At 38.9% G+C, this 144,179-nt stretch overlaps 1 protein-coding gene across 3 annotated transcripts; it reads right to left on the reverse strand.

Annotated features, from left to right (window-relative positions):
- Positions 1-3,118: 3,118 nt before the first annotated feature.
- Positions 3,119-102,313, reverse strand: FBXW7 (F-box and WD repeat domain containing 7). 3 transcript variants are annotated; one of them, XM_074147104.1, is made up of 11 exons: positions 101,828-102,313; positions 34,340-34,422; positions 31,183-31,324; positions 23,716-23,850; positions 19,157-19,280; positions 17,147-17,283; positions 15,324-15,437; positions 12,059-12,240; positions 10,760-10,985; positions 6,267-6,477; positions 3,119-5,263 (listed from the first exon to the last, which is right to left on the reverse strand). In XM_074147104.1, the coding sequence occupies exons 1-11, from the start codon at positions 102,311-102,313 to the stop codon at positions 4,995-4,997; spliced, it is 2,109 nt and encodes a 702-aa protein (XP_074003205.1). In that variant the 3' UTR covers positions 3,119-4,994. The 3 variants fall into 3 exon arrangements, with proteins under 3 accessions (XP_074003205.1, XP_074003208.1, XP_074003206.1); XM_074147107.1 differs by lacking the exon at positions 101,828-102,313 and adding an exon at positions 84,339-84,699; XM_074147105.1 differs by lacking the exon at positions 101,828-102,313 and adding an exon at positions 36,837-37,070.
- Between the last annotated feature and the right edge of the window lie 41,866 nt (positions 102,314-144,179).

A 144,179-nucleotide genomic window follows, 5' to 3' on the forward strand; every position in this document is an offset into this window, starting at 1 on the left:
CTTTTATTAAAGATTCACTGGTCAGTATGTTTGGATATTATCCTTTAACTAATTAACAGTTGTTTGGTCAGAGTGACTCAAGTAATTACGGGCAGGTTTTTTCTTTTTTATTGTTATAATCTGATTCTTTCGCCTATCTAATTATGGAATTTCATTATTTTTTTTTCTGAATGATTTAGGTGTTGACTTGCTGGTAGAAAATTTTGGCCAGACTGATAGTGAGAGATTTATATTTCTTTGAAACTGGATTCCATAAGCCGATCAGAAAAACCTCCCCATAAGCATGCTGAAAGAGTGTTGAAGGCATCTGAACCTTTTTCTCTGGCAAAAACTCTGTAGTGGTATCAGGTGGAATTCTGTGTTTCTGCTGGATGGGAGCTGGTTGCTGATCACAAATCAGGAGAGGGTTTGTTGAAGGTTATGCCCACACTAGCAATTAATGCAGTTTAGTCCTGCAATCCGTGCAGCAGGAGCAGAGCTGTAGTGCCAATCTGCTGGTCCTGAGGACCTCATGGCCACATGAATGTATTTTCGAGGTGTTGGGACTAGCTCTGGTTTGGTCCCACGTGCTCCACTAGTGGCTGGAGTGCCTGGGCTGTGCTCCTGGAGAGCTGCTCTGCTCCAGATGTAGTTACACCCCGAAGGAATCCTGAGCGTGGGCTTCCAGGCAGCACCGTGCTCTGCTGGGAGAGCTGCTGAGCTGAACTGCAAATTGGTGTAGACGCAGCTGTTAAACGTCTGGTCTTCTCTCTTGAGTAAGTAAATTGAGACCGTAGGAACAGGCCCTTGGAGGAAGTGGCAAACACTACTTTGACTTACTGTTGGCTAAAATCAAGGTCCACTACGAATAATACCTTTAAAAATAAAAAATCTTGTAATGTTGTTGACTTGGCAAAAATGACAAAATGAGGAAGCTCTTTCTGGAGCCAAAACAAAAAAAAAAAAAAGGGGGGGGAATCAGCATTAAAACAAGAGGGTAATATGCCAGAAACACTGCTGCGATTCTCTCTCTGGGATAGCTGCAGATATTTTGACATAGCCTATGATGAGTAAGCCACTACGTTCAAGAAGTGCCTGAGTGTTGAGAGCATAAAGCAGTTATAGTCTTATACTAGTATTCTTAAATGTTTTTATTTAAAAAAAAAAAACCCACCACTCCACCCACCCTAAAATCAAAATGTAATTACATGAAATGAAGACGTTTCCTCAATGGTCTTAATTGGTGCGAGTGCTGCCAAACTGAAGACTCTGTACCAAGTGAACTGTGTTACGGTGAGTGTGTCAACATAAAGGGGGTAATAAGGAAACTGTGAAGAAAAAGTGCTTCAACAGTTTCTTACAAGTGATGTGTTTACTATGGGCCCATTTTAAATGCTGTCACCTTAATAAATTAACAAATTTCTGTTTATTGGGCTGTGTTGTTCAGGTGTCTCATAAGCACCATCAACTCCTACAAACCTACAGACTTTTCAAGAAATAGAAGTCTTTAGAGCGCTAACACAATTAACTCTGTGACAGTCTAGCATATCTTGTCTTTGCAGCCAGTACAATTTTTTTAAATACCCTAAATCTGGGTTGAAGGCAGCTATAAATGTGGTTCGCTTAACAGGTTCAAGTTATTCTGCATTAATTTGAACATAAGATAGTGTCGGAACTACACTATCAACCGGAAAACTGAATTCTGGTTAAGCACATTTTGCTTCTGGTCATATTGGCTGCTTAGAGTGTACTTAAACACAGCTTGAACTGATTTGGATTTGTTAGTCTTCCTCTTCTGTCATTTCACTCTGCCGCCCCGGTTTGTATTCCTGCCCTTCGGCGCAGTGTTACACAGACATCTCTCATTCTCCTGCACCGTCAGGCAAGCGCCATTGCTCTTTGAAAACATGTTGTTGCAAATTCTACAAATCATGGGAAAAAAAAATGACATAATCTTAAAAGCTATTCCTCTGTTCCTTGCATTAAGTATTCATATTTCTACCCTTCCCTTTCCATCCGCTCTCACAAGTAGTTCAGCCCTGACTGACGTACCTTCTGTCATCGGGGGGCTGAGCGTCCTGGCCTGTGCTCTCCACAGAACAACGTGAAGTCCTGGCAATCCTGCACTGTCGTTTTAGGAGAGGATTAGCTCTTTAATTATTTTACATAAATACCGAGCTGATCATAGCTTTTATATGTCAGTGCTTGCTGCAATTTTTTTTCCCCTTAAACACCAACTCAATGAACAGATTTTCACAATTTGTAGCTGCTCAGTCATTTTGTATGGCTTTTTAATCTCTAGAGGCCAGATGGAAGCACGATCCTTCAGCATTGCTTGTTTTGCGTAATGTAGGGATTGGAGCTGCATTTGAATAGCACGCAGTCAGAGATGGATAAGTATGTAAATATTTTTCTTTCCCATTCCTGCATTTTCTCTTCTAATGTTTTGGTTTGGTTTTCTTTAATGACCAGTTTCTACAGGGAAAACTGTCACCAACAAGTATGCCCTGACAGAAGCCTTACACAGAAGAAAACAATGATTTTTGGTCAAGGAGATTTAAGAGAGAAACTGACACTCAAGGGGTAAGTTTCTGAGACAGCTGATGACTTACCTTGGTTTCAGGGCACCGATAAAACTGCTGTTGGACTGATGTGGACTGATGTGGGTTTTTTTTCTTCTTTGTTAGAGGCTTTATTTCGAGTTCTATGATCCTAACTTTGATTTTAGTTGTATTTATGGATTTATGCTCTGCTGTCAGGCTGCAATCAATTGATTGAAATCCATAAACAATAAACATCAGATGCGGTAACAAGATGCCGTTGGAAGAAGTTTTACGTACTTGAGCAGCTTTTTATAGCTAACTCCCTCCAGAGTCAAATCCTGACACGTTCTTAGCAATGGGAAGCTAATGGCTTTCCTGCATGTTTGTCGAGGCCCGTGTGACAAATCCTGTACGGCAACTGCAGGAGAGGACGCTCGCCACCTGTTTGGGGATGCCTTACATAAAAAGTCCTGCGACATATTTCAGCATCTACCAGTAAGCTGAGCAACTTGACCTGCTTTACCCTTCGTAGGGTATGTGATAGTAAATTAACAACAAGAAATAGAAGGGAAAAAAAAAAAAGACATGCTAACATGAAAAAACACATTTTATTGCACTTAAGTTATAAGAAAATAAAATTTCTAAGTGAATCAAACCATAGACACAATCCCTTTAACGGTTGTTTTCCTCCATCATGTCAGGTTGTTACATAACTAAAATTAACCAACTGGAATCTGATTGTTTTAAATCAGACTATAAATAAAACAAAACAAAAAAAAACCAAAAAAAAAGGAGGAAAAAAGATCGCCTAGGATACAGTGTTAAACCACTTTCACAGTTCAGCTTGAGTTGTGGCTCTTGGAGAATCATAGGATGGTTTAAGTTGGAAGGGACCTTAGAGATCCTCTAGTTCCAACCTCCCCACCAGGGGCAGGGACACCTCCCGCTAGACCAGGTTACTCAGATGAATGAGGCAAACCATTTGACTCTTTCAATTCTCACTTCGTTTGCATGTGACATCTTTACAAAAACGTAAGTTTTTGCTCTGTCAGTTCCTCCCAGCAATAACTGTAACAGTTGTTTTTTTTCTCAAATACTGTAAAACACTAAGACTGACCAGCAACTTTATTTTCATTTTTGTATTTTATAATATTTTTTAAAAATTTTGTCAGTTTTTAATGTATGTTCATTCCATTCACCACAGCCCTCACAAAGAAAAATTTCCCCACAGAACAGGCTGCAATAGCTTTGTTCTAAGGAATGTGTTTTAATTTTTGCCCAGAAAAAAGAAAATAAGCTTTGCACACACACTCAATTCTTTATTTGCAGGCAAACTTCACTCTTAATTGTCTGAAACTCTTCCACTCTCAGCCTCTTAGAGGCACAGTTGGCTCAAGTTTCAGTGGCAAAAAGTCTTTTTCTGTAACCAAACTAGAGCAAATTTGGAATTCAGTCTGGGACTAAAACGTCACAGCAGAAAAAAAAAATAAAAAAAAATAATTTGCTTTTCTTTCTTTCATTTAGCAGCATAAATAAGTTTGGCCACTGGGAATACAGTACAGGGGTGGGACAACAATCCCGTAATTGAAGACCTACTTCTAGCACCAGCATTGCGAATTAAATCCATCAGAGGACTCTCAAAACCCAGGACAACTTGCCACCTCAGAGCAACTTATGCGTTGAAGAGTGTAGATGGAAGCAACAGTAAATAGATTAAACAGAGGCTAATACTGTGATTGACATTGGCAATGGTTGGCAAAAAAAAGAGAGGAATAAAAGAAAAAAAAAGAAAAAGCTCTGATAAAACTGTACAAAACAATTCACAGTAATATTTTAGCTTTTCCACACCAGGAATGGACTCTTTGTTTTTGTTTGCTTTTTTTCATTGCAGATGCTCTCTAGTTTTTGAAAGTCAACCAGTGACTGCTCGGAGAGGTTGGAAGGGACTGCTGGAGGTTGTCCGGTCCAACCCCCTGCTCAGAGCAGGGCTAAGGGAGAGCGCGTTGCTCGGAGGGGCTGCCGGGACCCGGGGTGGCCCAGGGGTGCACGAGCAGACTCGCCTGTGCAGCTTCTTTCAAGATCTTTGTGGTAAAATAACCTGTTAACAAGAACTGTAACAATATTTTTTTTTTTTTCACCTCCAAATTGCTCAGGGAGCAGTTGGAGGAAAGTAAAGAAATAATTGCACCTGGTTTCATTTCAAAAGTCGCATTTTTGCAAAGCTGCCCCGGTCAAAAGTGTAGCCTTTTTATGTGACGAGACAGCAAATGCCTCTCTTGTCAGTTATAGTTTGTCATCTTTGTCTTCTCCTTCGTAGTCTGTAGGTCTTTAGGATCTGTTGCCCCAAGCCAACATCCTGCACCACCAAGGACAAGGGATTTTTTTCCTTTTTCTTTTTTTTTCTTTTTTTTTTCAGGGGGAGGGAAAGGAGAACATCGTCTACGCGTTTGGACAAATTCATCTTTCTGCCCGTCACTTCATATCCACGTCAAAGTCCAACACCAGCAGCTTTGTTTCCTCAGTCCCGTTGCGGCTCCCAACCGCACACACCAGCTTTGTGTTAGAAGCTCTGATCCGCCACACGACGCCTCCGCTTCCCCCGCTCTCCAATGTGACTAGATTTCGGATAAATTCACCCGTTTTCAAGTCCCAAAGTTTTACAGTCCCATCATCTGAGCTGGTAATTACAAAGTTCTTGTTGAACTGTAAACAGGTCACAGCACTCTGATGCTTGTTGGGACCTGTAACAGTAAACCAAAACGTTTTTATTTGTAATTAGAAAGCAACGTCAGACAGCACTGCATTTAAAATAAACAGCTAGCTATTGCTATTTGCATACAGCTTTTTCTACCTAGAAGCATTAACTCGGTTTCTGTGCATTAAAAGGTACAGAAGCCTTGCTGTGCTTTCAAAAAGTGAATGCAGGTATAGAAAAATCCTCAAATATTTCCTTCTTTGTTAGAGCGATCTCGTTGTGTTGTATGCAAACAGTAGGGCAAGCGCACACTTTGGACGTTCGTGAAAACGAACTTAACCATCCAGAATGAGGTGACCGCGGTGAGCGTTTGTCTCCAAGTCCCTTTGAAGTGTTGTTATGAGTTTACTCTATCAGTAAATATTGACAGCTATATATTGACATATAAACATATACTGTTAAAACATCAGAGTCTGCTTTACAGGGGAATTTAATTTTCTGCTCCAGCCAGCAATGCTGCATATTTTATATGGGAATGACATTTATTGTGGGGGGGAACAAAACAGTGTGTCCGTGTGCACGATGTCCGAGCGGCAACTGTCAGAACGGAAACGGAAATCTTGCTCTTACTGAAATGAAGAAAATATCTTCCACTCATTTCTCTTGATTTATTGCAACAGACAGTGTACTTTGCCTCCCGATCCAATTAATCAGTAGGCTTTGAAACATCCAAGTGACCCCTAAATAAATACATTGACTGACTGTTTTGAGATGTCATTTCCTACATATTTCTGTGGCTTATTAGGCTAATATACCCATAGCAAATTGCTATCAGCCCAGACCATCTGCCTTTCATAATAGGCAAGTGATTTGAATAGATTAGATTAAATACATTTTGTTCTTCTAATTCAGAGAAAGATCATGCAGCTGTCATCAGAAAAATATTTAAGTTGTAACTGGTCCGTGCATTTCTTTGTGTAGTTTTTTTATATAGAATCTGCAGCACAGATTACTGCAGGCAGTTTGATTTACATGTAGTTTAAGCTCACCTTGCAATGTCTGTAAACATTGTCCTGTTTTAATGTCCCAGATTTTGACTGTAGAATCGGCATTCCCAGACACGAGTATATTGTCCTTGAGTTCCATTCCACTTGTGAGAGACTGGTGGCCTGTGAGCGTGTGAATGCAGTTGCCTGTCTCCACATCCCAAACTCGGATGGAAGTGTCAAGAGATCCACTCACCACATGGATACCATCAAACTACAAGAAAGGTAAATCTATTATAAACACTTATATTAGGATCTTGCGATGCTCTGTATGAAGAAGGCTATTAAGCATTTAATTCACTAAGTGCAACATTACATACTGTATCTATGCAGAAGCTGCATTACAAAGAACTCAGTCTAAGCAGAGGTGCCATGTCTGATACCAGAGCAGGTGATTCATGGTCAGTGTCATTTCCTGTTGTAGACATGGTCTACGAGGTGTGTGGTTCGAGGAGAAAGGCTCTGAACCAGTGGTCTTTTAAATGTTAATACAACGCTTTTAAACACAACAGAATCCTGACTATATTGCAGTGTGGAATAGTAAGAGAATGTAGTTTTCCTTATAAAGACATTAACAAGCCAAACCTGCTTTTCACAAGTCTTGATGGGACTTGAAGCTGGAGAAGGGTAACAACATTAATCCAGAATCATCTACACAGAAGCCAAAACATAGGAAAATGGAAGGGATGTAATTGAAAAATACTGGGTTTAGCCATTTTATAATCTTAGTTGTGTTCAGTAGGAACTTTAACTTTAGTTATTGTTGGAAAAGGTATACGGTCTAACAAGGATATCCAAATTCTTGGATTTGCTAGGCATATATATAAAAATATGCAGAATGTGATCATGGAGAGAAATCAGCTGAGATGAGACTTTTGACCAAGAGGACTGAACATGTAGAGAATATAAGGGTGGAAAGTAACTTGAGTGATGGTGACAATGACATAAGAGTCCAGAATTCTCAAAAAAGGAAGGAAAAAGAGCAGTAGAACAAAACCAGTGGGCTTCAAGGAGAAATACTTCAATAAATTGAGACTTCCTTCCCATGAGGTTTTTATGTATCTATTCTTGGAGGAGAAGAAGAGTTCAGGAGAGTTGGCACTTTCCTAAAGACACAAACTATCCTTGTGTGAAGGAAAGATAGGAAGTGTAGTAAATTACCAAGACCCACTTGGCTAAAGCACAAGGAATTGTACAAAAAGTAGAAACTAGATCAATAGATGGGTTTAACAGAGCACACTGGGACAAAATCAGAAAGGCAGGGCACAAAACAAGATAAAACTAGCAAGAGCCGTTAAGGATGATAAACCCCTATTCTTTTTTAAAAAAAAAAAAAAAGGAGGAAGGCCAAAATAAAAAAGCTCATTTATGCTCAGTGGGAAGGAAACACCAAAAGTGAGGCCAGCTATTTAACTTTTTTTTTGCTTCAGTCCTCTGCCATCTGAGTGTAGGCTCACAGCACTAACACCACTGACAACTGAGTACAAGCTTTTGCTAGAATGGGAAAAAAACCCACATAAGGCAAGTTGTTTTAAGACAATCTCAAAGACATCTGCTGCGATCTTTGAGAACTCATGGAAGGCAGACAAGACTTCAGACGGTAAATACAATTCCTTTCTTTATTGAAGGAGATGATGATGGGAGATGGGGAATTACGATCGGTCAGCCTAACTTCAATTTCCAGAAGGAACTAACAAATAATCAATCTGGTTGTAAGCTCGTAGCAATGCGGTAAGTAGCAGCAAACGGATTTGTGGGAAAATGATCTTAACCAATATGGTATTTTTTTTTTCTGTGACAGAGTAAAAAGCCACGTAAACCAGCAGATCTCTCGGTTGTATTTTCTCATAAGGAGGGAGGGAAATTCGATTCAGGGATACTATCCCGTTCAAAACTTTGGTCACAGCATTATTAGAGATATCATAAAGAGTTGGGGGGGGGGAGGAGATGTCTAGCATTTAGTATTTTCATTAGGATTTGAGTCACATTTGAAATGGTAGACCTGACCCAAAGCACAGAGTGTAAAAGTCAAGAGAAAATTGTGAAGATCTGAGCTTGGCAGGGAATGAATGAGGGTACAGCTGCAGCCTGGGAGAGCGATGGCTGGGCAGGAGTCTTTGTTACAGCAAGGGCGATCCGACACTACTTGTCCGTGTGGACTGACTGGTATCTAATAATGGGGAAGAAAGAACCCAATTAAGGGAACTCAGCTATCTGAGACTGCTTCTTTTTATAAAACCTGCAGAAAACAAACTTCTTAGATCTCTACAATCAAACATGGTTGAGCACGGCACCTAGGTTCAAAAAAAACGTACAGAGCGACTGGCACATACAGACTGCTTTCCTGCTGTATACGTTGCATTTCTGGTGAAAATATACTAAAAAAAGAAAGACACTCTGGTATCTGAAATAGGGGTATGCTGTATAAAGCATGTAAAATAACTTTTCACTGCTAGTAAGCAATGATAAGACTTTGACTGGCATTTTGCATCCCGTTTTGGACACCCTGCTTTCAAAAGAGGATGTGAACAATTTTGATTTCAGATAAAAGGACAAGGAGTGCTCAGTAGCCCAAAAGATTTGTTGCATGGAAACACTACAGACCATTTTTCTTCCCTGAACAGACCTAAACCAGATTGATGTAACAAATTTTGAATTCTTTCCCCCCTTCCCGCAAATTAATTCTCTTCCATGTACATAAGGTATTCAGAAAGAGAGCTTTAAGGCTGGGCATCAAGAAAAAACTTTACTCCGATACTGCTATAGTCAGACAGACCACGGTTTGGATCAGTGGTCGAGCTGTTACCCATGAACCCTGAGAAGCTGTGGATTATTTCAAAGGCAGCTACGAAAGAGTAAGAAAACACAACATGGTCAAGCAGCCTTCAACGGCCACGTAAGGATCTCTGGAAAATGTTAGGGGGCCTACAAATGGGGAAATACTGAGGGAATAACAGAACGTGCCACGGAGAGGGACAGGGAGGACAGGCTGGTTATTCAGCCAGTTTATTCTGTTTATGGGAGTTCTGCTGTTTGGGCTGTTTCAGGCCAAAGAGCAGGAGCTTACCATGCAATCTTAAAGACTCTTTCTGTCCTAAAACTGTAAGCACCGGTAGCCTCCTGCACCCCAGAAATTTGTTTCAGAATTCCAAATTCCATTTACAGGGTGTAAATAGCATCGGAGTGTGTAACGTAACCCAATTATTTGAGCCATTATTACTACAGTATCAGAGCAAGACATGAACATTCACAGGCCAAACCGAGAGCCACTGGTGAAAATAAGGCAGAGTAACGTATAATGTTCCCAAACTGCTCTAGGTGAAATACAACCTTCAGAATATTTTTAAGAGATGGGTAGGTATTACAGCATTTTTGACTTGCTGCTTGTCTAGAGAATACTCCTCAGCATATGAATATAAAAGAAGGGCTGCACATTTTTGATAAATTTTATGACATATTTTGGGAAAGGAAACCAATTAGGTATTTTGTTCATATTTCATTTATTGTGGTGAGATACACCTTATGAAAGATACACTTTATGAAAAATTTCTCTAGCACTGAGCTTCACTTTCTGAGCCACAACCCAGAGCAGTTCCATGCCGAATGCAATTTCCCGATTTTGAACTGTCTTTGTTAATTTCTTTTTCAAGTCCTGCCAGATTGTGGTGAGAACAGGCACAAGCATGAAATTAATTTCTTTTGCCTTTCAACGCCTGGAAGTGATGCTTTGACTCTGTGAATGAACAAGATGATCTTTTGGGTTGGTAAAGGTAAGAAGAGCCTACATGAAGTCTATGCGTATCTTTGCCAGCATAGTTCTGATGAGCAGTGGGGTGACTGGTAGGCAATAGAGCCATGTCACAGAGCGGTACCATAAAGACCTGCATCTACAATAACACGTCTCTGTTGACAAAGCCTCACAGTTGCAGATCTGGCCTCTGCTCAGAGAGGAGGAAGTAGAAGGCAGGAGATTTACATTGGAACATTAAAATGTTTGGTTCAGCCTTACTGTGAATTACAGTTTGAAACTGGAAGATGAAACTACAGAATAAGGATAGACAGATCTGCGTAATTCAGAACATTAATCCAATGGGGTTTTTTGGTGCACTTTCAATTACCATATCATCTGATTTATTTAAAATAATAACACTAGAATTTCTTTGGGGAAATCAAAACCATAGCTCCAAGATACATGCAAGATTTTAAAAAAACAACCCAAAGAACCACACAACGCAACAGCCCAAAAAACTACTTAACTTGCTGGTGTTGGCATTTGTTTATTGTACTGAGTGCTTTTAAAAAAATAGCACCTCTAAAAAAATCTCAGTCTCTAAATTAGGACAACATGTAACTAGTGTAACAAAATGAAAGACGGGACTACGACAGATGCTTCTATATTTTTGTGGCCTGCATAACACAATTTATTAAATAAGGTGAAATAAACTGACTTTAAATGTTACTTAAGGAAACTAAAGCAGCAGATGAAAATCACATACCTGTAATGAGTAGACTCTGTTAGTATGCCCTTGTAGCGTGTGCAGACAGGTCTCTGTCTCTGGATCCCACACTTTGACCATAAAATCATATGCACCACTTACAACCCTTCTGCCGTCATATTGAACGCACCGAACTGCAGCTACGTGGCCCATTAGAACGTGTAAACACTGGCCCGTCTCTATGTCCCAAACTCTCAGCGTAGCATCTCGAGAGCCACTGACCACTCTGGAGGAACAAGAAAACCCTTCCTTACTTAGCATTGGACATAGAAGCATTAAAACAATTAGACTCGGGTATAAATCTATTATGAGTTTTAATTTGGGACGGTAGATAGCATTACTCCACTAGCCACCAAAGATCTGGTTTAGCATGACATTTTATTAGGGTTGCAAATGACTGGAGGTGGTTATTTTCCTTGCTCTACTCACCTCCTCAGGATCTACTTGATATAATTGGCAATCAGTATTTAAAAAGGTAATTAATTCCTGAACAGCAAAACGATGCTGTGAGAAATTCTGTGGACTGTTGTATCTATCTACGAAAGCTTATGATCATGCTGAGCTCAAGCCAGTGCTATAAGCAGTCTGTTTTAATGACTGAGTTAACTATTTATATATATATATAACAATTAAACAAAGAAGATCTTTAGAAGTTTTACTTTTAGTAAAGTAACAGTTATTCTGATGGATTTTTTTAAATTTATACTTTTAAAGGCTTCTTTATGCAAGAACAGAAATAGAAAGAATTAACATTAATGGAATTGATAAAGAAAAACCTCATCATTCTTCAAAAAAGAAATGCAACCAACAGGCACTCCTGTCCATACACAACCGACTAAAAGAGCTTTGACAATTTTTGTTGGTTGAATCAAGACATGGTTTACTACTATAGAAATTATGATATAATCAGTTAAAATTTTAATCAAATACTGCAGTGACAATACTTAAAAAGTCATTCTGTAAAATGAGTAAAGTTTGTAGCACTGACAAAAAGGAGAAATTACTCAGAGCGTGGGAGACCAGATCACAGCGTAACAAAGAATGTTTTGAAATAACATAGAATGTGACTTTATAAAGTACATGACTCAATTTTCCATTCTTTAATTAGTACTCTTATGCTTTTGCTTCTATTAATCATCTCCTCCTTTTTGTTGATTTACGTAGCTTAGTGTGAATGCTTTGCCTGGTTTGTACTTCACTCCATGTTGGGTGAGGAACCCCAATTTAACAGGCATTTTCTGTGAACACAAGTGTGAATTACAAGCCAAAGTGCGGCCGTAGCTTTGGACAAAGCCTTACCTTTTCTCGTGGAGATGCATGCAACGCACGGTGGAGGTGTGTCCGTACAAGGTGTGTATGCATTCTCCAGTCTCGGCGTTCCACACTTTCAACGTCCGGTCTGTAGATCCACTGATGATGATATTGTCCCTCATCTGTGATGACCAGACGCCGCCTGTGTGCCCAACCAGTGTTCGCAGACACTGAAAAGAAATATTTTGCTCAGTTACCCTTTTGACATAGCTGAATGGAAACTTAAGAAGAAGTAATCTAGAAGGTAACAGTAGTCTCTCATAGCAAGAGCTAGAAGATCCCTGGAGACTGCTTTATGATTGAACTAAACAATCCCACCTTTCGACGCTAAGGAATTCTCCCTATAGGCTTCCCCTACATAAACTAAACTGCCTTTCCAAATTTCTCAATTCAGGGCATGTTTTGCAGCCTTGAGTCATTTTCCTGGCATTTTTCTGAGTCATGGCAAGTTTTCCAATAGCTTTTTGAAGCACAAGTGTTAGAACTGGAGAGAGCATTCGCTTAGTAGTTTTATCACCAATCTATAAACCATATATTCTTATCTTATTTTTGTTTGTTTATCCAAGAAACATCACATTCCGTAAGCTGTCGCTACAGCACCAATACTGCAAAATCACCTTTCAAACCTTTTTCAGACTTTACTGTTGCCCAGGAGAGAATCCCACACTACATAAGCACAACCCACCTTCTTTGATCCCAAATGCACGACATGATTTCTCACCATGTAGAGACAGCGTTTGCTCACACCTACTCCTATAAAACCTCCATCGCTCTGGAACAATGACTTACCGCTGTCTCTCAGCCTCTATTCCTTACAAGTAACGACTATATATGCTTTCTCACCAGACAGCAGTGAGTGCTAATTAGCACAGACAAGAAGAGATCCTTGCAAGACCCCTCTAGAAGGATACTCCACGAAGATTCTGCATTTACATTAACAACATGATCTCTATAATTACCCACTTTCTAACCCATTTAAATATGTGCCATGTTGATTTTTGCATTGCTTTTTTCTTCAAGCGTGTCGTGGGGATACAGTCTTGCAGTGCACAGAGCCATCTATTTCTGCACTATTATTTTTATGAGTCAAACCTGTAACTGCACAAGAAAAGAGGTCAAGACAGTTTGATGATCTCTTTTTCTGTAATCTAATGCGAAGTGGCATTAGGTTCCATGGCCTTCCTTGAACTGTTAGTTGACTCCTCTTGACGTAGTCCAATATTTTTATCCATAGGATAATGTATCCTAAATACCCAGTCTTTCAGTTTACTCCATTTAAATATTAACACATTTTAGCTTTCTGGCCATCCTTTCCATCTTCTTCATACCTTTTGAAAAAACACCAGTTTTACCCCACAGGTTACTTTAGGAAAAAAAATCATCAGGTACAGATTATCTGGATCAACTGTAATACGAAAAACCGTAACTTTGGTCGCTGTTGTTTAACATACTTGTGGGTTTCTGAACAGAACACTTGTGAACTGAAGTGTTCTATTATCACTGCATGCTGCATTTCCATCACATGAATTTTCTCCCAAAATAAATATTTCTTCTGCATCAGTGATAGTATACTAATTTCTGTTATTAATATCCTGTTCTTTCTAACATCCTTGAAAATGTCTTGCTTTTCTGATGCACATAGATTTCCTGTTCTTTAACACTTTTTACCAGTCTTCTGCGATTCCTGGCTCCTAGCTTAATTCACTGCTATCAAATCCATCTTTTTCAGTTCATAGCTGTTATTCACTTTTACGGTTCCCATTTTTTTAAAATTTCAACTGATTTGCTCATATTTTAAGAAATCATCCTTCTAAAGCAGTAAGAACACAGAATCCTTATTTTGGGCTTTACATCTGTCAAGGGGATTATTTAGTCATGTTCATTTGCACAAACCAACCTTTAGGGTTTTTTCATTTTATTAATTCTTCAGCACCAGTAAGCATGAGGGCTGATACAGCACTCTTCCATCTTTCATATACAATTTTTGGCTCTCTTTAAAGGTTTGGGGTAAATAGTCACACCAGGATCTGTAATTACTTTCAAAAAATTACTCAACACGGATTGTTAAGTCAAGTCATGCTACTATGATCACTTTTATATATTTAAAGGAACATTTGGCTTTTGAGAAGGTGGTATGTACAAAGGAAGTATTTTTCATTTGAGTTTAGGCTGCCCTTTTCAATTAAAAAAAAAATGTAAATTTCAATATGGGTTTGTTAATTAGACAGTTTGTTGTTAGGGAAGCCAAAAGAGGCAGGGTGAGGCTGCCTATGGCTTTTACTTTTATCCTTCCCCACAGTAGTATTTACAATCCCATCAAGGATCTTCTGGGCGTGCAAAGACAAATGCTTAATACATTCAGCTTCAACAATATGAAGTGGCTACCTTTTACATCTTAAGCACGCTATCCTCAATAGCTGTCCTGTTGTTCACACAACTATATCATTAAAACAACTAAGTACACACAATACTAGTCTAGAAGGAAAAAGTGCTGTTTCCTTGAGGCCTTCTCTGTATCCTTGGAGCGTGGTCAGTCAATCACCTTAAAACAAAAAATCTGTGTGCTGAGTAGCTGTGATGTTCTAATGTGAGTGAAACGTTCAGTACTGTCTTTTTGATTGCACATATTGTTTTGCTTCTCTAAGCCAAAATTAAATTATTGAAGCTTATTAAATTCCTGCCTGAGCTGGATCTAATTTAATAGGAAATATTTAAACCTAAAGCAAGTTACTTTTTTTTTTTTTTTTTGGTGGCTCAGCAATATAGTAGCTTAGAAAGAAAAACAGATTCTGTATTTGAAATCAGAGCCAGTAAAACGAACACCCCATTTCAATAACTTGAAAACAAGAGAAAGAATGCTAGGAGACAAGTGAGAAAGGGAGATCCAGAGGGGTAAAAGCAGGCTAGATTAAGCTTTAAGGAAGATAAAGTAATGTATCTGTCCAAATTCCTTTGAATCCATGTCACAAACGACTCCACAAGAATAGCAGAATTGCCAAGAGAACAAGGATATATGCCAATGGTAACATGAGCAGCATCGCAATTTCACATCAAGGTGACTTTTTGGAACCAGATTAGTTTCTGTCTGGGAAAAGACGACCCAAACGTTTACTGGTCCTTTTTCTGATTCTTGCACCAGCCGGCACTAACGACCCCTCTGCAGCACGGTCTGATGGGGCAGCAGCACTTCTGACATACCAGTGCTCTACCTGTAGCTCATTTCCTAAGGAATTCAGCAAAACATCCGACCTACCTTGCCTGTAACCGCTGACCACACTTTCAGGGTGTTGTCGTCAGAGCCGCTCACTATCCGGTTCCCGCAGAACTGAAGGCATGTGATCACGTGGTCATCGTGGCCTTTGAGCACCTGGCGGTAAAGGACGTAAAAATGAACGGTCACAATTTAACACAGGATATTAGAGAGAAGCAGGAGAAACAAAGTGCTCTTCTGATTCATAAATTATAAAATGCTAGAGTTGCTTCAGTAATAAGGCAGCCCCTTAATCCCGTGTGTCAAGTCTAATTTACCACCAGCTGGGACCAAAGAAGGTATTTTCCTTCTTCCATGGAGTGACAGCGCGTTGCCTCGCAAGCTCACTGCAGTTATCGGAAGCCTCCGAAAAGCAGCAGGAAAAATCAAGAGTACCAGTAAGAAGTAAGCTAAATTAGTAAATGGACACTGCTCAATTCCTCTACAGTTACTCCATCTCTTTATTTTTCATTTGAGTTTTTTTTTTCCCTCAGACTTTTACCTTTTAAGAGTTGTTTCAATCTTAAATGAGAAGGATGGGGTTGTATTATTTGCCGCACATTTGTATTTTGGTGGTCAAGACTGACTATATCTTTTTTTTTTCCTTGCCAGCCAAGCACTGTAATCTATTAAATGCCAGGCAGCACCAAAGTCAAAAACTGGAAAACCGTTAACTCAATTAAATACAAACAAAAGAGGTAATTTAATGTGCTGGAAACGTGGATTGGAATGTTGCTTTATAGAAGTGGGATTTTCAATGCTTAATTTGGGATAAACTGCAATTCAGTATATATTGCTGCAATACAGCAACAAAATCCTCATCAGTATACATAGGATGAGGAAATTTTTATTTAAGATAGCTGAACACTTTTCAAGATGTTCATCGAAATGAAATGGGCATTTGGATAATGCCTGAGGCTGTAATTTTAATAATAATTCCAAGATAACTTGATGTGGCGTTATCAAGGCAAGAAACACGGAGCCGTTGCCAGAGATGTAAATAATTCACGGCCAAAGAAACAGCAGGATATAGCCATAGGTTTTCCACGGGCATTTTTTTTGTTCTTCTTCTTTATTATTATTATTTTGTTGTGCAGTAATCAAGAAAATGGACAAATTGCCTTAAAACCTTGAAAGGCTATGGTTTTTCTTCATGTTTCTGACTGCTTGTTCAATACCAGGTTTGATTAGCCAGTTGCTATTTTATTTTACAAAAGGTTAAGTATTGCTTCGTGTCTTCATATTGGAAAAGATGTAACAATAATGTATCAATGTCATTAAAGAATGTTAACATTTTAAAAAACAAAACAAAACCCTTATCACGGAATGAAGTTATTGTCTTGTGCTGCTCAGTTTAGAAGAATATGTACAAAAATAAAGCATAATATGATCACAGAATAGTTGTGGAGTATTTTTACGTTGTGACATAGCCCAGCTCAACAAATACTTGCATATATATATGTGTATGTATTTTTATATATATTGTATATGGGTGTGCATGTTTAATTTTAAATGTCAAGTTTCTGAGATGTTCTGTTTCAAAGAGATGGGTGTATTTATAGGCATTCACAAAACTGTCCAGAAATTTTTACAACAGCAGTGAAAGTATTCTGCTGTATGAAGAATCACGTTTAGATTTCCTAATATGGTGATCGGAAATTAATTTAAACCCAGGGTAAGCTAAAATAGAAATTATTTTTTTCTGTAACAATACATTGCTTTTTGTGCATGAATAGTCTGGCTTGGCCAAAGGAAAAGAAAACAAACCAAAGCTGTGCGTGGATCCTGCTTTGTTCATGGCAGCAGGCACACAGCTCACAACTCACCTTAGGCGATTTCAGTTCTCCTCGCCGCCAGTTGGTATCAATCCTGTGTTGTCTAATGTAGGCGCTTTTCCACGGACTGTGTATAAAGCCTGGTTTTATTACTTTCCTCCTCTTGATATGTAATGGTTCATCAATCCCTAAAATGAATTTTAAAGAAAGGGGGGAGGGGAAGAGATGAGGCCACCCCAAATAAAACACCTTCTCTCCTTCCCAAACCTTTACAGTGACCTCTGACATTAAATACTGCTTCGGCATAACAACCTCCCGCAGGCCAATATTTGCACTGTGTGTGACACAGCCCCGCTCCTCAGCTCCTAATACTACTTTCCTTCTCATTTAAGCATAATCATTACCATAATCACGGCCGAAAACACTCTAGTTCATCATTCTTTGCTGGCAACCTACTGGCTTGTTCTGAATCCCCCTTTCTGAGCCAACGTAGCAGAATATTACCTTTTTCAAATGGGTATCATCCCACAAACTCCATAACCACTCAGACGCTCATTTTGGAACCCTTCAAAAAGTAAACTTTTCTGTCTGCGGTCCTCCTCTCCTGTCACCCGTGCTCACTACCTTTAAGTTCACTACGACTCTTGATACTAGTGAGCTCTTAATTCTTTTCTTGATGTGAAAGGCTGCGTGCTTTTGGCATTGTCCTCTCCTGGCTGGAATTTAAGTATAGCTATGCCCTTTCTGAACTGACACTTAAGCAGCAGTGCTTTGTTTTAGCCTTGCTACTACAGATAGATTCTTTTTTTTTCTTTTTACAGTTCTCTCACCCATCTCTCTCTCCTCTCTCCACCGCATCTCATGACTAGCAAGAGTCCTGTCTCTTGCCACTATGTGGATTTCACTCCTTTTAGACCCTTCTCTGGTGTCTCGATCTGCAAAAGTCTTGAGTTAACTGCTCCTTCGTATTGCTGAGCACCTTGCTAAGTCTAAGCAGGCTACGATACTGTTTTGTTTGTCTGTGCTCTCGTGCCTGGCCATATTTATTTTTACTTCTAAACTCACAAATGTAGGCACGTTCCCCTCCCGACCTTCTCCTTCTTTCTCATTCTGTTCTCTCAATGCATTTTCACTGAAATTTGTAAGCGGAGAATCTTCGAGAAGATTTAAGAGGTTAGACACCTAGTTTCCATTGCAAAAGAAAATAATTAATTTAGGTGCCTTTACAAATAGCCACCTACACTCACATTGCCACGTTTTCTAAAGCCTTTGCATTGACCTCCCACAAGCTCCTGTCTCCATACTCCAAGGCTGCCTGGACGGGCCCCTGTGTTTGCCCGTGTCCAAGATGGATACTGCTCTGAGATCACATGCGTGAGCTCTGCCCCCCAGAATACACTCCTTGTTCATATAATTCTCCTTAAAAATAAAAGCTTACATTCTTCATGTGCTCAAATATGTGGCTGCTTTCCTGGGAGCCTTATTTTGCCCATTTGTATTACTGCTGAACCAACATGTCTTCTTGATTTGACACGAGCAGGTGATATCCATGTGGCTTATGGACTCTGTGTCCCTCTCTTAAGCACCTTCTACCCCTACCACGTACCATTTCTCTGTTCATTTTTCTAGAAATGATGTGAAATTACAGCATCCCTTCTACCCAGCCACTGAAACAGTTTTTCCTCCATGTTTTTTACAAACTGCAAGACTATATACTCCTATCATTTTTATTTCTCAGCAATTATTTGCTTTGGTTAAATTTTGAATAAAAATAATACTTGAAAAGCAAAAATAATTGTATTTTAAAAACATACACTTAGTGTACTACATAAATAGGATGTTCAAACTAAATTCTAGCTTCATGTCTAGTACTCCGTGGATTATTTGTGCTTCCTACTGTCAACAGAGATACATACCACGTAGCTCAAAGCATCACTAGCAGCAAATTTAAAGTCACACGAATCACCTTCGTAAAACTTTAAGCTTGTTATGTAAAAAGTGCCGTTCATTTACAACAGCAAGACTTTGACCATTACATCCATCTTTTTTCCTCAGCCTTACCCTCCTCTTTGCATTTCTCTCTCCAGAGAAGATTATCTTCAGCCAAAATCCTCCAGTAACGACATGTCTGGGCTGCCTGCAGAAGGTCCCTGGGTTCCAGGAATGACAGCACATACAGTGCCAGCTGCAAGAAAGAAAAGGAAAATGTATTTTCTGCGTTGCTTTTGAAAGGAAAAGTGAAGTAACTCCAAGTATTATCACACATCAGGGGCTGAAATACAGAAAATTGAAGCAATAAATTATTAAACAATCTCAGACTTAACAGAGCTACAGTTTATTCCAGCGGGCACATGAAAGTATAACAATCATCTTAAGTAACTAAATCCATACAGATCACATAAGAAAAGATTCTTGTATTTGCAAGAGAGTAGATGTCAGCTGAATTCACTATTATTTTCTTTAAAATGTAATCCACGTTACTTTGAACCATTAATAGAATTTTTACTAAAATAATTATGTCTATGTTATTTTAGCTAACAAGTCTACCAAAAGTTATTTTGAGAGTTTAACTAGAAAACACACCTCGCTAACACACCTAACTAACTCACCAGGTGAGCAAATAGGACAGTATGCTGTGATCGGTAACACCTGAATCCAGAGAAAGGAAACGCTACGTGCACTTGAGTGGAAAAGGACCCTGCAGCTGTAGGAAGCGCAGTGTACGTAGCACTCATTTTCCGATTTGAATGCAAACACACTCCGACGTGGTGTTACAGGGAGCTTTATGGACTGGGATGCAGGACTGAAATACGTAACTTGGATACTGTACTATGCTACCAGAAACATATGAGAAATCCCAGTGAGCACCAGAAGATGAACTTTTCCATGTGACAAAATTATTGGGAGAATTCAGACCTCAGTTGACTGAGCTGAGCCATATAATGACCGCGTAAACCTCCCAAATCTCTACAAATATTTTCAAATGTATTGAAGTCTTAAGCAGGGATAGAGGCATCTAATAATATACAACACAAAATACAGGGACGGCTATCCTTAAGGGTGTGAGGATCAAATACAGTTTTTCTACTTGACAGCAATAATGCATCTCCCCAGTCATGGAAAATATAAGAAGCAGAAAAGTCCCTTCCGTGGCTAAAAACTCTGCAGAAAGAACAATATTGATAAAAAGTGATGCAGAGCACTACTTACATGCTGAAACAGCGGGGTCTTTGTCAGTAACTAATAAGATGCGAAAGTTGTCAGGGAAATCAGATCATCCACTTTTACTTCTGCTTGACGTATCTTTTTGTGTTTAGGATTTTTTTATTTAATTTTTAGCTGGAATTATGATGTATATAAATAGAATCTGCCTTTCAAAGCAGCGCAGACTGAAATTCAGTAAGGAACTCATAACCACAGGCTCTTGACCTCAGCAGATTTTTGACCTTATTATGTGAGAAACGTTTACTTTCAGTAATCTACACCAGCCAGTGACTGAGCAGGAAATAAAAATGCAGTACGCCAGAACTGCTTGCATTTGGACTGCACACATACCTTGTTTGCAAGTCATCACCTGCAGCTCACGTTGAGCACGTAGGACTCCACGTTTGAGGGACCTGCGTCTTACATTATGCATTAGATCCCGGATGCACCCCAGGCCATAAAGCTGAGGAATCTTCCTTCTGTCCCTAACTCAGGCAGTCAGCATTTAGGATCTGGTGTTTAAGGCTTTCTACTGCAAGAGCAACAACTGTACCCGACCTTCCAGACTTTCTGTCTTAATTCCTGGCATGTAAAATTATTTAATGTGTACTAACACACATTATTTAAGAAGTTTCCTAACACACATCAGATCCTCCTGCACTCAGCAAGACTCAAACATGAAAGAGATCCTTTCCATTTTTGCTGGATGTTCCTTAACTGAGAGCAGAGTTTGTTTAAATACCACTTGTCCTATTGTACAGATACGGACGCTTGCTAAGATGGTGTTAATTAAAACCTGCGAGCCAACTGATTCTAAAACAGGTTACATATGGGTGACATTTATTTTAGACTATATTTATCTAAATAGTCATCAAGGGTCAACACAGCCCACAGTTGACTTTAAGATTAGCAGTGCATAAAGGATGACGTCCCTTTGTCTCAGCTCACGGATCTAGTTATAAGAAAACTTCAAGGAGCAAAGACCTGACCTTTGACTCAACTGTGACTACTCTCCGCTGTAGTGTTAATAATACCCAATAAAAAGCAGTCTCGCGCCTTTTTCTTCACTCAGATGGCACCAACAAAATTTCTTTGCCTGCTTTCAGCAAAACTCCTGGTCTCTTGGTTTCTAGACCTGGTTTTCACAAACAAGCAATTTCAATAATTATTTCTAAAGTCTCAGCAAGAAATCAGGAGTATTCATTTCAGATTAATTGTTTGACTGCATGTTTCCTCAGGAGGAAAGCAAACATTTTCTTGGTTATTCAGCTATTAAGTTACTGTCTTTGCAATGCTGAAAACGTTCTTGAAGGAAAGCCCTCCTGTCCAAATCATCTCCAAATCATCTTCTTGCTCTGGCTAGGTAATAAAATCCCTGCACTGCATCCAACAGCGCTGGAGATAACTACAGATGTTAATGCGGAGCAACAAGTCGGGAGAGCGTGTGTTCACAGGATGCTGCCTTTGATAGGGAAGCCTGTTTACAGAATTACTGACCCTAAAAACTTACTCTTGCCCCCACAGCTCAGTTCCTCACCCCAAACTGCAGCCAGCGTATGTAGCTGGAGGCAGCATCACTTAGGAGATCTGGGCAAAGAATGATCTTCAAAAAGGAGAGGAGACGGTGGAGTTAGCTCAATGGGTTGGTTTGTTTAACTCGGTTAATTTTGGTGCCAGTGACAGGGAGTTAAGAAGCCAAAATTATTTAAGCCAGCTTCACTGGTGAAGTCAGCCTTTCATGAAGCTAAGTGCTTGACAATGTTCTTGTTTCAAGAGGCAAGAACAAACACTAAAAAGAAACTAAACAAATTAAACGTAAGTAGCTTACAATGGAGTCAAGATACATAAATACGAAAGACATTTTTACAGCTAAATAGCAGATCTTTTTTTGTGAGGGAACCGCTAGAACTGAAATAATCACATGATCATGAGTTACAGCGTGACTACATCACTGGTTATACCTGAATTAGTTTTGCCACTAAATCACGCAATGATTACATGTGTTACTGTTATCAATTCTGTATTAAATGACCAGATTTAACAGATGCAGAAGTGGCCAAGTATCTTCTGTCTTCTCCACACATAAAGTCTTGCTCTGCCTCTGAACTAAGGCTGCTTCGGGCACCTTCTCTAGAAACATGGCAACCATGTGAGGGTCTCGCTAAACTCTCCTCTTCCCCCAGGGTCCTTTCCCCTGATGAAGGCGGCTGCCACAGGAAGTGCTTCTGTAAACACTAATCTCATGTGACACCTACTAAGTTAATATTCGTTGCACAAATTGATTCCAACCCTTACAAATGCTAACCAGCAAGGGAAGGCCAGGGTATTTCCTCACTTGTGAAGATATCACAGTCTATAAAAGAAAAGAAGGGATGTATAAAAGTACATCTAAGTATTCAAAAATATGATATACATCGGAAAAAACGTCAAGAAACAGACATACAGAAGAGTCAGGTACTAAGACCATGTTAAACACAGCAACCAAATACTAGCTCTAGAATATCTTCTAAGACTTGTTTTGTAATGTGTTAGTAACTGAAGACTTCAGCCCTCATGAAAATTTTCATATGGAAAACCCAACGTGTGGTCGATCTTGCAAAAGAAAATAGACTTCCTCCTCACTCACTCCAAGTAACAAAACAATTTACAATTCCCTAAAATCAACCAAGGTCAGAAATACCACTTCTAAATGAACTAAAAAACCACTCATTTAATAATTGTAGCACACTGGGTTCATAACCTTTCATATCCACCCTCATGTTCTAGTTGTGAGGACATCAAGAGTTACTCTTCTCTGGGCAGCACTTAAAAGCACACACGCTGAAATCTAAATCTTAGTTTCTCTTTAACCTGATACGACATGATCTGATTTGCAGTACAGGACTTACTGTAAGATATCTGCTTGATGAGGGTTTGGCTTAATCCTTAGTGAGAAGTGCTTTTCTGGTTTGGGGGGGTTTGGTAAAGATTTTAGGGCTCGGTTTGTTTAAAATAAATTCAAATACAATATTCGCAAATTCCCACCCCTTAAAGCATTACACAATAATGCTTATACTTACAGAATAATGTGCAGAAAGGTCTTGCATTCAGAAAAAACTTTTATGTGTGCGTGCCCTGACAGAATTAGTTCTCAAAAAATCAGCCCAATTAAGACTCAGAGATATTTTTAAAGCTACTGGGATTTCGTTTAAAGGAGTCATCCATATTTCCAGGTATCTAAATGCCTATCAAGAGATAGGGGTATGTTAATCCGAAATTACAGTTGCCATGTTATGGCAGCGTACGGAGTTGTGGAGCACTTTAACACCATTTTACATCACTAGGTGGGCAAAACTGAATGCCATAATTAGCATGGAAGTTTTTAAAAGGTGGCAGCTGATGCACTGCATAGTCCAGTATTAACCTATATTTCTCACCTCTTTTGGGAGCAAGGAAATGAAGTCTCGTTGAAACTGGGGCTCTATCACTTGCATCATGTGTTTTACTTGTGTTGGTTCACAACTATCAATCAGTTCATCTAAAGCAAGTAATTTCTCTGGTCCACTCCAGCTCTGCAAGAAAAAAATAATAAATAAAAAATCAGTAAGTTTAGCTTAATATACTAGTTTGGTTTATGTCTATAAGCACCATTGCCTTGCCAAAAAGGCAAGTTAAGTTGCCTTGTCGACCTATATACAAGCATATAAATAGCATATAAAAAGCCAACAAGATAAACGCTCATGTTAATTACACAAAAACGAGAAGTTAATCAACACAAAATATTGAAAATTGCTACATTGATTCATAAGAAAGGATTTGTTATACACACACATACAGATTAGCAATTAAATAGATAATAATATTTAATAATAATAATTAAATTAATTAAGCTTCTTTTGAAGTTGATGAAATCTACACACATATTACTGACAACGAAGGGGTTGCAACAGAATGTGCTCCCTCTCCATCTTTCTCCATTGTGCATTCAAGTGAGAAGATAACTTTTAACCTTTCCGTTTCAGCCGGTAGACCAAAAACTTTAAATGAGAGGAAAGGAAAGGAACTTTCCCTAAAAGTACGTTAGCTCACTGCCTGCTTATTACTACAGTATGTCCCTAAGTGACAATGCTGTAATTGCAGAATCCTGGCTATAAACCAACATGTATTTTGTAAGTATCAATTTGCACTTGAATAAACAGGGAATTTTGACTGGTAATTTTCTTACCTCATATTTTTACTAACAGGCACCAGAAAATTTGAAGATTTTAATAAGGCGCTCATCTGAGAGCATAGCAGATTAGCAGCATCATTTGTAGAGAAAAAATAATAACTGAATGTATTCCACATCTGAAAAACATGTCTTAAACTCATCTGTGCTCATCAAAGAGTTTTCATTTGTTACGTGAAAACAATTTAAAGAAAAAAATAATTTCTACAGGAAAAAACAATAGCCACTGCTAACTGATTTAGCAACAGAATTAGAGCATGAATAAAGCCTTAGAGAGGAGAGAAAATGAGACATCACCGTTTTTAAGAGCAGATTCACATTCACATTCTTGAATGTGTTCTGGAGTGACATTTACAAATAAATTAGCACGTACAAATGATAGCACAGTTATGGTAAGAGGCTAACTGAAATTAAAAAAAAGGCAAGATACCTTACAATTAAGATTTCTGTATTAATCTGCCATGTAACTCAGGACTTTTATTACTCATGCTCTAAATTTCTGTTCTCTGGTTTTGATTCTGACAATTAACTGGTCTCTGCAATACTACGACACTTGTATGTTGTGACGTTTCTGCAGGACAATGAGGCAAGTGAAGGAGAAGGTGGAATTTTTGAAAGTGAACGCAAAGCAGATAAATACCCTGCTGTACTCCATGTAGAAAGATCATCACATTGCACCATTTCTCCTTAATTAAAATGTCAAACAATTTAGAATGTCAAGAAAAGTATCGTTTACCCACATGATGACCCACCTGACTTTCAGGTGACCCCATTCCATCAGTGCAGGGAAAGCAGCTTCAAGCTGCCTTGATTATGGCGTGAGCTGGGACAGCTGTGGGAAAGCAGCAGTGTCCAGCACCTCCTTCACCCTGGTTACAAGCTCTGGCTCTACAGCAAACGCCTGGCAGATACTGGACAGCCAGCCCTGACAGAGAACGGGAAGGGGAAGGAAGTTCCTATGGCCTGAGCCTTTCCACACGCTGTTGGCAACTGGGAAAATGGTCTAAACCGGCAAGAAAATATTCCCCATCCATGTGTGTGTATGTAGATTGTCACCACATGAGATAAGGGTTTCCGTCTCTCATACCCAATACCTCAGAACGTTGAAAAAAACCAAGAATGTCTCATCATAAATTGCAGCAGTGCTGTTATAAACAGCTCTTATTCTAAATTTCTTCTTCAATAGAAACATTTGCATCACAGAGCAGTTCTCCATAAATCATGTACTGAAGAACTGTTTATCTCACCAACTTTCCAACTGCCGTTTGTTTCATTAAGCCAGAGCTTAGCTGATGTTCGGTACAAACGCTTGCAATCTTTAATCTCATCTGTCAGTCATGACTGAATTTAGGAGAATTAAAAGAAGGGAATACCTGTGCTACTTCCTTATAATATAGATTTCCAAGGTCAGTCTACCCTTAAATTATAAGCAGCTACATTTATTAGAGTAACTCAACCTGAAGAGCGCTGCTTTTTGCCATGGCTAATATTGCTAACAGTTATGGACATCTTATGGATTAATAATTTCACTGTACACTACCTTAATCTGTAACTTTCTTACACTTAGACATTTCCTGGTTTTAAAATATAACACAGATCTGGACAGAAAAGGGAAAAGTTTCAAGAATGGGAAAGAGATGCTAACGAATAAAAGCAGTACCCTCTTTCATCTGTCCATTCATCGTTAGAGGATGGCTACGGGCAGCTTCCTCAGGCTCTTTTTAAGCAATCAGCTGCTACAAAATGTTTTCTCCAGGACATTGTCCCCTTATTCTTTCACTTAAGCAAACAAACCTCTAGCTAGAGTCGGTAAGGGGTCTCTGAGGGAAATGTCTGGCATGGAAAATTGGGATGAAGCCTTGCCAGATGAACACAACTGTTTGCGTTAACGAAGGCAAGACTAGTAAATTACTGTTTCTGGGCCCCATAGCTTGATCTGTTTGCAAAAAACCTGCATGTAACACACTGAGTAGAGAGGGGATGAAATAAGTTTGTGGCTTTGATGAAAAACAACAGTGAACAAATGTCACAGAAGAGAAAAAAAAAAAGAAGGAAATGTGTGCCAAACAGTTTGCAAAGTTTCAAACATTGTAGATGACAGAGACTTCTGAGACACGTCGTGTAGTGTCCAGACACCTTGGATTTCTACCAGGTGATTCCATTTCAAATTAAAGATCCTGGTGAAGAATGAACTTTATCTTTAAAATGCATTTCGTTAATTGGTTTTCCTAGTCTTCAAAATTTAAGTTAAATTTTAATGTAAAATCAAAATAAACCTTTTATTGTAGATAGGGGTTCCCCTAGGAAAGGTAACTCCAGGATCCATTCAAATACCCCTTGGAAAGCCAGCAGAGACTGCTGATACCGCTGTTTGAATGATTTGAGATTCCTAAACAAACATCCCCTCCTCTTCCCTCCCATTTCCCCAGGGAGGTGGGGATTTGTCAGCCAAGGCCTTTTGGCTGGTTCATACCATTCCCTCATTCAGTAATGCAGCTGCTACGACCATGGCACTACCTACCTGAAAACTATCCCTTCCTTTTCCCCTTTGCTATTATGTTTAAATGTCTTTATATTCTTTCTCAGGCATGCAAAAAAGCTTTATAATTAATATATAATTATTAATATGATATATATAATATCTAACATATTAATATAAGCTTTATAATTAATATAAACAACAGCTCTGCTGCTTCTACAATGTCTACCTTATCCCTCCTGTCTGATCTGCCACCTGTCTTTTTGCCATTTTCTGTTTCTGGACCCTCTGCTTTTCCACGATCTGGGCTTTTCCATCACACAACTCTCATCTGGTAGCTCCAATTTGTACAGTTACAGTTTCTAACAATTAGATCCCTTTTCTATTATATGTATATTTAGGACACCTCTTTTAAAGGGTTTAATGTCAGGGTGCTGTGCTCTGTTACTGAGTTCTGTTAATGGGGGTCTGTCATTACAGAGACCCGCAGAAAGGGCTCTTCTGGATCCTGCTACTGCCTGACTCTTGGACGAGCTACCGAGATCCCTACCATCCTCCACCCCAAAGGTATCTTGGTTGGGATAAAAACAGCACATAAGCAAAATCCACCGAAAGAAACGCCGTTGACATCAGCAAGTAGTTTGTCACAATGGGAGGGGTTTGGGAGCAGCTGGTGCTGAAGCCCCCACATTAAACCGTCTCTGAGACCTAGTCTGGTCCCTTGGGTTGAACATCTGCACCACACATGATGTGAACACGTCTAGAGGAGCAGCGACTGATTCAGATCCTTCCGTCCACACTGTGGGCTGGACAACGGCTTCATGTAGAGTTTCTTTGAAAAAAGTCTGGTTTGTACGTATCAAAAACTGCCCTGAGACCCAAAGCAATGGGAAATAAGCAGGGATGGTCAGGAGATCTGCTTTAAGCCTGCACAATTCCTCTGAAACCAATCGATAATGGTGATAGAGCCAAGGAGGGTATGGAGTTGTAGTGCGGATCTTCCCCATTCTGTGCACAGGGGTCGTACAGAAACACCAACCCCCTGAGACACAGAGCAGAAATGCTGCAGTGCTGGTTATGATACCATCTCTACCGCCTGCTTCACTCCATGGAAGAGGTGGTCTACTCGGGTGCACATCTATGCATTCATGAGTGTCTTTGGGAGAGTAAGAAACAGAGAATGGTAAGTAACTTGAATTAAAGTGGCTCAGCCAACTATTGATGTAAAAGCGAGGATCAGTACTCTTGCCAGCCAGAAATGGCAAAAGCATTTTGAACATTATCTAAACTGCTGAGGAAAAAAACGCTTCAATTTTAGGTAAAATAATAGCGTTCACTGGTTACTCAAAGTGATTGCCTATACGGTGTATAGAACAACTTTTCAACATCAATATTCCAAGAAAATGCAAATTTGTTATCACATGACTTAAATAAAACCCAACATAAGTATGTGAATTAGGAAGAACAGAGAGAGAGACAACTTAGTACTTTTTCAAGCAGTACCGTCTCTGACTGAACTTAGCACATAGCCGATCTTTTTTTCCCCCGTGGCAAGCAATTTGGTGACTTAAAAAATATATCCTGGTTCAAATAAAATAAAGTTTCTTGTAAAAGAAAAAAATCTTATGAAGATACACTTAGGCACTGAGTTTTAGAAATCTTATAGTGGATATCAAAAAGACCTGAAGCCAAGAACCACTGCAAAACAAAAAAAAATAAACAGGCCTTTACAAAATTAAATGGTTTGAACCTATCAAAATGCTCTTCTATTTTTCTTTCCAGGCAAACATTTCATTGAAATCAATATACATCTTCATTTTTAAAGGGAAAGTACAACTACCCTTCCAACTGTTTCTCCTTTCTGCATTAGTTTTTTGTCACTTTCAAAATGAAAGGGTTAGATCAACTATAAAACATAACAGCAGGAGTAACATATACAAAATAAATGAAAAAACCACCAAAACTTAAATCTTAATTTTTTGTAATTTTTGAAGAGTGGTCTTGCTTTTTAATTTGAAAAGATAACATAGGAAAATGACTGAAGGCCAATGGACAGGTGAGAGACCTCAAAATAACTGAGCATCACTTGTTCCTGCCAGCTTCTATGCCAAAGGACAGTGCTACCTAGAAACAGTACATGTGTCCAGCTCATGTGCCCCTGGAAATTTAGCTTTAAAATTAATTGGAAATATATTTTCATATAAATTAAGATAGTGCTACTAAGCAGGCTTAGCAAGTGTTCTGTACATAAAGGCCTCCCCTTTCTGTTTCTGTACAGGAAAAACTTTGTATTGCAAGAATGATGCTACATGTGCCATTTAATTTGGGCAGAGCCAGCTCCCCTCACTTTAAGAAATCTAACACTGAGATGCAGCTACGTGACTTTGAAAGCTCTTGCTTCTAAAATAGGGGACTCCCTTTTGTGAAAACAATAAAACCTACCAGTGACAGAAGTGATCAATAAGTGCTACTCGATGATCTCCAGTTACGAGAGAGGCCTCTCTCCCTCAAGAGTACACATCAGCATTTAGGAATTTAGTAGTGCAACTAAGTATTATGAAAAGTTGAAAGTATCTAATTATATATTTTTTTAAAAGCATGGTTTCTACATTACTAACCCCAAATTTGGGACCCTAAAATAAAAACAACCTCACTACAGGCAACATTTCCATGGGCTCACAGACTTCTTTTCCTTATCCCGACCAAACAGCCGATAGCATTGCTGTTACTGTCAAGCATGTTTGCACCACTCTCTCAAACATTTCAGCCTTTCATCATTTTTTTAAAAAAAATATGCAAGTATTGATAACTAGCAATCTTATGTGAGAAAATACACGTCGTGCATTGTAGATAACAAAACAGCTTTTGTCAGTAAAAAGGCTTTAACGTTACAAAATGTTAAAATACAATGTAGCATTACATTATCATATATACAAAGTACCATTTAAATACAATTCTTAGGAGCTAAAAAGACTAAATTCTATGAACAGTCTCAAAGAAGATACACCATAATAATTAAATGTGAATATTTTTAAGAAACTGAATGATGTGTACAGGAATATCTTAATTCCAAACTTCCACTGTTTTAAGCAGATTATAAATGTGTAAAAATAAAGAGGAAGGGAGTTCTACATTATTATTTTAATGCTCAGAACTGACAGTGATTGAGATCAATGGTATTATGTGGCAGCATGAATCAAGCCAAAAGCACGCTTCTGCCTGCAAAATTGTATGCTCTCTACTGTATCTACAATAGTGCTCTTCTGTCTTTGCCTGTTACAGTAATTGAAACAATGCCTGTATTAGTTAGTTACTCCTTTTGAAAATGGTTTTAGAAGTAACAGTTTATTAATCAAGACATAAAGACATAATATTTCCATTTTTCATATAAATGACTAGGACTCATCCCCGCTTCTTAAAAATACAGAGCACAACTGTACAGCAAAGAGATCCGCGTGGTGCAGGGCACGGAAGAGAAGCCGAGGCCTGCCCCAAACTCTCTTTGTACTAACCTACACAAAATCCACTTAGGTGCTACTGGATCGGTGCAGATTTCAGTTCTGGCCTGTGCATACCACGGTCCTTCACACCTTTTCCTTTGACAGACTAAGTTTTAGGCATTGCTGAAGGCTGTTGGGAAGATACAGAAAACCTCTTTCCCCCCTCCGTTCAATTGCGTACGCAGGCACTGGCTGACATTGTGTTTGGTATACAAAGATCAGTAAAAATACACATTCAGTTTCCTTTTCATCTGTTTTTGCTAAACTTTTCTTTCTATTCTTAGACGACACCAGACTTAGGACAAATGTAGTGCTCTACCTGCACTGAAGCAAACCATGCGTTAAGGCTTCCTAGTTTCCCAGTGAAAATGTCCCAAGTGCGCTGGAGGCCATGGAGGCAGCCGCTACCCGCTGGGCAGACTTTGCAGGAAGTGTGAACGCATCGAACAGGAAGGGTTATTTTATTAAGAAACAAGAGAAAGCAGTTATTTTTTGTCAAATTCTCTACAGTAACTAGCTGAAACAGGGAACAACAATTCCTTAAAGTTGATGCCCATTTCTTATTGCAGCAGCACACAAAATCAATGACAGAGACGCTCTGGGATGTGTGAGGAGGACTGCCTTTACTGAAGCAGCCTTTTACTTAAATCCTGGGGGTAAGCTGCTTCAGATGCTTGTTTCTCTAAGCACTGCTTACCTGAAACATTTTCAGCCATTCCTGAAGGCCCGTTGGTGGCTGCACAGATGTAATGCGGCGACGCTGCTGTCCCTGGCCATTGGCTGCCCTCAGGTCCCCAAAAGTAGTAGGTGTGGCAGAGCATGGCACCAGCCCCGTAGTGCTAGGATACAAATAAAAAGTGATAGTCACGTGTAAAACATGAAGGAAAATTTAGAAGTCTTTCGCAGAAGAAGAAATCTAGTACAGAAGTTGCAACTATTACTGAAACTCTTTAACTTTATGCAAAAACACTAACGTGAGAAGTGGTTCTGCTGGTCACTCAAGAGGTCAGTTCACTTTCATAAATCTGCCGGTTCCCACCACTGCAGTACTGAGTCTCCAGCTAGGGGGAAAACGGGGATTGCCCTTCAAGGCTGAAAAATTACCACTGTTAATTGGCCAGCAGGCTGTCTATAAAGATGCAGGCTTACATTCCTTTCCTTGCCAGAGCATTTCCTTTCCTTCTGGGCTGCATTTGTGCCTTCTGACTGGTGATGTAGGAAGCCAGAGCTCAGAGTCTCACCTGGATGTGAAATGTGCTAGTGCTGCTTCATCGCCAAACAGAAATAAAACATACCTATTTTTAGCTCTTAATATATTTTGTTGACAAAGAGCTAGTAATACCAAGCACTTCTAGTGGCTTAGTGGTTTGCAACTGCGCTTTGAAATACTCTATACAGTATTTTAAAGTTTGCGTGTTGATGGAGTGACACAGGAATTAAAAGGGGGGGGTGAAGAGGGAAAAGGAGCCAAAGGTGCTCCCTGGATTACAGTTTGATTTTTTCACTCTGACATGTTAAAAACCAGCTCATTCATATGGGATGGAGCTTTTAAAAAAGCTGGGATTAAGCTGCTATTGTAGGAGTCTAAAGAAATACAGCTGACTGGGTTTTCTTTTCCTTTTTTTTTTTTTTTTTTTTCCCCCCATAATGTAAAGTACTTCGTTCACAGAATATCAAAGTTGTATTCCCTAGCAGGAAATCTGGAACTCCAGTAGTGTTTGCACAAGCATGAAAATTTTAAATACAGTGTGGGACTCCAATAACCGCTTTGCTTTTGTGGATGATAAATCCAGCTTTTTAGTAATGAGCTTCGGGGTTTTACTGGCTTTTCAATGGCTACAGGAATAACTTCAAACGATGCAAGGCAAGTTCCTTTTCATATCTATCCCATCAAAATCTACAAATATTTCACTCAGCTCTTCCTTGTTCTGAAGGACAATCATAGCATGTCCTGACATTTACCCAAAGTGGTAAAGAAAAGTAAAGACTGGTGTGAAGAGGCTTATTTTTAACTACTAATTTTACTGAGTAGTAACATAAACAGAAGCTGATATAAAAAACCTGTTTCACAGATGTAGGCTCCTCTTAATGACATCTGTTTACTGGTTTTACCTGTTATATGCAAAGAAAGTTCATCAGGCCTGTCAATTTTAAAAAGTGTTTGATCCTAGAGAAAATGGAAACAAGAAGGCACAAGAACTGCATCATTTGCCTAAATATTATTAAATAAAATATAATCAAACAGTTTAAAAGAAAAAGGACTGGAGGTTATTTAAGGATTCTTTTACACCAATAATGACTCAAAATCCAAGCAACGTCAATTGAAAGTATTTTTACAATAAAATCTGGTTTTACAGCTTACTCATTCTCATAACCTGTACAGAGATCCAGCAGAAGGCCTGCCATTTAAGGTCCAAAATAAGGCTCGTAAAATTGGCTTATATTGGATCTGAGCAACATGTAGCCTTGAGCTTGCCCCAGTAGAACAGTTATACTTTAATTTCTTCTGCTGTAAACTGGTTCTCAGTCAAAAACAGTTATTCAAAGCAGGATCTAAAAGCCTCTTTCCTTTGACCTGAGATTAAACCACAAGATTTTTGTTCGTGCTTTATTTTTTCTGTATGTTTTCATTCCCCTGAAACAGCCAGTCAGGTTTCTGTGGAAGCCGGACAAGTCCAGCAGTTCCTCTGAATCTGACAGATACACTTGACAAGAGTGTACTTTCTTTGTTGCTGAACTGTTTACTCCTACGGGAGCGTGGAGGACAGCGTGTCACATGGAGAACTGGTGGCCCACAAGTGCTCTTCCAGTAGACCGATTTAGAAACCTGGAGAAGCTACCAACTTGAGAGGGGTGTGGAGGCTGCAACACGGGCTTCTCAGCAAAAAGATTTATCACCTGTTTTTCTCTGCTGCAGAGTTTACACATCTGAAAAGCAACCCTGGAGCCTGTTTTCCCACACTATCCCAACTTTTCACTCCTCACCTGATAAACCTCTTAAAGGAAGAGAAATGAAATATAAATCACTTTTGAAAGATCCACCAGTGACTGAATGCTACTATAGTGCGTTCAAAAGAAATAATGTCCCCAGACAGTTTTGGGAGGCAAGCGCAATGCTTGTGGGAGGGCCGTTGCTCATTACAGGGAAAAAACGTAAAATAGTATAAATTCAAACAGGGTGGGGGGGAAGCAGCATGACATCCAGGCACAATTGTTATGGCAACTATACAGTAAGAATTGCCATTGTAAGGCGTGCGTCCAGGGCCCTACTCTACTGCTGCCTCTCACGTTTAGGAGAGCTTTACCCCACAAAGCATCTGACAGGAACAGCAGCAGTTATTTGTGCGGTCTGGTACCATTTAGGAGTAGTACGGAAGCAGACTAGAGTCCGTAATAATTTCATATTGTGGATAACAAGTACGCGTGTGTTCCTGTTAAGATCAGATGGTCTGCTCTGCCTACAGAAATTTCCATTCCTGTTACCATAGCAAAGTGATACATTTGATCACAGTTTGTAATAGTCTTAGGGTTTATCATTATGTCCCTTTTTAAAAACCTGATTGATTTTATTCCCAGGAATGCTTCAGCCCTCAAAAAGTCTCTAAGTAAATGGGCTATATTTAGAATGAAACACAAACCTCAACTGAGGAACTGCAAGTCTGGCTACTTCATTAAAACTCATTTTCAGTTCACGTAATTTAAATTAACTAAACAATATACAAATACTGATACCACCCCTTCTTTGCTTTACAGTGCTTTAACATTAAGAGGAGCCATGAATCAGGCTTAGCAATCAGAAAGATGGGATATACGTAAGAATCAGGATCCAGTGATCTGTTACTGCGTTTAATTACCTTGTGTATTCTGAGACTTTGCAGGGTTTCTTTCCCAGAGAGAAAGAACGGACCTCGGAGCCATGGTCCAACTTTCTCTTCATCTGCAAGGTGAGGGAAAAGAGTAACAACACGGATTTAGTTATATGACCAGCCTTACTTGTGCATAATTCTGTAAAATTAATCCATTTTTACCTTTTACTTTAATATTGAATTTCAACAAAGTTGACATGAGAAGATTTAAAGCAACGTTTTAGTTTCTAGTTTCAACAATATTTGATACATGTTTTATATGGTGCATGTATATATTATCACTGTTCTTGGGTCCAAAACCTATTGGAATTACATTAAGTTCCAAATTTCAAATGTTAAAAAGCGTGCAGAACTCATGTGTTGGTTTATTTACTAAACTGCTCTCTCTCTATTCTCCTGGGAGGGGAGGAAAAGAACTAAATCAAACCCCTTCATTCTTTGTGTTCAGGTTCATTGCTAAGAGTCTCATGGAAATGGTTAAATTTTAGGTCGCCTGTCTGCCTTATAAACCAAATATTCATTTTAGGGCCTAAAGAAAAATAAAATTCAAATATATTTTTTCTTTTGTTTACCATTTTAAAGTTGTACATTGAAAACATTTCTAAAACAGCAGTGAAACTGACTGACAGAATAACCATCATTTCTACAAGAAGGGTAAGGATGAGAAACACTAAACCTCGGTCTTGAATGTCACCCGCAATTAGACATGATCAAAACCAAATAATGAGCAGGGCAGCTGCTAAAAAGGGAAGCTAGTCTGCAAAAATCACCAAAGAGATGGAAACCAGTGAAAGCCATATTTATCCAGTCAGATAAATAAAGATTACTTTCTGCATATTTGGGTAATCTTTAACCACAGGCTTTTGGACTCAGTGAGACATATGTATGCCAAATGCAATTTCTGAGTTTTTGGTTGGTTTTCTTTTTTTTAAGATGCGATACCACCAAAACACTTTAGCCAGCAGAAGGATACTTACGGCTGTTTACAACTGAGCTGCAAAATGCATTAACTACCTGTGTAACAATTCAGACTTGAGTTTGACCATTTGTTCCCCTTCTTCAAAATTTCATATTTAAGATACAGTTTGAAAGTTGGCATCTTTCTTACACCACCAATTTGATCTTTTTTAATGTTGCCTTATAACATAGTTATTTAACCATTTACTGTATCAGTTTACCTGCCTAAAAATGAAACACCAAAAAACCCAGGATTCTCTAAAGCTTACAGTCCGTATACTTTCCTTGGTTTTATTCTTTAAAACAGTCACTGAAGATCTTGTGTTTTGCTTCATCAGTGATTACAAAGGAAAGCTCACTGAGGTTAACTAGTCTTGTTTTTACAGTAAGAGCTACAAAGCAACCAGAAGAGCTTGCCTTGTAGCCGTGTCTTCTTGCTGGTGCCTCACATGGGACACTCCACAGCATTTCGCCAGACAAGCATTCAGCCACAACCGCCCCGAGCGCTGCCGAACCACCACCCTCACCCTCACCGCTTCCCCACGCCCCAGGAAGAGCAGCCCTCCACGCTCCCCCCAAGAAAGGCAGTTGTAAGCATCACTGGGAAATAATGGATACCATCTTTTATCGCTGCGCTAGACGAGCGAACCATTAAAATTACTGGAAGCGTAAGATGTTCGAGCGCGACTTTCAGTATTTGATGATAGACTTTTCAGAAAGGATTCTTCCTGTTCAAGGAAAATTTTTATTTCCAGCTTGCCTTTCTGAGAGGTTATCATGATCATATTCCTCTTCTGCTTCTCAGAAGAGGGAGATGCAGTTTTCTAAAAGCACACCTTAAAAATAACAAGTGTGAAGCCTGCAGTAGAACAGGCAGCTACAGTGATTTAGTGATTTACTCTTTTGCGTTAGCAAAGAAAACAACATGCAGTTCTCTATACCGTTGCCTAAGGATGATTTTGGCCATTTCTTTCGGTAGGTGTTCTTTTTCAGGTATTTTAGGGAACTTTCTCATGGGGGCCACCACACAGACGGACTTTCAGCATCTCAGAAGGTGCCAAGTAAATACACCGTCAAAAATGTCGTTTACCATACGAAGAAGATAAAACTTTCTCTATGGCAGAGAGGTCTAGTGACACGATTTAGACATCACTAAGGTATCTGTGTTACCGAAAAACAGCAACCGCCGAGCAAACATCCCCGTAAATATTTAATCTGTCGCTAAGAAAACACAACTCCTGCAGACAACGTTTATTTACCCTAATAACTGAGATTGCGGTATATTACAAAAAAGGAAAGGAAAGGGCAGCACACTGTTCCGCATCCCCCCCCGCCGCCGAGCGCTGGCAGCTCTCCCCGGCAGCAGACTGCAGCTACAGCCGCCCGGCAGCCCCGCCGCCGCCGCCACCTTCCCGCCCGCGGACCGGCGGCGCGGAGCGGCAGGGCGGAAGATGCGCGCCCCCTCCCCCCTTCCCCCGCCCTCCCTCCCCTTCCGCGGGCGCGCAGCCGGGGTGGGGTGGCCACTCACTTTGTAGAAGATCATCTTGAGGGTGCCGTAGAAGCCCATGGTGTCGGCGCGCTTCCCCTTGCGCGGCTGCGGCGCCCCGCGGGCCCGTCGGCCGGGCAGGCGCTGGCAGTACAGCCCCTTCTCCGGCAGGTAGGTCACCGCCTCCCGCGCCGACATGCTCGGGCACGGCGGGCGGCGGCGGAGCGGCGCGGAGCGGCTCGGCTCGGCCCGGCTCGGCCCTGCCCTGCCTTGCCCTGCCCTGCCTGCCGCCGAGCCCGGCTCCCCCCCCTGCCCGCCCGCTCCCGCCCCCCGCGCCCGCCCCGTCCCTCCCTCCCCGCCCGCCTCCGCAGCGGCGGCGCGGCACTGCGGGCTGCGCGGCCGGGAGGGAGCCCGCCGGCGGGAAACCACCCCGCCCCGGGAAAAGGATGGGTGGGAGGAAAGACCCCCCAAACCCACGCAGCGCTGGGTTATCCCTCCCCCACCCCTTTCTCCCCCCCTCTTCCCCCAAACCGGCTGGGAGGGCCGGGGGCCTGCCCCCCCCCAGCCCTCGCTCCGTTCCCCCAGCGCCACCGGCTTCACGGTTTTCCAAGCGGGAGCAAAACAAGCTCATTTCCACTAATTATAATTACACCGTTCGCCCTCGGCCAGCCTGGCTGGACTCGTACATGATTGCATTCCCTGGACGGGCGCAAATTAGTCTTTCAAAAGTGCAGTTAATTTTAGAATAATTTGAAATACACAGGGAAAAAAAAAAAAGATGCTGAAATACCCTCTTATTGGCTAAACAATAGAACAAACGGGGTTTGAGGATTTAAGGAGTTGAAAGACCCGAATCCAGCAATTATGTAATAGACGTTAAAATATTAATTCCCAGCACGGCGGCGGCAGAGCCGGGAAGCGCAGGAGCAGGTCCCGGGTTTCCCCGGACGGCGGGCTGCCTTCCCCGCGCACCGGGAGCAGCCGGCGCACACACGACACGCTCCCCGCGCCGGCAACAGACAGCCCTCAGGCGACACCAAGCCATCTTAGCTTGGTCTTCAAACACAAAATCCTACGGAGGATTCTCACCTACGCTTCAGTGAAAGCGTAAGGAAAGCCCTAGGTAATGACTTGTGAGGGAACACTCCTTTTTTGGTCATTTCCTACTCTGGGCACATCAACAAATCTGTGCAATTCACCCTTACAGTTTGATTCAAGGGCACTGAAGTTCCTGACATATGGTTGGGCTCTCAGACAGATACCTGCAACCAGCACAGCACACAGCAGCTAGGCAGCTTTTTTTTTTTTTTTTTTTTTTTTTTACTTTCTATATAGACAGCTCAGAGACACCAGCTTCTGCAATTTTTCCTCTTTTTTTTTTTTTAATTTAATTTTTCCCCTCCCAGAAAGTTTTCTGCCCAAGCGCAGAACAGAGCATAGCCAGAACATGATCTGAAGCTGCAATGTTCCCCTATAATTTTCCCCAGGTGCAGTGGGAAGTGGGAACTGGAGACTCTCAGCAGCCCTCCAGACCGATGCACTCACACAGAAGCAAATATGTAGCCAGCTCCTATTGACCTGAGGGGAAACCACCTTTTTTTTTTTTTATCACCCAAACCAGTACCAAAAAAAAAAAAAAAGAAAAGAAAAGAAAGCAGAAAAAAGAACACACATCTAAAGGAGTGGGATTACTTTCTGTAAAACCCATCAGCTTCCTCATTAGTACTTCAAAAAACCCTCATATGTATTATTTCTTTAAAATACCTAAGTGTGCCACGTGTCAGCACACTCAGATAAGGCAAAATCACTGCCCCCATAGCACACAAAAACCGTATAGAAGCAGGATCTATCTCCTATCCAACACTGACTCCTCACAGTCTTTTTCGTCTCCCGGTGAAAATGGTTCTGCCCATCAAATCTTGGCATTTATGCCATTATCCATTAAACTGCAGTGCTGTATATTTTATGAGAACAAAATGGTCTTGAGTTGACTTCATACCTCAGATATGAACAGAGCTGTACATATCCCGAGAGACTATTACTGTCTTCCTTTGCTAGCACATCACATGCAAAGGGGAAGGAAAAAAAAAACACACAGACTGCATATACACATTAAATAATCACAGGAAGCAAATTAACACCCAAATCATCAGAGTAAGAAGGAATTTGAACATTATTGCTGTGGGGATTTAGAAGTACTTTATATACATGCATGCATAATGCCCTGTAATGTTCACAGCTCCCTCTGCCCCTACTCCAGTCAGTGAGCGCACTCAATGCAGCGGGGGGACGATGGCTACTCTTCCTCCACCCTCCCAGCGGGCACTGGCAGGAAATCCTCAGGGATCAGCCTCTCCCCCAGCCCAAAGGCAAGTGTAACCTCACAGCATAACTAGATCTATCTTTTGAACAAAATGTGCCTTGGAGTAAGCAGTCAAGGAGTTGAATAATAATTAGAAATTACTATTTTCCTCTCTTTTGGAATACTACTGTTGCTGATTCCTTCTCTTTTGATAGAGATTGGCAGATATTCTCTCATGGTAAAAACCCACCAGCTTACCTGCTGATCTCTTTGCCTCAGTCAGGACCCATGTAGTAACCCCAACCACCATTTGGTAGTGGTAGAAAACTTAGGTATTTATTCTGCACAAAAGGTTTGGGGTTTTTTCCTAATTTTAGATATAGATACAGACAGATTTTGTCATCTCAACGGTGACCATCTTTCCTCTAGCAATCTCCCTTTCTCAGAGCAAGAGACAAACATTTCATGTGGATATGGCTCTGGCTCTCACTTAGTATTTTTCTCTACAGTGGTACCACTTTCGATTCTCTATAAATTAAGAATCACCCTCTCTACCTCAAATTAAGTTTTATAGTCTCTGGGTAGTTGAAAGACTACTCTAGTTGGGTGTCTGCTCTTCCCCAAAACGCCTAACCACAGCCTGGGCTCTCTGTAGCCAACGGAGAGGAACATGTTCCACTAGAGGCTAAGGGCACCTACTGTTAGGCTCCCACTCCAAATTACTGCCTAGAAAGGGCTTTCTCTCTCTCCCTTGACTTTAAGAACTCCCCTGTCCTCAGAAAAGTTTAGTGTCATGAACACATCACACTCTCAATTGTAAGAAATTACTTAAGGCTTTGCAAAAGTAGCAAGGAACTGCCCGGCCCGGGAAGACAGAACAGCACTGCAGGTCACACAGCTTCATCCTGCACCATCCTGGAAAACACACCAGTGGAAGAATAAGACCCTAAACCCCTCAGATGCTTTTGAGAGCTCACCAGCAAGTAGCAGATATGATGCATTCGTTTCCTTCTCTACTGGCATTTGTGATAGTATTTACCGCAGTAACTTAATATGCTCTAAGAATACTTAATGGTACAAAGTAAATGCTCATCACAAATTAAGGCACATTGATGAAGGCTATAGTTTATAAAGCAACGTTAAGAAAAAGATCAAAAGTTGCCATGTTTCTTTCCCTATTTGATATATATTCACCTTCAAAGGTTGGTTTTATTTTCTCTAAGCTGAAGATAATTTTTCAAGTTTTTAAAACCACAAACAGCACACAATTCATGACATTTAGAAAAATGTCTACACCAAAATTACATAGTTTCCAGTGGACACAAGTCCAATCTTATTTCCCGACAGTACTGCCAGCTCTTAATTAATAAAAATTCACACCATCCAATTCTTTTCCTGTTGGCAACATTTCTAGCACCTTTACCAGTTTGTCATGTGGCATGCTGTAATTAAGACCGTCTATTACTTCTAATGAAAGACTCGAATGAATTACAGAAATCACCCGCAGAGCTATATAATCCCCAGAAGAACGGAGATTACAGTGCAACAGACCAAAGAAACAACATTTTTGATTTTTTGGTTGGAGAAACATTTTTGAGTGGAGAGACCACAGGATGGTCTGGCCGTGGTAACAGCCAGTCAGCATTTTAGAAGTACACTGGTGCTTAAACCATGGAATCCAAAACCCGTAATTGGCATTTCACATACATATATGAGCACTAGGAGCATAATGCGTGCAGGAGGAACTCTGGAGCAATATGGTTTGGTATCTCCATTAATATTGGTAAATGCATCATTCAAGACGGTGCCAGAAGGGATTCTGTGTACTCTGCACATTTAGCAGACATTTAGCAGACTGACTCCTTTAGAAACATTTCAGGGGGATTTTTGTGTGTTGTCTAATAGGATTGCGTTTTTTTCCACCCAGGAAACCAAACACCCTAATCAAATGGGGCCGGTTCCTTAGCTGCACAAGATTTACCCTGGAGACAGTGAAGACAACCCAGGAAGGAGAGTCACACTTAGTTATTTTTCCCTTTCTCAAATTTGGACCCGCTTAGGTTTTAAACACTTCCCTTTTGCTTGGTAATCTAGTTAGAGCAGCTGCAGCAGCCAGCGCTTTGTCTTCTATATTCGACCTCTTCATCCAACCACATACTTCATTTAATTTGCCAAATGCTCCCATTCAGGCAAGAATCTGGCCCCACAGAGAGGTACTTCTGCCATCTGCTTTAGACGTTTAACTACAGCCTAGTTTAGCACACCTACATTTAAAAGCCTGGGTTCCCCATTCAGTCAATGAGAAAGGCAGATGCAAGAGTCCAACTTGGACTTAGAAGAGGAGAAAAAAAATCCCCTACGATAGCAAGTGCTAAGCGTGTTCCAAACTAATCCAGGGCAGGCCTTTCCTTTACAAAAGGGCACCACAATTATTGTCAGATCTTCTCTTTTTGAACATACTATGAAATGAAACAAATGATTCACTGGGATCTTGGAAATCCCATGTTCTCATGGTTTCTTCTGGTTCAGCTTGGGCTAGGCAATGACCTTAACACTGTTGCTAATTTGAGATTTGTTAGCATGCATCCTAGGTGCTCAGCTGGAGTGATTTTATAGGTAAATGCCATACCTGTGGGTAGGGCAAGACAAAGTTTTAGGACACTGACCAATTAAGGAAAAGTAGTATTTGGATAACAGGCAAAGTTCAAGGGCACAGTGTAGGATGCCCCTTATCACACAGGTCTAACTATGCGTTTGTGTAGAATATATAATTAGTATTGATGCAACAGAACGGACTTGAAGAAATGAATGTACGTACACCAGGTTGTGACCAACAGCTGCTATGCTCCAAGTATGAAGGAAGAACAAGTGCACCTTGGCTCCCTGAAAGCAGTTCAGATGGAGGAATTTCTGCTCAATTTACTTATAACTGTTCTGGGAGGAAGGACACCCAGAGGCACTACAGTAAATTGCACAAAGTCTTCTAAAGCTTACTTAAAACGGAGCAGCGAATGCATATGACAAAGTATGATAGGTACCTACTGAATTGCTTTACTAATTGTATAATGTTTCTTGGCAAGGTATTTTGAAGACTACTTTCAAACTGAAATTTCCCACATATTATTATTCTTTATTTCTGTGCAAAGTACTGTAGTTAAACAAAATTGTAAATAGCCTTCAAGTTTTGTTTTTGCAGGGAAAGAAAGTGGCATAGGTAATAACTAAAAATCATATTAATATTTATTAATAAATCCTGATTATATCAGAATAGTATGAACTTTGATTATAAATACTGTTTTTAAAGGTATTTATCTGTAGCAGATTTCCCATAAACCACTTCCTTTTAACATTTCCCTTTTAGAAAAAATAATTAAGTTTTAAATATACTGTGATAGGATTCAAAAGGCGTGCCAGTTAATGGCCACAAAAATAGCTTTGAAAAGGATTTATACAGAAAGTGTATGTAACAGACTTCAGCGTTCAATATTTAGAATAAACTTCAAATTATGTTTTAAGAGCAGGGAGATTGCAAAGACAAGCTTAATGTAATATGGCATCTCTGCGTCTCCAGCAGAGCAGAACTCCCCAGTGAAGGTCATACTTCCTTGTCCTCTTTGTTGGTTGCCTGTAGTTGGGCACAGAACTTGCAACATATGCTTCGATGTTTAGTTATTTTAAAGGACTTCAGCCAAAGCTGTCATATACCCATGCGCTCTTTCTTGGTGGCAACACCAGCTTAAAGATGTCCCAGTCTCACCTGCTCATTCCCATCCCCGCATGGCTTTCGCCCTTCTTTCTGCAGGCAACCATCTGTAGAAATGCTCTGCGAGTGAACCAGTTTCACTAACTGATGCGGGGTGAGGGGAAATAATTTTAGGCTTTTTCCTTTGGGGTTTTTTCTTAGAACCAGTTACTGCTTTAATTTTCCACCATGCCTTCACAAACAACTGAGCCAGCAGAAGCAAATGAGCAATTCACAGGCAGGGCACAAACTTCTTGAGCCAGCTATACCACTGAGAAAACGGTATGAGGAACTGTGACCCGAGTGTCCCATGCAGAGAGCATAAGCCTATTATTTACACCTAGAGGCATCGCTCTCTCGCCTATAGTTTGATGTGCATTTAAGCCAGCACAGCCACTGAAAAGTAAGCTGTCCCTGCACCGGCGGCTGCCCTTGGCCATTCATTTCCACACTTGTGACACCTCAGGTATGCCACCACTGCCTTCGTTGTATGGCTGCGTGGTCAACTGGGGTGGCAACTGACCTAGGGCCTTTTTTTTTGCTGGGCTACTTTTCAGCCAGGTCAGATTCCCCACCTCTCTTACTGCATGGGAGGTGTCTGTGCCAGCAAAAAGCAGATCAGGCTGTACCTCATAACTTCCCCAAGCCCCCAGAAGAGCTACCTTAAACACTTGCCAAACTACAGGCTTAGGTGAATTGTCAAGGAACTGGGGTTTAGGCTTTGTCCTCCCAGCCTGGGGGCTGAATTATTACCACAGAGTGACTTATTTGTGTTGAAAAACATCCTTAAGTCTCTGTCAAATAGAAATGGACACTTAAATATTAGAGTTTTACCATAAAACAAGCACAACAAGGTGAGACACAGGCAGGGGGTATAATGTCAACCTTCCTTAAACATGTCATGTTAAAACTCCAGGGAGCTTGTCTCATTAGAACTGTATATTATTTCACTGGGAAAAAAAAACAACCAAAACATTTTCTTCCCAAAGCATTTTCTTCTTGTTAAAGAAAAAGATATATGAAAACAAAAAATATCTGTGGAACTAGGCTTCACATTGCTTTTAATTCCCTGTGACAGTAACCACATGCAAGTTTCCTACAGAGAAATCTGGTATGGTTTGTTTTAAAACTAGCAATATTATCATATAATAAACATTTTTCATAATGCATATTCATAAGGAGCAGAGTTAAGGTTGCTAATGCAACCTGCACTTTCACGTACTCGACTGCTTTCCGTGTAACAGGAACATTAGGAGTTGCTTTTTTGTGTTTTGCTTCTACACAGTATTGTTACATTATTCATTTTTCAAATGAAGAAGAAGATATTACATATAATGCGTCTTGCAAAACATTCACTAATGGCAGCAGATCTTCATAAGAACTACATCTCCATTCATTGTGCTCCTATTAAAGTTAACTGTAATCTGTTTATTATATCATTAAACTTAATATATTGTAAGATGAATTCTATTTATAGATGCAGTAATAGCTGTGCTAATCACTCAAGTTCACATTGAACAGGGCTGTGTTTCTGCCTGAGACACAGCAGCAGCCGCTTTGGAGACCAAAGTCCAGTCCTAAATTTCCCGAAGAGATGACCTTGCGCGCTGCATCCTGTGCAAGCCCCAGTGCCACCGTGCAGGTGGCTGCGGCCAGCCAGCCTGCTGTCACCCTGCCCCGCTGAACAGCCCCTGCAACCCCCTGGCACCCGCGCTTGCTCTGCGGAGGAAGCTGGCACCGCACACCCCACTCGGGTTCCTCCCTTGGCCCGCTCTTCTCCTTACACACCGCTGAAGCCAAGGGCAGCGGCTGCCATGCCAGCAGCCACTCGGGCATGGGGTACTCACTTTGGGGCAAAAGAGACATAGCTTTTTGGGTGCTTATACAGTAATTTTCTAAAACACCACCCCCAGGCTCCATTTTTAGTTAATTTATTTTATATTCCTATTGTAGTCATTTCACAGATTCTACCTGTGACATAGTCCATAAAGTTAGAAAACCACACACTTGAGGCTGTTCTTAAATCTTACCATAGGCACACAAAGTGCAAGCCCTTCTTGCTGATCAACAGATGACGACCACAATACCAAAAAAAAAATTAATAAAATAACCCTAATAGGGATCGGTTCCTTTTTGCAGTATTTCAACCACAGAGCTGAGCTGGTTTTGTTTATATTGACAAGAATGTTTCCAAATTGGTGAAGCATGCGTTTCTGCCTCTGAACACCAGTGGTCAAACTGTTTTCACTCAAATATAAGCAGGTTGGGAAATCACCTTTGTACAGAAAAAGAAAAGTCTGCCTAGACTTGGAAGGCTTTCCAAAAATGTCTGTCCTCTGCACGGAATACAAATAGAGCACTGGTATCTGCTGCCTGTTTTCTGTTAAGTTTTCCATTTTAATTTTCTTCAGAGATAGCTTAATTTTGATTGCCAAGAGAAGTGCTTATTTAACTGGCATAATCTATAGAAATCTATTTACAAAATAGTTTCTCTCCCCCATTTGTGGTATGTAAGAATGATAAGAGGTTAGTCGCGAGCCTTTAGGCTACAGACAGAAGAATTCCTGGAATTATGGATTATACCAGAAGGATTTAGAAAGAATTTACAGAAAAAACTATTAAAAATGTCAAATCTCTTTTCCTACCTGCGTTACCTAAAGAGAGCATAAAGGTTACAAACCCAAGCATTCAAAGGAGTTTGAAATGACAGGTGTAAGATGCTTTTACTTCTAAAAAGCTGCTTACCAAGACAGCTCTGTGCATGGTGCATACTAAGTAAGACACAGGTTTGGTGGAAAAAACAGCGCCTGAGGTTGTAATTTAAGATCCATCGTTACCCACTTGAGCACTTCCATCTACCCACTTGCGCACATGCATCATATTTGCAAAGCAAAAACTTGTGAACGTTTTAGGCATGGCATCCTGGCAGGATTTTATAAGATCAAGGGAATTTCATTTCCCCCCCCATCATCTGGCACCACAGTGACTCCCTGTTTGGCATCCCAGTGGCATGGAACAGCTTGAGCCCCCACATGATGCCCCACCACTGCAGATAACCAGCAGTGAAGAATACAGCAGGATGCCACCCTTGGGGCTACAGCACTAGAGGAAGATGAAACATGATGTGCCAGGAAGTTTCAGGGCAGTCTGCTGAGAGCAGAATAGGACCCATGAGTCTCGGCTTCAGAGAGGAGTTTGTTCTGTTGAATGTGTATGAATCTCCTGGGCTCTCCACGTCCTTTCCTCATCCTCGCTTCTCTGTAATCACCAGCTCCAGGGTCCTCCATTCCTCTGCCCTCTGCTCCCTGTATCAATCTCCGGGCCCAGCAATTCCCCATTAGTTTCCTCCCTCTTGCCCTCTCCAGAGCATTTCATTCTAACAAGACTTACTGTCCCACCTTAATACTCCTTTTCTTTTCTATCCTATTCCATGTTTCCTCCTTCCCTGGAATTCAAGGGAAGCATTTTTCTATACAATGTCCAAACATCAACAAGGGGGGTGTGTGTCCTGACTGCAGGACATAGATGATATTTGGGTTTTTTGCCCCCATACTTGGCCACATCTGCAGAGCAGCTGGAAGCAGCCACTACAGAGAAGATGCAGCTCTTCCCAACCTCGCCTTTGGCTACAGCATGTTCAGTGAGTCCAGGGGAAGGGTGCAGGCCAGTCTGATCAGAGCTATGACCTGATGGGACACGGGCTCCTCACAGCCCAAAGTGTCTCTGGTACACACAAGTGGCCATTTTCCCATGACACACACTCTGCCCTACTGGTAAGTGACACTGGTGGTTATAAAGGGGACAAGTACACATATTATACCTGCTTGATCCAGCTTCCTTTTCTCCCCACAACCCAGGCCCACAGTAGAGCAGAGAAAGGGATTTACTCATCTTCCACAAACCCTCATGATTTATTGCCATGACAACTCTTCCCCTCTGCAGAGGCCTGGGGGAGCCACAACGTGAGCTGGTTTCTCCCTAGTACATTCTTCAGGCCGCTGGGGAATCGATGCCAAACCTTTGCACAGCAGAAAGGAATGCCAGGCATGCCGGGGTCACACCACATGCTTTGAAGCCTTGCTAACCCACTGTCATTAACCTTATGCCATGCAATTTCACGTCAAAAAGGGCTACAAGCAGAGAGAGCATGCCAGCAAACCTGCCCTAGCTAAATAAACTCTTCCCCGAACAGGTGCTTCCAGTCTAGAAACCATACAACACGCTTGCCTGCCTCTACAAGAGACCTAGCACTGCATAATTTAGGGGAAGTAGTCCCTCATCCAGACAAGTGGGATGAGAATTGTTAATCAATTTTTTGTTTTGCACTGAATCTAGCATTATTTAGGTAAGATTAGGGATAGATACCTCTAATACATTCGAGTCCAGAACAGATATTTATAAATTATCTCTCACAGAATGCAAAAAACATGAAATAAGGTAGCCCATTTCACAGTGTTTCAGAGATATTTTCAAAACTGTATGAAACTGAAGAACCACAGTATAAAAAGGAAAATGTCCATACTTGTCCACTGTTCTGTCTAAGCTTCTTTGGGGAAACATTTTGTTCAGTAAAAGCTTATGCTTCCTTTATCAAGCTATAATATTTATGCTTGAATTAAAAAATTACAAGTCAAAATCCACCTTTTCTACCCTCAAGGAAAACTGCGTATCACAACCTTTACATAAGCTCAGACATAACCTCTTTAACCATTTCTCCAAAACTTCTGTCAACTTGCCAGTTGACGCACTCCCGAAACCGATCCAGTCACTGTGGGACAAACAGCAAGTCAGTCATCTAAATTCCTGGGTTTTGAAACTTACAATTTCTTTATTTATAGACAGGATGAAACAAATTAGAGATTTCAGAAATTTTTTGTCGTGCTGTTCTATTCACTTGTAACCACAAAATTAGATGGCAACGGTGGTTTTAAAGTTTGTAATGTTATGGACTCTTTGTATTTCACAAATGCAATTACTGAAGGAAACATAGTCCATCTAATGTTACTGATTTACCAAAAAAATTTAAACCAATGAAATACTACAAAGCAAAACTTCTAGGAACAGTCTAAGTCACCAATGTGGTCAGCTGTATAGGGAAGTTTATTCTTTGCATCTTAAACTATTTTAATATTCTAGAAAGATGCAAAATATTACAGACTATTATTTTAAATTAGTACAAGAGAAGAGGGATTAAAGATGCTGCAATAAGGCCTGTGCAAATTTATGTCCTAGTTCCTATTCCTTCTCTTTTGCTGAAAGCAACTACTAAAGCATGTTATTAGCTATAAGATTGCTAAAGCGATGCCAGCGATGTTCTGACAAATCTCTAGGGGGTTTTTTTGCCCACTTTCCTTGTATTACCATATTCCATCTCTAATATTCAATCAGTGCCAAACTGGTCTATGTATGCCAATCTTCCTCACAGGAATGGAAAAAGAAATCCTGCTATATGTCGTAGGCCTGCTGATGTGACAGAGAGAGACTGAATGGAAGTGGGAAAGGGAAGCAGGAGGGAGGAGTACGAGAGCACCAGTCTGCAGTCTGGTATTTAGCAGAAGTCCCAGTTTTCTGATCAGAAAATTGGCAAAAATCGAAGTGCAGAATACTGTTCAGTTCCTTGTAATTTAACCTTCAAAGTGAGCTTCAGACATCGTGTGGTCTCTTCCCTTCAGCCTAATTCCATATGCAGAACAAGCCAGCGCCTTGAAAACTGGCCAGATCTGAATAATCCCCATTTTACTATCCACCTCCAACAAACCATGCTACAAGCCACTGACCAGATCATTCGCTTATCAACCTAAATTTAAGTCTCTATGCAGTTATTTAAATACAGTCCCAGTTGTTGGCTGAATTCCCCCTTGGGACAAGATTTGAAAATGTTCACTTTTATCCCTTGTAAAATCGTAGACAATGTTTAGAATATTTGATTAAAAAGAAAATTCTGGGAAGCACTCATTTGCTGCTTGTATAAATATATTTCCTCATTAAAATTTGATAACAACAGTCTTAATAGAATACTACAACCTCATTCATGCTTTTGAATAAAGTGATTTAAATTGGCAAGAACAAAGTTTAAGTACACTTTTTCCCAGCTAACTGTCGACAGCTTTTTTACGGCCTACAGGGACAGGTATGACTCATGCCTACGCTGTTTTTCAAAAACTATTTTAAAATGCAGATTTCTTTCCACTGGTCTATTGTGCTTTACAAGTAACTGCAAACTGAAAGAGACTAAAATTAGAAGGCAGACCACTATCACCAGAGGGATTAGAAACTCCTAGGCTATGTTGATTCAAAAAGCTGAATTGGTTGACCAATACGAGGGACTCTTTTATGTTGGTTCCTACTAGATTTCTGGCAAACTTCATGCAAAGTCTCTCCTGGTTACAAATTATCGGAAATCCTTGTGTTTGGGAACAGCGGGTGGTCTCCAGATTTGTATGCGATGTTACACTGAACAACCCTCTTACTCTGTGGTATGTAAGACTGAAAAAACGAAGGTGTTCACCCTAACCAAAGTAAGTCGGCACAAGAATGCTACGTGGTCACAATTCATCTAGCAAAAATTTGGGGTTTTTTTTAAACCAACATCTGTAGCAACAGTCTTTTTGTGTACCTTATGAAAAGTGTGCTAATATTTACTGATTCTGGTTAACACAAAGTAAGCCTGGTAAAGACTTCCTTTAAGAAGGAATCCAACAGCCTCAAGTTTTAGACTGAGCAATCAACCTGCCAAGGAAAATAGAGCAGAAGATATTAACCTCCCCGGTAATTCAGAGTGGCATTTAAGGTACTGCAGACTACTGGGTTAAAAGCTAAAACAATAAGATACATTTCAACTTAAGATAGGGATGTCAGTCTCCTTATCAGCACAGTCCTTCAAAGAGCCCTCTGAAATCCTCTTCCTTTTAGACAAACAAATCTGTGGCAAGCTGTGTGGGCTACTCAGCAGTGAAGAGCCACCAACTAGGTGCTCTCAGAGTAGTATCTTGTTAACCAGAAAATCTGAATAGGCTTTGTGCTTCTTTATGCAAAATACCGAGGGAAAAAATGCTAAGTACTTAATTTGCCGTATCACAGAGGAAAGTTAAGTATCTCTCAGCAGGTGAGGATACCAAGCAGCAAGAACGTTTATACTAACTGGGATTAGTTCACTTCCCCGTTCATAATAACTAGTTACATTACTATGTTACGTGCATCTAGTTTAAGAATGGACTTTTTTTTATTCTCCTTTTACAGCAGGTGTACAGTGGGATGTTTTGTGTTGCACTCTGAAGAGCTAGAGAAATGCGAGTAGTGCGCTGGGTTAGCTGTTCAGTACTACACACTAGATGCGGGAAAGAAAAAAAAGGAAGACTTGGCCAGACCCGCATTGATCTAAAGCATGGGTCAACAGTTCCAAGACACGGAAAATCCAATTCATTTCCCATTTCCAAGTTCCAGGGGACATCTATTACAATCTAAAAGGTATCTGTTCTGAAGAGCTGTGATCCTAAAGCTGCTCTCTAAGCAGAGGCAGCATACACCAAGGTTAAAGAGATGGCTGAAGCAAAAATCTCATCTCAGAAAAAAAACAACACGAGAAAGACAATTACAATGCCCTCTCCGCCCCCACAAAACCTATACTTTTTTGTTGCAATAGAAAGTGCAACTCCAACTTACAAGTTTAGCAGATGCCCAAGTATGAGAGAACGGGGGTACCAGCCTGAGGAGCAGTCATAAAGGCCGGGAGAACAACCAGCAGGCCAAATCCAATCCTCTCTATCTTTTTGAAGGCTATTTTCTTTATCTTCATCTGGCAGTCAGTATTTGTCTAGTTTTATAACTACTTAAATATGCAAATAAGCAAGCAAAAGTGTCTGCAACTCCTGAGGAGAACTTGTGCTCAAGGATACATAATGCCTAGAGATCCCAATGAGTGGTTCAAATACAGTTAATCTTTCCTCTCTACCAAGGTACCGTCAGACTTAGTGCTTGATGAAACAGAACAGGTAACTGGTCTCCAAACAGGACCCCACCATGCAACCAGCTGGCTGATGGTGTCAAGAAGTGTTCTGAGGGTAGTTTGAAATTAGACGGACAAAGGCTGCTGCAGTATCATGCAGCTGGGCCTCTGTCACATATCTAGCTTATGCTCTCTAACGTAAGTTGGGAACGGCAACATCTAGATCTGAACAAATCCGGTCCTGCCCAATGAAAACCTCAGCCTGAAAGAAATTATCAACTGATTGCTTCCAGACAACACAAGAATTTCAGGTATGCAAATTAACCACTTTATGCCCCTGACAGGTTTTTCTAAACCTTCTACCAGTTCTTCCAGCTTTTCATCTCCCTAAAATAAAACCACAGTTCTCAGAAATACTCTGAAAGAGCACACAGCCAAGAAAAAATTTCCCAGTGCTCGGATGCTAAGCTGCCTTCCCCCCAGCATTAGTGTCTTCAAAATGTTTTTAAATGAAAGGGAAAAGAGGAGCAGCTTGCAGTAGTTTCCATATAATGCAATTATACAACCTTTTATCTGTATGGATCCCAGCACGGAATTGCATTATTCCTTTCAAGGCCTTTGGGAATGAGGTGAGAATATTATCTTGATCTGCATTAAACCAGTAACAGAATTGAGTATATTTGCTTCTTCGTGTTAAACTAATTTTAAGGAGCTCCTAATACATTTGTTAGCACTTTTGGGGAGTGATCTCAAAGCTGGAAAGGAAGAGAACAGATAGCTCAATGTGTATAATAACGGCTTGTCAAATAACATCAATATTCCTTGTAATAAGATTCCTATTTTGTAATAATTCCTTTCAAAGTAAGAACTACTCAGAGATATGGTAGAGACTCCAGCTCAGTGGGACCAAATGGAGCGAGGTGCTCACAAGCTGAGGGCTTAACTAACCTAAAGGAGGAAAGGACTAAAAACTTGGCTAGGAACCAGGCTGTTTCTTCATGCTGCCATTTCCACCTTTTGGCTGTAAAGAAACCCTGGGGCAATGGCTGGGAACAGCAAGTCTACAAGTGCACACTCTCCATATTAATGCCTCTATACAGACCAGAGAGGATGAATTTAGACTACACCAGTAGAAAACTGCAGTTGACAAGGAAATAAATCTTTAGAAGAGGACGATACAGTGATTTTCCCAGTTCAAAACCCATTTTCAAACCTATGGGAAGATAACCACTGACAGTCAAACAGGTTTTGCACCAAGAACAATCCTAAACCAGAAGTGTTATCTACTCCAGAAACATTCCTCATGCCTACTGCTATCTCCCCCTAATGAAATGTCCACATTTCCTTCACTGTAAGACAGGGACTGAGTGTACCTTTCATAAGCTCTTCTGAAACAAACTAGTCAAAACCAGCTCTCAACATGGAAAGCTATGGGCATATCTTCTTCTGGATATAGCTGTACCAGAAAAAGAGGTTACTCTTCACTCCTTAACCTGTTTCAGCCAGTGACCTCAGTTGGCTTATACAACTATATATAGTAGCAGATCTTTGGCAATAAATGCACTTTTTTCCCCTTAAACAGGCTAAGAAGTGATGACATGAGCAGCTTAAGTGGCAGATCTGAAACAGCAGAAGTCTGCTGGCAGGATACATGATGAATACCTGCAAGAAGCCTGAAGCGTGGCAGTTTATCCAGCCAGCAGAGTGGAGTTGGAAGATGACATGTTCACAGTACCAAATGGTCAGACTCACAGAAGCCAAAATACATTGGATGCCTTATTGATAGGATAAGTGATCTGAATTCACTGGGAACCCATGGTACTGCCCGGATTTGAACCGAGATCTTATAACCCCATATTACTGCTGTTTTAACCATTAAAACCTCCTGAATCTGATACAAGCCAAGAGTGGCATACCTGACTTTCAAGAGTTGCTTTCTTTGAGAAATTCTAGAGGTAAATGACTGAATCCAACATCAAGAGATCTGTCATAACATTCAGTTGTGTTTGCTCTCCACTGTTGCAGTTACAGGACCTTCTCCTGTATGGGCAGTCCCAGCTCATTCACACACACAAAACACCCTCCCTATTGTGTGACGGGACAGGCCAAGTCATCTGTTCCACAAGTGCTTTGAACAGATAGATACACAGATAGCATTGCTAAAACACGTTTCATTTATTCAGTTCAAAAGCCAACTTAGTTGAGTAAACAAGTCTTTGGTCTAATTTATCTTTTTTTTTAAAGGAGTTCTGAATTCTGTTTCTAGTGATGCTACAGGCAAATTTGTGCAACATCTCTTGGCTCTGTGGAGGGAAAACTATAGTAACCTACTCACAGGACAGATTATACAAGAGGCCTATGTTCTGTTAAGACTTACATGTTAGTAGATATATATGGAGTCAGCTCATAGACAGCTAACAGCAGCCTGTTGCAGTGAAGACCTGGATTCATGGTCCATGGTTTTCTTGGTTTATGAGACAAGTTAGAGAAGCAGTGTGAAACAGCAGCACAAGGTTTAATACTTACTAGGTGATTAAGTGTAAACTTTTCAGAGACCCTGGATATGTGCTCTGAAGCTCACTCCACAATGATTCCCTTACTATTGCTCAGGCCAACTAAATGAAATTGCACTTTCATTCTCCAGGCATAAAATGATACATCAGAGAAACACACTCTAGTAACTTTTTATTGACGTGCTTTGAAAGTGTTTTTGGTTTCACCAGAGGGAAAGGTTTACTGGTGAAATCAAAGTCATTCTGCTCAGATATTATTCATAATGTGCATTTGCACCCACATAAAAGTTTCAATTTCAAAACCAACTAACTTTTATTAAGGAAGATATGTACTCCAGACCCACTGAAGAAATACCTACAATATCTTCAAAAATCACACATTTCCTTCACCACCATCCACAGACCTTGTACTGCCAATTCACAAAATGATTTTACTACAGAACCTTTGCTCCCGCTATACTGATGCCACCAGGGCCTCCCTAAGACTGCGACTACCCTCCACGCTGACAGGGTTACATCACTTCTGTCGGACGCAGTGCCCACCGTGCCCCAGGGGGAAAGAGGCTTCCCTCAGTCCTCTGTCGCTCTCCCTCTCCTCTGCAGCCCCCTGCACCCACCAGCAAAGCAGCTCTCACGCAAACAGCCCGACCTAATCCACTTCAATCCAACAAGCCAGGCTGGCAGAGCCTAACTATTTAAAATAGCCATTTCATTTTGACAAACAACTTTGCCAGCAGATTTGAGAGAGTATTTTCCTTAAACAGAGGGCTTGCGCTAAGCTTACCCAGGCAAACAATCTACGAGACATAGACATGTGTTTATCAATGACTGTAATGGTGGAAACTAAGCCCCTTGGATTTTGTAGAGACGTGGCTGTGGAGCATTAGTGTATTCCTTCTACCAGTTGTGCTGGGGGAGCAGAGCGCCCACAAACAGCTGGAAGAAATAGTATCTTAAGCTGCTACAGCTTCTTGTTAAGACTGAATCTGAGCTCTTTGCCAACAAAAGTGCTCTTCGCCCAGCTTAGCTGTAATCAAATCAAGGGTTTGGTTAGCTGAGAAACAGAAGGTAAAAATTGGGACTTTTCAAGGCATAAGAAATATATGCCTAATATATGTTAGGCTACAATTTAGAACATACTTTGGCAATAAAGATACCTCCCCCAAAAAAACATACCAAAAACTTTGACTAAGCCTAATCTGTTTACAGAAGTTTAGGACATCTGCTAACTGACTTGAAGGACATCTTTAAAGGCTCTATCTTGCAAGCTCTTTAAGAAATCCACTCATGTACAGAAATCTGCAATACGAAAAAAATCCTGGGAGGGAGAGTTCAAATATACAAAAAAGTACAAAGTCAAAGACAGTACAAAGAATTTATGACCTTCTCTTTCTGTGTATCTTTTTTAAAAACTCCTGTTTGAGTAGCTGATCTTCTTTTTGGGCTTGTGGATTTTTTTCCTTTCGTTTTTTAAAATCTGTTCACTGGTAAATAAACAGAACAGCCAATTCCTCTCCCACCTATTTCAGCAAAGTCATAATAATAAACTATTTTTTTAAAGTTGCAGCAGACACGAGGTGAAAGATTATTACTTACGTGAACACACTAGATTTATGTGAATAATTCTTTGATCAGTAAAAACGCGGATGTCTTTAAACATGGTATACTTTTCTTGAGATGACAAAGCTCCTCTTACCCCATGAACAATTCTCCTTCCATTTTAGCTAGAATCAGTTTCTTGAGCCAAGATGTGTGCAAAAGGCAACTTATACAAATATTTTTGTCTAAAATACTTGAGATAGTAATTACACAAGTAACTTTACAAAGGAAAGTGACTTTGTGTATAATTAGAGTCCAGAATTCGATGCCAGTATTTAAACAATATATAGGAATTTTACCACAAAGCAATATAACACAACAACCACCTCAGCTAATGGTCAGAAACAGCTAACTTTTCTTATATGTTTGGAAAAGAAATCAAAAGAAAATAGCAGGAAAATATATTAGCTTTGCTTTTGAGAGTAGAGAGTAAAGAATTTCTGTACTTATTGTTAACCTGTGCCATATCTGAATTCAGCCATTATTATTTATGACCTTTTAGTTCCAAAAATTGATGGGAACTTTACTCTCGGAACACCATAAGCCATGAAGACAACGCAAAAAGAAGTGGGAATGTGACGGAGCAAGTAACAAGAGCGTAAGTCTGAAGTTCAGTACGTGCTTCTCTCCGTTATCAGTGCAGGATAATTTTCTGCTATTTTCTGCAGAGGCTTCTTTGAACAGAACGTTGAAGAGTGATTATATGTCCGAACCTTAATAAAATGTCAAAATCCACTGCTTCATTGTATCTGCAATTATGATGGTTTCCTCCTACACATGGGATAAGGAAGGATACAATTTTGTATTCATGGTGTTCCAAGCACTATGTTTTAAGTTGTGGCTTGATGTAAATCAGTTATTTGCCAACCAGAAAGCCATTATTATAACCTCACATTTTCATAAAAATGGCATTTTTGTTCTTAAAAATACTGCTTCAGATCTTGAATACACTTCTAGAAACTGAAGATTTTTAAACAGTTAGTGGTTCTTGCTGCGAAACAAATACCGTGGCCAACAGCTTATGTCACCACTACGACAGGGACAAAAGACAGCAGACTGGGTTCTCCCCTGCAGTTTCAACTCTGCTGAAGTTGAAATGAGAGAAAAGGCCTTTAGGGAAAGAAGCTGTTTTGGCCTCAAAGCTTCCTCCCTTTGCCAGGGCTGAAGCTCATGCCTCCGAACTCTGGGGGTCTGTCCAATGCCAATGGAAAAAGCAGCCGTACCCGACTGGGGTGGTCCTGCCTCCACCTCCAGCCTGCCTCAGGTGCTGATCTCGATGCCAGATGGAAACTACAGGCAAAGCAGACCTGTCAATCGCTGGCACCAAAGCAACATTTGCCCTGCTCTCTGGAACTCCCACCATGTGACAGTTTTCACAGTCAAGGTGAATTATGTCCTAAACCTGCAGGCTGAAATTCCCTCACATGTTTTCCATAGCACAGATAACATCTTCTGACAAAACAGAACCAAACTTTTAATATCGATTTCTCTCTGTGTTTCAGATGGACCCTGAAACACATTTTTCCAATGTGGACCACCACCTGGAAACTTGTTACTCAAAAGAAATAAGCTCCTTGGCTAAGATGAAGCATGCTTCTCTTCCTTTTTTAATCATGCTACTGTCTTACAGATGGCTATGATAGTATTTTTTCCTCTCTGCTGTAGAAAAAAGAATCACTCTTTGAGCTTCAACAACCAAAAGCATTGTAAAGACTGTACACAATCTATGCAGCTCCTCTCATAGAGGGAACACATCAAACAGCAAACTTCTGTCAAGAATGCACAGCTAAACGTCGATGGCTGGTACAACAGTATTTAGTCAGCTTTTGTGCACTGGCTGCTGCATAGCTGAATAGCAAATCTTACCACAACCTTCTTGCCAGGAGATTTAGCCCTCCTAAGAGTTGGGCTTTGATGCGTCAGAGAGGAAAGGATAATTCTTGTATTTTCTTTGGAAACAATACAATCGTGATTGCGAGACATACTTGTCTGAATTAGATGTATAATACCAGGTCTCATAAGAGACGCTCCAAACTTCTAAAGCTTGCCTGACTGTGATAGGAGCTATTAAGGAGTCTGCTTTAGCGGATAAGCAATATGACAACTCCCACAGAGAATCAACTGGTGCTGTGCTGGAAGGACTGAAAGTGCTAGTCCTACCGTTGTGCTTGTCCTCAACAGAGGGAAAAAGAAAAACACAATTCACATCAATTTCCAAAAGCGTCCTGATTTTTGTTGAGAAATACACAAGTGAAGATCTTTGACTTCTTCTATCCCTTCTGAAAGAATTCACTGCAATTTAATTGAGAACTTTTTGGTATTCCCCAACTGTAGGTAAAAGAGAATTTGCAAAATGTTAACCACCATTTTGAATCTGGTGGTACTAAAAAGTTCCTTGAAATAACAAATCTTGGTGAGGCAGAAGCATCAAGTTCACCACCACCTTCAGCCTGACAGCCATTGCTCCGTCAGCCAGTACAGCATTTGTCTGTGTTAGTCCTGCTCTGAAAAATGACATATTGCACCTAGGTTTTCACCAAACTGTGAGACAGTTTGTTTTCTCTTAAATCCTGACAACCAAGGAGACTGGGGAGACCAAATAGTACTAATAATAATCTTATTGCTACCCCTTGCCCACTCTTTCCCAAGGTAAAAAAGGTCAACTAGCAGCCTACTGAGCATGGGTATCTATGGACTACCCATGGACCACCCATGGACCAGGTGTCACACCAAAATTCAATTTCTGCCTGGTAAACCATGCTATCTGATGTACATTTTTTCATCTGATTTATAGCACACACTGCAATACGTTCTGTAACCAAGAGGAAAGTGATTATCTTTCTGCTTTGGAAATAGCTGAACCCATTATGGATATTACTTATAAATTCCTCATCAGATGATGTTTTCAGCTGACCAGAATAAATCTATTATGCATAGTTTTGAGACCTCAGTGAATCACTGCATTGCAGCCAACGGAGGCTGTACTCTTACTCTTCCTGGTACACGCTGCCTAAACTACTATGGACCAGAATAAGTGCTTCCCATTATTTGCAGCTGACATCTGTCATAATAATTTGTCTTTCTGTTTCACAAATGGGGGATATCTTTGTATTTCTCACATTGTCTTCAGAGGGGACAGAGTATTTGTTTCTTTGCACTTCCTATTTTGAACTAGGGCCATTTTCAATTCTTTTATCATTATTCTCTGAAGACAACTTGCTCCCTGTGGTATTCTCTTTCAGTACAGGCCTTCAGGCTGACTTCTTTGACACTGTATATCCACCCTGCGCCTGCTAAAAATCATGATATGCTGAAAAAAATTATCAATTTGATTTGCCTCCACACATCCGCAAAACTAATGTGAATTAGGATTGCATTTCCTTCTCTCCTAAAAACAAATGCAGGATGTAGGAACAGAAATGACCGAAACAGTCACTAGCCATAAAAAAAATGAGAGAACAGATGGATTATAGATGGATTAGGATTGTGCTAAAAACCCTCTTGAAGTGATTTGATAGGAACAGGCTGTATAATTCCATTTTGAATTTTTACAAGAGATCCTTCGTAACCCAAAGGTACTTCCAGAGATTGCTTAAGACCCAAAGACAGACAAAACTATAGCACCTGTGACTTCTGCACAGCTTCACAGAATATATTTACAGGACAACATCTAAGAATTTTATTTAACTGAAGTTATGGACAGATATTTGGAGACTGAATGAATAAAACCGAGGAGAGTGGCACTAATGTAAAAGTAGAGATGGGCATATGTCAGCAAAGTGATTATTGCAAGGCTGGTGAATAAGGCTACTAACCTCCCTCCTTCAGGACTTCGACACTGTTGCAGGTATACCTTGCCTAGTGGTATTTCCACCTGCTGTACACCTGGATATACTTCTGATTCAACAATACACATGAAGGGCCAACACCACAACAATTTCCTAATTATTTTAATTTGCCTCTTATTTTTTGAGAAGGTTTCCTAATTGAATACTAAGCATCAAAAATGATTCCTCATTGAAGCAACACTGAGCTCTTGAGTTTAAAGTACAGCTGTTAACACAGATTCCAGGGATGCGGGATTGATGTCTTTTTTTTTTTACTGGCCAACTTCACAGGGTTGGATGATTTGTCCAAAGCTCACCACGCTGAAGGTCTATCAGCAGAGTTCTCGAAAGCAGAAATATTCCCAACAGAAAAACTGAGCTAAAAGTCCATCACCTACTACAGAAGCAGAGAAGCTTTTCACAAAAGTGAAAAATTTCAGGAGGACATTGTCAGTAACTGACAACTTCGGTTTTGCCCACAGGTTCCAAACACCATGAAACATCCAGCGCAGGAGATCCAGGACCTCTGCATAACAAAGACAGAACCACAATGTCTCTAAACACTATGAAGTTTCGGTATTTCCATCTTTTCACTGAAAACTATCTTTGATGTGTTCTCATTGCCAGTCAGTTGCTTCAGATGTTGATTGCTCATTACACTGATTTCTCCACTGTTTTCAGTTCCCACAGATAACTATGCTATTGTTCTTTCACTGAAGGTTTTATTGTGAACTTCTTTGAAACAAGTCAGCATAAAATACCCTCAGTGGGATGAGGTTCTGGATGGAACTTTATTCTACTTCATCCACAGCAGTGCCTGCTATCTATATGCTTGTTAGGAATATTTCTTTTAGTCCTTAACGCAAGATCATCTATTACCTTAAAAGCACTTAAGATCCTTACCGCAAGGTTCACCACAAAACTCATGTGTAGACAGTGCAACAGGCAAAGACAGATAGCCCAAGATCTTTCAACCTGTTCAAATCTGTACATGTATCAATTCCAAGTCACCAAACATTAATTAGACATTAAGCAAACATTAGTAGTCTCATGCATTATTTTTTAAATAATATGGAACAGAAAAACTATACACCTGTAAAAATTATAATGATGCAAAGGAATTCTGAAAATTTTTCAAAATATTTAAGGTAAGACCACACAAAAGGCTTTCCAAGAGGTGGTTCTTAGACAACTTTAAAGATGTAATTTGCAACTCATGAGTCTCAGTTATTTGAGATTCCCTACCACAAATACAAAGATGACATCATAGATCTGGAAGATTCTAACTTCTACCACAAATGTAATCATTTTGTATTTAGTCTGAAAAACTTATCTAGACATTCTGATTTCTTTTATAACAAAAGCTTCAATTATTTACCGGCCAAATACTCCACTGAATTAGTTTTACACATGAACTGAATTCAAATTAACATTGAAATTACATCATGCTTATAAACATCCAGACATGGATGATAAAGTTCCCTCTTACCACCTATCCACAGCCTGCAAAGTTCCTAGTGCTTTTTGCTATGCAAGAACCAAGTTAATTCACAGTTGCCCTTCTTAGTTTACCTAAAGGACTTCTGAAATATACTTGTAGAGTCTTTCGTTCATCTCTACTCATCAAGCCACTCCACAGGAAGCTTAAATATTTCCTTAAGCTTAAGCCACAGTGGTTAGGTACAGTGCTTATTAGGGTCCTTACTCAACATGCTGCCCATTTGTCACACCTGGACACCATGCCATGCAGCTCTTGTACACATCCTCCCCCATGTTTAGCTATGCCAATGGAAGATGCTACTGTCCCCACTGCAGAACCAAAGGAACAATCCATAGGGGAGTTTTTAAATCCACTTTAGGCAAAATTAGCTGGGTTAGCGCAAATCACCCATTTAAATTGGCTAAGCTTTTCTGGCTGATGGCCCCACAGCCCGTGTGGGAGCTCTGCTGGCTCTAGTGAGGCCGTAACTGCCACCAAAGGGGCAATAGCAACCAGCTAGGGGGAGATGAAGGTTTCCAGTGGCATGGATTTCAGCCAAGTGAAAGTCTGTCTACAACCTCCAGCATGTGATTTTTAATCAAAGTAGTGATAGTAGCACAAGCAGTCATAGGAGAGCATTTACGGTGACAGAAATGCTTCTATCAGTTCTACGTGTGCCATGTTCAGTCTGAACAACTCGGCCACTTAAAGATGTTTTACCCCCAGGTATTCTACCACCTTTCTGCAAGAGGTTACTGACCTTAGAGCTCTGCCGCTCTTTCATCTCCTTCATGCAAAAGATTTTCCAGGTAGCTTAAATCACTCTCGATAGCCTTTTAAACTTAACTAACTTTGCCTAAAGCAAATTACAGCATTTACAGGATCCATTTGCCAGCAAAGCTGAAGGGAAGAAACAACTTCTGGCAGAGCAGCAGTGCTGGGAAAAAAGGGAGAAACGAGGAGGGTGGTTAAAGGCAGAGGTGTGCAAATAGAGCCTCCAGGAGCAAAGCCAGATCCAGAAGATGGCAGCTGTTCATAACCTCTTCTTGTACTTTTGTATAACTCCATTTTAAGACAGATGGGCAAAAGCAAAGTGCTAGAATGTATAAACTCAGGGAGTGGAGGGGAACTGCCCCTGGTGCAGCAGCTATCACAACAGGGTCTTACTTGGGCCATCACTTTTTTTGCTGTACTGCAATAACACATCAAGAATTCTAGTAAACTGTACTTGATTTAAAGAACTTTAACAAGTTGCAGTTAGTGGATTCTTGACTTTACTCTTGCCAAACACAGAATGAATGTGCTTAAATCGTGAAAGCTAACCAGTAAAACAGCATTTAACTTGCAACTCAAAACACGTATAAAGCCCAACCTTAATATTCAACTTTATCAATATCATTTTAAACACGATCACTTCAACTCATACAAAGAAAAAGTCTTTGCATCACATTTTCCACATGTGTAGCTCACACTATAAAGCAGCAATGGTATTTTGCAGCTGAATAGTGTTGCTCTTGAAAATCTATGGATGCTTTATAACTCTTATTGAAATGAAACTGGGCAAATACTTAAGTAGGCATGAAGCATCTCAACCTGATTTCTTCTCTCCGGGACATAAAAATCTGGCCTACATTGTACAAATATCTGTTAGCAGGTCTAGAATCAGAACTTGTCTTCTGACTTCCAGGCATTGGTTTTAGGAACTACAATAGTTTGCTGTGCTGCAGGACGAACATCTAAACACAGCATGCCTCCTTATTATCAGCAAAGCAGAGTTTACGAGTAGAGGCAATATCTTTCACTACCCCAAGTAATATAGTTGGGGGGGGCGCATGGGGAGGAGAGCGAAAAGTTGAGCTGACAAGGTTTCAGGTACGCTGCTGATACCACCCGGTCTGCTTTTAGGGATGCATCTGAGACTGAAGTAAGGAGTTTGTCTTCAATGGGAAAGAAAGGGGTGAAACAAGGTGAAAAAGCCTAAGATTATAACATGCCGTGAAATCAATATCTCTATTGAGTCTTTGGTTTTATTGTCCCAGGCTCAACGCTTTGGACAGCATTCTGTAGCTCTTCCTGGAGGGTCAGAGACAGTGTGGGTACTCTGAGAAAGGTTAACCCGGCAGGTGTTTCCATCGCTCATCAGCTGTCAGAGCACTCCATCTGTGTGAGGCGACTGCTTAGTCACCCCCGGGTGTCCCAAGGGGCTCGGAGCACTGCACAAAATGCACCGAATTCCAGGAGGAAGCCAGGAATTTGATGATCCTGTTACAAGGGCCATGCACTAGACCCATGCAGGGCTGTGCTAGCACATACCAATTACTTTGTATTTCAGACAGTAAATGATTAACATGTATTTCTAAATGCAGAACACCTGTTCTCAGCTTGCACCTAGCCTCAAAATTTCCTGCTTCCATTTCAGGCCTGGAAGAGCAGTCCATAAGGTTGCCCCCCACCCCCCCTCCACTTCCCAGCTATGGCAATAGATCCAGTAGAAGACATACCAGCTCCAGACACAAACTTTGCTCAATCGTCTCTTCAGATCATCTCAGCCAGTGCAGCACTACTCATACTGCTAGCAAGAGAATCAATTTCCATGTATATGTAACGAGTTGGCTTCTGGCAAAGACTTACATAATTCTACATAATGTGAAGTTCAGTCACAACATCAAAAGGAAAATTATTTTTCCTTTCATGAGATCTGGGATTTTACTGTTGTTCACTCATTTGTTTTGGCAACAGCCCTGATCACTAACACTGTACACAATCCCAAGTTTTTTTTTAAAAAAGCCACAAACCAAATCAGGAGATGCTAAAGGAAATGAACCATAAAGTGGGGGCAGCAGGATAGTATCTAACATTTCTGCAAACAATCCATTTGTCACTTTCAGGGACCAGGGTTAATTAATATTCTATAAAGGTCTTCCAAAAGCTGAATACCTCTCAAGTTCTGAATTCATGGGGCTGACCTTAGACTTTCTCAGAATGATTTTTAATGCAGTCTGTTATCAGCAAAATCCGTTTAAACACATGTCCCATCTGCCAGTACCCCATTTGCAAAAGAGCTTCTTATACTTGCAGACAGTAAAGCTTCTGCCTGCTTCCCTCTCTCCTCTAAATACCAGCTGTATGGTAATGAGCACAAACAGCTGAAAAATACTGCACAGTAACAAAGCTGGTACGAAACGGGCAGAACAACGCTTCCACTCAATGAAGCAGTTGTAGCATGAATTTAGCAGATTAGCTATTGAACAGGGGTGGGGGGAGGTTTGGAAAAAATGTAAAGGGTCTGCACAGATAGCAAGAAAATGAAAAGAGACCAAAGGGGCACAAGCTACCAAAGAAAAGCCCAAATTCTAAAGTACTTTTGTTGAACCACATGAACCGATTCTTCAAATTTTCTAAGGCTTATTCCTCGCGCACTAATGATATTCCAAATGCTATTCTGATCATTTGCAAGTTCAGTTAGTTTTTAAAGAAGGCAACTTGTTAATGAAAGTTTTCCATTCATTAACAAATCTCTTCATCGGCTGGGGGTGGGGGGAAATCCTTAAGAACAGGAACACGCTCTCTTACTTCAGTTTCTGGTACTTTCAGCATGTGTGACCAACAAGCACCATATTATCTATTAACTTTTTGCATAATAGCCCTCTCAGCCTAACCATTTTTGTAAGGCCATTTTTAAAAATGCTGACAACATCCACACTACCCTCCAGACACTGAGAAGCCTTCTAAGCAGTGAGCATAAAAGACACTTGCTTTTAAGAAAATTTGTGCATAACTGCCTTCAGCTGACGTGCATACAAGGCATGCTGTTGAGTATTTGTTTATGCAAGTAGCTAATTAGATATACGCTGTTTGCATAAAGTCTAAAAATTGCACATGCACTTTTGCACTTGAAATTGCATGCATCTATCTACTGGCAGATGTGAAAGACACATGCAGTTTTGATACATAAAGCTGATGCAAAAATATGTGACTTCTTTCTTGTTTGCGATTTCCCAATGACATCTAGTGTTCCTGTTGCTTTTGAAGAACTGGAGCCTAATGCTTTCTAAGAAAAACACGTTAAAAGATGGTGTACTGACACTGCCCAGACAAGTGCTCTGCCAAAATTTCATACACAGGGCTTTCTTTATGGGTTTTTTTAATTCCTAATTTAAAAGCCTTACTGTTTCACTCCCTCAGCATCCTAACATTTGTCTTACTGTGACAAGTAAGGCTAGTAAGGTATTTTTCAAAAATTCATCTATTAAGACATACTGAAATAAAAACACTATATTGCTTCTAGAAGTAGTCAAGAGCAAAACCCCTCATCTAAGGGAAAAAAAAATATTTCCCTCTATGGTCATCATAACGCAGCTCCTAAGAAAGCACAGATAATCTTTTAACCTTTATACATCACACTTAGAGAGTTAAACAGAACACACATACAAAATTGGCTGTGCTACTGGCTTCTTTTCACTGGTGATCATAGAATAAACAAAAAAAGAGAAAGCAATTTTCTCAGGGCATGAAAGAGCTTGTCATGCGGCTATACAATGGCATTCTCAAATGACATTTTTATTGCTTTTGTCTATCATAACCCTGTAATAGATAGAAGGAAAAAAAATCACTACTAAAGTTCACTAGAATTTTCTACCTAATTTCAAATTTTAATGTACGTCAAATCTATTGACTTTACCTTAAAGAACATGTACTTTGATCTTTCCTGGAAAATTCTAGCTCACATTTCAAAATACTTCTCATATTTAGAGCCCCTTAGGGAAATAATAAAGAGTTTACCAAAAGATAAAACAGGTAACAGACATTTTTAACATACAGAAATGAATAAAATACTAATGATTAATTGAAAGCCACTTATCGGCTAGAAAGTGTTAATATTTAGTCTACATACTTATTATCAGTAATTAAAATTATCAGTGGTACCCATAAAGTTCTGTACTTAGAAAATGTCATAAGTATCACCCTTAGATCTTATTTTTTAATCTGTCCTCTGAGTTGTTTAATATGCACCAGAATGAAAACTGTTTGCTTTAGAACACTAAGTAACTGAAAGTATTTTGAGAGAAGGTACAACACTTTATAGATGGAAAAATGATCTGACAAAATTACTTTGGTTCTTTCCAGATATATGCCTTTCTTCAGCTCATCGGCACTCCAGGTGGAAGGAATATGATACTACAGACATGCTATATCTAGATGGTATTTGCTATGCTGCTAACCCTGGTTTGCCTTGCTTGTTATCTTCAGAAGAGCCGAAGCTTCTCAATATCATTATTTACCTTTTCAGGCCATCATCCTAATTTATAGACTGGGGTGCTAAAGCAGAGTCAATGAACACAGAAAGCCCCACTTACTGCGTAAGATTTAGGCTTCTTTCAAGATGCAAGATTTTTGCATGTTCCATATGTTTCATATGAAATCTTTTAAGATTCCATGCTTTACTACTTAGAAAGAAAACCAAAGTTGTCTAAAAGAACTCCCCAAAATGGTAACAATTTCAAAACCATAATATATTATGCAAGAAAATGCTTGCCACTGAAACTGGCAAAGCCACACTCACTCATTCCTAAAGTTTAACCTCAAAATCTTCATTATTATATCATTTGGACAGAATATCAACTACATGAACCAGAACACTGTTGTAAGAAAAGACTGCACTGAATGTTGGCTCTGTTGGTGAAACAGTGACATCAGAAAAAGGTTTGGGTTGGACGTAATGACCTTTAAAGATCATCTAATTCCAGCCCCCCTGCTGTGGGCCACCTCTCACTAGACCAGGTTGTTCAAAGCCCCATCCAACCTGGCCATGAACACTTTCAGGGATGGGGCAGCCACAGCTTCTATGGGCAACCTGCTCCAGTGTCTCATAGCCCTCATTGTAAAAACATTTCTTCCTTATAGTTAAGGCTTATATCTATAATCACTGTTTCAGACCATACATTCCAAGAATATGACCCTTCTGTTTGCGATGGTTTCAAGAAACACTGACACACTGCCTGCCTTGGATACCAACTTACTCTACTCGAGAAAAATATATTGGCCATGTCCAATAGGTCAGTTCTGCAGGGTCTCAAGTAATGCATATACAATGGTTGCTATTAACAAGGAAAATGTGCTTCAAATGTACTTTCATATTCAAAGTTTAAAAAGCAAATGAAAAAGGAATCAAAGTTGTTTTGTCGATACCCTTTATAGTTCAAGCCTAGCTGTACTTTGCCAGCACTTGTCCATAGTCTGCACGTGCTTCTAGCACATGGAAACCTTTAAACACTAACAGTCTTGAAAAAACACTGAATATTATCTGTGTTCCTGAGTATAAACAGTATAGAGGAGAAAACAGTGACTCATTTTAAACAAGAACTATCTTAACTGTATTGACATTTCTAGGATATCTCTTTAACTCAAAAGGATTAACATACTTCCTTTACAAGTAAAGCACATACATGCAACAGATAGAACAATCATATTTCAAACCGTGATCTTCTAGAACAGACTGAAAAGATGAAAACAGTAAGATTTATAGACAGCGCTACACTGCCCCTTCACGTCCACTACAGAAACAACACCACAAACTGCAAGATGTAAAAGAATTCATTGAAAATTAACATGGTAACTATGTTCAACTGCAATTTTCCTAACATTTTATATTTGACACCCCCTCCTCCCAAAACCATACAGACGAAGGAAGACAATGAGATTAAAATTTAAACTTTACTTTAGTGGGAAAACAGCCTTTTTTTCTTTTTTTTTTTTTAACTTTGATATTCATATTTAGTCCTTTCTCTTTAAGCAAGATATTACTGGGATTACATAGTGGATTACAATTTAAGAACAAAAAACCCTCAGATTTAAGATCTTTCTGGGGAAAAAACCCACATACTAAAAGTTTTAAGTTAACAATGGAACAATAAAGCTTCCATCAACAACAACTCTTAATGACATAGAAATTGTTTACGAGTATCTAAATTATTCATACTTCCTGTAAATTCCCTTAACTTTTTAAAGAAATGTCAGGAATAATGTTTTCCAAAGAGTAATTCAATAGTTTCTTATTTTGTCACTACTTTGTTGAGTTAACCTTCTTGTAAAGACTATACTTTGAGAAAAGTAAAAAAAAAAAAAAATAAAAAAAAAAAGCAGTATATATTTACATATTGCGGCCAAGATATTAATTTAGAGTCATAGATTATTTCTAAAAGTCTTGGTAGGACGATAATACGCTTTCCTGAGAAAACATAACTAGAAGATTTCACAGAAAATGAGGCAGCTGGCATCTTCATTTGGCTTGCAAGTAGATACCTAATAATTATACACACACAGTATTTCACAAGTACATGGCACATCCACACAACTCAAAAACCTTTACTATGGGGAAGGTGAACTTTATTCATAAATAATTCAATCTTCTAATGCATAAACCCTCACACCCCCTCCCCTTTCTTCTCCTTTTTTTCTTTACTAATGATATTAGTTTTGGATAACCTTCTTGCTGGTTTAATCTCTTGGCCTTTTCAAAAGTAAGAACTTAAATCAAATACAAAAGCAAGAAAAGTATTATAATTTTTTTTGGGGGGGGGGTGGGTGTCTGTATTTTCTACCTATTCAATGCAGCAAGCTATTCAGTTCAAAATTGGACACTAATCTTGAGAAACCTCGAGGTGCACTAGTCCAATCTTCAGTTCTTAAACTACATGAAAGACAACAAGACTTTGCAATTCTATTCTGAAGAAAAATAAAGCAATAAGATATTACTTTTCTGTATGTTCTACATACATGTAGCAAGACAAAAGTATAAGATATTTTCTATTTCAATAGCTGCAGCTTGCTTGCAGTTGAAAACGGTAACCAAATAAATAAGAGGAGCAAAGCATGACATAAGTAGATTTATTACATTAATAAACAAAATTCTTAGGTTTTATTAAAATTAATAGTGTCTGGTTGTGTGTAGGACTATATGTTATAGTTAGCATTTCTATCCAAACTTGCTAGGATAAGTCCTTTTCTATTTTAAAGTATATTACTTGTTCATGTTAACAGGAAAAAAATATGTATGTTCATACCGTTTATTCAGGTAAACTACCTAACATATGTTTATCTCCCAAAATTCATTGATGACTTTTCTGCAGAAAATCCATAAAGTATAGAAATAAATGACAGAAATTAAGTTCTAGCTCTTTTCAGCTGAGATTTCAATACTAGAAAAAAGACAAATCCAGTCTTTTTTTCCGTAAGAAACTGGTCTTAGTAGAAAAGACTACTATAGTAACTTGAGGATTTCCCCAGTATTATGAAATCCCTCTCAAGCCAGGACAAAGACTTGCAGTTCCTCCTATCCCTTCCTACAATATGATAAATTGACATAAAAGACCTGGGAGATGACAAGGTTCTTACCGAGTATCGTTACAATCCAAAATAGTATTTTTCATTATGAAGACAAAATGAGGTACACAGCAAGACCACAAAGAAAACCATTATATTGCATAGAGGCAAATACTTTCTTAAAACAAATACACACACACCTAGAATCGCAAAATTTGCAATTTCTTAAAATTTATGCTTAAAATATTTCATGTATTACAAATGTTCATATGGTACATAAGATAAGCATAGCCTTAAGTAGCAAATGCGCCTTAGAAATCTCTTCTGCTTATAAAATACCCTAAATCTATTACCATACCATTACATTGGTCTGGTAACTCTATACAAATGGTACAGCAGAGTTCTTTCTTCTACGTGCACTTTATTAAATCCATGGGACATTTTAGACATGCTATAGTTCACAAGAACATCACAAATGTCTCTCTGGCTCAGGCTAAAAATCAGTCTACCTTAGCAGAGTCTGGTGATGATTTAATTTTCATCATAGACTAAACCCATGTCTATTAAACTATTCAAGTCACCTGCATACAAGCACAACTTTTTCAAGGAGGAAACGGAAAAATTAAGTCTGGATTATCAACAGTTCTGAAAAAGGATGCAAAACAGTTCTCTGAATGATGTATTTTGGAAATTCATGCACTGAGAGACTTCAAACTGCAGTACAATTTGCATTCTTCACAATATTGGTTAAAAGGACACTTAAGGACAATTTGCCATTTTTTGAACTTATAGCACCCCCCTAATCAGATCAGATCAGATCAGATCCCCTCACTAACAAACTGTTGCAAGAGGTAGTTTCTAAAACTAATCATAAAATAATAGCATGCTAGGTATAGCAAAACCCCATTTTCCATAATCATAAAGATAATATCCAAAGGATCATCTAGTAGCAATGGGAAAATGAAATTCAAGATTTCTCTTCTGACTACATGCAAGTAAAAACAAGGGGACTTAAAAGATGAGACACTTGTTTTATAATAAATCTTGAAAAACAGTTATTACACTGATAATATCTGCGCCATTATGTATTTTCTTTTCTCCTCTGCCCAGTCATATGACTTTTTTTCACACCAAATTATCAATCAACATACTATATGGGATCTTTCCCTTAAAACACACATCCTGAGCTTTGAAGGAAGCTGGGACTCAAGGGAAGCACTACATCCTCTTCAGGGGTTTCTCCTCTATGAAAGGGACTGCTACTTACAACTTCAGTATTAGGTTAATTGAAAGGTTTTTGATTAAGAACAGGGGGTTATTATTTCTGTCATATTGGTGGCACCTGGAAGTTAGAGCTCTGTAACTACAACCAATTTGGCTTTGACTCTGTGAGCAAGACATAAACCAAGATTAAAAAGGGAACGACAGCATAGTTTGGCCGTCCAACACTCGGTGTTAGGTCTTCTTTTTATGAAATGAATGGATTCGTAAACAAGTCATGATATATTCTTCCTCAAGAATATATTCTTGTTCCAGGGACTTCACTGTATAATCTACAGCGTCACTTTTAAAAATGATATAAAGTTCTTGTCACCTGGAACTGCTATCCTGGGAGTACTAAAAAAATACTTCAACACCTTCTACCACTACAAAATTTTTCTATTTTGCTGACACACATACAGAGAAACAGCCACATTTTTAGTAATACAGCTCTGGCTGCTTGCTATTACAGCCACTCATTTTCCTGTTCTGTCGTTTGTCAGTCTCACTTTCTGTATCTCATGCCATTTGTAGCCAACAAAGCAAGACTGTATCTATGCCACAAGCCTGGGACTGGTGCAGCAATGCCTGGCTTTCTCCACCCTGTGGTAACTATACTATTGCTAAACAGTCTCTGAATTTGGAGCATCCACCAGAGAAGCAGAAAATGCCATTTCCCGTCAAGCAACCATTGTAAAGGAACCAAATCACTGCTGAGACCGCACAAAGTGCAGCTTAAGTTCCATCTGTAGATAAAATGAATCTGTCACAACTTTCATTTAGAGTAATCTACCAAATGCTCCTGACCACTTTTGCTTTTAGGTGAGAATCAGACTTAGGAATTTTTGGATTCTTATGAAAAAAAAACCCACAGCTGTAAATCAGAGCTCAAACATTCTCATTCATAAATGGAGAAAACACATTTTGCACTAAAATTCAGGGGTGATTTTTCAACACCTGATGAATTTTGTATACAAAGTAGTGCCCTCAAATTCTCTTTTCAGAGAGTTTCCATGCAGCAGTGTTTTATCCTCCTGCCTACATCTTCTGTTACTTCTGTATGGAAAAACTGTCATTCTCTAAAATCTTCATCCAATGAACTATTTGGACCCAATGAGGTAAATGCATTTTCAGAGGCAAAATTACAGTTTCAGAAAAAAATCATATATCCCATTTCCCCCCATTAAATATATAAATAATTTATATTATATATAATATATATAAATATATAAATTAAATATGTAATATGTGTATTAAACACACAAAATAGGTTAATTTCAATTATCTCCAGTTCCATTTATATATTGAATATTTCTTAACATACTTGGTAAAGAAATGCATACAATTTTACTTAGGACAGTAAAATCTGAGGAGGATTTCAGTTTGAGACTATTTATTACCAAGCAAACTACACTGATGCAACAACTGAATTTTACATCCACAAAACCAATGCATTCCTAAAGCCTCACTAGTATGGAAACTTGACAGAAAAGAAAAGTAGAAGGCTCACAGGACCTTCAAGAGGTCTCCCTTCTCAGTGGAAACTATACTATTCCCAACAGGATTAGAACAGGATGGAGTTGTTTTATCTACCTTTGGCTTTGTCCTAGATGCAGAGTCTTACAAAGCAGCACTGCTGCTACTTACTGGCAAGAAGCTAGAAGGAAATCTTAAAACTCTCCCTGAAAGAACAGCATCTGTATCTGTGTATGTATTCTGAGGATTGTTATTAAGTAGTATTAGATAACGAGATGCTATGACTCCCCAATTCTGAATGGGAGAAGAAAGGAAGCAATTACCTACTAGCTTTAATATTGCATGCTACGGAGCGAAAATTATATATTGTATTTTAAATATAGACCATGAAGTTCACAAGCACTGTCAAAGGAATTCAGAAGTTCAGAAAGGTTTTTAGCATATTTATAAGTAGCAACTGACATTCTTTTAGAAATACAAAGATGGCTGCATATATTAGGTTTTTAATAGGGTAACAGCTTTGTGATCCGTGTCATTATGTGCTTTGGAATGCCACATCCAATATCTGGCACTCTGATTCTTCAAAGAGAAAATACATTTGTATGTCCTCTCTACTGGAATGCATACTGATCTATTGCTCTTTGAGAGAAAATTTAAAAAGCTTATTGATAAAGCTGAGCTAATTTAAAGACTGGAATGAAATAGTTGGACAACACTCCAATAAGGTACATACAATACAGAGGGGGACACATTTGGGCAAAAAAGACTATTTATTCAGTTGCTTTAATTTTGTTGGCTACTTTGCAGCAGTAATTATTTTACCCCTTATTATAAGTATTTGTTTTAGAAAATTAAATTGGAAACATCCATAAAGGAATGCAGTCTCTTCAAAGTCACAATGTTTGCATTTAATTCCCTTTCTCCACCACCTCCTTCCTCTTTTGCTCCAAAATTGTCTCTTAGTGAGCTAAAAAAACCCACAATACTTCAGATTTTCAACAGTTTAGTCTCAAGACTTCACAGAATATTCATTCCCCATATGTCCACCTACCATCAAAACATGAACTATTTCCCAAAACTCTGTAAAACTCCTGGTTAAAACTCCTAGTAAAGAGAGATCAAAGCTTCAATTTGTGCTGCATTACAAGAATATAGAAAAAATGCATCAAGAACAAAGTGTGTGTCCTATGTTGCCTCATAGCAAGGAATTTCTTGGATGAAAATGCACAAATAGGTGTCCTGATTTCACAGTTCTGAAGACTAAGTAAAAGGGTAGAGGAAGTCCAAGATACAGACAATCTGAAATTAAAATTAGAGAAACAGTGGAAAATAATTTAAATTACATTTAAAACTACTACTTAGTATAATTCTTTATTTTCAGTAATTTTATCTTGCATTTCACCCCACCAAGGTTTGATTTGTGTCAGTGCAAGTACCTTTGCAAAAAGGATTCTATTTATCTTCTTCCAAATACATAAATATACAAATACCATACATTATGCATACACTCAGACTATGTTAAAAAAAATGTACACGTTTTGGTGTTTATATCATGAAGCTCACAGTTATCTCTTCATAGAGAAGACAGTTCGATTTAAAGGGGTTTTATTCACCAACATTTTTCATGCTTAAGTAGTGTAAATCTGAATTACAAAAATCTTAAAATCACCAAGAAAATACGAGGCCTTAGGGCCAATTACTAAATAACATAACTCAATTTTTACATCAACACACATACGCAAAAGACTGAGAATGCTAAGAGCAAATAAACGCAGATGTCTCTTGAAAGATTATTTTTACTAGGCTTGCAGAACCTATTATGACTGGGTAACTATGTCTGAATAACCTTAGGGGACATAAATTGTCTACTGAAGCCTAAAGAATATGCTGAAATTTTTCAGCAATTATGAATTCCTATGCTCTCCATGTCCACTGCAAGGAGCTGCCAATGCTACATGTTTCTATAAATTAGATCCCCCGAAGTCAGAAAGGCACTCCAAATTAGTGGAGAGAGGTGCAAGTTATGGTTTTTAATATTCCTGCACTTTAGTGACCAGCGAGAATTTTTACTGCAAGTTTCCCTCTGTATCAGGAAAAGAGAAAGAGAAAAGTCAGGGCAGGAACCGAGGTTTCTGGACCCTCCTCTTCTCGCCACCGTATTTTCAGGGATGAATTAATTCTCTGAGGATGTCTTAGTTGTCCTCAAGCATTTACTTTCTCCACATACCAGAAAGAATAGGTCACTTTTGATACAAGCTCTTCCTAACTTGAGAAAAGTAAGGCTGGACCTGCTAGACATGGCCATAAACAGACAAATATGCGGTATTTCTGGACATTTAAAACATTCACTTGTGTGCTCAAATTAAAATGGGCCAGCACTTCAGAACAGGAAACTATTTCCTTTTGACCCTCTCGGAAGTTTGGATGCCTTCCCAGAAATCTCAAGACTGGCGCAGGGCTTAGTGCTGGGCCTGCAAGACAGCTGCATCTGGATACAGCCCTTCATGGGAATGCACAGGACAGACCAAGGAAGACAGGTTGAACAGATGTAACAAACTGAGGTGCTGCCAGGTCCAGAAAGCGATCCACATTAATCAGATGCTCCAAAGAAATTTCACTCAGCAAGGCAGCGCAATGCGCAGGCCGTTTGAAAAGCTAACTTTAGTTATGCCAACAGATCTCACGGAAACCCATGATCACTCCCACAGCTCGGTACCAGGCAGTTCCAGCTGCCTCCTCTTCTTCTGGGAGGGAATTGCTACAACTCACTCAAGTTTTCCCCCATGATGACCAGCTCTTTATGCAATAAGAAAACAGAAGCATAGAAGAAACTAAAAGAAATTTACAGCAAACTAACTTGACAATTAAATGGAATAATTCCAATTAAATTATAACAAACTGTCTTTAACCCATGAGGGGGGAGAGGTGTCTTAAAAACATCAACAAACCAACCCTAAAATGAATCTACTTTTGCAATTTTAATCCACATAATATTGCATATGAATCAGGCACCAACCAAAATAGCTGCTGTTATTATTCTAAACCATTTTCTTTCTAAAGTGAAGAAATACTGCTATGGACATATGTCCTTAATAAAGCTGGAAATTAATTTCAGCCCTCACATTAATTGCAATTAGTGTCAATTTTTTATAGTGCAAAGTGACCTCAACACATAATCATATTTCAAACATGATGAGAAAACTAACAATTTCTATCAGAAGCAATTTCATACCATTAGATGAATCTCAGTCAGAAATAGCACAGACACCACAGATCCTGCCATAGGCTAAAGGGATGATGTAGCCTCGCTTTCTTTAATTCGTATGATTAGTTTTTTGCCACGTGCAGTGTCTGTTAGATAATCTTACTTGTTTCTTGCATCAGTGTGAATGGGAACTGCAAATAAGCGGCAAGCTTACATGTCTAATGCATGAAAGAAATAGAAGATTATTATTGTTTAAACTAAACACATTGCTCCCAAAAAAAAAGATCCACAAGAATCTATTCTGGGTGCTATTCAAGAGGAGAGAATTGGTACCAACTGTGAGAGTTTATTATCTGCCTGGAGATAATAAAGCAAGGGTAAGAAGTGGAAATTGATTGACATGTAATATTTTAATACTTAATTTATTATACTTAAATGCATGTATTTTAAAAATTAATTAATAGATGCTGCAGCAGCTGTATTTTTATATTTCTTCAACCTGATGGCTTATCTGGTTCAATTAGGAAATACCAGACTAGCCAGCTACAGATAATTCCTCGTTTCATTAAAGGAGATGAGTGGGCAGGAAGGGCTTCCCAGAACCGCACACAGCATAAGTGGAGAAGCAAAGAACAGGAACACTGTGGGTGTAAAAAGGCAGGAAAGAAAAGAGAGATGCTTTAGAAAAGCTATGTGGACAGAATAGGCGGTAGACAGTAGAGGACTTGTTTGATAGGTTGGTATCTAGACAGGATTTGGAGAAGGGGAAGCAAAAGAAGGGAAGACTATGAGGCCATGAAGAAATTCAGGGTAAGAATTCAGTCTGAAATTTCACTGACAACGAACCGCAGGAGAAATGCAAGACGGAATGTAGTAGTGCTGCAAATATGTTAAAATTGCAAGCATTCTTGCCAGCTGCTGCCGTTATCATGAGAAGTAATCTTGTGTTAGGGTTTATTAATAGCAACATGCTTTGGAAGAGACTGCCATTTGTACTTGGGGAACACTGTATCATGCAGATTGACTTAGAACAACAAATCTTAACTGTTTAAGTATAGTAGTAAGTCTACCTAAACACAGGGTAAGCAGGAAAAAAAAGGCACTAAAAACGTACCAAAAATATCTTTCTAGCACCTGCTCTGCCGTTCTTTTTCAATTTTCAGGAAGTAAAAGTCTGTTGGGAGAGTATCCTTAGAAAGACAGCAATATAGTGTCACCTACAGACTCCTGGCCTACGAGCCAAGGAACAACTTTCTGTTTCCAGCAGCTAACTGCACATTGTGTTTCTATGCTTGTTTTGTCTTTTGTTTTTCATCTCTACAATCAGTAAGCTTTCCATGCAGGGACAATTGTGCATACAGCATTTAGGACAATGCTGTATGTATAATACGAACAGTAATATTTGTAAATAAAAGTATGCTTTTAAACCCATGTCTGTATATATAAATGGGGGCATCTAAATCATGAGGAAACATTCCACATGATACCATGTAAGAGCAGTGTGCCGCAACCAGTTACCTTCACTACACAATAGCTGCACTATAAACTGAAAATATATGCTGACTACAGAAACTGGAGTCAAATGCAATTTTAGAAATTCCACAGGAAGGCACAGATAATAAAATATCTGGTCTCAAATTTCCACATATTTACATATTACAGATTCCTAAAATAAGTCTTTTACCTACCTGAGTCTTCTACATACAAGTTGCTTCTTTTTTGCAATTTAGAAATAAAGTTCTATCTACTACCTTGCATATGCAGAGCAATGCAGCATATACAAGTTCAATAAGCTATCTGAAATAGTGAACCATCTGAAAAAGAGAGGGGAGAAGGATGCATGTTTTACTAATTAGAACACAAAACACTTGCTGTCTTTGCCACATTCTTATACTATTCCCTGTAAAACAAAACCATTTCCCTAGCTCACAAAGAAGTCTAATACCATTTACCAAGTGTTATGAATTCCTTTGATACTAAGTATAAAATAAGTTGAGTTAAGGAAGTATTGCTAAACTTAAGATAATTCATAAGGGAAGAACATATATAGAAGAATATATTTAGACTTTTAGTATCATTTATGCATTTTAACTCCTTTTTCTTCTCTCTTCCCTTTATCAATCAGTTTAGGATCAGTGGATCTTTGGTGGTCCTGCAATATATTAGAATATGATCTACAAAACAAATTAAAAACACCACACCCTAACTTAAAATGTTTTGCCTACTCCTGCAAAATGTTACAGTAGTAGCAAAGTTATTAAAACAGATTTACTGTATCACCTTCTTGCACAGGATCATATCACATTTTCATATGATATACATAACCAACACTTCTCTTTCACAAACATGTATATTTGGAGCATATTAAAAGTGTAGTACAGTTATCACCTGAATTTTTAAGAAAAATCATTACTCTGCTTCATGGATTGTGTATTTCCCTATTAAAGTCATGTCCATTTGAGAGGCAAGTAAACAGTGAAATTTTTCTGAAATGTGATCAAACTGCATGTAACTACACAAACAATCTGCAGTCGTCTCAATCCTCTTACCAAGAAACCTTGCAATCACATTGGTTACTCAAAAAATATTTTAAGGAACACAACAAACCAAAAGTACAGACTTCCTTAACTGGAAATAAATAAAAGGAAAAGTCATGTCAACTCAGTGTTGTTTTGTTGCTTTTTCAAAACAACCAAGTAACACTATAAAATACTTGAACAGAATTTATAAAGATCCTGCTGTTGTTCCTATGCAAAACTACATTTTCAAACAATTTTATCATGAAATGAAGATAAACAAGCATACCAGGAGCTGAAAAGAAGGCAAAGGGAGAGAGAGAGGAAAAAGAGGCCCACTTTTTAACAGAGGATGAGTATCAGCAAGAAGCTGTAGGAAGAGAGCAGAATTAGCAGGCCAAAACTAGGTAAAGTGCGAGTGAGACAGGGCAGACCGAGTCTCAGAGTTTGGAAGAAAAATAAACCAAGCTGAGCAGTGAAACTAGGAATGAGATGGGACCTTCGCTCTGAGGAGTGGAACTATTTAAACTGGCAAACCATCATTCCCTGACAGTAAGGGTTCAGCACATCAAGGAACGACCATCAGCTGGTTGTGATAAGTGGCAGAGATCCGAGAGTAAGATGCTTATGCTACAACCCCGCTTACGACTTCTCTGCATCTCATTCTAGTTCAGTTTGAGTTCCACTCAGAATCGGGGGAATGTCAGAACAAAGATCGCCAATTAGTTTGCCCTCTTTGTGTTTCTGTATTAAGAGATAGTCATGACACGGCAGACCATTTTTTCCTTACACAGGATGCTTTCCGCATACCTGAAAAAGCTCTGTTCAGGAAATTAAAATGGCTTCATCTGTTGCAGAAGGACAAAAAGTGTTTACTTAGGGATACAAGGGACTGCAAAAAGAGAAAAAGGAGATTCACGGTTACGGCAAATAGGTTTCAAAGCAGCAAGTGATGTATTTAATTACACATTTCACGAGTTCCCCTCTAGCATGATCAATCAGCGAAGAGGCAGCTGGGTCAGTTTATGGCATCTGACTCCCATTCCCTCTCTTCTTCTGCTGGACGCTATAACCTCCACAGCTTGAGACAATAAAACAGACAAGACTTTAAGCAGGTAAAGAGCTTTCACAAAGTAAATCCAGCGGGTTTGAATAGCTCAATGTGAATAACAATAAAGGTTTCTAAAGACATCTAAACAACTGGGCACAAAGGACTAAAATTGCCCAGGCAACCTTCCTTCTGACACCTCCTGAAGGGAAGTGACTGACTGCAGAATCGTCCTAACATGCTTTTAGCATCTGCACCCACGCATCAGTCTGTAACAGACAGCACTGCTCATTGCACGGAAATGGAAGTTTTAAATGCATCAAAACCACAAAGAAAAACATTTTAGCTAGCGTTAAATATAAATGAGTTTCCGATTGCTGCTTTTATCTTGGCCAGAAATAGGTAGAACAATTTAATATAAAAGTGTTTTTCAAAGAATCAGTCTGGTGACAGAGGATCACTGAATATTCTGAAAAAGCAGTCCCTGGGAGTGCTGACATGTGTTGCAGTGGAAGTTTGAAGGAAAAAATACCAAACACCAACCCACCCCCCAACACCCAACTCGCTCCCCCCGCATCCAACACCAAGTTGTTAGAAGTTGTCCAAGTATTTTTGACCCAGTATAGGAGGTTGGACTAGATATGCACAGTTCAGCCAGCAATTTTCATTTTCCCAAGGGATGCAGGGAACAGCTGTTTGAACAGCAAACTAAGTGCTCCCTCCTACAAATGGCTATCTTAAGCCCAGAGCGTCTGTAACATCCCACAGAAGGGGAGGGGTAGTCAGAAGCATACTTCTGCCTGTATCTAGTTCTACAGACCCATAAACACTGACTACATCTGACTGTATCCATGGTTTTGAGGTTTAAAAAACAAATTTTAAAAAGGGTGGATTTTGGCAAACTTCTCGTACACATAGGCTGGGAAACCATGGGACTCTTCAGCTGAGTCAGGCTGAACTACCCCACCTTGAGCTGACCAGATAATTGAGGATCTATCCACTTCTTTTTCCACTTCTGTGATTCCTAGTTTATTCTGTCTCAAGTACAGTACAGGGTCAACTGGTTTGCAAGCAAAATGAAAGAGATAATTGCAGAAAGAAGGGTGAAGAAGATAATTTTTAGACTGCCTTTGCTCCACACTGAGAAAATAAGTATCATACTGTTTTTCTTCAAGGCTACCACCTCACACAGGAAGAACGTTTATTCCCCTTGTGAGAGGAGATGAAAGGCATGGGAAAAGCAGATTCAGAGTGGAGATACTGCATATACTTTAAAAAGAAGAGAAAATAGTTCATTTTTTCAAGATTATTTATCTTCTAAAAGGAGTCACCCTTTAAGTAGAGTGTTACACAAGACTTAGTCTTGCTCATTTCTGTAACTTTTCAGTATTCCTTTCCTTCCACTCAAAACCATCAGCCTTTTCAGTTAACTTCCTTCTGCTGGACCTCTGAAGTACTTCCATTTCATTCCAAACATCTTCCAAAACTGAAACTCCAAAAATAATAAAAGCAAGAAAACAAACACTATAAATTATAAGTTTAACAATGAAAACTAAAATCTCTGTAAGGCTGGTTTCATTGTGAATATTTGGATATCCAGAGCAATGGACACACTCCATTATGAGAACAAAGCACAGGGGACAAGAATGAACTTACTTTCATGTAGATATCAACTGATCAGTCCAAGATTTGTACTTCCACTCGGGTGACAAATTCTAACACAAACAAGGGAATTTGAAGGAAAGGCTAAACCAGCTTTGACAGAAAGTTATTTCTGACAGCCACTCAGAGAGGCCACCAGTGGCCATAATGCAAGTTCTCTGCCACAAAGCCCAGAACCAAAAGGTCTCTTGTAGAAGATGCAGGTGTGTAGGAGTGCTCTGATTGTCCACTGACAGACCCTTAAGGCTCCCTTATGTTTTAAATAAAAAAATTATACACATGTCCATATATATATATATGCATGAACACACACGCACATTTTCACACCTTCTTATAAATGTTAAGAAATTCCAAGGGAAAAAGAGATTATTTTTTTCACTTTGTGTTTAAGCAGAAAATAGTTTAGTTCTTTTTCATATTACTCAGGACCTGATCCAAAGTCAGCTGAAATACAGTAAGATAGGAGAATACACCATTTCAGAGAAAGCTAAATAGTTTTTTGTCCATTAAGTAACTTCTTACTGTCATTAATGAAATAACGCGCTGTACTCAAGCACGTACTCAAGAAATACGTTTTGTTGCAGAAAAATTCAGGACTACATTCCCCTGAAAAACCGAACTGTCGGTCTACTTGGTTAAACTGCTGGCACAAGCATTCACATAGATTTGACTGACAATGAAAAGGGTGCTGTGGTTGTTTTAACACAGAAATGAAGCGATAAAGAAACAAGTCCAAATAAGTGAAGTTGTTCATGCATAAGACACATTAGTATTTCAAATAAATTATTAGCATACCAGTCAACCAGAGGAAGGAAAAGGAATTAGAGTCTTGTTCCAAATGCTCTACTGTAGTAACAAATGGACCGATACCGTATGTAATGAGTAAGACCAGTGGATGCCTTTGTATATAAAAAACACATGCTGGTATACAAACCAATCCCTAAATGCTTTATCCTGTGTTCACCTAACACATAAGTACATCCTACAGAGGGAAGCACTTCATTGATGAACTAAGTTGACGAATTGTCAAAATCTGGGCAGATGCATTTTAAGGTGAAACGTACGCACATATAGCAAAACTATTCTCACAAAACTGTACGGTGTAACAGAATCTTTGGTGTCTCAGAGTATGGGCACTGAAAATGGATACCCTTATTACCTTGACTTTTCTAGCTTGGAATACCATGGGGTGCACACTGAAACCCCTGCTTTATAACAATTCAATGCTACTTTAAGCCACTTGAAATGAAGGAATGCTGCCAGTGAACAAGTCACTTACACAAATTCTCCAGCTTATCAGCACTTATTAAAAACATATATTCAATGTGATGAAATTGTTATACAGCAACCTCCAAGGCAACAGGTACTCAAATTTTCAGGAAAAAATACCATGGAAAACTAAAGAGGGAAGAAATCTGTTTTTAAAGTACAGCTTTTGAAATAGTCAAGAACTGTAATGGCTCAGAAGGGACAAAACACTTCTACTGTTAGCTGTTTAAGAACAGAGTAAGGGAAAAATCACATAGTTAATTAAGAGACCAATTTTTTGTCAACGGAAAGTCTTTACCACGTCAAGCAAAATACAGCACTTGATTTTAGAACATATGTGATATACGTGACTATCTTGTAAGTATGTTCAGTGATCAGCTGCAGTTACATCGCACTGAAAAGCTAAATGATATCTGATACCTGAAGTGTGTACTACTTGAAAGGTATTCATTGGTTCTTCACATTATACTGCAAAATATACTTCAATGCCTACAAAAGATATGTTAATGGCTAAAGAGGACCATTTACATGTCTACACTTGATGATCAATGCTTTCTGTGACAGTTGTGAAGGAATACATGTTTATTATGTAAGTACAGCACTTTTAGAGCTATGTACGTATTCTCAAGTGCTACACAAAGAATGTTCAGTAATACTATTTTTAACTGGATTTGATTAGTAGTATTGCAGACAAGTGTTTTAACTACATGAGCAAACTGGCAAAATGCACAAGGGCAAACTATTAAGTCCTGTGACCATTTATAGTGCACTTCTTGATAGAAGCCCAATATAACTAATGCAGAGGATGCAGAAGCTATGAATTGTAAGCTCTCATAACGGAAGTATTTTTACTCCCAAGGATCATAGTATGCATTTTAAAGATGTTTTGCTTGGTTTAATGTACAATTAAGGAGAGGAAGAAATGAGTTCAAACAAGGAGAAGGTCGATCATCTCTAAGTCAGGTGAGTGTTTGAATGCCACAATCACACACTTCCCTGAAAAAAGTTGGTACTGACATATTACCAACTCAGTAACTTAGAAAGAAACTGTAGCTAATGTTCTAATGCACATCAAGTTTAGGTCCGAACATTAAATGCTAAATAATACAATGCATTACTTATGAAATGAAAAGCAAAATTAATAAAAAAAATATATAAGAGCTGCATATCGGTGAAGACTGTGTCAGTACTCATATTTTACATGAAAATGCTTTTTTAATTCTTACTATGTTTACTAAAACGATAAATCTACATAACAAAAGTATTGATTCTCTCACTTGTTGATATGCAAAATCAGGTGGTTGTTGGTTTGGGTTTTTTTTAATATGCAGAAATGAAAACGCAGATCTTGTATGCAACCTACATGTGTGAGCGTGGAAGGAACCCAATATGGTAATCATTATGAGTTACACGCAGGCTTCGAGTGCTGCAAGGCATGAGACTAAAGGCGGAGCTCTCATCTTTTCCACTATCAGCAGCCATCATACTGACAATTATTAGTTTCAGAAGACAAGATAAACTTAAATAGATTGATGATATCTTAGCTAGTAAAACATACATTTACAGCATTTCTTAATTTCCACCTTAGTCCTAATTATAAAAGACAAGTAGATGCTGAACAGCTTCTTAAAACCTCCTAGACCTAAACCTCCGAGTCATTAAACTGACTGCTTGAACGTGGTGTAGGACAGGACAACCAAGATAGATTGTGGTCATTTTGGAACAATGCAAAATCTTCAGAGAACTGATTTAGAATTTATTTTTTTTCATACTTGTGATAAGTTAATGGGTGACCACACTTCTCGTTACAGAAAATACACATATAAATCATGAATATTAAAGTTCCAACAGCATAACATATTAATATAGCCACAAAAAGACTTGTGAAATATATCTACTAAACTTATCTTCTACGCTGTATATTATGCTTTATCCAAGACAAAGGCACTAAAACTATCCAGACATATTCCAAATGCTTATTTTCAAGCAAACAGTTCCCAAATCATAAAAAAAATAAAATGAAAGAACATCTATTTAAAAAGAGGGTTACTTTATCACTTTCAATCTCATGAAATGTTCCTATTCAATGTTGAAACCTATGTATAATACCTAATTTCAGAAAAAGATAATTCTCTGAGATGCACATGATCCAATATTAAAGCCATATATATATATATACATATAATGTTCTAAATTTTGCATTGCTGCAGGTTGATACTATGTTGCTAGCTTTCAACACATGCCATATACCTTTTACATATAAGAAACTCTCAGACATTCAAAGGAACACAGTAAGAAGAAATTACGCTTTCATGGGTGATCTTGTCAAATTTAAATTTCATCTGATTTCACTAAGTTTACTAAAAGGAGTAGGTTGACATTGAAGGAAAGCCAGCACATTTACAAAAGGTGAGCTAGATTTTAAAACTTGCATCAATAAATGGAAATCCTATTTATTCAGTAGCAATAGAAAACTTGAAGTAATGTTGGGAAAATTCATTATGAAGAGCAAATTTATTTATAATTTTACTGAAAAAATGTACCGAAGAATAATCAAGAATAAAAATTAATTTTACTTTAAAGAATATGAGCTCAGCAGTATGCAAACTGAGTAATGAAATTGTGATGTAAGTTGATTTGAAAATATTCACTTTTTATTGAAAATTGTATATTACAGAGAGAACGAACTTAAAAGACCTTTTTTTTTTAACTCATAAATGTGCTTTACGAGCCACTTTATTCATATAGTTCCTGAAGCTGTAGCATAAGAGCCGTGATAGTTTGTCAGGCTAGGATTGTCTATATATAAACTATATCGCAACCTCCACATAGTAACATGCTATTTTTATTTTCTGTAACAGCAAAAATGTTATCTCCATTACTCAGTTACAAAAGTATTAAAATCAAATTTTAAGAATCCTTACTAAAAATGTTAAAATATTAATTAGTTTAACAACCCTAAATTCTCTACTTTAGTATCCAACAAGTCGCATGTGCCAATACAATTCAGAACTGCATTCAATCGATTTTACTCTGAACTATCTACATCACCTAAAAGAGTGAATAAAAGCAAAATACACATTTATGAATGCACCTATTTTGTACAGTGTTTGTTTTCAGCTACATGGTTTACAGCTATAAAAGAATCTCTGGCATGTCCCTTTATATGAGTAATAGCTAAGACAATATGTATGGATTTTAACTAAATTAAAGCACAAGAATTATTGAAATAAATGATCCGAGGGCTCCTCTGTGGCACCCTGAGAGAACAGATAATACAGATATTAGTGTTTCTTCATGGAATGAATGCGCCATGACAAAGCACAGAGCTACAAGCCAACTGATCAAAATTCAGGTTTTCAAGATTTTTAGACTTACCCGCCTACGGCAGAAGGGCAGGCCCTGTGCAATGATGCTGATGCTAAATATCTTCATCACCGTTTGGTGTGGTAGAGGTTCTTTGGTGCTTTTAAGATCAACAGGAACCAAGCCATGGTTGATGGCCGTTTTCCCAGGTTTGGACATTTTATCGTTCTTACTTTGTCAAGTTACTAATAATGCAAGAACATTGCCAAAAACTTTGCTTCTAAAGTTGCATGATTTTTTTCTTTTTTTCTTTTTTTTTTTTAAATAAAGAAGAAGTTTCAGCCTGGTGATTCAGCTCCCCACAGCCTGCTGCCTTTGTCTCTCAACCTTCTCCTGCCAAGTGTCCTGACCTGTCTGCTGCTCAGTGAAGTGCAAGCTATCCTAGTATAGACAGGAATTAATCTACCAAGGGGCAGGCAGACTGCTCCTGCCAGTCAAACAGCTGGTGGACCTCCCCTGCAATGTCAGAAGAGCCCTTCTCCAAAAAGGGATCCACAGACCGAAAAAGAAGAAGAAAATCATGACTGCCAGGAGTTTTAATAGCCACAGCCACTTACGCCTGCGCTCTACAGAAATACATTTTTTTAATTTTTTATTTTTTCTAATGAGTCAGCATTGTGCTTTCAGAAAGAGAATCCAAGGAGATTGCAACCTTCAGAAAGTAACAGTGTTACTGCAGGATCAACTTCACTGCTCACTGGGCATACTTCTTTTAGACTTTCAATAAAATTTGACAGCTAGTAACTAAAAAACTGACCTCGAGTTTGCTGTTTCTTAACCACAGTGTCCACAAATATAATATACTGCTAAGTCCAAAAGTTAAAAAAGGAAACAAATGAAAAAAATATTGGAAAGAAAAAACGGGAGTCCCCTAAAATGAAGGTATTGGCTCAAAACTTGCTCTTTTAATGAAAGAGGAGGGTATCATTTTATTTTCACCTACATTGTGATTTTCAGCTCCTCCTTCCTGGCTCTCCTCAGTTATGCACAGGTATCTCAGCCTGCACAGCCCCCCCACCTTCCCTCCTGCTGTGGGGTGAGCAGCATCTGCAGGGCTTGGCTCTAGGGATGCAAAGGTACTGGAACAGTCTTCCCTTTTCTGGTCATCACAGGTTTGGGTACCAGTTTGCTCTGGCCTATCCATCACACTAATGGAAAGGAGAAGGGCCTTTCCTCTGAGAACAGTGTCCCCCAAAGGATGTGTGGGAAGATCTGCCTGCCCTTAGCAACAAAGTGGACCGAGGGCCATTTTTCAGGAAAAAAGTTCTCACTCCACCGAACAAAGTTAGAACAGCCAAGTCTATTACTCTGATTATCTGCAATTAGTTTACTTCCATCTTAAATAATTTCTTGATCAAATTAGCTTTCCTACAATCCCTTTAGGTTCCCACAGTTCCTTTCCGATCCCTATACTTGGACATGTTTCTTAAAAATATATTCAAACTCTGAACACCTTTTTGAGCAAAACTAAGTAGAAAGAGATAAAAGCCTGTGAAAATGTCTTACAAAATTTCTGATAAAAGACGCAGAAAGCCATCAAAAGACCTTGTATGAACTGGTCTTTGTATGAGTCGGTACAGTCCAAAACACAATGAATAAATGACCATTAAGAAATCTTACAAGTCCCTTTATGCATAAAGCAGCAAAGATAATTAACTGTATAATTATATGAGGGCAAAAGAGAGAGTATAGTAATGCCTTAATGCTTGAAGCACAACACTGTAACTTGACAAAAGACAGCATTAAAATATGCCTGGTATTAGCATCTCCACTTAGCCCTTTGTTTCCCCTTCAAAAAGCCAATCTGTAAGCACGTCTCACTCGCATATAGAGGGCCTCCATGAAGAAACATTTGCTTGTTGAATGCTTTTTACCAAAAAAACCCAAAAAACCCAAAAAGCACTCAACACCTATAAAAATCCCTGATGTTTCACTGAGTATATATATATTACAGTAAGCATTCACTTATAACAAAGTACCTTTCTCAGACAAACAAAAAAATTCTTATTACTTTACAGATGTTGCACATGAAAATGCTATTACAGAATGCTGGGTAACACAATGTTTTCATGCAAGGATTTATTCTTTTTCTATCATTCCATTCAAATGCCATTCTAAAGCACACTTAGACATACATTTTCTTCTAAAAGACTCTTTACATTTCCTTCTTTATACTTCATCCTATGAACTCCAAAACACATTAACCTGTACTGAACAGTGATATCATCAGATCACAGTTTATAGCTTCATTCTGAATTATTTCATATTTGATATAACAAATACCAGGCTTTCACTTGGCTGGAAGACTTTAGAAAGGTGTCTTGGGATCTCAGTTTCACTCAAAGAAGAAAACTTCCCTGAAGTTCTTCAAAGAGGGAGAAAGAGTAGCCTTTTGTTTCTACTTCAAATAACTGAAGAACAGAGCCAAACCCCCAGCGAGATCAACTCATATATCCCTATTGATGTATCATTCAAAAATAAGCAACAGGTCAAAGTTTTACATTTTTGATATACCGGTCACCATCTCAATCGTTCCAACAAATATGGAAGTTTACCAAAATGTATTTATATTCATGTAATTTGAGATTTGAATAGAATGCATGTAATGTGACAAGATCAGAGATGGTATTTCATACAAAGCAAACCTCAGATTCTAGTTTAATAAATACTCGATATGTCACTTAATTGCATACAGAAATGTCTCTGTGAGTATGCACTAAGAGAGACTGCTGAAAAACTCAGTTTTAAAAGATTATTTCATTGTGCAAATGCTGAAAAGAAAATCTGACAGCGTGGCAGTCACTGTTTTAGTACCAACTGTTATTAGTTCATATTAGAGCCTCATATCTTACTACTTGACACACTTATTCCCCCCTGCCATTGTTGGGTTTTTTAAAAATATGAGCTGATAACCAAAATGCAAAACAGGAACACAACTCGGCCCATTTGCGTATTTACATACAATTGGGGAGCAGACAAGACTGAAGTATGGCATTCTCCAAGCACCACTCACAGCACAAGTCTTCAGTTGCAGGTTATTCTCACACCTCTTGAAAAGACAGAACTCTAATTGTTAGCCCTCTTCTTTAGTTGTTTGAGATAAAAGTTCCACGAGTACATTAGTCTTTCCTCAGAACTTCCAAACTGTTCTAGAATAATTCCACAGGGACACACTTGTAGCTGAGAAGAAGTATCATGTTCACATTCAGTGTAGTCCCCTTTCTAAGTGGACAAAGCCAAAGCAAAATAAGGCCGGGTTTTTTGTCCCACATGGAATTACAATGCTAGATTTCACACTTTACCAAAGCAATAAGGGAAAGCTTCAGTTTTTATCTCTGCCTATTTTTCCTCCCCCTTTTTAATCATCATCTCCCAGAAAAAACACTTGCACTAGCACATGAGAACCTGTTGGCCCAATTTTATTTCCATGTATCATTACCTCTATTTAGTCTTAGATTTGCTACACATTACTGACTGTAAGTATTATTGTCTTACAGTAATGTTTAAAGGCCCCAAGCTATGCTGGACAGCTATAAACATTTAATAAGTGAAAGTCCACAGTCTGAAAATACAACACGGTCTAAATTAAGCAGTAAGAGGGTGTAACAGGAAGACAAAAATGGAGAGAGATAGCTATATTAGAAGTGTCAGGAATATATTGCATATACTAGATATCACTTATTTTTGTATTTATTACACATATAATTCTAATTTAAGCTCTAAATGTAAAGTTTAAAGAGGCACTCTGTTGCTTTTATCTTTAAAAGCATGTTTTTTATATTATACAGGGTGAGAACACATACACACTTGACAAGCATGAAACTATGAAAATTTGAGTTCGAATACTCTGTAATACACTTCTCTAACATCCTGTTTCTAAATGAAGTGGGGCTGATTTCCAACGATACTCTTTTTAAGTGCCTGTCATTTTAATCAGAAGATCACATTTGAAATCAGATCACTTTATTTAGATGCATACAAGTGCCAGAAAACTTGAATTTGGAAAATACTAGTTTGAGATCATCATGGGCTATTAACTGTAAACTTAAGAATCCAGAAGACTCCTTTCTTTTTGGCTGGTCCAGTGAAGAGACGTCTTTGTAAAATGAAAGCATGTAGTAAGCAGCAATAATTTTTATACCTTCAGAGTAATTCAAAGTGATCCTGTAGCAGAGCTTTTTAGGAACTGTTTACCGGAAAGCAAATTTGATTAAATTAACTAGCTCATTCAGTAGGTTTAACTCAGGAAGGCTATGGTTTTAAGACATGGATCTAAGAATTTATCCCAACAATGAAAACCAGCTTACTCAAACTTCCCAGAATCTTCTCCTAGAGCTGACAATTTTTTTGCATGTTAACGTTACTGGAACAAAATAAACAAACTCATGACATTTTGATATGGCAATAGGACAATATAAGACCTAACGAAACCAAAATAAAGTATTTGAAGGTATAGCAAGATTAAAATGCAGAAAGCAGAACCCCAGACCGTTTTTCCACAATTTTTAACGTTGGTGGTGAACAGCTGCCCTCAAATGGATAAAGCAGAGCACTGCAACATTTTAAAAGTCACCTTCTCAAAATAATAATAGCAGCATAATAATCCTTTGAATAGATTTGGTAATATACTTCCTAAATAACATTTTTAGTAAGCTCTGCATAGCTGTAGCATACAGAATGCACTATAATTTACATTATACACAAGCCTATTGCTCCCTTGATATTCATGCTGGTCCCTGCCCATGTGTAGAAAGTGAGAACTATTTTGTTAGCAAAGCAAGACAGTCTACACCACACTAGTGGTCTAGGGACCGTGGTCTCAAGTTTATTTATGTGAGGGGTTTCTAATACCAGCATACCAATAGTTCCCAAATGATACATTGCACATTAGACTGCTTTGGACAGACAAACAAATAAACTGTATAGAAAAAAGGCACTGCTGTACAAAACTAACTGAAACTGTATTAGTGTGCTGCACAGAAAAAAAAACCCTGTTGCTCTAAAGAGTCTCTAGTGTATTCAAGTTTACCCAATACAAAAACCTGCATGTGTAAGAAAACGTAATGACACAGACCCCTGAAGACAGTATGGGGGGAATCAATGGAGGGGATCATTTTGATCTCACAAGATCAGAATTACCTAAGAAATGTACACTTGAACAGTATACAAAAGGGTGAAAACTACTAGTAAAACATGCAAACTGATGTCTTTCTCCGTAATTCATGGGGAAAAAACCCAAGTGTAGTCCTGTTGTATTAACAAGCAACAGAACAAACAAAGCCTGGCTCCAGCCGAGACTGTCATGCTAGTTTGAATTGTGCTTGAATTACACTACAGCTTCTCCAAGGCCTTACAGTCCCAAAACTCTGGGAACCTACATAGAAGAGTCATTCTAAACAGCCCAGCCATAGCAAAGCTTTATTTCAGGCTTTGCCTTTCAGGCCTTACTATGAGTTTTGACTAGTAAATGGCTTCTACTGTATACGGTAAGGAAAAAACATCAACTGAACCTGTTTACATGGTCAGAGGAAAACCCAGTTCCACAAGGATTCAGTGATGCCTAACCACGTGATGGTCACGATGGTACTAGTGCAAAAGGGCATTTGACAGGGACCGTGTGCACAAGTTAACTTTTTATAGGGTCACATTGCGTGTTCATGAAAGAAACATATAGATTGTCCAGTAGACTGCACATTAGCAAGACTATATAGTATCAATACTAATGACGGTATCATACCATTAAAACATATACCTAACTAGGCACATTTTTGAAAAATAACTCCTACCATATTTGGACATCCCTGTAAGTGTATATAATCATTTGTAACCAGAGGCCTATATAATTTGGCTTTAATCCACAAGCCCCCTAATTTTGTTTATTGTACTATGTGGTCTTATTGTCATTGTCACTTTTTTTTTTTTTTTTAAACTATGTTTAAAGCATGTGTCTTCATTTCTTCATCAAACATTTCAGAAAATATTCCAGCTATGTAACAGAAATCCAGCTGCATCATCTTGCGTCTTACAAATATTCCAGAAATGTCTGTCCAGTCCTCATTGGCTACAATATGACTTGTTGGATAAGCAAGTTCAACTCTTTGGTCTAGTCAGAATTGCACCAGCTGTTAAAAAGAATTGCTACAGCTGCTCTGTAGGAATTTATTTGCTGACCACTTATTTATGCTGTTGTTGCACCTTTAAATAAAGCTGAGACAAGAATTAAGAACTACAACAACAGGTAGAGAAGTCATGCAATATTTAACACTGGATTAAAATGCAAGTCAAATTCCCAACTGAGGATAAACCAGGGGAAGGGAAAGCAGGTGTTTTTATTAGAAAGAAGGCTGCTCTTATGAAAAAAAGACGACAGGGAACTGAAAAGTTAAGTTTTCCATACAGTAATTCGGCTTTCCTTATCACTATATAACTCTTCCATGGAAAATGCAAGACTTTCAATGAGAAATACCCTTATATACACACAGGCACAAAATACACACAAGGCAGTAGCAAAATAGTTAAAACATGATTATCAGTTTCTGAGTAGCGTCAAAAAAGCACTGCCAAAAACTAGGTTTGAACTTAGAATTTTCTTCCTTTCTACATATTGAATGGAAAAAGGAACAATCCTCAAAACATAGCAAGGTGTTAAAAATATTTCTGCCACCTAATGCACCTAAAAAATATATTTTTTTCTTCTGTATGAAAAATTGTATCCAGATACTGTTTATTAAGCATTAAAAAAAATTTCCTCTCATATGAAGCCTGACAACATAGCAACACTCTTCGTATTAGCTATATTACCTATCATCAAAATAAAAGGTCGAACAATGCAGAGTATTACATTTTGTATGTTTGAAATAGTATAGATATCAAGGTCTATTTTGATACAAGATTGTGTTTTTCTTGCTAGAACTGTAAAATGCACATAAATCTAACAAATGCAACAACTGATTGTTATACTGGCATTCATTTGATAGCACCAAATTAAGCTATATAATCCTTTTCAGCTGGTTAAGAGCATACTGCAAAGGGGTGTGAGGCTATTTATAAAGCTCAAAATATGCGAAGTAAAGAATGTCTAAGACTACAGCAAAAAAGCAGGTAGACTGTGGAAGGGCTGACACTCTTGCTTGGCATGGTTGCCACCTTGATCTTTTACATGTCGTCTTTCCTTTATTTCCACCTTTTTTTTTTTTCTTTCATTTTTAGATGAAGGGGAAGCCTTGTCTGTATTTTTACTTAACAAACACTGGCTTTCTCCGATTTGTTCAAATATCACTTATTATTTAAAATGCTTTTAAGTATTTAATAGAAATCTACTTTTTGCATGTGGACAACCAAATCCAGTTTTGAGTTTACTGTCTGTCTGCTACTCAAACCCTACCAGCAAAGCAGCGCAGTGCAGCAGTACCAAAGCCTGACTGGCACAGCATGGGAAAAGTTTCAACAGCCTGTCCTCCAAAACAGATACACATGCATGGACGCAAACACACATGTAGCGTACTTGCTGTAGGACATGTAATACTAGTGGTTTACACCAAAATTTGTGCAGGTGGTTGAATGCTTCAGGGTAACAACTAAAAGTGTCCTTGCTTTGGATGAAGTCCAGCTTAAAGAGAAGGAACAACATTATTACATTTGGCAAGAACAAGGGATCCATAATGAATGATGTTAAGTCTCATTTCTTCCATTTAGGTGTGTCACTTCCAGTTTCTTAATTTCATTTTTATTTATTCTTTTGAATTAAGTGAATTGTTTTCTGTGTGCTTTAGAAAAATCTGGCCAAGGATCTGAACTGAAGAATTTATGACATTGGTAAAAAGAGTGTTTATTATTGTTGGTTTTTAATGGTTTTTTAGTACTTAATATATTTGTGTCAATAATGATCATGGTAGCTGCCATCCTTAAGGGACACTCTATAATTTAAGTGAGAAGAACAAAGGGTCACCTGTCCACTTCCAAACACAGAAAACCAGTGGCTGGATGACATAAGAATAAGAACGTGATTTGCACTTACAGGAAATGTTGCTCATACTTTACTTGAAAGTAGTAATGACTTCTGATGATAAGGTGGAATTTATCCCTGCTGGCAATCTGTGGTGGTGTTGGTGCATTTTCCACTTTAGCAAGGGCACCAGGGATTGAACACATGTATTAACATTTAATAAGCATTAACAGAGTGAAATTTCATAACACAGCTGAAAAACATAGCCACTGTCTCCCAAGATTGAATTACACTGAATATTACTAACATGCACTATTTGCTCTTTTCATATTATGCAATATACAGTCAGGTAGTAAAGTCAGTAGAAAACAAACTTTTACTAAGAACAAGCATAAAAAGAAGTAAGGTTCTGTAAAGAAGTAGTTGGTTTGGACCAGCTTGACTTAGGACAGAAATCTTTGTAGTTCCTTAGTAATTGTGTCCTTCTCAGATCCTCTCCCTCTTCCCAATTCTTGTTACAAACTAAAGAAACAAACTTTAGAATCAGCAAGAAGAGGAGAAAGGAGAAATAAGAGAAAAGAGAAGAAAGAACACAAGAGATGTCCGACAGCAATGTTTTCCACTTGTATTTCAGTGCTATTATGGAGATACTCATCTATGCACAAGAACCTTTAAAATCTCAGTATCAATTACCTATATGTAACACTGTATCATAAGTTGCACTATACAGAGTCAATCCACACAAAGTTTTATAGAGATTTTTTTAACATAAAGCACATTTTAAAGTAATTTCGTGAAATCTTGACCTTGTTTGGCCAGGAGAGAATGGGCAGAAAGCTAGCAAAATTTGCATAAAGTTTATGAAGATTAGACAGTGTTCTCAGTAACTACACGATGGACAAGAAGGGAGAAGATGCTTGCAACAAAGAGAACAGTTTATAGAAACTCTGGTTCTAGGTTTTATAAGAATTTTTCTAATAAAATTCAACCAATGAATGGTAAAACACTCACACGCAACCTAAACAAAATGTAACAGTGGATTAAAAGATCTATACAAATGTATAGATTATACAAAATATACTGCTACACAAGCATAGCTTCATATACAGATCAGACACCGTATACTACCAAAGAAAAACAGTTCATGTGTCAAAAATCATCCTTTGTCAATAGACATTAGATGCTGGCTGTTAAAATGTTCTGCTTAGACAGCTTGGAAATTTTGGTTTTAAGCATTCTGCTTGTTCAGAAATGATTAAAACAACGTAGAAATTGACATTGTCTAGTTTTCCTCCTTACACTCAAAAATTTGTAAAGATATGTAAATTACTTTACTGTGCACAGTTTGCTGAATAGCAACATGTTCTGCAGATAATGAAGAGTCTCATACAGAAGTAAAGGATGTACTGCTGTTTTGCAGATTACAGAGAGTGAGAAATGCATCAGGAAAAAATGTTAGTCCCACAGCAGCTGTTAAACGTAATTCTGGACCTCAGATCACCTTCTGTCCCTCTGGCCCTCTAAACTAGTTTCAGATCTCATAATTTTGTAAGTATAAAACATGAGTGAATACAAGAAATTTACTAATCATAACGTATATTTTTAAACATACACATCAAATTCGTAGCCAAAAGAATATTTAACACCTTCCATTTGGAAAGAGGGGGTATCAATAAACCCAAAAACTAACTCACCAACAAAAGTTTTACTTTCTTCACACTTCGATTCACCATTTGCATTGTTTCATAACCAGCAATATCAACTGCAGTTAAGCCCCAAAAAGTGAAGCAGCTTAAAATTTACACTCAGAGCAACAGCATCCACTGATAAAATGCTCGGTAAATAAAGCTGTATCACTACAGGCTGGAGATATTTGGGCTAACGATCACATCAGGCAACAGCACCTGCCACATAGTCAAGAACAACATAAGGAACAAATGGCATATTTAAGTGGGGCAGAGCTCCCAAATATATTTGTTAGACAAGCCATGGATCCCAACAGAGCAAAGCATACTGAAAGTATTCTCAAGCACATTTTCATGATTTCTACTTCATGAAGTTGTTGCCATGTAATCGGTGAATGCCTATGACACGGATTTCAAAGCCTATGAAAAAGCATGCGACTACAAGACACTGCTTCAAGTAGTTATCCTAAAGGTATCAATTTAATTTATTCTACACAAAGTAACTGATACAGCAATTTGATTACACAGGCAAGGTCCTTTCCAATATTTACCTTTAAGGAGCTCTGCATAGGCCAAGCAACTAAAAGACAATTCAAGTCAACACAACTTTGTGGTGATGCATCAATCCTGAGCAAGTCTAAACCAAAAGGTTGTTTCCCCACCCCCTGCAAGGTGGCTGCCATCTTTTCTGCTTTAGGGAACTGCTGGAAATATACCTGTGAACAACCAGCCAACACGGTTACAAAACATGCATGTTCAGGATAAGCTACTGGATGTGCCTGGTAAGAACCACCAGGAAATAAGGAAGGTACACACTTTGAGCCCCAGGCTTCACTGCAAAGAAGATGCACATGTACATTGTCAGATACCTATACAGACAAATCTGGCACGACCAAAAGCTCTGTAGGTTTATTTTCCAGTGTGGCTAGTTGAGGTGAATCCCTTGACTGGAGTTGAGAGACTGACCTCAATTACTGGCACAGAAGTAGAAAATTGCTTCTGCCTTGCTCAGCTAGGTCTTTAGTCTAGTAAGCAACCTCTGTAACGGAAAACTAAATGAGAAACTAAATCAGCACTCTCACTTTCCGCATCAAAAAACATGCATCTTTCTGTAATGAAGGGAAAAAAATCAATTTAAATCTACTTATTAAATACAATCTTGTAGTCAAAACTATGACCTAAACTGTCAGCATCAATGTTTTCCATTAAACTACTTTTCTTCCTTCCCAGGCACTGAGACTCTTGACTTCACTTTCTGTATATGATTACTTACTTCACAAATTATACATTAGCACTGTCATTTAATTCTATAGTAGCATTTGTAAAAATCATACTGAAAAGAGGTAAGACACCATTTGTTAAGGGAAAGAAAAACCAGAATTTATTATAGAAGAAATTCCTGTCCTTTGACTGCAAGTGACAGTTTGACGTAACAGTTAAATTTAATTACTACGTATTTCAAGAACTTTGCGTGAGAAAGCTGAACTAGATAGCCAAGTTCTTAGAGGAGCCACAAACTGTATCAGGGATAACCCCATTACTAAAAGCAGAGCCCACATATCAATTAGTAAGCTTCATGATCCACTTACAGAATAGGGAAAATTAGCAGAGCGGCAATTATTTAACACCAGTTTTACCTGCAAATGAAAGTGTAGGAGCAATTCTACTTCCAAAAGGCAAAAGTACAGCTAAACCTCTGCAAGCCTTGGGCAGCAAATGAAGCCATTACTTAACACAGTCAAGTAAAAGCAGAGCAAGTGAGAAGTACTTTTGAAAAGTGCTGGTATTTGTAGTACAGAAGCGTGCTGCAGGTTAGTACAGATGGGGAAGAACCTTGCTATCTACAAAGAAACTGAGAATCTGCATTCCTTCCATGGATGCTTTAACATTTAACAAACTACATCTTAATGACAGTTGCATAACCTTTCCAAATGATCCTGCATGCTTGGAATCATTAGCAACTAAACTGTGTGGTATATAAATGAGAAAGAAGTCAAAGGTTAAAAGCCTTGATTGATATTAATCTCATAGTATGAATATTCCTAATGTTATTGCAGTCCAACATATAAATAAGGCTCAGTAACAGAAGAGTAAAAAAAAAATAAAAAAATTGAAGCAGTAAAACTTGCTCCGAAATAATCAAACTGTCACAGTAACACAAAAGTAATTCTGACTGGCAGTTGTAAAGACCATTTATTGTTTGTCCTAAGTCATTTACTTATTTAACTCATTGTATTTTAGTGCTGTAGTTCAGAATAACCAAGGGAGGAGAAAATTTGCCAGTTCCTATGCTTTTAAAGAGAATGATGTGAAAGAAGCTTTAATTAAAAAGGAGAATCCCAGAGAGAAGCAAAAGGAAAAAAATTATATTGCCAACGTATTTGAATATGATTTTTTTTTTTTTTTTACAATCAGAGTGATTATTAACATGTAGCCTTTTTGACACAGCTTTAACCGAATTGTTACTTAGTTGAAAAACTCCTTAAAGCATTAACTGCTAGGCAACTCAGGAGATGAAAGGCATCAAGACTCTACATGCCCTATGTGTGATTCCTGAAAAAAATAAAGAGGAAAAAAAGCACCTCTTTTTGTCGCATAAGGTTTTTCTCTTTCTCCTGTGAACTCAGAGCAGAGAACTATATATTGCATTCTTATCACACAAGCCATCTGAAAATGTTTAATACTTATTTTTAAAGGAAATAGTCCTACATCATTTCATATCGTGGAAACCGATTTCTTCATAAATTAAAAATACTTAGTCCTTCTGTTCCAGTTGTATTTATTCCCTAGACTTAGAAAACACACTTAAAGGTTTTAGTTGTAAAAAACCTCTGCAAAGGAACACTGCACTTTGCTGCACTCCACAGGGCTGCAGCAAAGCAGTAGCAGCCCCCTCTGCTGCTCAGAATAGGAAAAAAACTATTAACATTCACTGTTACAAAAAACACCACCCCACCTACAGACAATATTGCAACCTTCTCTCAATTGCATGTACTGCCTGTACACAAACCACTAAACTACTTCCAGGGATCAGTGTTTCTCTATTCATCCTTTATTTCCCTCTATTCCTATAAAGCTTTTAGTCTATTTCCATTCTGACAATAACTGCAGACCTCAACCAGGAGTTTCTTTTCACTTCACTGCACAAACTGCCCAATGCAATTTTAAGTTTTCTATGGTTTTAAAAATTAATGTTATCCTCCCATATCAAGCCAAAAATCACTAAAAAAAGTAAATCCTTTATATCCTTGTGGCTCTACATACTAGCTTGGACCAAGCACTTCACAGTAAAAAAATCTGGCCCAGTCTGCACTATTTGAGAGCTCAAAGCTATGTACGTGAGCGTGGCTCTAGATTTGTTTCAGAACTTGAGATGGATATTTAAGCTCCAAGGGACAACTCTTTCTTCCTGTGGTACAGAGTACAACCTGGATAACCAAAGGTTGAAATCCAGGTGTCAGTCCAAGATAAAATAATGCAATGGTTGACATAGAATAGGATTAACAGCATTGACGCCAGTTTTTACATAAAAACATGCTGCTTGTCAACTATGTCACAAACACCAGTTGTGATATAGATAAAATATTGCTGGCATGATATATTTGTTAAACCTACGATTTCAGGAGTATGAACATAGGTAGATAAACAATTCAAATCTAAAATAATCAAGAATGTTAATTTCTGTGATCTATTTGCCAGCGACTCCCAGTAATATGTTCTTGCCCTTGCAGTACTACAGAATCCCACGTGCTGAGCAATAGAAGCATTTAAGGGCAGTTGCTATGAAATATGTGACGCACTGTAAATGCATTTGTTTGCTTATGTTGTGATTGTTACACAACCATTCCTTAGGAACCCGAGCAATACAAAGTCATCACAGAGGACTGGAAATGGATGCCAAAAATACGATGCAATCAGTGAAGAATCAGCACCAAGCACATGTTTCTGTGAATGTCCTGCACATATTATTTACTTTGCCTTCCTGCGCTATTTAATAATTTTATATAACAGACATGACAACATTTGATAGGGCACAGATCAATGCAAGTAAAAATTAACAAACAGTAAAGAATATGATGAGGTACACTGTATGTGAGAAAACTCTAGTCGCTTTAACACAACTAAGCAATTCTTATCTGTAGGTACAAAGGACACAGCCCATACTTAGAAAACAGAAGGCTCTCTGAAAAAATATAATTGCATCATGTTAGACAAGTCATGATGAAATGAAATCCCAATGCAATGCTGCAGTCAAAAGCATGAACAGAATTGTTATATAAACAGGTAAATATATAGCATGATCAAATTTTAATTGTCATTCACACAATTGCTACTGGAGTTTTAATTTCAGTTCTGATACCTACAATTCAAGATGGACGTTCAAAAATCAGACACAGTGTTCAGGGAAGTATCATAACGAGAACTAAAAAATTGAAAAATATGCCCAATGGACACAGTGTTCTTATTATCATGTAACATTTAAGACACCTTTCAGGAGTGAACTTGATTGCTTTATGTATGTGGGGCGAAAAAAACCCTGCTTGTTAAACAGCTCTTCAGTACAACAGGAAAATAATAAATTGTAATGGTCAAAAAAAGAAACATAACCGGAAGAAGGCAGAGTAGAGTAAAGGAAAAGAAGTTTAGACACTGATGATAACTTAACAAACTATTAACCTAGGCTTGAGATAGATTTGCCTACTGGACTGTTTCCTGTTTTCAAATGGTGGAATTTTTCTAAAAATATGCTTTAGCTTATGCAGAAGTCAATACAAAGCAGCCTAATGTTTTATGCAGGAAATTGTAACAGGTAACCACAAGGACCCTTCCTGATTTCTGGGTGTTGCTGGTGAATGCAACGAAGACTCTCCTGAATCACCAGCCTTCTCATTTCAAGAGCACATGCCCTTTAGTCATAACGTTTTCACAACATTATGGCAACAATTATCTCAGTTATTTTCGCAGAGCAGTAGTATGAGGCAAGTATTTATATATAATTTTATATATATTATATAAACATTACCCAGAAACACAAATATATCTATAGAACACAGCAAGCTTGCTGCTGTCAAGTGGAAGTCCAGGAGACAGGCGGCAAATGCAAGCAGGACACATTGTGGTGTTACACGGGAACCTTGCCACTTCCTTCCTTAACCACACAGAATCCCACAGGCCAATAACCAAAAAACATCAGATTAGAAAGAGACTTTCAGTAGTTTATGAGGAAAGCAATAAAAAGGTAGGACGAAGAGATATATAAAATTTGAGATGAGTTGCACAACACTTACAGCAGCAGAAGCTGCTATTTTAGTCAGTCTCACTATTATCTCTTGGTATTTGGTTGTGATGAAAATTGTTGCCAATGATGCTACATACAACCAGATCAAAGTAGTAACCGTGTTGGATCCGGAACGTATGCTTCTGAGGCATCAGGCGCACACACTCAGTAAGTAGCAGATTCAGACACCACAGATGTCACTGGTGGTGAAAAGCAAGTTTCACAGGAGTACAGCATACGGCAAGGGAGCAGGTAATTCAGTGAGAGTTATGAGACTGTACTAGACTACAAATGCTGAGAAGCATATCTAAAAAGCTAAAATAAGTCTATCTTTAACAGGTAGAACCAGAAATAACTTCTAAATACAGCTGAAGAGTCTACAAATACTGCTTTTACTTCTCAAAAGCAGCATATTAGTCAGTCATGTTTATGTTTACTCTGGTAATACATTCATGCTCCAGCACAGCTCTATTTCTACAACATTTCTTAACACAGAATGTGTTCCTATGGTTAAATGTTGGTTTAATAATGAATTGGCAAGATTAATGTTGCATTATGTCAGTCTTACTGTATAATCATGACCTACAGCAGTGCTGGCTCCAGCAGCTTTAAAACCTGTGCCGATCCTTCAGGTAGACAGTTAAAACTACCTAAAATAGAGTTGCACCATGAATCAAGAAAAATTCTCAAATAAGGTTCACTACCTGGCTCCCCAACAGTTCTTTTGCAGGAGCAGAGCCTCGGGACAGAGCAGAGATGACAATGGCCAGCACTGCACAGAAACACTATGCAAAGCAACTATCAGACCACACAGAAATCGTGCATCTATATAAAAATCTTTCAGATCGCTTCCTTCAGGCTACACCAGCTTGTTTCACTTCATGTCAAATACGCTTTAAAAAAAAAAAAAAAAAGAAAGAAAAAAATCTCGCATTTATTGTCAGACATGATAAATGCCCCCACCACCACCACTGAAAACTGTGCTCTGCTCTGTCTGTATATAACTTGAGTATGGTTATTTACAAGGCACTTCAAAAAGTTTCCCATTCAGAAACTTAAAAATATATTTTTGAGTGTAAGCATTTCCTACATTAAATATCAAGTTCTTACTGGATGCAAGTTGCTATATGATACTCAGTAAGTCATACTAAATCTAGGAAAACCAAAGCATTGAAACAAACACAAGAATTTGAGTTGTAAGAAGCCACTTGAATGACATGAAATATGTCAGTATTTCACTCCAAATTAGAAAGAATATACTTCAGTACTTTGAACAGTAGAATCATCAATAGAAAACTATATAATTTACCAAAATCTCATGTGAAAACATGCCGATTTTTCAAAAATCAAAGATGTTAGCTGAGATACTTTAAACGCACAGGTGAATTGCATACTAATTGCTGTTACCTAAAACAATTGCTGCAGTTTCCAGAAGCAAATGTTCATCCTATTTACCCATTCTAGTGCATCTTCGAGACTGATTCTCCATCTCTATACATTTATGTTCATACTTAAACACATAGGGAACCCTGTTAACTTATGTTAATTTTTTTTCGTGGTTTTTTTTTTCTTTTACATCAGGGTTTTTTTTTCTTTTAAAGTACATTGTAAAAATTTGAGGATATTTTGTCATTTTGTTTTTTGAAAGGCGAGAGGAGGCTAGGTGTTCTATTACCAATTAATGATTAAGAAAGAGAAATTGGTGCATAGGCTTAGGAATAGCATTCTTCCACAAGAACACTTGCCAGCTCCTTTTTTTTATTAGTCAGTATCACCACTTCCACTATTCTTTCAGTTTCTGCTGCTGCTAAGAGTTACAATTCCTGCTTCCTAAAGAATTTGGAAAATATGGTGAACTACCAATGTACACTGGAGCCAATAATCAAAAAAGTTTTTTTTATCTAAAATATTAGGTCATATAAGTAGCAATAAAAATACAAATATTAATTTCCAAATTCTTACTGCAAATCAGAAGTTTTCAACAATCATTGCACACAATTTACAAGGTCCTCACAAGTAGAATACTATACAACATTATGTAATGACTTTGTAACCAAATGACTGGTTAACGCACTTTTTTTAACATGTATTTTGTCAATGAACTCACTATAACCTGGCCAGAAGGAAGAACTTGATGTTTCTGTAATATTCCACCCTATTTTTTCATTACAATGTTTTCGTCTAATTGACCCGGATTTTCTGAAAGAACACCACATATGTACAATTACTTACCTTCCTTCTTGCCTTCTTAGAGGAGGAAAATATCGTAAATAATGCCGAGAGGGTCTTATCAAGTGTATGAGTTAGCATGTAAAAATATTTATAAAGAAACACCCTGATCTTTTGAACATAATCATCAGAGCTCTATTCCTTAAAATATACAGGAGTATTTCTTCACGTCAAATGCATGCAAATAATTTGATTATTAACAGTTAAAACAGTATAGTTTGTGGACTGCACAAATTCTTCATAATGAGCTCTTTAGGAAGTAAAATCTTTTGCTTCATTGTAAAACTTTAGTTTAACATGCAAATTATTTTCCAAAATCCAGAGTTATCAAGGATTAAGAACACAAAAACATGTAGTTTCTCACCTTTGTTTTTATGTAGAATGGCGATGACTGGTGAATGGGCAAGTCCATGAGGCTATTGGAATTTGGGACACTGTTGCTATTAGCATGTTCATCTTCTCTACTGCTGTCATCAGACTGCTCGAAATCATCACTCTCCTGGTCCATTTCCTCCTCCTCTTCCACCTCCTCCTCTTGATCACCAGCATGTTCATCATCTTCTTCCTCTTGGTTACAGGTGGATTCTTCATCCACTGTAATAAGTCTATTGTTATTTTCTTCTAACTGTTCCTGCTGAGACTCATGCCTGTCATCAAATCCAGGTTCTTCTCCTATCTCCCCGTTCCTCCCAATGTGCTGCTCCTCTTGTTGTCGTCTTTGCTGCTGCTCCTCCTCTTCTACGACCCGATTCATCTGCTCCTCATCTACTTGGCTTGAGGAAGCATTACCTCGAAGAGATCCACCAGTTCGTCGCCTCTTGCTGCCCACAGAGAGCAGTTCCTGATTCATTTCCAAAAGCCAGCTTGCTACTTCTTGGACCTTGGCTAGGCTATCTGAAGATGCAAATGCTTTCACATTCTAAGGAGACAAAAAAAGAAAGAGTGCGAAATTACAAAAGTTAAGTTTTTAATGCTTTATCTAATCAAAAATGTATTTCATTGTATTACTCCTGACAACTTCAAATACCAAGAAACAAGGAATAATTTCTACTTGACACACAACAGAAAAAACCCAAACAAATGTAGACAACTTTGTAGCAAGAGAGTTAATTTTTCTAAACAGTCTGATCACCATCTCTGTAAGCACCAGATTCTATGAAATTCAGAACTACTTGCCCTCCTAGAGAACTCACAAGAACTATTAACGCTCATGTTAACAGAAGATCCAAGCACGTGATATTACTTGCTAAAAATTGGACAAAGTTCATTTTCAAATAGCACTATATTTTCCCTCTCATTTGATTATAGACTTTATATATTACTTGCAAATCATGAACTGCTTTTAGTCTTATGCCTTAAGAGCAGGCATATTTTCAGGTACAATTGAAAGTTTAATTTCTTGTTACTATAATTTTCTTTTAGACAAATGAAAAAGAGAACACCCCCTAAGGAATATAGCCTTATCATTTCCAAGTATTAAATTAGCCACAGAGATGCCCAGTGGTCAAAAGCAGACATCACTAGGTAGCCCACGCAGCCCAGAAACGGCACGTACCTTGCCTGTTAGCAGTATAAGTTCTCCAAACTCTAAGAAGGTACAAGAATTGTTAAATGAGAAGTTAAAAAATTGCCAAATTTAGGTGCATATTAATAGAAATTGAAAACTACTAATGCAATTTCCAAATTATCCACACATTTGGCTACACATGTGTACAAGCAGTATATAAAACCAAAGGGATATAACATAGCCTAGCTAGATCTTAAATTTGGTACTAGATTTCCAGCTATACAACCTTTCAGGCTGTCACACTGTGACTCTAGTTCCCCTAGATTCCAGGCATGTGTTGAGCAGGTGAAGACAGACATGAACTCAACAAGTACCGGATTCACAGGTTGCACATGATAACGTGTGCAAAGAGAAAATAACTAGCTTTTTCATCATGTATAGAACCACTGGGTGTTCATAGACCACACCCCACACTCAGCAGGCTACACTGCGAGAGATTCAGAAAGCACAACAATACAATACTGGAAGGGAGCACAACTTCTCAGTAGGAGTAGCAGTAGTGAAGGATATAAGTTTCCATAAATACTTCAGTACAGGAAGATATTATCCTAACCTCTCCCATCTCATCCCCTCTACCTTCCCTTTTTTTAGAAAGTGCTCTCTCTCTTATAGTTAAAAAAAAAAAAAAAAACAACAAACAAAACAACAAACACAAAACAACAACATGAAGCTTAAAAGTTTAAATCGCACTTATTCAGTACCAACAACATTATTCCAAATAAACGCATCAATTATTGGTTTAGGTCTTACTTGACAAAACTGCAAATGCTGCATTTGTTTCTGTAACTTAATACATACTTTCAATTTGTATCTATAAGCAACAAACCTGAAAGGTCAGCATGGAAATACTTAAGTAATAAAATCCGCGATTCTGCTAAATGCTTAAGTGACAAAAGTAACACTATTGTTACTGTTAATATACCCAGGTAAAATTTCACTCCATTAAAAAAAAGGTTATACATAATATTTTAAATTAGGAATAATTTTTGTAGTGACCATCAAGTCATAAAATTAGCTTCATTCATAACTGATTTCAATTTTACCCTGTATTTGCACAAATAAACTTGTTTTGTCCAGAAGCCTGTAAAATGCATTATCAAAATTTAATTACAAGCAGTGCTACATCAGAAATCATCAATATGCAAAGAGGTGATGCATTTGCTAAAGAACAGATGGATGTACATTATCTGAGAGATTTGAAACATTAAAGCTGCCTTCTGTCATGTAAGTGCTTTCAGAATTAACTACTGTCAGCTAATACACAAGATACGATCATTTCCATATATAAGATAGATAAGGAATAAGACAGGATTATTATTTTGCAGGAAGAAGTATATTTACAAATCAACTACCAGAGAACTGAAATGCTGTGTTTTCAGCTACTGCCTCCTTTATTTATACTCTAAGAGCCTAAAATGACTCAAATCAGCTAAACCCCCACAGATCCATAGCAGAAAGCTGTTGCTTTCCTACCCACTTCAGACCGCAAAGAGGTTGTTTTTTAGACAGACACCAAAACATTGCAGTGCAGTGGTAACACTTCTCATAAACATGAAAAGCTCATTGAACTTGGTCAACAAGTCCAACTTGGCAACTCCCAGTGTCATAACAATTGCAGCTGGTCCTATGGAAAAGCAAAATACAAGGAATCCCCCTAAGGAAAATGGAAGTCCCTGGACCGATCCAACTGTAAATTCAGAGTTGAAGAATGCATCCCCCATCTGTATTGAAGATCAAATGCTGCTTAAGCAGAATTCTTCAGCTTTATCCATTAAATTTCCACAGAAGATAGATGATAAAAATAACCCAGAAAAACAGTTGCTCAGACCCACCTGTAAGAAATGCCAAGCAACACTGGGAAGCTATGGAGAAAACTCCTCAGGTTTATCTACCACAACAGGCCACACTCTGTACTGAGAGAGAAGGACGACCACTTCACTTCTTGCTTTACTGCTGAAGTATCTCTGTCCCTCTAGCAGACACAGAAGTTGTTATGCGTTTTTGTAGATTAAAAATGTTTAACTATGGGAAAAATTAGAGATCTCCACCAGTACTGCTGGTTTTTATTATCCCTTTTTTATCACTTGAAACTTTAAGAAAATTAAAAGGGAAATGAGGTGGGTACAGAAAGGTGGGGTAGTCATTTTTTTAATGAAGTATAGCAGAACTTGAAAAGGTTTTGAAGAATTAACTTTGAAATTAGAGAGACTGACTTGGATATTAAACTGAGTCATGCTAATACTGATCAGGACAGCAATTCATGAGAAGACAGAGTAGTTACAGCCATAACACGGTTTGTGGGAAATGAACGCTCCTACAACAAATCTTTTTTGAGATTACAGATTTAGCGTACAAAGACAACTGGACTAACATAAAAACTTCTGTAGATATTTGATTAAATCCTGCCTAATATATTAATATAAATAACCCAGTAAGAAGCTAAAATATATTGAATTAAGTAATACTGAATTATAATTGAGGGAAATAGAAGGTAATAAAGGAACATCCCACCCAAGCTAAGGATCTCCTACTATTTCATTTCAAATCCCAACCTACCTTCTGAAAGAAAAATAAAATCCTTATAAGCACACTTTGCCCAAAGATTGACACCGGCATGTTGGTAACTTAAAGCTAGGTCTACATGAGCAAGCAGTGCAGAGCAGGAGGGGCAGACGTGCGAAGCGGAGACACAGCACCCAGAGGATCTGGGCTGCAGGGAGAGGAAAGGGCTGTTATTTCCAGACCAGCTCTGACCCCCAGAGCCTAAACTGACCCTCACAGCTGGAGCACATCTTCTGGCTTAGTTTCACCCTGAAGGTGCTCTGGGACAGCTGTGCTTTAACTCATTCTATTGGGGAGCAGGTGTGAACAATCAGGAGATACACTTTTAAAGTGTGCTCTTGATATAAACACAACATCAAGCAGATAGAAATAAACAACATAACTAACAAAAAAGGAAAAAAAAAAATTTGAGCGTACGGCCGTGATAGCCAACAACAGAAAACACCATAAGCAAGCAATCTACATGCCGTATTAAAGAAAACATTTAATATGTTGATCTGATTACTAGCTACACAGTTTGTACACGGGAAAGATTCTGAACAACAGCAAAGTAACAAACCAAAACAATCAACATGCAATTAATGGAAACTATAAAAAGTCAAATGAAGAATCTAGCACCTTCTTTTATAGGTTATGTCAGTGGAAAATTATCTTCAAGCAAGGACTTAACAAAGGTAAGATATTCCAGGTAAAGTCACAACCTAAAGTTATGAGCTTTAAACAAAAGTTACCGGAGAATAATTCTGCTGCATTACTAGGGCGGCAAACTCGATCATAGTAACAGACTCCTCAAGTCATAAAATTCTGAGTTGAATACATCGTACAGAAGATGAAAATAAAAAATCCTTCCATATTTCATCAGCACAAAATGTTGATTAGAGCAAGATTAACATACAGCTTTAAAAACTTTCAATAACTTTTCATCAAAATAAAATACATCATTAACAACGCATCTCATTCTACAGGCATGCAAGAACAATAAACTACTACTTCCAAATGTATACACACCTCCAATTTCTTGGTCAGCTCCACGTTCCAGAACAAATTAACAGCTAAAAAGATTCTCTGCTCCTGCTCTGCTATTGCCCTGCCCAGCTAAGCTCTGCCAACACTTCTGAGGAGCAGCACATGTGCTCCTATCCTGCTCCCTTTTTCATTCTCTCTAGATTCTCTAACAATCATGTTGTTTAGTCAGCGCAAAGTGGTCAAAGTAACCAACACTAAATGAAAGTGCTCCTCTAATTACTTACTTATGTCAAAAATAAATCTGACAGCACACAAACCCCCTAGATTTAGTATTCATTAAATTTAAAAAAACCCAACAATTAAAGTTTCCTGTTCAAATTTAATTAAGTCCAGCTGCATCTAATCTTCTTGTGTGGCCAGTTAATTATCCCCCTCTCCACTGTAATCTAGCCCCAACTTTGTATCTACCTTCTGAGGCTTTTCATCAAGTCCTTGTGCCCTGACCTCCTCTCCTAAATGTTTCTTAAAAGACAACTCCAGTTTCCCCACCACACATGCTCTACGGTAAGATGCTTCTCCCATTCTTCTCACCTGCTTCTATTAACCCAGCAATCCTGTTTCAACAGACCTAATCCCTTCTCTCCCTATTTCATCACCCCAATTTACTTATTTCTCCCTGAACTCCCTCTTAACACAGTTCCCTCTCTAATCCCATGCCTCAGCCTCCCAATCCCTTTTGGCCCACAGTGCTACTTTACAGTCCCGGACAGTTTGCTCCGTTCTGATCCATTCCCTGAAGAAAGTGAAGGGATTTAGATGAGACAGAATAGCTGACAATACGAGGATAGTAAGAGCACGATAGTAATAGCTATCAGTTATGGGGACAAGCACACAGAAGCCATTAAAAAAAAACAACTTTGTTTTAACTCTGGGCTGGAAAGACAAAGGGTTATAGAGGACCTGTCACATAATCCCACCTCTTTTGGTGGACACAGGTGAAGTATTTAATATAGGATAAAATATCAAATAGCACACAAAACTCACTGGAGAATGAGAACACAGAAAGTAGTTTAGGAAATGAGTGATTGCTACAAGAATTCACATGTCTTTAGCAGTACTTAAACTGAGTGGTATAAGGAAATATCAGAGGTAGAAGAGAGATGAATAGACCTTTCATGAGCAAAAGTTTAGAAGAAACAGCTTGAGCTACAAGCAGTCAACATAAGTATTTTAACATAATCTAAAGAAAAAGTATGATCACGTCTAATTACTTTATATAGTTTAAGATATTTTATATCACTAAGAAAGCAACTAGTCCAGCACTCGGATTGCTTCTGACCTTCAGCTCCATTCATACATAGATTTCCATCTGCAGATGTCCAAACCCTCCTTAAAACTCAACTGTTGAATCAAAGATAAGATTTTCTGTCCAATAGGTCTTTGTCCTCTTCTCTTTCCATTTATTTTTTCCGTAGTGTTTCCACATGATCTCCATTTGTGCACATCTAACATTATCACAGAACACTAACTTTTAATGTTAATTCTTTATTGATAAAGAAGTAACACTGTATTGCATGAGTAGGTGGATGAACAAAACTCTTTTCAGCCATCACTGCAAAAGCCCAGTCTCTTTGATACAGGTTCACTTAACCCTCACAGACAGTGACTGTGGGTGGAGAGTGGGAAAAGCTGCAAAACGTGCAACACGCTTCCTTGCAGTGTACAGGCAGGGCACACACGGATTCATCCCATTCATGTGGGCAACACAACCACCTGCGGGGTTCATGACCACACAAACACAGAATCTGGATGTATTACAGCTAAAATGGATTCCACAGATTCCCTTTGCAACAGGAAGACGAGTGTCAAGTCTTAATGCTTTAAACCAAAAGCCCTTTTATTCCCTCCTTGTGCGTTCTCCTCAAAACCAGGACTGCTCGGACTAAAATTTTACACAGAAGAGATTAATTCAGGAAGACTTCTTGCAGAGGGGAAAAAAAAAATAATAAAAAGGAAATCAGAGTTAGAGTTGTAGGACTTTTTAATGCTCTAGAACAGAATCATGCTGTAAAACGTATTAATAGAGACCTGATGACAAAATTAAAGCAATCAACACATAACAGGAAGAGAGGAAACCATTGATTTTTTTTCTATAAACACTTTTCCATATGTAATTCATGACCTAATTCTTGTATTTGAAGTTTTAAAAAATTGCCTGCATTTTTCTTGTCTCAAAAAGGAGACAAATATCATAGCAAATAATTAGTGAATAGTGTGTTACACAAGTTATATTTTTACCTCAAAATTGGACACTTAAGAAAATGAGAATTACTGTGAGATACTGTGGTATGGATGGGCTGGAAATAAGAGGGAAATGTAAAAGTGACCCATGAGGAAATTGTTGAAAGCCTCCATCACCCAGTAACAAGAAAACTGTACTAAAAAAAAAAAAAAAGGAAGAAGAAATTCAAAGTCCTTAGTCCTTTTCTTCAAAGCCATATCCCAACTGACAAGTTATTAACACCAGTACAATTAGTGTAATTGAAGAAGTGGGGAGCTCATGTCTGTTTATCAAGAATCCTGTTCATACCTCAGCTCCCTGAAAGCCTCAAGACCAACAGTCAACATTGAGTTACTCCTTATTTTTAATTCTGCATTGTTATGTTTTCACCAAGAAGAATGAATGGATATAAATTAGAATAAAATCACTGAAATTCCTTGAAAGATATCATGGGAGGCAACAATTCACAGTAGGAGGAGATCAGTATTATCACTGATTTTACTGTGTTCATATAAATAATCATGTTATTTTTAGTAGTTATATTAATAATGACTGTTATATAGAAGATGGCTGGTTTGTCTTTCACTAACAACTCTTTAAAGAAAAAGGATTAAGCTGTAAAATGTGACAACTTAACTATCATGTACGACTAATGAAGGGCTTCTCTCTCCTTTTCCTCAGAAAAGGGAAAGCAGAAAAAAAGCTTTGAGTTATTTAAAGGGTGCCAAGTTTTCCAGCAACTATTCAAAACAAAACAAGCAAGTCCTCCCTATAATCCTCCATGCCTCCACTTAATCTTTAATATCAAGCAGTGTCCATTTTCTCATTGAAAGGACCTCTGAGCCAAAAAAAGTAAAGCACACAATTTTCAATCGCGTTGTCTTATCCTTTCTGCTTTGACAGTTGTACCATTAGTTGGGTTCCTGTATTAAAATTTTTACCTCTCTAAATAAAAAATTCTTACCTTGAATAAACAATGAATACCTGTTTTTTCACAAATTAGATTATTACAAGGAGCCTACACTACTATTGCTAGCGAGAGAGCACAAGCACACTTGTTTGCTCAATTTAGAACAGCAACTTTCTATCTGTTAATATTTTGGTCTCATGTAAACTATGCCTTCTGTGCATACTAACAACTAAGAGCTTCTTGCCAAAAGCAAACATTGGATCATACTTATAGCAACATAAACTGAGTATCTTTAGTTACATTATTTGAGAAGCATGTGGGCTGAAAAATTGTCAGGTTAGAAAAATAGGCAGGCAGTTTATTATACTCCCTTCAAATTTGACGATGCTGTTGCATGCCTACTTAGCAAAGGCTAGAAACGTACAAACAGAATCATCACAACTCTTACTTCATGATAGATACCCACGTAATACAGAATTTCTCTACAAAAAAAGATCACAAATCCTTTTACTGTGCAACAGCAGACTAAGCAGTCCTTAAAACTTCACAGGTTTGGATAATTTCAGGGTTCAATTCACTCCTCTTCCCCAAAAGTAAGTAAACGAGGCTTGTACGTCTGTGGTACTTGTGACAGCTTTCCAAGCTGGCTGGAAACCTCCACAGCACTAAGCTTTGTGTTCCACTTTCCACATGTGCCTTTCCGCCCTCAAACCAAACCACCTATATTCCCTATAAGAAAAGTCCTCACAGTCAGTTTTACAGCATCGTCAACAACACTGCACACAGGGACCTCCCCAGCTGCCCAGAACAACTACTGCATAGGATGGTTTTATGCAGCTCAAGGCCTTTCATCCATAGGACAGGAGCCCAAGGAACGGCAAGCATGACACTGCCAGTCTGCTTTCTAGTAGTAAGCTTCAGTTAAGCTATGCTGGAGTGTTACTGTGTCATGGAAAATTCTACTGAGTTAACACGCATGTTGAGCTATAGGTACCAACAGAGGGAACTGGAAATCTCAACTATGAAGTGCAGAACAATCATTCAGTAACACTTATTTTAAGTAAACAAGCAATGTGATTATTATAGAGAAACAACTACTTTCTTCCCAACTATCTGGGCGAACGGGGATTTTACCTAATAAATGTGAAGCAAGATGCAACCACTGAATGCTGAGATGAGAGAAATCCAAATGGAATTAACTATGAGGATAATTACTCACTGTAATAGCTTACTAGGAAGATTGTAAATTCATCACCACTTTAAGTCTTAAATTAGAAATATACTCCATCTTAGTTTAACACACTGTCCTGGTTTTGGCTGGGATAGAGTTAATTTTCTTGCTAGCAGCTCGTATAGTGCTGTTTTTTGGATTTAGGATGAGAATAATGTTGATAACACACTAGTATTTAGGTTGTTCCTAAGCAGTAAAGGACTTTTCAGCTTCTCATACTGGCCTGCTAACAGCAAGGCAGGGAGCACCCAAGAAGCTAGGAAGGGACATGAGACAGCTGACCTCAACTGGCCAAAGGGATATTCCATACCATACAATGTCATGCTCAGCATGTATAGCTGGGGAAAGAAGGGAGAAGGGCAAGGACGATATTTGGAGTAATGGTGCTTGTATTCCCAAGTAACTATTACGCATGATGGAGCCCTGCTCTCCTGGAGGTGGCTGAACAATTAATTCCCTGTTTTCCTTCGCTTGAGTCCATGGCTTTTGTTTTACTTAAACTGTCTTTATCTCAACCCGCAAGTTCTCACTTTTACTCTTCATATTGTCTCCCCAACCCCACCGGGAAAGAGCGAGCGAGTGGCTGTGTGGTGCTTGGTTGCCGTCTGAGGTCAAACCATGACACACACACATTCAACAACTGCAGCCCGTGCACAGCTACCAAGGCACGATTAGCTGATGCCTCTCCCTGGGAATACACACAAACAAGAGCTGCTGTTGTCACCTCCTCTCTGCTCCCACAGTGACACACAAGCAAAACTGCTGATTAAAACCTGCCTTGTTCCAGCGCAGACTTACTTCACAATCACTAGACTTAACACACAGGCTAGCATGGCATGGCCAAAACGGCCTTAGTATCAATTCTTCTTCAGCATCCACAACAATGCTGAATGTGATCCTGGGGCTGGAATGCGTTTCCAGTGGGAAAACCTACAGACCTTAGCAGTACGATATGCTAAGCTGCTTTACAAATCCATTCACATAGTCTGTTACCTTGCGTGGTGCAGCTTTGTGAAGCTGTATCATAAGAGCAATACATAAATAACTTCCAAGCAGAGTTGCTCATTATTAATGCAAACTATTCTGAAGGCAAAAACAAAACAGCATTTGGCAGCAAGAACACTGCCATTAAGACGTTTGGTCTGAAAACCTCAAAGTGATTTATAGAGTACCCAGCTGACTTCTCTGTCTCGGTTTCTTTCCTGTCCACTAATCATAAAAGTCATTTTGGGTACATTTCCCCAAATTATGGGGTTTACTGATATTGAATTGTAATTTTACCAGATGGCTGGTGTCAGCTTCTGGCAAAATGGTAGCGTGATTTCTTGGACTGAATCTCCAATTCAAATGTGGCAGAAGTGCAGCACAAACAGACACACAGGACAGCAGAGCACGCCAAAAAAAAAAGGTCAACTTAGAATACAGAGTAGAAAGGATGGAGCAAAAAAAGGTCATTTAACTCAAGTGGGGGAATAGGTGGGGGAACAGGCCTTGAGGACAAATAGCAACTGAATTTAGTCCAATTTAAACTTAATTTAGTTAAATTTAAATGGGAGGAAGGGGAGGAAACTAAAACCAAGAACTAAACTCTCCCCCAACCTCAGAGCTGTTTGAGATAAGACACCTCTACTGTGGAATGACAACACACAAACAGGTGGAAACACATATACCCTTTACACTGGAAAGCATTCCAGTGGTTAAGACGACAGCAAGATTGAAGCTGAGGAAAGTGAGAATCAAGAGCAGTGACTACAATTTAAGAACATTTGCATTTGAACAATTAAAAAAAGTTTAAAGTAAATACCCACTTTTCAAGCAGCTCTTATACTACCTCCAATCACCAAAAATAATCAACTCCTTATACTTCCAAGAAGCTTCAAGGCACAGAACAGTATTTTCAAGCCTCTTGATAATGACTAATGAAGTAAAGGAGAAGCAATGCAGGTTATGCCATGAAAAGTGAAATCTCTTTATTCTGTTCTGATGCAGGCTTCTGCACCACACTAACCTCCTAGAAAAGTTTATCAGGTTATTGTAAAAAATAAAGAATACCCTACAAGAGATTAAATAGCCATCTATTAATTCAAACACTACACTTTTCTTTTTTCAACTTTTTAAAAATATCCAGTCCTTCTATATTATTCCAAGCACACAAAGCCATGATGGGCAAGGGAAAAAGAACAAAAACCCTGAGTCTTGCCAAGCTATCATCAACATTTTCTACCTCAGAATCCATAGTGGACAATGCTTATTCAAGGCTACTGCCAAAAATTTCTATTTTAATTTTCTATTGTCATTTGCCTATTCTTTAAAAAAAGTCTGAAGGATCATTAGCTATAATATTCAGCTGTCATGTAGTTTTAATTGTTAGGAAAAAAATGAAGTAATTCTATCAGTACTGTTAAAGCAGCTGGGAGTAAAAGGCTTTAATATATTATGGACAAAGACAATTTATTATTTGTGTTTAATTCAGCAGAGTTATAAACTGAATTTCTGAGATAAGAAAAGGTAGCTGGGAATCAGGCTGGGGTAGGAAACGTGCTTCATGCAAGCAACACAAGATATTATCACTGATGTATTTTACCATTTTCGTGGGAAAAACTACAGCTCAGCCTTATTCCTGTGAGGTTGCTCTAAAAGAACAAGAAGTAATATATATTTTATGAAGAATGCCTATCTTTCCACAGTGCCAATTCATATCTTATGAGATGTTCAGCTGTGTACATTCAATCAGATTTTTTGCAGTATACGCTGGGCAATACTATCTCCATTCTGAATACCATACTTTCAAAGATGAACTCCGAATCATGTACTTTCTTTCAGAGCTAGTCAATGGACTTGTTAAATGCTTTTGCATCAACATCTGAAAAGGAGCCTCTGACCTGCACTTTTTTTCCTTATAACAAAAGCAAGAAATACAAAGAGAAACAGAACAGCAGCATTTACCAGACTTGCTGAAATCTGCTAATACATTAGTTTGTCTGCATCTTCAGCAGTAGAAAGACATTAAGTAAAACAAGGTCACATACTGACAGGACACAGCAGAACAAATTCCCCCTCCTGGTGTCTCACTTAAGAGCAAAAAAAACCCAATTATGGTCTCCACATGGTATTAAAAAAAAAGAAAATGCCTTCTCTTTAGCCTCATGTCTCCAGAACACTGCCTACCACACATTGGTTCTTAAGTGTTATGTTCTCTGTGTCACAGGGAAGCTTTCCGGCAGTAGACGTAAAATCTGACCTTGCAGAACAACAAGGCACTTGCTGACAAACAGCATGCGAGATTGCCAGGTTTGAAGGAAGATATTCCAACCTGTCTAAAAGAATCTGGCCCCAGCCCAAATAGACTCTTAGCAGGCTCCACTGGAGAAATGGAAATGGTTGCAATTATTGTTATTGATTTAATGCCCTTAAAATGGCTCTCTGAGAATCTTATTTCAGTAACTGATTAAGCAGCATGGTTCAGCAGCAGGGCATTTGTCTAACAACCTATAGAAACCTAAATTTGCTTGGCCAAACTATTTCTAGGACCGGGAAAGTAATTTTTTTTGTATCTGCACCACTGGAGGTGAAAGTAGGTGCCTACGTAAGAATGTAAGGTGGCCTATGATATTAGTGTCAAGCAGGCATTCAAACTTTCTTTCAAATCCTATGAAGCCATCAACTCTAAATATTCTATGTTTCTGCTCTACAGCCCTTTCCTACTACAGAAAGGTGATGTGGCTACAAGCAGTAAAAAGAGCCGAGTCCAACACAGGAAAGCACTAATCACAGATACGGTGAACAAATAAATGATTTGCCTGAACTAACAGCTGAAAGAGATACTGATACAGCCTGTACAAATATAAACAATCTTAAAATTTTAAATAGGGATCATAATTTGAATGGATAAAAAGAGGTTGTAGAGAGATATCCTTTTCAAAGACTAATGCCATTTATGATGCTGTTACTGCTCTGCCACAGGATATTTTCAGTGGAGCTTCACTGAAGTCAACTGAGTGCCACCTAACCCATTCCAGACAAAATTAGGCAACTCAACTTAAATTCACCAGTTTCCTCTAATTTATGCAATGTTGCTGGCACTGGATTAAGAGCGACTGATGTGAATTTTTGTAAGGACAGCAAACCTTACACCCTTCCAGCAAAGAGCAGGTAACAGCTATGGCCCAATTAACATCTTACACCACTGCAAAATAAACACCTACCCATAAACTTAAAACTACACTCTTCAATAAAAGCTAGCTATGCTTCATAGCTAGCATTTTGGATCTAAACTCGACTGTTGTCAGAAGTCTCACCAAACCACCGGTCTGCCAGAGTTGGCATGCATGAGCCACCATTTCCCATGCCCACGTGGGAAGGCACACAGGGCTAGGACAGTTTCTTTGCAACAGTGAACCCATCACACAATCGCAGCTGCAAAGAGGAAGAGGCCCCGGTATCATTGCCTTGATCCACCTTTACTGCAGGCCAATCTACATTCCTGACTTTTCAAGGGCATTATCAGTGCAGATTCATGGTGAAGAGTAATCACTATCCTCCTTCCAACAGCAGTGCTAAACAGCCTCAGCTGTATTGATCAAACACAGACAGCACTACTCCCTGTCCAAACCTGGTGTCTGCCCTTGCTGCTACATCAGGTGTAGAGCATTTTGCAAAGGTCAGCTGCTATAACACACAGCTGCGTTGCAGATCTCAGAGACCAGCACCTTTCCAAAGCAAGCAGATGAAGTTGCTCAGGCCCTAGTGAAGTGTGTGTGGATGTTCAGAGGGAGAGACTTGCCAGACTGCTGGTAACAGGTGGAAATCCAAAGCCACTGAGATGATGCTATCTGTGAAACAAGATGGTTTGCCTCCTACGTGCCACGGGGACCCAACAACATGATAGGGAACGGAGTCTGAAGAGTCAAACCCTGTTGACACAAGAGAACACTGAAGAGCACTGAAGAGGCAAGACACATTTTTGGGTTGGTTGTTCAAGAGAAAGTTGTTCAAGGAAGAGACTTGTAAAATGACTGATTTGAAACAAATTTTGAGGCAATTATCCAACTAATTCATAACATGGTTTTATCACTGCCATGTAAGAGTGATGTGTAGAATACTCCAGCTGCTAACAGTTGTATTTACAACTGTTTCTACTGATAGAATGCCAAACTGGATGACTTTCTGAATAATACATTGGTTGTCAGTAGCAACAGCACCATCAAAACCAGGGTGTCTATATTTGTCCTTACTGAAAAACCTGGCTGATTAGGTTATGTCCTATGACAGGCATAGCTTGAAGCCTGCAAAATGGAACTTACAGTAAGCATTCTCACTGCAGCAGCCCAGAAACGCTTTTAGTAACTGGCTCCCTCACTAAACAGCTCAGCTTTTCAAAAGGTCCAGTCCTCCACTGAGGAAAACAGAATATAGTACAAACCATGCTGGCAATGTAAAGTCCAAGTCATCCATCATGGCCTTCAAGTCTGTGTGTATCTTAATTTTTCTTAGAATCTACATGTGGGCTCCCATCTTCTCAGATGCAAGGCTGATTAACAAATGGTACCATTCTGTCTGAAGTTCAGAAATCACTTTTTGGTCACCAGGACACAGAAGTCAACTATTTGCTCAACAGAAGCAATGATTAGGTATAAATTGTGAAATGGTACCAAAAAAAAGAGAGCTAATCTTTCTAAAGTATTTACATTTCTATTCCCATCATCTCAACACCACGGAAATATCCAGCAAATTAATTTTCTTTCTCCAATAAGAATCCTAGAAAGAAAGTAGGCTCTAAGAAATGCTTTCATTTCCTGGCGACATTACTCACAGATTTTTATCAAAGCCTGGCAAGAATATGTTTTCTACTTGTAACAGTGCAGGGCTCGTGTACTGAAATAATTCCCATGGAGTTCATACCCCATGTTAACTGCAATACCTTTGAGAATGGCTAATGGCACCAATGAGGTCCACAGATCTGCGCTTACTCCTCAGACACTAGTGAGATCAAGCATGCGTTTCCAAGATATTTTATCTTCATGGGTGGGCACTGACCTGAAACCCCTGAGCTCTTCCAGGAGCTTCTGGTATCTTGCTTCAATACATGAAGTAACTACTTTGACACTGAGAGCACCAACTGTTTCAGAACAATGGCTGTTCTCAGTAGCAGTTCCTACACTGTGTTGAATTCTCTGTCGAGGAACCGACTGTCTTAAAAGTACTGGTCAGAGTAAATTTAGGCAGTTACTGTTCTTTTTGGAACTTCTGGCCCAAAGCCATGTTTTACAGACTGCCCAAATAAATCTTGCATTTCTTGATTTTTGAGTCTGTGTGAGGAAAAAAAAGAAGCCTTTTGCACATCTGGCTTGGGAGATGGAACTGTCCCAGAGAGCAACATCTGCCATGCTCAGTCCTAGGGCTCACCAGAAAGAAATCTTAACAGGTCTGGAGCTGTATGTTTTAAAGGACTTGTTACAAGTGGACAGGAGGAGGCAACCTAAAAGTGTGATCCCAAGTCTGCTCAATACCAGATGATAAATTTATAAGACAGAATGCATTCAGGAAAACTTTTTCTGAAGAGTCATAACATCTGGAAAAGGCTCGACTCACAGTAGCAGGACAGCAGGCTGGACATCACTAGGTCTTTCTGCCACTGGTAAAGGAACAGAGATTGGACAATAAGTGCTCCATCATTTATATCCCAATATGGAAGTATTAAGCAGCTCAGATGGAGGCACCATCCATCAAGAAGAAGTGGTTGACGTAGTAGAAATCACATTACCAACCTCAAGAAAGCATAAGATTTTTATGAGCTTGCACAGAAATTCTCCTAGTTATGTGACAGAACTTGGTGACATCTCTCTGAAAAATGAAAGAAAGCTTCAGCAGATCTTCTAGCAGGACTTGTTCAAAATATAATAAATCAAAAGTCTGACAGCAGTTTTTTAACACATATTTTTGAAAGATCATTTAGTTGGTCTTTTTCCTTTTTAGCTGTGTGAATACAATTCCAGTGGGAACTGAAATATGAGCAGAATTTTTTATAGCCAGAGATATACTTGGACTAAAACAAGCATCATAGGGAAGTCCTAGCTCACTGAGTTATGAGATAAAACTGCAACAGAACACTCACGTATTTAAAAAAAAAAAGTTTAGAATAGGTTAAGGACTAGCAGTTAATAGAAAGCAAGTGCTCAGCAAGCTCCCCAGCATGTTTATTCTGCACAGTATTTCTTTTGCTTTCAAAGTGGACTTCCTAACACATTAAAATAAGGCTATTTAAAGAAACTTTCAGAAATAATAGGAGTTTAGACAGACACGCATACACTCTTCCTGTGGCGTAGCTCAACCTCCCTCATCCAACCTGCTTATTACTGCATCCAGCCAGACCTCCTGGCATACCTGCGCACATAAGCATCACTAATCCGCTTCAGTCAGAATGAGCCAGGTTAGCTTACAAGTTTAAATTCTCAGCTAAGCAGATTCATTTTGCCTGAAATAGATTAGGAAGCACTCGCACGAGCAGTTCCACAAACCGATTAGAGACACGAACAATCTCCTTCAGCAGGGGGACAGGACAGGCGGCATGCGGCTGTAACGTGCCATCGGCCCAGCTGAACCTGAACTGAATGCCCACTGTAGTCCAGTAACCTCCACCTGGGAAATTAGTAAGAGCTCACTTCGGATACAGAGTCTGTTCTGTTTCACAGCTTCCCTGTCTTGGTAAGATTTCTTGTTTGATAAATAAACAAGGAAAAGAGTACTGGTCAATTGGAATTGCCAGAAAGATCCTATCTTCCTACTCTAAATAGTGGGCTTCTTGCTTTTTTGTCAGACGCTTTCACTCATGAGGACATATCATTTCAAGGGCGGGGTGGAGAAGTCAATGCATATATCCAGATCACAAACTCACCACAGAAGTTACTACTTGGCCAGAGTACTTTACTCCCAAGTTTTAAAAGATTCTTTTTTTTTTTTTTTAAAACTTCCTTAAGTTGTTAAAATAACCTCAGAAATTGTTTAACAAAACATAAGCCAAGTCTGCAAATACTCTGAAAGCATAAGCAAAGATATCACCAATCCCTTCATCAATGGCTTCAAGGAGACAGGCCATGCAAGGGCACATGCACTCCACAACTGAAACTATGAAAAGGGGTCTTTCTAAACGTAAAGGATTTAGTGTTTTTGCAACCATTATGTTGCATTCACATGTGTCTACTTCTCTTTTGCTATCACTTCTTGTTATTCACTTCTCCAAATTTTGCCCTAGCATTCTTTATCTACAAGTAGAAAGCAAAGCGATTAGAGCTTGAGACGCAGACAAAGACAGGGCAGCTAAACCATTCAGACCGATGACCAAAAATAAGGAATCAAAAAGCTAAACCTCTAAACCTATTACAAAAACACCCTATCCTTTTCTAAACACCTTCCATGTTAACAAGATTGTGCTGAATCATCCAGTGAACAACTGGGTGGGAGAGGTGGGTGCTTTTGTACTTGGAACACCCCTCAAGGAACTGAACACCATTGAAGACTTCCCTACCCCTTTTTTTTCTTTTGTGTTTTGTATTTTGTGTTATTTTTTCAAAGCAGGCATGTGTGGGAGAGATTAGAAGGTAAGATACTTCATGAAGATGCAATAAATTCAACATGACTGAAGAATTAGGAATTTCTAGCTACAAAATACAGTACCATTGTTTAGGAGTACATGGTGCTCTTACCAAATCCTCATCAATAAGCAGCATTGGGAAAGATCACAACTGAACGCAGAAACAGATACAGACTTTTGATATTCACAGATGTTGTGATAAAGTAGAAGAAATAAAACACAGGTCAATCTATGCCAACTGAATCTCTTCTGATCGCGGCAGCGCCATATGCTATTTCAAAAGTGATCTGGAATCAGCCAGCCATTAATACAAAACCCTCAAAAATCAACACTTGTAAATCATGCATTCATTCATATTTTATAAAGGACTTGTTACTTTAAGTTTACAAGATGTGATGAAAAGTCCAAAATATCTGAAGAGAAGATTCTTTGTTTATTCTGAAAAGTATCTGCAGTTGGTTTTGAGCATTCATTTATTTGCTTACGTAATGACCACAGACTTGGTGACTGAATGCTTCAGTAGTAACGACAGACAGTAGGGGTAGTGAAAGATGGTAATGAAGTGGCCTGTAAACGCTCTGCCCTATCTTTTGAAAGAAAATCTGAGAAGAAAGAAAGAAAGACTGATATATCTTTCCAAGTGTTAACATATCTGACAAAAGGCTCTAGGAAATGAATCTATCCTCACTTGTTCACATTTTACATTTACCATTTCCACAATACAATGGAATTGTGGAATGACATGGCTGTGGCTGACATGTTCGGTACTGCTCCTCAGCCTCAGCGCATTTCTGAAAAGTCCGTTCAAGTCCTTTGGATCTGCAGGAGTAGAACAAGCACAGAGCTTTCTTCTTAATGTGTGCTTACCACCTCCAAACTAGTTACCAGTAAGCTTCACACCGAGTACGTAAACAAGAAACGCAAATACATGTGCTTTCATTTGTCCTTCACAGGGCAAATCCAAGTACAGGTTTGACAAATACCAACTAGGATCTCCCACTGTCAATACACACCTACCATTCCAGCAAGAATGTGGCTCTTGTACAGCAGAGTCCATCATTTATTCTGTCTAAAGGACAGGATTTGCTCAACAGAACTCACAAATCTCATACCAAGAAGGAACGTGTAGAATCGAGATACAGTATTAGTTGCTTGCAATGGGATAGATATGCTGCCTGTAAGTTCCTTCACTGCTGTTTAATGAAATTAGAAGTAGTAACACAGGAAAGTGGGACTTGATGAGATCCCAGAAAAACTGTTTTGAAAAGAAATTGGAAAGTGAAGTTAGAAGCTGTGTGTCACAACAGAGAATATTCCAGGCAGATGTGGCAGCACAAAACTGGAAGTGAAGCAAGCATTAGGGGATAGCAAGGAAAAAAACAAATGTGAAGAGTAGAATAAATTATACAATATAAGGTCTGAGACGAATTATAGATAATTCATTACTAGATATAGAGTAAACAGGATCAGATCTGTTCAGCGCCTGTAGTCAAGAAAGTGCATTATTGATCTACTGTATTATGCACGGCTTGGAAAAAGACGACGACTCAGGAGTAAGTGTTCCAGCATATCAATTTTTATATTTAGTAACAGCTGAAACAAGCAGAAATGGACACTTCATAACATTAGTACTTGATTGTTTATTTTATGCTTCAAGATAAATTGGCTTTGTGCACCTAGAAGAGGAACACTGTCATAAAGGCCAAGAACTCAATTCCTTAATTTAATAATACTTAAAGCTTCTCTAACAATGGAGATGAAGGGAGTCCAAGCAGCATTGTCCTTGCAGCTTATTATTGATACTGTTAAGACAAGACTTTCATAATGGAAACTAACAAGATGTTAACCAGTCAGCCAGTGAAGTTCACCAACTAATTAATGTCTAAACTAGTTGCAGTTTTATTAGAAGCATTTTCAAAAAGTCTTCATCTCACTGACCTCCTTTTATTTGATATACCCAGCATATGCTTGTGAAAATCTGCATGCAATCCTGAAATGTAAAGCTTGCTAAAGCACAATCCGTTTCATATTGTGTGAAAGTGGCAAAAGTCTATTCACCTTGACATGGGACTCTTAGCAAGAGCCAAGTTACATGGAGCTGGCATGACACATCTACAACAGCATCCAGCGAGAGTTATTGACCGAGTAAATGAGCAAAAGCGAATTCAAGACGAGACAATTACAAACAACAGGCCCTCTCCTTTTGACTAGTAGAGACAAAAAATTGACCTTGGGACAGCAATCATTTTTATAGAATTAAAAAACATGAAATACCAAAATAATGCCTTTTTGAATTCTACCTGAGAAAATGCAAAGACTATACTGCAATCCTTGCATGAAAATGAAACAAAATGTTCTGTTTGTGATAGATTTTGCCTGATACCAGAAGCTGTTTGCCAGCCATCAGTACAATCATTAATATAAGCCAATTAAAGAGAAGACAAAAGTCTTCATGTATTAGCAGTACTCACCTATTTCACAGTCGTAGTAGGTTTTACTATGGAAAATAGTGGCCTCGTGGTTCTAGGAATATTAATCCTGCTAGTGTGATAGATGACCTGTCAAGATACAATAACCACTGTATACTTCTACATTAAAAAAGAAGCCTAAATTTATATAGCAGTAGTACTCGCCTTCCTCAGCACCAAGGATATCTTAACTAGCCATCTGAGAACTTGCTTTTTAAAACCAGAAGTATAATTGCATTCAAACAGCATGAGTAAATGAACAAAATCTGTTAGTTGTGAATAGAAGTGGCCAAATAAAGTGCAAAAATACCAATTTGTCCTTACTGTTCCCTCCTCAAAAAAGTATGCCAACTACAACTGCAAGTGAAGTTTGACACCATCTGTCACCTAATTACACCTTATATAATATATGTCATCAGGACATTTACTATAGCCATCACTCTGCAATTGATGGCACAAGATTTAAGTATTCAACCACCTGTATTTTCCTGCTCATGGAACCAGTCACAAACATCTGTAAAGCTGCATGTGCTAATACAAAACCCTTTCAGATGCAATGACTAAAATAAATTGCTAATAGTTAGACAGCCAATGAACTGCCATCACCTTTTTATTTCTCAGCTATTCCCACAAGCGGGTACTTGTGGTATGCATTATTTTCAATAGTTCCTACACTTAGAATTTTAATTCTGAGAGCCAAAGATCAACTACACACATTAGAATAGCATCCACTTCGTTCAGGATGTGGAGACCTAGCACACATAGGAGATTTTAAAAGAGTGCTTCTTACATCAGCAGAGAAGAGAGGACATTAAGAGTCTGTTCCGTAAGTTACAAGAATCAGATGCCACTGGCTTTTACCACTGCTGCAACCCACTACTCCACAAACAGCCACTCTGTGCACTAACACAGAGTGATAGTGCCTCATCTACTGACTCGTACAGAAATCAAATCCTGTGCCCACTTGCTGCTACTGGCACATTCAGTACATCAAATCATAGCTAGGTACTCATTAAGACTTTGTTGAGATGAATTTGGCTGGATCTATATAACGAAGTTTACACTGACTTAAAAGTAGACAAAAACCCTGAAAATGTCCTGATTAAATTATTTCTAGAAGCTCTCAGAACAGGGTTCATGGCTGGTTTTTGTTTGTGGTAGTAGGGGCATTGTTTTGTTTGGGAATTTTTTCAGATGCTGTGGGATCTTAAACGAATTGACCCACTCCAAAACCCAAGTCATTTTTGCTACCTTTGCTGGCCACCGAGTCAGTGTAGCAGCTCAGAAATGTTAAACGTATTTTCCAACAAAACCCACTATGCTTCTTTGTCTATCTTTTTCCACAGATAGAAGGCTGCTATTTTACTTTATTTACAAAAATAAAGATCTGCAAGGAACTTGAGAGTGGAGTACTACTGGGTAAAAAAAAAAAAAAAAAAATTTCAGGTAAGCAACTAGCATTATAGAATAGTGAAAAGATTAATGTTGTATAAAACAGGTCTCAGGAAGCTGTTAATTTGAGACTGAAACATAAAAATCCATTATGTTCTTCATAAAGAAAGATGCCTCTTCTGTAAGTTTGTCCACAATGGTCATCAAATGGCCAAGAGCTTCTCAGTCAGAAAAATATTACTCCACGTTTCTAATAAGAATCAAACTGGAAAGTGGCAATTTTTTGTCTCTTCAAGATGACAATTATCCTTACATGCAGTATTATTTTCCTCCCATTATTCTGTGGATTTAGAAGTTCTACAAAGATGAAGTACAGCAAAAACATGTTAACTTCCTCTAAAGGAAAGAGTGCCAGGCGTGCAAAGTGTTAAGCAAGATTAACCTACATCGGTGCTCCCATCTGATCACACGAAATTTTTAAAGGAGAAGCTACTAAAGTATACATACACATAAGCAAGATAAAAAATCTTCGTTACAAAATGGAAGGAGTGAGCAGTTTAGACCAACAATACTTGCAGAACTTAATTGGTTTGTAACTGCAGGTCGTTGCTGCTTTCTTGAGCTCCAAACCAAAAACTGACACCAAGTAAGCTGTACGTAGATCTATAGAGACATATAGATATTTAAATAAATAGATAAATAAATAAAATTGAGCCTCAAATGGGCATGAAGACCAGGCAGAATCTATCCACATTACTCACTTGAATTAGGTTAAGTGGCTTGCCAATTCATGTTTTGTTTCAAATTCAGCTGGCACACCACACTAATTCTGATGCCCTGCACTGACTTAGAAACATGATTTGCACATCTTAAGATCTTGAATTGATCATGTTATGCAAGGTATCTTTCTAAGCAGAAAAAAGAACTAGTGATCAATTTTTCATCAGTGAATTACCACTCAAAATTAGAGGTTGATAGCTTTAGAGAAATAAATTACAGAACTACTTTCCCAGCTCCTGTACTATCCCCCGGGGTCCATGTTGTCTAGCTGTTTCCTTTCTTCCTCAATTTATGCCACTTAACCAAAACCTGCTCAAGAAAAATATTTTGTTGTCACTCCAGATATTGTGAGAAATAGCTGTGGGTGGAAAGCAGATGGAAAATGTTTTTGTATACATTAAGTTATGACATGTTCAGGAAGCCTCTTCTACTCCCCATCCTGAATTGCGAATATGGGCATAGGCGTTTAGAGGAAGGAAAGGTGTAATCTACATCCTTTGGGGAGACTGGGGGGGTTGGGTGGGGAGCAAAGGGACAAACTGACTATTACTGACAACAATGCATCTGGGAGCCAGCACAGTGGGAAGTGGAAAGCAAACAATGGAAGTGACCAGGCAAGCAGATGGAGCCAAAAAGCTTGGGGGGGGAAAAAATAACCAAGTGACAGCTGCATTAGTTGGCACACAGTCCCCAATGGTTGGCAAAGATGCTACAGACGTACTTCTGAAGAAATGGCACAAAAGAAACTGAAGCAATAAGATCCATCTTTCTATAAAGAAGAGGCTACAGAAACTATTTTATTAGCAAGTGTTAAGAAGATAGGAATCAGATCTAATTTTTATCCCAACTCCAGATGTGATAACCTAGGTGAGCCACTATCTTCCTTGCACCTTATTTCTCCAGCTACATCAAGTGGGAATCACCTTTTTAAGGCACTTGGAATACCCATACAAATGTTTTGCCACCTTTCAGCCACCTAAAGTTCTTTGTGCTTTTTCCATAAAGGAAATACCATGTGGAGAAAGCGTGATCTGGTGGGAAAACAGCTGAATTCATTCTGTTTCCATGCTTAGATTTGCCAAGGGCCTGAAGAGAGGCCTTCAGCCTCTTCACTTTCAGAGTCTGTTTCCACATTTATAAAGCAAGGTTTATTATGTAAGCTTCCCTGCAAAAAGGCTTTGAAAAAGTGAAAGGTAAATAAAGGATCAAGAACACCATTGCCTTGTCAGTGCATTACAATAAAGTCTCACATATCAATTTTTGTCCTCAGGGCCTATCGACATGCCCACAGAATGCAAACAAGGTGTATTTAGTGAGGTATTTTTCCACTTATTATTCAGTGGAAGTTTCCAAAGTCTGTTTTGTTATACATATTTTCTAGGTTGCTCAATGCTATCGTACATATGTACATTTCACGGTTAACTACTTTATCTTAGTAACAAACATAAGGCGAAAGAGTGATTTTGTCTCCCTTCTGCAGACGGGCCTGCACAGATTTCAAGGTCAGCTACATTGAACTTAACTATGATATCAAACTCCTGTGAAATCCAGACTTCTATCTATAGCAATGTCAGAGTTCAAAGCACAGCTACACTACAACTCTGACTCTTCACATTCAATTTTTTGAGCACTGCACCTCTTCCCTCTTCTTTTTGGTGGTTGCACCCACCACCAGTCGCCTATGTGGATTATGTTTCTTTTTCCTCTGGCATTCCCACCCCAGGAGGGCCAATGACCAAGCCCTAAAACAAAAAAAGTCAAAAGATTGTAAGGTCTGTATGCCAGGTTCAGTTATAGAATCGTCTAGGTTGGAAGGGACCTTTAAGATCATCGAGTTCAAAACAGTTAGACAGATAAGAAATTAAAAGGCACATAACGTGCATTATCAGAGCAAAAGTCAATGAGGGAGATTTAAACCAGTATTTCCTTCTCTTCAGTCCAGCATTCCTCCAAGAAAGCACAGAATAACAGAAGGATTGCATGAGGACTCACTCTAACCACTCATTAGGACATCAGCTAAGAGGGAAAGCTGTATTTTCAGTCCTGCACTTTCTGTATATCTGTCAAATTTTTGAGAGAGACCTGGAAATAAATGCAGGGAGCAGATCTGGTACTCGGGCATCTCTTCCCCGAACTCAGGGCAAAGTACACAAAGTCTGCAAAATCATATTCCTTCTTGCTTTCTTCTCCCTTGATCACACAGTGGCCTACACACCACAACAGGGCTGGACGATGCCCCCACCCAAACAATTTCTCAGCACTCTTTCTAGAAAAGGGAGGGATGTGCATTTATGCCCTTGCAGGATGAATAAGAAACTGAACCAGACCTTAAGTCCTCTAGCCATTACACTCTTCTGCAAAGGGTAGGCACTACACTAACACCATTCTGGAAAAAAACAAGTCCTGTTCATTTAGACTCCCATCATTAGGGAATAACTCTCTGCTCTGGATAAAAAGCCAGCATAGATATCTAATGCACAGACACTTCCAACAGCCTCAGTCTGCAGTATCAGAAACATTCTTTTACAGTAGTAGCTTTGTCTTTCTAATATAAGGACAAATAATCCCTATCTTCCACACACGTTACTTATGTGGGAGCAGGCATTCAGTAAGTATACATAACAGCAAACAACTCAACTGAGGTAGTCGTCCTTCGTTCTTGTTAGGTCCTCCTCAGAGCCGCTGCAGGTTGGAGAGAAGGGAAAGGAAAGGAAAGGAGGAGGGGTTGAAGGGGAAACCAAGACAAAGAGGCAGGCAGGTTCAGGAGCTACTGTAGATCATTTAGAGACGCTGCTTTTTAGATGCTGAATGACAGTATCACAAGTGAGGCTTAAAAAAAAAGAAAAAATATTTTGAAAATGGTATTGCAGGCACACATACAGAGCCTGTGTGTAAAAGAGAAGGTTATAACCTTTCATTAACTCGGATTTATCTGAATAATTTTCAATACAGTGAACTCTTATTGACTTACCCTGAAGGCTAAGATCTTGCTATGATTTACCTCAAAGTAATTTTTTTATTGTCAGTATTAAGTTGCTGATAAAAATGAGGGATCTAAAACGTAAGTGCTGACACAACCCTAACTGGAGTTCTGCACAGCATAGTGGCATAGCTATAATTAAAAAGACAGCCTACATCAAGTAAAAAACTTCACTGCAAACCTTTTTAGAGGATCAATACAGTATCATCAGTGACATCTCAATAGGGAGAATAAAGGAAAAAAGAGGCTTCTTATGTAATTAAGAAAAATCATATGCATTAATTAAAAAATACGTATCTTTTGAAGTCCATGGAGAACAAGTTATTAAATTTACAATTTAATTCTAATACTATCCACAAAGCATAACATACCAATATCTGAGATGTTTGTTTCTCTATTTTTCTTGCACTGCAGTGTAACTGCAAAGATAGTTACAGAATCACAGAATCACAGAATATTTTTGGTTGGATGGGACCTTTGAGATCATTGAGTCCAACCAACAAAAAAAAAAACAAACCAAAAAAACCCCCAAACAAACAAACAAACAAACAAAATCCCCACCAAAAACAAACAAAAAAACCCACCCAAAAAACCCCAGAACACCAAACACCAAAACCAAACCAAAACAAACACCCACAACCACACCCCACCCACAAAGAGACACAAACCAACAATCTCGGACACTAGAGCATGCCCTGAAGTGCCATGTCTACACGTTTCTTAAATACCTCCAGGGACGGCGACTCCACCACCTCCCTGGGCAGGCTGTTCCAGTGCCTGACCACCCTCTCAGTAAAGTAATTCTTCCTAATATCTAATCTAAACCTCCCCTGCTGCAACTTCAGACCATTTCCTCTGGTCCTGTCATTATTCCCTTGGGAGAAGAGGCCAACACCCACCTCTCTACAACCTCCTTTCAGGTAGTTGTAGAGGGCAATGAGGTCCCCCCTCAGCCTCCTCTTCTCCAAACTAAACATGCCCAGTTCCCTCAGCCTCTCCTCATATGACTTGCTCTCTAGACCCCTCACCAGCGTGGTGGCTCTCCTCTGGACACGCTCCAGCACTTCAATGTCCTTCTTGTAGTGAGGGGCCCAGAACTGAACACAGTACTCGAGGTGAGGCCTCACCAGGGCTGAGTACAGAGACACGATCACTTCCCTACTCCTGCTGGACATGCTATTCCTGATACAGGCCAGGATGCCGTTGGCTTTCTTGGCCACCTGGGCACACTGCTGGCTGATGTTAAGCTGGCTGTCCACCAATACACCCAGGTCCTTTTCTGCTGGGCAGCTTTCCAGCCACTCTTCCCCAAGCCTGTAGTGTTGCCTGGGGTTGTTGTGACCAAAATGCAGGACCCGGCACTTGGCCTTATTAAACCTCATCTCATTGGCCTTGGCCCATTGATCCAACCTGTCCAGGTCCCTCTGTAGAGCCTGCCGACCCTCAAGCAGATCAACACTCCCACCTAGCTTGGTGTCATCTGCAAACTTACTGAGGGTGCACTCAATCCCCTTATCCAGATCATCAATAAAGATATTAAACAAGACCGGCCCCAAAATTGAGCCCTGAGGGACACCGCTGGTGACCGGCCGCCAACTGGATTTCACCCCATTAACTACAACTCTCTGGGCACAACCATCCAGCCAGTTTTTCACCCAGTGAAGAGTACACTTGTCTATGCCATGATTCACCAGCTTCTCCAGGAGAACGCTGTGGGGGACGGTGTCAAAGGCCTTACCAGTTAAGGCAACAGATAAAACGCTACTAAAACTGGAATAAAAACATGCTGGAGAAGTGACTGAAAGCTTCAGAGCAGCAGCTTTTAAAAAACTGTACAAGAAAAAAGTCTTTGCAATCACTTTACCAAAACATTGAGCAGAGTATAGCATTCAGCTTACGAGGTTGTAAGATATTTTTAAGCAACTGAAAGTGTTGCAAGAATGACCAAAACGGTTCATACTGCATCAGCTTTATTCTTGATGTGTCCCTGAATGCCATCTACTAAGGCTTAAAGTCAACAAGCTCTAAGTCACAGCACAAAGTCCCAAACAGTAAAATCTGGTACTTTAGCAAAATGAAAATTCATTCACAGAACAGCACGAACATTAAGCTACCAACAGGTAAAAAAGTTTCTTGGAGGGCCTTTCAAACCAGCCAACTGAAGCACACGTGTTCATTTTTGCTCCAGTGATATTATTGCCAAAAATCTGCAGATCTCTATTGCCATGATATTTCGCTCTCCATGGCTGTCTTGTGTAATTTAATGAGTACAAATCATCGAGGGGGGGAGAATTGGAGGAGAGTATTAGGGGAGAGTTAAGATTGTACACGAAAAGTTGGTTTGATTAAAATTGACAATATTTAATTTGAATCCCAGAATCTCATAGTGTCTAATAATATTAACAGGTAGTCTTTAATATTATTAACACGATTGTCTGTGTTGTAGCACTTGTAATACAATTTGTAAGAGAGTAATTATACTCAAAGCAAGACTTGTGATGTCAGCCTGTTGGGATGAAGAAAAACTCTATCATTCTGGTAAATCATCCCAATTCAGACTTTTGGGAAATCTCATTTATTTCAGAAATTGATCTTTTTTTTCTAACTTCAGCTTTGAGCAAGAGGATACTGCAATGGTTTTGCAATCTCTTACATTGCTGTTCTTCTGATAATGACAATATTGATGGCAGTAATAGCATTTTACCACAAAATGTTACTGTTTACTGAGTTGTCATCATTTTTCCTTTTGGCCAACAGCCGGGAAGAAATTATGTGGTGCTGTTTTAAAAAGAGTCAAAGAGAGAAACCACTTTAGCTTGACAAAGACCAAGGAAAATCGAAATACTAATACAAAAAGGCATCTTTAAAGAGTTAATAGATGACAATGCAACGAATGCTGGATTATGGCTTTGTGATACAGAACAGTCTGCATCAAGAGAATGAGCGGTACAATTTAGCTCTGAATACTGTTACAGTTGAACCTCAAACTCAGGGTTACAGCATGGGTGCAATCCTGTGCTGTGCCATGCAGATGGTCTGACTAGATAATCATAATGGTTCCTCTGACCTCAAACATCTGTTTGTCCTTTCTCTCCCTGCTCAGTTCCTCAGCGTAGTCTGTTGTCTCCCACACACAGAAGGCTTCTTCCCTCTCGATTCTGCACCCTCACCACCGTCTCCTCATTCAAACACCACTAAGGAAGGTTCTCTGTCTCCCGATTAGCCTGCAGAAGAGAAGACTGAGAGGGGACCTTATCAACACTTACAAATATCTAAAGGGCAGGTGTCAAGAGGATGGGGTAAGACTCTCCTCAGTGGTGCCTGATAACAGGACAAGGGGCAAAGGACACAAGCTGGAACACAGGAAGTTCCATCTGAACATGCAGAAAAACTTCTTTACTTTGAGGATAGCAGAGCACTGGAACAGGCTGCCCAGAGAGGCTGTGGAGTCTACTTCTCTGGAGATATTCAAAACCCACCTGGATGCCTTCCTGTCCAGCCTGCTCCAGGTGAATCTGCTTTGGCAAGAGGGGTGGATTAGATGATCTCCAAAGGTCCCTTCCAACCCCTATAATTCTGTGATTCTGTGAATTATTGAGAAGAAAAGGTCTGTTGCTACTTAAACTTATTCTTTAGGGTATTCACAGTCCATTTTACTCTCTCTGCCCTTCTGATTACAGCAAGGCATCTTTTCTGCCCCTCCAGCCTCTCCCCCATAAATCTGCAAGACTCTTCCACTTTTAAGCTGCTGGCAGACAGAACAACCCACCTATGCTAAGAAGGACCAGTTTAAAACAAAAAAAAAAACCACCCCATAAATCAACATTCATTCATAAAAATCATAGGCCACCATACTTTGGAATTCCGCAAAGTCTTCTCTCTTCTGTTACCTTATAATTATGCTAACCCAGAAGGTGGACATATGATGTCATAACTAAGGAAATTCCAAAAAATAAGTATCTCCTTGCTCAGTTGAAATACTTCATGCCATTGTTACATCACTTGGTTTTGTTATGCCATATGCAAAATACGGGAAGTAGGTATCTCCACAGGAAACAGAAGTTAGGAATTTCAGTCTTCAGCATCAGTACGATTTTTAAATCTAAACATGAAAATCCATTTACAAGAATTAATCTTAAATTTACTAAAGGTCTTGACCTGAAAAGGCATAATTGTGCCTTTTTTTTTTTTTTTAATATAAGATATATACAGATTTATATTTTCTCTTCGGTTTACCAAAAGAAGTATTTGATTTTTACATATATTTTTTTAATATTTTTCTTAGCAGAGCTAAATTTAGCCATGTGGGAGTTACCAGGCTCCTTTTACACACATTAGGACTGCTATCTAAAATGCAGAATTATTATCACAAATTTTATTTCTGAGAGAATGAAGCCTGACATTCAAATCCCCTAAGTTTCTAATGGCACCAATTTGGAGGGCAGCTGGAAAGAAACAAGAAAACACAAATCCAACTATAAAACTCTGGTGTGTGTGTGTATAAAAACACACAGTGCATGCTGTCTGAAAAAGCAAAACCAAAACTGTGATTCAGCAGCTGTGCAAGATTCATACATACACAGAAAATAAGAACAGTGTCTTATAGCAAGGTTTTCCACCCTCCAATAAAATCCCTGGCTGTTTCTACTTCCACGTAAGTTACTGCTACTCTCCTTAGTATCCCATCTTTAGCTTCCTCAGGTCTTCCTCTAATTTCATGCAGAACTCCTAATATTTTTTATTTTAATTTTTTAAATATTTCTTCTTCCCCACTACTAGTACTTCTCTAGTTTGAGAGGAGGGCTAAACATATAAGAATGCAGTCCTCTGCATCCTTATAAAATGAGCACATCTGACAAATTTGGAGGTGCAAGACACACCATGCAGCCATTTTCATAGTCACATTATTTTATTTTGGACTTAATTCAAGTTGCATTTAGATGAGGCCCTAAAACAATCTGCAGTAGCCAGTGAACTTGTATTTGTTCCTACTGAAATCACCAGGAAGGGGGGAAGCTATTAATCAATCTGGTCAATTCCTCATTAAGTAATCAGGTACAGAAGTCCTGAACTGATCTGGAAGGTCACGGTGAGTGAAAAAAACAGTGTAGAAGATCATTATCTTTTGTCTTTAGCTACACAGGCATTCACAAATAGCAAAGCACTCACTGCAGACTATTGGAGACAGTTTCACTCCACAGTTCTGCATTAGAAACAGATTTTGCTCATTCATTACCAGTATCCCAACCCTATCTTATGAGTTAAGATCACTAAAAGTAACTTACTCTTCACCTAGCTATGTTTGCTCCCAGTCATGCAAAATTTCACTCATTTTCTAGCCTCACCCCTTCTCATCCCAACCCAGACACCCACCAAGTATGACGCAGACAGCGAGCATCCCACGTGACACACAGCCTGACCCCCCAGAACTGCTCCCCTGCTCAGCCACTCTCCCTGAAACCATCTGCTCCTCCGAGCAAGCGCTGCCCAAGTGAAAGCTGAGACCCCGCTTGCCCTGCCACAGGCCAGCTGGGGAGGCTGAGCTGCTTCTACTTTCAGTGGAGGCTGATAACACCACGATAATACAGGTTTTCTACTGATGATGCCATTACAACATATGTTTTCCACGTCCAGCTCTTCATCAAGTGCAATCTGTATCACTGTAACGCTAAGTCAGAGGAATGAAGGCCTGTGTTCCACTTCCAGAATATAGAGAAAATATCAGAACTTTACAAACAAAGGACTGAAATATTTCTGTAGTATTACACAATGATTTTTTTCACTTAATTTTTGCAAAGAGATCAGTAAATACAAGTATCAGTAAATACAAGTTTCTCCTATTGGTAACAAGCATTCACAATCTGGTAACACTTCCAGTTCCCCTAGAAGCTAGTATGGTTATACAAACTAGTACATCACATTTCAGCAAAATCAAATTAAACTAGCCTGGTTAAAAATTAAAGTCCTTCCAGGAAACATCACTTTGTCAGTATTTCTCTGGAAAACACCTCCAAGAGTTCTGTTAAAGCAGGTAAAAAGTATGTTAGCAGCACTGATTTTTATAAAGTTGATATAACTCTCTCACATACTTTTTTTAAATAAAGGAATTTGATTTGTTGGAAGATTCCTTTCACTAACATTTTGGGAGACATTTTAAACCTGCAACAATTTAAGCCTACAAAGTTATCCCATTAAATGTCCTGCACAATTGAAAATAAATAACAAAAGTTGAGGCCTAATTACCAAGGTTAATTTTCAACAGTGAACATACCATTTAAGATAAAAACAGTTTCTTTGTGACTTTAATATATGTTTTTACTATGATGTTTAGCCTAACGTTTCACACACTCAAAGTTTCATTCTCACAATTTCTTTAGAAAACAAGTCCTTTTCAGGGCTTTTTTTGGAGTTACCACTCCAAATATTTTCTGGCTGAATAGTAAGATGGAAACTCCTGTTTTTATCTGGCAAAGTGCTGGCTGTTGTTAATAAGAGCACCACTGAGGTGCCAGGACCTAGGGACACACTGCCCCATCTGCCCTGGCCATGACTGTGCGGTGGGAGCTGGGAGCTGACCTGGGGACACAGCAGGTGGCCAGGGGCAGGGTGGTGGGACAGGGGCACCTGGGGCCCACCGCGTTACTCCAGGGTCACCGACAGGCACTGGAGGCACTTTGACAAGTCTCCAGCTGAACTTTCAGACTGCTAAACCTAATCTCAATGATTCTGATACTACTATTCAATTAGTTCCACTGCTCCTTCTGCTCTGTTAGCACAACAGTACTCCTGCAGCACAGATTATCATTATTTACTACTATTTCAGAAACATATCACTCCCAACAGAAAGGCCCTTTTCTCTTCCCTGCCCTAGCTACAGTTTCATGGAGTATGTTTTGCAGTGCGGTTTTGCACATGAAACACTTTTACAGAAAGAGCCTATTTTCCATTTTCTCTGAAAATTGCAATTCTTTCCAACTATTTTCCTCAATGTTTTACAAAGATTTCCTCTTGAACTTCAGAACGTAATTCATTAGCTCTTTATCACTGTGTTTAGAATCACAAAATACAGCAGATCACATCATCTTTCTCACAAATACTTTTATAAAATACAACTTTACAGTGGCAAAATTCTTATGTAGTATAAACTAACCTTGAGAAAGGTGTATAAAAATAAAAGCAAACTATTTAAGCTTATGTTTCTCATCAAGTTAACTCCTTTAAATTGAAGTGATTTTTAATTATTCTCCCTCTTAAGTCAATAGTTCCATTTCCAATTGCCTTGAATTCTCACAGGAATTTAAAGTAAATGGCTGAAATACTGCGAGATTGTTGCCTCCCCACATACATTTTTTGAAGTCAAATCACTGAACTCAATAATCATAGAATGGTTTAGGTTGGAAGGGACCTTAAAAATCATTTTGTTCCAACCTCCCACTAGACCAGGTTGCTCAAAGCCCCATCCAACCTGGCCTTGAACACTTCCAGGGGCAGGGCAGCCACAACTTCTCTGGGCAACCTGTTCCAGTGTCTCACCACCCTCACAGTAAAGAACTTCTTCCTAATATCTACTCTAAATCTACCCTCTTTCACTTTAAAACCATTACCCCTCGTCATCTCGTTACACTCCCTGGTAAGGAGTCACTAAGTAAATCCTGCAACCCAAGCTCAGTGAAGTGCTACCCCCTACCACCATGACCACCTTTGAACATTACTCCTCTTCAGGTTCAAAAAACGGTTTTAGGCTCATTCTGCTACTCCAACACAATGACTGCTTCTTTCAGACTGAAAGAACCTTATTGTCTGCTGGAAAAAGGGGAATTTGGGTTTCTTTTCACATGTATAAATTGGTCAGATAGAAACCTATTTCTGCGAGGGGACTCATGCTCATTTCATGGTGTAAAAAAACCAAACCACCACCCAAACCAAATGGCTAAGAAGAACCTGAATGTCAAGCTATACACTACATGAACAAACATGGAAATAGTAGTATATTCTCATTAGGAAAAAGGTGTTGCAAATTATACGAGCAAGAATCAATTTTCTTTCAGTTGCCACCTCTGAGGTATAAACGGAAAACAAAATTAAAATCTATTGGTTTAAATCAAGTGTTTCTTGCTCACTGTTTTTTATCAAGTGAGAACTGGCTGAAAGATCTTAACTTTTCGGTTTAGTTTAATAACGATTAGGGTCAATGATTTCAAATTCCAACACTTTGATTTACTTCGGTCCACTTAAATCACTGTATATATGATCACTTGCGAAATTGTTACATATTTGATCTTAGCTATTAGTTACTTAATCATCTGTTGTACACAGCATACTGATGTCTGAAGTGAATGCCATCCTTCAAAGTTCAGCATACTGAAGTTGTCTTTTGACTGTTTCTTACTTCAAGGTCCATGTGAGACTCTTCTGCTTCCTGATGCAATTTTTTCCCTGTCAGTTTTCCCTCCAAAATAGGCACAACAACAATTAGAAGCCATTTTTAATAATGCAACAGGGGGTGGGGGTGGAGTGGTGTTTTAAGTTTTCATTCTTATTTGATATGGCACATAACAGCGAACAAGCACTGAAAAGGGCATGTTTATTCTTGCACAATAATGGATAAAAACTAAGAACTTTTTTTGCAAATGAAAAGAATTAGGTATAACCTACTAGTAACTCCTGTAACATACTCTTTGCTCATACTACTCTCCAATTAACCTGAAGATGAATGGTGCACTACATAGCTTAAATGCTCTAAGAGTTTAATACAACGTTTCAGCTTTAACAGCCTAAGACAGTTTGGTCCAAAAGGCAGACCCAATTAAGCTCCCCAATTCTATTCACTGGATCACAGCTCTTAATGACTTTTTCTACAGTAAAATCCATACTGTGATATGGAATGGTTTTGGTTTAGTTCAGTTTGGTTCATTTTCTAATTAGAGCCAGATTTCTGCTTCCAAAGCATAATGTACTAATAGAAAAACAAAACACAATAGCGATCCACAAAGAATTGTTATATACTGTCCTCTAGACACAGACCTGGACAAGATTTAGCATGGGCCAAATTCTCAGGAAACGCATAAAGCACATGCGTTAATGTGTTTTAAGTGGCTGTCAGGAAAGGGGCTAAGTTGACATGCATGAAGTTGACTAAGACAATTTCCAATTCTACGCAGAAAGGATTTTACAAATCCAGAATCTAAAGAGTCAGTATTTCAAAAATTCAGTGTATTTCCAATGTTATTGGATAATACAGCTAGAGAAGTTTTTATTCTGACAAATGAGACATTACATCTTTGAGCATCTAGCAGTTTCAGAGCAACTCGAGGCTGCAATCAAAACATCCATTAGAGTGCTCCACGTTTCAGAACAAGCAAGCAAGTGGTTGTCAGTGCAGCCAGTAAATCACCTGATCCTATTACAAAATCAATTACTGCAGCACATTTCTATTGCTACACAACCTGATAATGGATAAATGATATTGGATAGCTACTGCAAGGTCAAGAAAAATGCTAAGAACATCTGAAATTTGTCTTTTTATCATGTAAGTCCAAATTATACAGCATCCTTTTAATGGTATAGTTAAAATTTAAAATATAGTTACCTTCTTTGGCTGATTGAGACATTCAATGGATAGTCTCTGCAACTGCTCTGATGTATGACTGCAAGATAGAAGATTGGAGCAGCAGGTCGAACAGCCCAGCCTCTTCATTAAAGAAGAAATAATGCTGCAGCCACAGCCACACATTGACTTGCTCATCAGACGAGTTTATTCTTAAAGAAATTAGGACCAGTACTGTCCCATAAACACTCAAAATTGGCCAGCTGCTTCATTCTGCAGCTCCCTGGCTGAAATTAAGACTGCTAAACATAAAGAAAAAAAAAAGTGTTTCTAAAAAAATGTCAGCCGGTCTCATCAGCAAGTAATATCTTGCACTTAAAAAACACGTGCCATGTACTTTTTCCCTCTACTCCTCTTTGCAAAGTAAGGTGCTTTGAAAAGACGGACAGCTGTCTCACAGAGGAGTAAATTCAGGGATGGCAATCTGTCCAAACTGCTTGCTGACTATTCCTTCTGTGGCTCTTTTCACTTCGAGTCTGTTTTACCCTCCCAGGCAGCTCAGCCTATCCAGCCTGGGCCCCGGCCAGAGGAGGCTACGGCAGCAGCCAACAGCCGAGAGCCCCACCCCGCGCAGCCCCATGCACTCGCCCACAGCATCCTCCACTCGCCCACAGCATCCTCCGCGCCGGGGAGGGCCTCCACTCCTCACAGCCACAGCACAAAGCAGGTTACTGCACGCGTTCAGAGCTGCCAACCTTTTGTAACGCCTCTGCTTGAAAAGGACCTTCCAATTACACAGGGGAATGACAAGACCTGTCTGACTGCTACACTCCGAGACGGACTGTTTGCAACGTCTGGGAGGAAAAAAAAAAAAGTCTTCTTGAAAAGTCAGAATGCATGAGAAAAATGCTACCCGGGTCTTCCAAAGCCTGACATAAGAATGGCTGCTACAAAAGGTACGTGAGTGAGAACAACACTAGGAAAAGCCAACAGAAATTTAAACCGGGGAAAAAACAAGCATGAAAGAATTTATAGTAGAAATGTCAAAAGGCACCACAACCAACTCTCAAAGCAAGTCAGAGGCAGATCATATAAGCAGCTTTAATAAAGTCTTTGAGAAGCCTTCGCTCCAAGAAAAACAGAAAAGGTAAAACTAATTCAAATGAGCAGTCAGACATAAACGGGTCTTCTAACCTTTGAAAAGAAGTATGCTCTGCTCAAAATAAAATACTGAATACCTCTCTAATTTAACACATGCGAGTAACTTACTGCTGGAAACGTTTTCTCATTTGTAAGAGATACCAATGCAATAACTATATCCTTCTTTTTCCTTTTCATATAAAAAAACCACAAGTAATATTGTAAAAAGCTCATTTTAATTGGTTTAAGATGGTATGCAATACTATTTCTGAAGGTAGAAGGTCTCATATTAATACAACTGCTTAACCTGATTACAGGATAATCTGACTTGAAATAATTGTCACTTACATTTATAGAGCTATCAGTGCTTGTTCAATAGCATCCTCTTTAGCAAAACGTTAAGAAAAAAGCAAGTGATATGAAAGCAGCTGAAATGAATATAGTCACAAAAAACTTCTCATTTTCACACTGTATTGAAAGATTAATTTCTCTCCTGCCTACTCTCCCCTCCCCTTTACTTATTCTCTCTTTCCCCCTCCCTTTCCTTAGTTTAAAGCTGAACTGAGCCTCTCCCGTCACCTTGCTCTGCCCTTTTGATATTCATGGTTCTATTAAATCAATTTCCAGTAGTATCTATATACAAGCATGCACAACAAATTGAACGATAAAAAGAAAAACCTTTGGTAGATAAAGACTACAGATGCAAACAAGCAAAATAATGCAGTAACCTTTTACTCGCCTGCTGGAGGTACTGCCTGCTGCATAGAATTTTAAATCCTCATCTGCAGATGCAATTGAGCTGGTATTGCCAAGGACTTTGCTCTTCCTGTGCTGATTCTACACGGCTATTCATCGAAAGAGCACTTTATATAGAAAATTTAAAGTAATATCAGGTGAAATTACTTAAATGGCTTGAAAGGAACCAACTTACAAAAAAATCAGCTATAGCTCTGACCAGTCACATTTCAGAGATATGTCAGCCACATTAGTGAAGAAAGTCTTATTGCTGATGCATGCTTGCCAGCAATGTGCAGGATGTGGAAGCAGAGAGAGCTAATGAAAAAAAATTAATACACAGATTTAAAGTGCAAGGATCATGCTCTAATGCTCAATGTTTCACATGTCCTGCATACCACAAAAATCTCTTTTCACAAGCATCTATTGTTTATAAAGCTAAGAAAACACTTTAAAAGCAACCCCCACATCCCCTAACTTCAAATCCTGATCTCTCAGTAGACTGCAGATCAGTTCTAATACAAATATTCTTACTGGACCCATATTTCTGATAAATAGAAATGCTAGCTTTCTCCTTTTGCAGCATGTAGTTAAGGATTACACAGATATATTTCTTAACAAGAAACAGACTAAAGGAAAGCATCAATATTTGGGATAATGGTTTCCAGTCTAATAGGGTTAGGAAGTACAAGGGTACTTCACCAGAATTTGTATTATTCTTGGTAGAAATGCCACGCAACCAGTGAAGCTTGCTATTCATTATTTATGAATTTTTCCTCTCCTCATGTCAGTTTCCTTAATGTAGTATTGATCCCAGGGCACATGCAGATAGAGCCAGTGACTGACAAGCCTCAGTTTCACAGAATACATATCTACAACATAAATCAATATTTTTATGTATATCAAAGTAATATCACTGCGGGATATAATTTTTTTTTGCCTCTGGACAGCAAAATTGAAGTCCTGCTTATAGTGACATAGTTAAAAGATGAACAAACTTTTTTCCCCCCACCAAAAGCATCGTCGTGTCATTTAAAACACAAAGATAGACTTGTTTAAATTTTACATTAGTGTTACCACTATATTTAGTTTCTTCTACTTTTATAGTGTCTTATCGGTAAAAATTTCAATACATCTTTACTTCCTACAGTATGTTTCACCTGCAATTAAAATTGCTTGCTGTGAATCTTTTTTGTTACTTCCCTGTTTCAAACTGAAGTATTAAATGCATACTGTTCTCCTTCATAATGTTCATTGACAGGACAGAGTCACAAAGACAACACCCTCGGAACTGTGGTTACCTTTCAGAACATCAGCTATTTTTATCATTATATTAACTCTCATGAGTTCCAAAACTTAGTCAAATACAAACTTAAAAACACAGCAAGGTTGTTTATGGTTTTAAAGAAACATTTATCCCACTAACAAAGCTTTCTTGCAATATTCTCCATTACAAGACACAGACTTTTTCTATTTTAAAAAAATGCAAAGGAGAGATGATTTCATGCTAAGCCAAGGCCATAGTCTCCTGTATGCAAAATCTCAATGGGCAAACAGCCAGACACACTCTTAGTTAAAGAGCCTGGATGAAATATCACTTGGATACAGACAGTGGAAAAGACTGTAGACTATGAAAAGTGTAAGTACCAATAAAAAAAATGATGTGCAGAATATATACTTCACTGAATTGTTCACAAGGATATACATATGGAAACAATATATAAATTATGAAACACAGTTACTGAACAAATAATCAAATATATACAACTTTAAACTGGGGGAAAGCCTTCCTACAAAAAGAGATTCTTGCCAAATCAGTGTAGGACACAATTAGGGCAAAGCCACTATACTGTGTATACAGTTCATTATAAAGTTTAAACATCTAAACATATTGCTAAGATCTAAACATCCAGCATGCTTGATAGACAGTAAAATACTCAAACTGGGGGGGGAGGGGAAATCCAACAGGTTTATTTGTTGTTACATATTTAGAAAACAGCAAGAGAATGCAAGAGAAGATACAACTCTAAAGGGCTCTGAAGGACAGAAGATAATTTCCACAACAGATGAACAAGTTTTAAGGCAACTCTCAGAAAGACAGTCGGAAACAGAGACCCCTGAGGCTGGCTACGCAGCCTGGCCAGCTCCCCTGTTCTGTCTGCAGCCAGTTACACTGTCTCAGAAAGTAAACTCAAAATGCAGAGCAACCACCCACATTCTACTTTTCAATAGCTTTGAACACCATTCACTGCAGGGAAATGCAATGACATATCCAACTAACTGAACTGACAAACATCTCACTACAGATACGTGATCATCATTACCCATCCAAATTAGAAGCTCCCTAAAAGTACATGCACATTGCCTTCTCATTAACTCCATACTGTGTTCATATTTTCAGTATTCATCTTGCATGCTGTCCTTCTACCTGGACTCTCTGTTGGAGAGAAAACAAAGGTGACGGGATACCAATTCATTCTCTGTAATTTTGTAAGAACCACTCCATCACTTACCAGATGTGAGATGTGTTTATTATACCTGAGGGAGACCCACATAACAACTGCATTTCTTCGTCTCAACTTTCCTGCAGCACTCCTCCCAGCTCAAACATAATTTGATATTTATTGCAAGTTAATGCAGCATGGAAGAAAAAGTTGTTCCTGTATATGATAGAAGTGTTCTCAACATTTGTTCCAACATACTCATAATCAGGCTAAAAAAAAAAAAAGTTAAAAGAGGTGGGAAAAAATTAACATATCTTTTAAAGCCAAGGTATTTTGCACTCGAAAATTTAATCATTCCAATCCACAAGAGTTGCATACTATAGAAAATTGTAGTAAATCTTCTGAGAGTCTCCTGTATCTGCTCTTACCTAAGGACTATTACAGGCTAGTCTCCCTACTCTCCTGGCCATGTAACATCCCCACAAAATCTTTCACGCCCCATGTGTTCAGTTGCCTTTATTGTAGGCAAGCAAGGGAAAAAAAAAACAAACACCACCCACCAAAACACAAAACCAAACCAAACAAACAAAACAAAAAAACCCATCACCAACCAAAAAACAAACAAACATGCAAAAAAGGAGAAATTGCTAGCATTTTGTTGACTGGGGTTGTGCGAGTCCTCCAGGTGCTGGTCTTGCCTCCCTAGTTAACTTCCCTATGCTTCACTCCCCAGAGAAGTAATACCTACTTCTTCATCTGGACTGACTACTCAAGTAAAAATTGCACACCCAGCACCTGCTAAACCAGAAGAAAGTCCTTTCTATCATCTTCCAGCTATATGAGAGGAAAAGAGGTTTAGCCCCCAGTGAGTATAGTCTAATGAGGGTAATCAGTGTGGGGCTTGTGAGGACGTCTCCTGAGAGAGCAGGAGATGATCCAGCAGCAGATTTCTGGATGCCTTTTCTAGTGGGCTTAAGGACAACAGATTTCATAATTTGGCTTGGGAGCTAAAATCACTTAGCTTAAGTAGTGCTGTTGATAGACACGTGGTTCCTGGCATTAGATAGGAAGGCTACATTTGAGTCATGAACACAGGCAGCAGCAACCACTCGCACCAAATTAGGTATGGAGCTATTACAGCTAAATACAGGGACATCTGCACAGGAGTTGTTCCTCTCCTCCAGTCCTCCTAAATGCACTTACGGCTTTACTGAGTAGTCTTCTACTTCCCCTTCTCTTCTCGCCTCTTCCCTAAAAACCATCTGTACAAGACAGTTTTCTACACAGCACAGGAAAACAGCTGGAGATTATAAACCAACTGAATACAAGTCAGTAATCTTTCAAGTAAATACATTCACATTACCTTCTCATTTTCAACATCCTAAAATGTTACCTCATAAGTATTAGAAGCTATTAAACATACACACAATGTGCCTGTTCTTAACAGCTGCTGATTTTCCTCATTTAGAGCTCTGGGAAGCAGTTTGGGACAAACCCTTAGCTGACTGCCAACTTACAACCCAGTATTGAAATAGTTAATATTTTCCTCAGCGGTAACCCTCAGTGCAAGCACTGAATGTTTCTCTTTCAGAGTTCTTGTTTCAAGCTATCTGCTGATTTAAGAAGGAAATACTATCAATTTATGCTTGGTACTTCTTTTTAAAGGTGACTTAATTACATTGAGTGCTACCCCTTTTTAAACGGAGGTAACGAAACAAAATTTCCAAAGTAGTGTAAAAGAAAACTGACATCTTATGGAAAGAGGGATGCTGCTATAACCCCTTAGCCTGTAATAACTATCACAGAGCAAATATGTGGCTCACCATTTGACTGCAGATTTCAGAGCCACCCATTTCCATTACTACTGACGGAGATGAGGACGGGGACTTCTGACTTCTCAAAACAGCCACACTGTCACCACTGACAGGATGGTAATTCTTCCACAAGAAGCACAGGATAGTAACCAGGCAATTCTTGCTTGTGCCCTTGGAACAGAATGCCTCTGACCTGGCAAGGCTGAAACACGAGTCTTAAATGGTGGTTTTCAACCCCTTTAGGTAGGATTGCCACAAGTAATTTAGCCCCGGTTTCGCATCTGACCCCTGGTCCCCTTGTCACCTGGGGCAAATGGGGAGGGATGAGAGTAACATGGACATAATCTTACATTTATGTGTCATGAAAGCCTGATGCTTGCTAAACATGTCAGGCTTGCTGTATATAGGCAGACTGACTCCACTGCCATAGGCAGGTCCTGCCAAGTAACAAGGAAGGAGAGACCACAGTCCCTTCCCTGCTTCATGAAGTACTACCACATCATCCAGCAAGATCCATTTCCAGGAAGAACAGGCAAAATAGGAGAAAGGCTGTCTGGCAAAACAGCCAACACTTAGATGCAGAAATTATCATAGAATCATAGAATGGTTAGAATTGGAAAGGACCTTAAAGATCATCTTGTTCCAACCCCCCTGCCATGGGCAGGGACACCTCCCACTAGACCAGGTTGCTTAAAGCCCCATCCAACCTGACCTTGAACACTTCCAGGGATGGGGCAGCCACAGTTTCCCCGGGTAACCTGTTCCAGTGCTTCACTACCCTCAGAGCAAAGAGTTTCTTCCTAATATCTAACCTAAATCTGCCCTCTTCCAGTTTAAAACTGTTATCCCTTGGTCATATCGCTCCACTCCCTCAGAAGAAGTCCCTCCCCACCTCTCCTGTAGGCCCCTTTAGGTACTAGACGGTTGCTATAAGGTCTCCCTGGAGCCTTCTCTTCTCCAGGCTGAACAACCTCAACTCTTTCAGCGCGGCTTCATAAGAGAGGTGCTCCAGCCCTCTGATCACCTTTGTGGCCCTCTGCTGGACCCACTCCAACAGGTCCATGTCCTTCCTGTGCTGAGGACTCCAGAGCTGGACACAGTATTCCATGTGGGATCTCACCAGAGCGGAGTAGAGGGGTAGAATCACCTCCCTCGACCTGCTGGCCACGCTTCTTTTGATGCAGCCCAGGATGCGGTTGGCTTTCTGGGCTGCCAGTGCGCATTGCCGGCTCATGTCAAGCTTCTCATCCCCATGTCAAATCACACCATAAAGCAAGACTTGTAATTCTTTCTGTTCACTGTAATTTCA

Source organism: Numenius arquata, chromosome 5, assembly GCF_964106895.1.
Source record: "Numenius arquata chromosome 5, bNumArq3.hap1.1, whole genome shotgun sequence".
NCBI classification, from domain to species: domain Eukaryota; kingdom Metazoa; phylum Chordata; class Aves; order Charadriiformes; family Scolopacidae; genus Numenius; species Numenius arquata.

Bases quoted from the DNA above. Each gene is read 5' to 3' on its own strand.
- FBXW7 (XM_074147104.1), bottom strand. From the start codon at position 102,313: ATGAATCAGGAACTGCTCTCTGTGGGCAGCAAGAGGCGACGAACTGGT. The intron at 6,478-10,759 runs GTATGTGATTTT...CCTTTCTTGTAG, and splicing joins ACAGAGTCTACTCATTACAG to TTTGATGGTATCCATGTGGT. The intron at 5,264-6,266 runs GTGAGCTTAAAC...TTACTGTTACAG, and splicing joins ATGTTTACAGACATTGCAAG to GTCCCAACAAGCATCAGAGT.